At 51.4% G+C, this 137815-nt stretch overlaps 8 protein-coding genes across 11 annotated transcripts; 5 read left to right on the top strand and 3 right to left on the bottom strand.

Moving 5' to 3' along the window:
* Positions 1 to 4770: 4770 nt before the first annotated feature.
* PARM1 (prostate androgen-regulated mucin-like protein 1) lies at positions 4771 to 16574 on the bottom strand. Its single transcript, XM_054172665.1, has 4 exons — positions 16455 to 16574; positions 6621 to 7304; positions 5830 to 5908; positions 4771 to 5093 (listed from the first exon to the last, which is right to left on the bottom strand). The coding sequence occupies exons 1-4, from the start codon at positions 16501 to 16503 to the stop codon at positions 5009 to 5011; spliced, it is 897 nt and encodes a 298-aa protein (XP_054028640.1). The 5' UTR covers positions 16504 to 16574; the 3' UTR covers positions 4771 to 5008.
* A 3867-nt stretch (positions 16575 to 20441) lies between these two features.
* Positions 20442 to 24470, top strand: BTC (betacellulin). Its single transcript, XM_009895980.2, has 6 exons — positions 20442 to 20539; positions 23132 to 23227; positions 23506 to 23623; positions 23747 to 23893; positions 24140 to 24247; positions 24346 to 24470. Exons 1-5 carry the CDS (start codon positions 20461 to 20463, stop codon positions 24243 to 24245), a joined length of 546 nt encoding a protein of 181 aa, XP_009894282.2. The 5' UTR covers positions 20442 to 20460; the 3' UTR covers positions 24246 to 24247; positions 24346 to 24470.
* Positions 24471 to 26824: 2354 nt separating this feature from the next.
* DCTN6 (dynactin subunit 6) lies at positions 26825 to 29399 on the top strand. The gene is made up of 7 exons (XM_009911754.2): positions 26825 to 26928; positions 27133 to 27197; positions 27282 to 27387; positions 28200 to 28288; positions 28492 to 28539; positions 28868 to 29010; positions 29097 to 29399. The coding sequence occupies exons 1-7, from the start codon at positions 26906 to 26908 to the stop codon at positions 29193 to 29195; spliced, it is 573 nt and encodes a 190-aa protein (XP_009910056.1). The 5' UTR covers positions 26825 to 26905; the 3' UTR covers positions 29196 to 29399.
* A 2292-nt stretch (positions 29400 to 31691) lies between these two features.
* RBPMS (RNA binding protein, mRNA processing factor) lies at positions 31692 to 47025 on the top strand. Its single transcript, XM_054172556.1, has 8 exons — positions 31692 to 31800; positions 38341 to 38418; positions 38999 to 39037; positions 39156 to 39218; positions 39963 to 40113; positions 40947 to 41077; positions 44988 to 45057; positions 46919 to 47025. The coding sequence occupies exons 1-7, from the start codon at positions 31738 to 31740 to the stop codon at positions 45048 to 45050; spliced, it is 588 nt and encodes a 195-aa protein (XP_054028531.1). The 5' UTR covers positions 31692 to 31737; the 3' UTR covers positions 45051 to 45057; positions 46919 to 47025.
* An 11846-nt stretch (positions 47026 to 58871) lies between these two features.
* On the bottom strand, positions 58872 to 88343 carry GTF2E2 (general transcription factor IIE subunit 2). Of its 4 annotated transcripts, none has more exons than XM_054172552.1 (8): positions 88243 to 88343; positions 87474 to 87637; positions 75615 to 75706; positions 74265 to 74372; positions 72377 to 72559; positions 71013 to 71106; positions 60448 to 60563; positions 58872 to 59241 (listed from the first exon to the last, which is right to left on the bottom strand). In XM_054172552.1, exons 2-8 carry the CDS (start codon positions 87631 to 87633, stop codon positions 59122 to 59124), a joined length of 873 nt encoding a protein of 290 aa, XP_054028527.1. In that variant the 5' UTR covers positions 87634 to 87637; positions 88243 to 88343; the 3' UTR covers positions 58872 to 59121. The 4 variants fall into 4 exon arrangements, with proteins under 4 accessions (XP_054028527.1, XP_054028528.1, XP_054028530.1 ...); XM_054172553.1 differs by lacking the exon at positions 88243 to 88343 and adding an exon at positions 87912 to 87984; XM_054172555.1 differs by lacking the exon at positions 60448 to 60563.
* SMIM18 (small integral membrane protein 18) lies at positions 82093 to 84013 on the top strand. Its single transcript, XM_054172558.1, has one exon. The coding sequence runs from the start codon at positions 82134 to 82136 to the stop codon at positions 82425 to 82427; it is 294 nt and encodes a 97-aa protein (XP_054028533.1). The 5' UTR covers positions 82093 to 82133; the 3' UTR covers positions 82428 to 84013.
* Positions 88213 to 131921, bottom strand: WRN (WRN RecQ like helicase). The gene is made up of 36 exons (XM_054172506.1): positions 131810 to 131921; positions 129228 to 129343; positions 128420 to 128565; positions 124300 to 124448; positions 121341 to 121490; positions 119325 to 119397; positions 117752 to 117863; positions 116742 to 117153; positions 116010 to 116090; positions 114723 to 114864; positions 113400 to 113475; positions 112214 to 112281; positions 111161 to 111269; positions 109395 to 109463; positions 108806 to 108888; positions 107959 to 108065; positions 107084 to 107271; positions 106781 to 106958; positions 105361 to 105542; positions 104246 to 104347; positions 102765 to 102857; positions 101666 to 101804; positions 100369 to 100539; positions 100198 to 100289; positions 99573 to 99648; positions 99335 to 99408; positions 97307 to 97385; positions 96789 to 96901; positions 95784 to 95898; positions 94547 to 94660; positions 93871 to 94033; positions 92573 to 92787; positions 91907 to 91978; positions 91015 to 91179; positions 88681 to 88798; positions 88213 to 88367 (listed from the first exon to the last, which is right to left on the bottom strand). Exons 1-36 carry the CDS (start codon positions 131894 to 131896, stop codon positions 88213 to 88215), a joined length of 4584 nt encoding a protein of 1527 aa, XP_054028481.1. The 5' UTR covers positions 131897 to 131921.
* A 2566-nt stretch (positions 131922 to 134487) lies between these two features.
* Positions 134488 to 136830, top strand: PURG (purine rich element binding protein G). Its single transcript, XM_054172551.1, has 2 exons — positions 134488 to 134549; positions 135684 to 136830. The coding sequence occupies exon 2, from the start codon at positions 135697 to 135699 to the stop codon at positions 136708 to 136710; it is 1014 nt and encodes a 337-aa protein (XP_054028526.1). The 5' UTR covers positions 134488 to 134549; positions 135684 to 135696; the 3' UTR covers positions 136711 to 136830.
* The last annotated feature ends 985 nt before the right edge of the window (positions 136831 to 137815 follow it).

The following is a 137815-nucleotide window of genomic DNA, read 5'->3' as shown; positions in this document are numbered from 1 at the left end:
TGGAAGAATAGGTTTGATGACTGTGGTTCATGGCTTGCTGGCAGAAAGCAGGTAAGCATGGTCTGCTGGCCTTGGGTCCAAGAACATCATTTGTGGGGGAAACAGGGCTGCTGCATATTGAACCTCCTCTACAGCCTGCTCCTCCTGTGGGCTCCTCTCCAGCTGGCTGCACACCCAGGGCTGGGTGTTTGGGTGCCATGCTGGAGCTGTTGGGGTGCTGAAGTGGTAGTCCAGAGATGGTGGATGCTCCTCTGGTGGCAGTGGCTGTGAAACTCAACCCAAAGCTCAGTGTGTGGTTTTGAGCTGCACCCCCAGGAGCAGTTGGAGAAAAGCAGGGAGAGCTCTGCTGCTGGCCCTCACCTCTTGGGTAGGAGAAAAGCCTGCTGTGAAGCTGTTCAGGCTCCTCCTTGATTGAGCACACTTCAAAACCCCTGTCCCACAGCAGAATCACAGAATGGTAGGGGTTGGAAGGGACCTCTGGAGATATCAAGTCCAAGCCCCTTGACAGAGCAGGATCACCTAGAGCAGGTTGCACAGGAATGCATCTGGGTGGGTTTTGAAAGCCTGCAGAGAAGGAGGCTGGAGGGGCTGAGGCTGATGTTTTGCCCATGCCTGGCTGCAGAGACACCATCTGGGTTTTTTTCTGTCCAACTGGAAGGAACACAATTAGGGAGAGGTTCCTCACATCCTGCTATTTATAACTCAGAGGGCTCGCAGAGCATCTGTCCCTGCAGCTCCAGGCAGGGTTGCCTCAGCTCAGGGCTGTGCCAGAACCTCCATGCTGGGGTGATTTCCTTCTCTTTTTCTCCTGGATGGTCCCAGTTGGAGCTGGAGGGAAGTTTGTACCTGGGACTTGTAACTTGTCACTTTACAAAGTCATCAAATAGTTGCTCTCTGACACCTGAACTGGTTCCTGAATCTTTCACAAGGAGCTGGCCCTGGTCTGGGTGACAGAAGCTGGAGGAGAGCCTCAGAGGCACCTTGTGGTGCTGCCCTTCCCCCTTTCCCCCTCTTGCTCATCTCCTACAGCTTTTGAGGACAGGACTCCCTTGGGGCTGATGGAGTTGCAAGTCCAGGAGTGTGTAATACAGGTGGGTGGAAGAAGTCTAGGGGCTCTATGGAAAAAAACCCCAAACCTTCCTAAACGTGTGGAATAATGGATGAGCTGAAGCCCAGTGAGAACGGCTGGGCCTTCAGCACCTGTTTTTCTGGTTGTACTTGCAGGTAGCTTTGTTGGCAAAATAAAGTAAGAATTTAAACACTTGGAGCTCCTGGCTCTTTGTAGCAAAAGTCAAAGTGGCCTTTGGGTGCAGTGGAGGTGGCAGGACAGTGGGTGGGCTCCAGCATGCCCTTAGGAGGTTGCTCACTCAAGGGTGACGTCCCACCAGAACCTAATTGCTGTCGGTTGTGCCCTTTGACCCAAGCAGAGCTGCTGTTTGCTTGCCAAAGCTCAAAGCTTCACCCTGCCCTGGGTGTGCTGGGGTGAGGGAGAGCAGAAGACTTCCCCATTTGGGTCTTAGCTTGTGTTGGGCACCTGAAGCTGCTCTGGGCTGATAAATAAAAGAGTAAAAATCAAACCAAAAGAGATCTCTCTGTAGCTTCCAGGAAGATAAACTGGATGTGCTGGAGGTCACTGGTTTTATTGGAGGTAGTTGTGAGCCACACGAGAGGGAAGGAGGCAGCTTCCTTGTTGCTTGAGGAATGACTTTTGGATAGGAACTGGCACCTGAAGATGACAACAATCCAGCAGTGGGTGCCTAAACAGGCTATGGAAACAGATCTGGTGAGGTTTGGTCCTCACTCTGCAAACTTTCTGTTGGGTTTTTGGTGGGAAATCACCTGTGGGAGGCTGGAGCTGCAGGAGCAGGCAGGGCAAATCCAAGGTGATGGCTTCAGCTTGCTCCATTACTTCCACCAAGTGGCTGAGAAGATGCCACTTAGAGAGATGTTGATGAGCTGTTAGCATAGTGCCAAGGGAGCAAAAAAACCCACAGTTCCAGAGGGAGCCTGGAAATGGTGATGGAAGCAGCTTCCCAGCTCTCTGGTGGGGCCAAGGTAGGAGACCTGGAGAGGAGTCATCTGCTGTGCTGGTGCCAGACTCTTGCTGCCCAAAAGGCTGTGGAAGGGGGTGTTCTGCACTCAGCTATGTCAACTATTTTCTCTATATAAATAAAATCTCTCTGAGATGAAACTGAGCCAAAGCAAGGCAAGGGGAGGAGGGATGGGGGGTGGGGGAGAGGGGAAGCCTTTGGGAAAAATGGGGGAGTTGCTATTTTTGTAAACAAACCAAGCTGGTGGTGGAGAGTTCCTGCCAGGGTAGTGTGGGAGGACAGGAATCCCTGGGTTCATGAAAACTGGAGGGTCCAAGGTGGGAAGATGAGTGGAAGATGCTCCCTTTGAGAGCACCATCCCCCACCACAGAACCCTAGAATCCAAGAAATAATTGGGTTGGAAGGGACCATCAAAGGTCATCTGGTCCAATGCCCCCCCTGCAGTCAGCAGGGACCTCGACTAGATCAGGTTGCTTAGGGCCTCATCGAGCTTGACCTTGAATGTCTCCAGGGAGGGGGCCTCCAGCACATCTCTGTGCAACCTGTTCACAAAAAGCTTTTTCCACTTGGCAGCAGCAGCTGTTGTTTTTCAGGCTGTCCTGTGCCTGGGACCTGGCTGGCACAGGGTGCTGGAGACATAAACACACCATGCATGGCTCAGGGAGGATGTGTGAGGAATAAATGAAGTATAAAGTGTGGGTGTGGACACCCTGGAAAGCCCTTTGGTGCACTCCCAGCCTCAGCTTCCTCTAGCCCTGTCAGAGCTGCCTGCACAGCTTCCTCCTGCAGACCCCCATCTTCTGGTATTCCTGAAGTCCCTCAATCCAGGAGGTAGCTGAATTGGACTGCATGCTTCTGGGCAGACAGGCTGGGATGGAGCTCAGTGGAGACCTGGAGATACTCTGGGCTTTACATGGTCCTGTCGTAAATCTCACCCACACATGCTCTCAGCCCAAACAGCTTCCCAGGCTGACTGTGGCTGAATGTGCAGCAACTGTTCATAGAATCATTTTGGATGGAAAAGACCTTTAAGATTATCAAATCCAAGCATTACCACCACAAAGCTAATTTGTTCTCTGTTTCTACCCCACTTGAACTCAATGAAGGTGAGGAACAGCTTGGTCTCCACAACTTAGTTCTACCAAACTCCACACTGAGGTCTTACTTGAGCCAGGTGAGACTTGAGCCAGTTTTCAGCCACCCACCCAACACAACAGGAGGTGAAAGGCCAGGCTGCTGAATAAGCTAAAAGACCAGGATGGAAGAGGAAAAAGCAGAAGGATTGCATTTCCTTTTGGGAAGTGGAGCTGGAGGAGATGTCCTCCTTCCTTCTGACCTTCTCAGGTGCTGTTGTGGTGCCAGCTGCGTTTATTACACACACTTGATGAAAATTAGGAGATGATGCATCTGTGGCAGGAAGCAATCATGCAAAATCCCCAAGCTTTGATGTTCCCCAGGATGCTTCATTCAGCAGCCAAGGCAAAATGCAGAGCCTGTTCCCCAGCAGATTAACCTGAAGCAAACCAGTGCCTGTGTTTCAGGTCAGGTGGCAGCTTCAGCCTCTCCTGCCTGATCTGTTTGTATCCCATAGGGAATGGTGGCCACTTCTTGGTTGCCCCTCTGACACACACCTATAGCCACAGGTACCCTGCTGGCTTCAGGGCTTCAGCGAAGAGTTGTCCCAGAGGACACCCTGGAGAGCCTCACCACACAGCAAAACAGTCTGTAATTAAGAGCAGGGACAGCAAATGCTGCAAACTAGAGAATCATAGAACTGTTTGAGTTGGAAAAGACCTCTAAGGTCATCCAGTCCAACCATCAAGCCAACACCACCATGGCCAACAAACCATGCCCCCAAGTGCCATGGCCACAGGTTTCTTGAACGCCTCCAGAGATGGGGACTCCTCCACCTCCTTGGGCAGCCTGTTCCACTGCCTGATTCTCTGATCCCTACCTGCACAAGGGTGCTTCCTCCAGGGACTCAGTCATGTCACCATCTTGCTGAGGGGCTGCAGGAAGCTGCCAATCTACAACCTCCAGGGTGACAGTGACCAGTTCTGGGGGCTTACAGGGATGCCCCAAACCCTTCAAGCATAATTTAGTGCTGATTTAGTTATCAGGCTGAAGATCTGCTTTTCACTGACTGGGGGTTTAGCTGGAGGCAGAAGTGGTCAAGCAAGGGAATGTAGAGGAGGAGGCTGAGGAGAGACCTTCTGGCTCTTTACAACTCCATGGAGGAGGTTTGAGCCAGGTGTGGGTCAGTCTCTTTTTCCCAAGGAACAAGCAGTATGGTAAGAGGAAATGGCCTCAAGCTGCACCAGGGGAGGTTTGGGTTGGATATTAAGAAAACTGTCCTCACCACAATGGTTGTTAAGCCTTGGCCCAGGCTGCCCAGGGCAGTGGTGGTGCCCCCACCCCTGGGGGGACTTTAAAGCCGTGCAGATGTGGTGCTGAGGGACGGGGCTTAGTGGTGACCTGGCAGTGTTAGGCTTACAGTTTGAGTCCCTCTTAAAGGTCTTTTCCAACCTAAGCAATGCTGTGAGACAGCAGACCCCTGTCCACTGCTGTCTCTGGCTCAGCAACCCCCATGTGTCCCCCCCACACACCCCAAGCCATGGAGCAGCAGCCTTTCAAAGGATGCCATGATGCCGGCTGACCTTCCTTCCTCTCCCTTTACCTCCCCCATCCCTTCCCCCTGTGGAATTTGGCTTCCCTTGCCCACAAAGCAAGCAGCCAGCATGTCCTGGGAACCAGTTTCCTACGCAAAGGCCAAAATTCAAGTTTATTGTGGGTGCCACACTCCCACCCACCCTCCAGTTGCCTGTCATCTGCTGCACCCACCACAACCCAGCCCTCAGCAGCGGCTTGGTGCCCAGGCATCTCCTCACCAGTGGATGCTCTGCTGCAGAAGCACTTATAAATTAAGGATTTGATTATTTTTTTTCTCATTGTCCCTGCTAGGAGTCATCATAAAGAGGGTTGTTGTAGTTGCCCCAGGAGCCATAGTCGTGGTCATCCAGAAGCCTGCCGTAGGAGGAGTGCCTGCCAGGGGAAAGCAAACCAGGCAGTGTCACCAGTTGGAGTGGTTTGTGAGTTAATTCTACTCTAGGGTGACCAAAAAAGGCAAGCATGCAAGTCCTCACTAAGTCAAGCTTTGGGATACTTTAGCAGGAATGTGGTGGGTTGAAAACTGCCCCCCAACATTATCACCATTTTCCTTTTTACACCCAATAGTGATTTAGTTACATTCTACCACTTTCTGTTCAAGATCTGTGGAGCATTTTAAAAGGTACAGCCTAAAACTACCACAAGGCAGGACCAGGACACAAAATAAGCCCAGGTAGGATTTTCCCCCCAGTGAACCAGAGTGGGACATCCTGGGGAATTAAAAAGACCTTTGCTGGTCTCAGCTGGCAGCAAAGCCTCATTCCAGCTGCTTCAGTGCTGCTGTTCATTGTCTAAGCTATGGTGAGCCCCCGTGGCAGCAGCTTGCCCTGGGGATAATTACTGGTTATGACTGTGCTGAGCAGCATCTCCAGCAGCTGAGGGAGGCTCCTCTAAAAGTGAGGAAGAAAACCAGCAACCAGCTTTTTCCATACAGATGTGGTGGGAAATGCAGCCATGCTGGGGCAAGGGGCTGCTCCCCACTCTGCTGGCCTTGGGGACAGCATCACCCCAGGGCTTTGCCCTTGAGTAACACCTAAGAGGGGCTTCAACCTCGGGGTGGGGGTCCACAGCTCAAGCATCCCACCAGGCAAGCACCCCAAAACAGCCTCACCTGATCTTGAGGTATGCTGCTGCTCCAAAAACCAGCACCACGACCACGATGACTGTCACGGTTATGGCCACGACACTCCCTGTGGAGGGTCCATCAGAAAGGGCAGAGCTCAGCTCCCAGCCCCAGAGCACTCACCCCACACCCCAGATGCTCCCAATACACCTTTGCTAGTCACCTCTGGTGGAGGGGAACACTCCCTCACTGATCCCCAAAGCTCCTGTGGAGGATGCTGGACACCCCTCTGTTTTCACAGGTGGCTTTGGGACAAGAAACATCTGAGCTTTGCTTGATGGCCATGGACTCACACCTTGATGGGAGCATCAGCACCAGCCAGTGCTAGGCTAGAAGATGCTCCAGAACCTTCCATTTCCTGACCTTATGAAGCACTTTAAGCAATTTGAGCTTGCAGAAGAGGATGAGTGAAAGCTAGTGTCAGCTTAGTGAGGTCTCCAGGAGGGAGAACAAAACCCTACCTCTTCCTAAGCCAGGCTGCACCCACTGGCCAGGTACCTGCTTCCTTTCATCCTTCAGTGTTTCAACTCACAGTTGTGCCTGAGGTTTTCATTCACATCTCCAAGCAACAGAGGTTTGGTATCTACAACTCCTTGTCTCCACTGGTGGAGCAGATGCCATAGGCTCCTCAAGGAGAGCTCAGCTTTTGCTGAATGGTGCTCCCAGAGGTTGACCATTTCTTCCTTTCCATTTTGGGGGTGAGGGTGGGGGTCTGCCCCTCTTATCTGAGCACCTTTAGGCTGACATTCTACCTGCATATGGGGAGTGGTGGTGCTCACCTGTGCTCAAGGCCCGTGGGACCTCTTCCATGATGACTCCAGTGGACAGGGTGGTTTTGCTGTTGGCTGTGGCTTCAGCTGCAGTGGGGCTCATCACAGTCACTGGGGGGGACTTTGGCTCTGTGGCCAGGCTTGATGCCATGGCCATTGTCTCCACAGGAGGAACATCCTTGGTCAGCGCTGGTGTCTGGGTGGTGCTGGGCTTCACGAGCACAGGTGTTGGGGACAAGAATGTCCCAGGGGATGAGTACAGGCCAGTGGTGGGCAGGGAGGAGGAGGGTGATGCAGGTACACCTGGGAGGCTGGAAGCTGCCCCGAGCTCTGTTGTGTCCCTTGTCAGGCTGGCAGTATTTGCTGTCCAAAGCTCTGGGGCTGTCTCCGAGGTTGATGGCACCAAGTTGGGGTTGGAGGCTACAGATGGGCTGTCTGCTGTGGTGATGGAGCTCACAGGGGCAGGAGTGGGGGACAGTGCAGCTGTGGTGGTGGCATTGTGGTTATCCCCCTCCACTGGCCCAGAGGACATCCCATCTTCAGCAGATTCTGTGGGCATGGGCAGCAAGGGCTGGCCAGGAACTGGTGTGGAGACAGCAGCATCCTTGAAGACTGGGACCTCTAGGATCCCCTCAGAGGAGAAGGGAGGGCTGGTGGGGGCAAGTGGCAGTGCTGCAGAGTCATCACCCAGCCCTGGGAGTGAGACAAAGAAGTATTAACCACAGGAAAATCCTTGGGGCAGCCTGGGCTTTGCATGAACACTGAAGAGATTGGGAATGAAGCTAGAAGGAAGTTTGTAGGTTTTAAAATGCTGAGAGCCACCTAAAAAACAAAGAGCTGGGAAGCCTCTGCATAGCTGAGGGGAGCTTTAAACCACACCAGTTGCCCCACCATGTGTCAGCACCATTTTCCCCTAAGACTGAGATCCCCCAAGCAGCTCCTCCATCTTCCCAGCACCTCCTCCCAGCAGAGCAGTGAGCTCCTCCCCAGCAGCAGCCACCCTGCAGCTGGCAGTGACAGCACAAAACACTTCTTTCTCCTCTCCCCCCCATTTCCTTGTGCATTCATTCATTTGTCTCCATTCCTTAGCATCAAGATGAGTCATTTTTTCCTCTGTCCCCACCAGCAGACTCCTGGGGCTTTTTTATCCCCCACCCCCTTTTCTACTCCATGGGGCTAAACTCAGCACTGGGCCAGCCCTAGAAGCTCCACCAGCATGGTTAAGCTAAGATTGTGCTGAGATCAGGAGGGATTTTCACTCCCAGGTATTCACTTATTTACATTCCCAGGGCATCCCAAGTCCAGCACTGGGAAAAGCAAGAACTTGCTCTGGTGTCAACAAGCCCCAGTGAACTAATTAGGAGCTTGAAGGATAAAAAACACCAAAAGATTGATTTTTGTGGGAACCCTGAGGCCAAACAGGGTCTAGAGACAGAAGCTTACATCTTGTATAAATGAGAAACAGCAGCACAGACAACTCTCATGGTAGCTCTTTGTGAGCAGGAGCTTGCAGATCATTCATGGCTGAGCACTGCTGGTGGGTACATAAGGGTCTCCTCCCCATCACCAAGCTACCCCCACCCCCAAGGAGATGCTGCCAACCACCACAGCCAAATCTGCTGTGTGTCCCCCCACCAAGTCAAACTGCAAAGCCACCCATGCAGGTGACACCCAAGACAGCAAGGAAGGACCCAGCTTGCACTAGAGGTGTTGTAAATGGGATGGAGATGCTGCTGGCCCACCATGCAACTCCTACTGCACACAGAGCTGCACCAAGAGACAGTGGTGTGTGGGAAGGACTCTGGATTGGGAGCAGGGGCTGTGCAACATGGAGCTCCTCACTGCTAAGCTCCCAGGAGAACATTCCAGGGCACAGTCAGCATCTCATGCTGAAGGAGAGAGGGAAACAATTGGAGCACAGAGACGGCAGGTTGCAGCCCCAGTGAGCAGGGCCTAAGCCGTGGGTTTGGGTGTTTGCAGCCATCAGTGCAAAGAGAAGGCTGCAGGAGGCTCATACAGCTTCACTCAACCTGCACACCTTCTGTGGAGGAGAACAGCAGAAGGGACACCTCAGCCAAGAGCTTCCAGCTCGCTGCAGCACTCTGTGTGTGTAGCACACCTCTCATGAAGGCATCTTCTGCCTAGAAACCTCAAGCATACCCTTGGCCAAGTGTTTAAAGCCAGCTCTAGGGCATGGCTTCTGCTAGAGCCTGTGGCAGGCAGGAGCACAAGTCCCTGGCATATTTAACCCCATTGGTGGGGTTTTTTTCCTGGCAATCATAGAATTCTTGTGGTTGGAAGAGACCTTTGAGATCATCAAATCCAGCCAAGATACTCCTGCTTCCCAAGCAGAAAGGTCTGGGAGCTGGGATTGAGGCCATAGGTGCTCTTCTCCCAGGGACAGGCACTTGGGAGATGCCTCTGAGCTTTCAGCTTCCTGGGGCTCTGGTTCTGTTGAGGCACAAGGCTGGTAGACCTTAGGATAAGGTAGAGGAGATGGATGACAAGCTGGAGTCTGGTTACCAAATAAGCCACCTGGCTCAGCTCCCAGCCCAAGCACAGCAGCAGGACAGCACCCAGGCATCCCACCCCCTCCTTCCCAGTTTTCCAAAGCACCCCAGGCTCCTGCGAAATCCCTGCTGTCACCAAGGCACTCTGATGCCTCCTGAGCCCTCAGGATCTGCTTGAACTTTGGAGGCAAACCGCTGGGGACCTCAGAAAGCTGGCAGTGCTGCTGGCCAGGGTGAGTCAGGGCGTTTCTGATAGGATCCAAGGGGTATAGGTTCAGAGGGTGAGCCAAAGCTGGCTGCAGGGACAGTCCCTGGCCGTTGGCTGAGCACGCCCAGCCAAGCAGGTCACAAGTCACAGGGCCATCTCCCAGGAGAGCAAGCATGCCTGAAGGCAGCACACTGCTCAGCTCAGCCCTGCTTGTCCTCATCTCCTGCTCCTGCATGGCCATTGCCAGCCAGGCTTTGGCTTCCAGTTCGCTAGTGCTGCATTAATCTCCGCCTTTGCCAGCCCTCTTCTTCTCCCAAGCCATCATCTCCATCAGGTTGTCTGGGACCCAGCAACTGCCCCGGGGTGCAGCTCTCACAGCCCTTTGCACTGCCAGAAAAGCCCAGCTGGGATCCCAGAGGCGATGCAGGCTGCTGCTCAACTGGGGCAAGGTAAAGGGACAGAAAGGAGCTGGCTGAGGAGCCCCTTGTCTGATGGACCCTCATGTTCACTGCACCCAGCTCATGGACAAGCCTGCCCCTAGGCAGCTGGGCAGCCAGAGGAGCACCCAGCTTGTCTGCAAGCCCAGTCCTCTACCAACACATCTGAAAAGGAACAGAAAAGCCAAGGTGGGGGTTCCCTTGTTTCTCCAGCACCTGGTCTGTAGGAGCTGCAGGTGTGAGCTGGGCCAGAGCGGAGCATGGAGGCAAGGGACAAAACCACCACTATGAAACTTCTTTAGGGCCACATGACTTCCAAGGCTAAAAACCCCCTCGAGCAGAGGTTTTCAGAGGGACTGAAGGACATTCACTGTCAAAGGATGCCAAGCATAGCTCAGCCAGGAGGAATCTGCTCATCTAATGCACTTAAGGCAGTTGACCACCCCGCTGGAATCTGGCTCATGGGCAGGCAGGGGACTGCCAGGACAAGGTAACTGCCTCAGAAAGCAGCACTGTCACACTTCACAGCCCCACATGAGCTTTGAGAGGTCTTTTTGTCTTGCCTAGGAGCATGGCAAAGAGCCAAGAGGAGAAAAACCTAACTCCCTATCACTCAAATATCTTGTTCTTGGGGACTATTAACCCTACTGACCTGCCCCCCTAAGGAATGAACCATCCACCTGCTGGATTACCTCACTCTCTTCTCTGTGTGCTCTTCTCTTGGCTTCTGTAAGCCACACAAAAGTAGAGGTCTCAGCTTTGCAGAAGCTGGAAGCTTCCTGTGCTGTGCTTGGGAAGCAGCTGCCTGAGCTGGGCTGGCAGCCTCTCCAGCAGTCTCTCTCAGGCACTCCAGAAGCAATCACAGCAAGCTTTGAAATTGTGCTGCCAGCTGAAAAGCAGCATTAAAAAAAAGACAAGAGAACATCTCCAGCCCCAGTGAATGACATCAGATGGAGCAGCTATGCCACAGCAAACAAACATCCACTGATAAGGCAGAGATGGAGCTCTTAACAAGCTTCTCTTCGTGACTCATCACATCTGATGTAACTACCAGAAGGTCCACATGACCTCATCAACACAACACATGCCTGCTCTCAGTCTGAATTAACCAAGGCACCCATAACCCCAGCTGCAGTAGATGGTGCTCCTCTGGCAGCCAAAGTCCCAGAGATAATGAGTTTCTGCAGCATTAATATGATTTCTTCTCCCTCCCAGCAGCTTCTCCTGCCTGCACTCACTCAAGGAATCTGCCCAGCCTTTCTGATCAAGATTTCTAACACCATAAGAAGAAGCCACTGCAACTAACAGGTCTGTTGGGCACCCACAGCATTGGGGTGCCCAAGAGCAGTGAGGTTGGGCACAGCTTTCCAGGCTAGCTCAGCAGCTTCTTCTGGGACAGAAACCACCATAAGCATAGGACCAAGACCATACTGAAGCTAAAGTCCACAGTAACCTCACTGGATACCCACCAGACCTATCCAGAGCAGACAAAACAGGATGCTGGCACAGCCCCACCCTCTGCTTAAGACAAGAGGACACATGAAGTTCTAGGGTCAACACAAGAAACAATCAGAAGAAGCACCAGAACATCACCACAGACAAAAGAAGAGTAAGTTAGAGACAACCCACTCACAACACAGGTCCAAAAGTCCTCCGCTGTACACCCACCATAGCTGAGCTTCACAGGGCTCTTGGTCTTGGCCCAGTGGCTACATGGGTTCCTAGTGAGGCATGTGGGGGTGATCAGAGGCTGTTAGCACAGCTGGGAACTCCAGCTGGTGGCTGGAGCTGTGTCCTGCCTGTGTAACATTGCTAAGGGTGTGAAAACCACCACGGATGATTGGTTGTGGGTGCTGGTACTGGTGAGGGAAAACATCTACCCTAGGATGAGTTCTTCTTTCAGCTTTATTTAGAGGAGCAACTGGACCCTCAGATGTAAAATAAGTTGGCTCACTCTGGGTGATGTGTTTGGTGGTGCACAACCTTCTCTGACCTTCTGCAGGTCCTACATTCTGCTGCTTCTCACCAAGTCACGATGACAGAGTAGCCCTGACCCTGCAGCACGTGGTGGTTTACAACCAGGGGGAGTGATGCAGAGCAATAAAACAATTCCTCTTTAAATACAGGCCAAGAGCTTCCTGTTTGTGACCTCATTGGCTTGCTTTTGGTTTCTGTGGCTGGGGATTCCCATCTCTTGTGCTGGGTTTCTGCAGGTGCCTTCCCCCCTTGCTCGTGGTCAGGTGTAGCTTTCATTGAAGGAACAGCAATTCCTTCACAGCTGTAGAACTGTTACCATCTGGCTGTAAATGGCTGAAGGTCTCCTCGTGGTGGCTGAAACTAAACAAAGCTGGGTTTGGCTTTGGGCTCAACTTGTCCTTCAAGCTATTCAGCGCTGGGGCTTGCCTCACCTTCTCTGCCACCATGTGATTTGGTCTTTGGTGGTGATCATTTTCCTCCTCTCTTGTTAGAGAGGCCCATCTGCAGTCAACGAGGGTCTGACTAAGCTCTGCACTGATCTGAGAGAAAGAACAGGAGCATGCAAACACTTTGAACCTGTGCTTCTATTCTCCTAGGCCACTGTTGCAGTGCCCTACCTCCTTGTCCCTAAGAAATAAGGGTGACAGGAATATTTGGAAGCAGCTCTGCAGGAGCTAAGCCCTCTCTCAGACCCAGCAAACTTTCCATGCTATCCCAGAGGTAGCACTCAGCTGGTCAGGCACTGTGAAATCGTAAATCTTGGCCACCTCTGGCTGCTGTTGAGCTTCAATTAATAAACCAGGGCCAGCATGGTGGCTCTCCAGGTCCCTAGCAAAGCTCCAGCACTGCAGGTGTGTGTTGGTGACCTCTTAACACTAGCAGGAGCAGCCCTGGATGATATGCTGCTTCTTTGGTGCCTGCTCAGCTCCTGCTGCATCACCTCTCAACATCAGGTTGTGGTGGTATAAAACCAGATGCAGGAGGAGGAAGAACCCAAGTGGGACAGCCAAGAAGCATCAGCATCATCAAGGGAAAAGACAAAGCTGAAGGAAGAAGTCAAAGCCACCAGGTCAGATGAATCTGCAGTTGCTCTGATTTAGTGGTGAGCTGAGCTGGCTTCCTGCATGATTACTTTTCTTCTGCTGCATGGTCATTAAGTGGTTTAGGTCTAATTGCTCCAAAGCATGAAATTTTCCATAGCTAAGAGAAACAGCTACACAATGGAAATCAGCATGATATCTCCACATGTCCCTCACCATCCAGAGGCCCCATCCTTGGGGAAGAAGCTGTCCCAAAGATGCTGCTAGCCAGGGCACTCTGGTGATGTCCCTTGGCAGCCCTCCTTGAGGATGCTGAGGAGTTGCTGCTGAGCAAACCCATCAGTGGCCACCTCCTTGGATCTATGACTTGCACCAACATCTCTGTTAGCTGTCTCTTTGCAAAATGTAAGGGCAAACTCCAGCACATCAACCTGGGTGCTTTGGGAAAGCTGGCAAGAAGGGGCTCCAAGTGAGATCTTCACTAGCTGGTGGGTCATGGCCTGGCTTGGGAGCAGCAGCTGCTCTTCTCCAGGCTATTGCATAGGAGGAAGGAGCTAACACAGGGGCCTGACTTGCTCTTACACCTTTTTCAGACCCTGAGGAAAGCTGTTGTAAGCTAATTGCTCCTGAGGAACCAGGCAGACAGCTTCACCATAATGCTGTTTCTGCTCTTCCCAGCTAAAAATGAAATGAAGATGGTTACCTACATGCTACATAGTCCTTGTGGCCAGTTCCTTCCTTGCCTGGGGCAGGTCCAGGTCCTCCTCAGGCACCCATCTGCCCTAATGTCCAAAGTCAGCAGCAAGGGCTGTGGGTTCCCCAGCAAACCCACCCTTCACAGCAGCTGCAGGACTGGGTGGCCCTTCATGTGAAGAGAACATGGTGTTTCCCCTCCCCAGCACTGTGCTGCTTCATTTATCAACTCGTGAAGCCCTTGATCCTGAAGCCACAATGAAATTGGAGCAGAAAAGAAGGTGAAGAGAAGTTCTTAGAGGTTTTTCTCCTGAATGACAAAGCAGCATGTGGCTACTGGGCTGCAGCCAGAGGTGCCTGATCAAGATCAGTGGTGGAAAACCTCCATGTTCCTGGAGAACCCCTGGCTGGCAGGGCCCTGTGACCTCCTTGGGCTGCCACCTCACCTGGTGGCTTTAGCCCTGTTGGTGTGAGCTTTGCCCTCGTTAAGAGCAGCACTTGACAGCACCAATTCTTTCTGAAACGATTTTTTTGCTTGATTTCAACACAAAATACTTCCAGATGTTTCATGTTACAGGTTTCAAACAGACCCCTCACGATTCACTTTCCCATCCTGGAGATGGCTCTGGAGCCAGCCAGAAGTGCTGCAAAGAGCAGCTCAGCCCAAGTGACAGCCCAGCAGCTAACTACTGCTCTTGGCCAGCTGCTAATTGCTGCTTCTAGGAGCAGCTTTTGAGATGCATCCCTTCCATCCTAGCCTTCCCCAGGAGGGGAAGCAATTGGGTTCAGCACAGGATTTTTTGGAGGATCTTCTGGTATTAGAGGCTGAAGCTATTGCTCATTTGGCCTGGGTGAGGGGATGAAGAAGTCCCCATCTCCCCTGTCCTTCAGCTCACATATGGTGGAGTGAAGCCAGGAGCGCTCAGAGCTTGTTCTCCAAGGCAGCTCAAAGCAGCTGATGGGGCCAGGCTCTGACACCCCTCCCCAAGCAGCTTTTCTCCTCCCCAGAAGCATCTTGTAGAAGCACCCAAAGCCTTTCAAGCAAAAACCTGCCTCTTGCAGGTCCTTTCAAACACTTCAGCTGCTGGCAGGGTGAATTGCTGAAGGGGGAAGAGGGCTTGGGGGTGCACCAACCACTTGTATGGGGTTGGGCATGTCAGGAAAGCAGAGCAGGTTTGGATTTGCATCCAGAGAAGGAGTAATAACAGGATAAAAACTTCCTCATGCAAGATGCTCTTATTTAATTATGTGGCCAGGCAAAGCCCAGCTGTATTTTCCTCCTAGGCAGTGACGTCCTTGCTACCACTAAGTCCTGAAGAATGAGCTTGGAGCATGTTTAAATCATTCCTTTTGCTTTCTCATGGCTTGATAAATGTATTTTTAAGTATTATTTCTATGGGGACAGAAAGATTTTTGGGCCTTGGGGGTGTTTGGGAGCAGTCTGAGAGGCATAGGACTGTACTCCAGGGAAATGTTTCCCTGCTCCTCTGCCAAGCCTCGCTGGCCTTGGTGCTTCAGAGAGGGATGGTCGTGGGAACAGCTTTGGGTTTGACCTGAGTGCTGGGAAAAACCCGCCTCCCAGCCCCCAAGTGGCTGTGGGCTGGCTCCCAGCAGAGGTTGGTCACTTTCGAATGGGTGGCCAGGCAGAAGATGGTGAAGGAGGTGAACTGCATTCCTAGCATCCTTGTGGAGCAAAATATAGATTCATCCAAGGGATGCAGCTGCCCAGGGAGGTGTTTGAGGCCCTGTCCCCAGGCACATTCAAGATCACACTCAGTGTGGCCCAGGGCAACCTGCTCTAGTTGGAGGTGTCCCTGCTGACTGCAGGGGGTTTGGACAAGATGACCTTTGAGGGTCCCCTTCCAACCCAATGCAATCTGTGAATCCCCAAATGCACTTGCTGGGAAAGTAGGGAACCAAGAGCTCACTGGCAAACTCCCCTTTGCAAGGAGAAGGATCCATCCCTCCCTCCCTCCCGCCCCTTGCAGCAGTGAGGTCACCTCACAGGGGAAGGTCTCCCACAAGGTGACGTTGTCCAGGGTGCCGGACCTCCTGCAGGCATAGCCTCCCTAGCTGCTGCTTTGGGGAGATGGCTGGGGGGGGCTTTTGCAGGGAGCTCCAAACCTGAGCCAGCCTGATGCCCTGGCACCACAGAGACTCAGTGCCAGCTCTGCCCAGCGTGTCCCTCTTGCCCACGTCCCTGTCGCTCGGTTATGCAAGAGCATTTGTCATGGCCCTGAGCAGCCAGCGCCTGGTGGTGTTTATCAAAGCCCAGCTCAGAGCAAGGGGAAACCTGTCATTTGAAAGTGCTCCCTGTCACACCAGCTGGGCACTGACTGAGCTGTCTGCCCTGCCTGGCTTCAGTGATGTCACTTCGGGTGTTCCTGTCAAAGAGGGAGCTTGATACAGCTGAGGGAGGGGGGCAGATGGAAGGGAGATGCCTTTAGCCGGGTGAGGAAAGCTGCTGGGTGTGCAGGAACCTTTCTGCTCGTGGCCAGGATGAGCGATGAAAGCTCCTTCAAAGCAGCGAAGATGCTGGGCAGAGGGCTGCAAAGCTTGGGGGGGAGATGCTGGTTGTCCCCTGAAGTTGTCCTCCTGCCTGCTGGCTTCAGAGACCCTGCTGGGGACCTCTGCGGGGCAAGGGGTGAGGAAAAAGAGGGATGAAACCCCTCTCACCCAGCCCTGCGAGGGGGCGGGGGTTGGGGGGTTGGTTGGGGGGTGGGGAGGGAGATGAGTGGGACCAGTGGGAACCAGTAGGAACCAGCAGAAGCCCTTCCTCAGGCATCTGGGATCTGGGAGCCGGGCTGTCCTTGGCAAGGGGGTGGCTGCCTTCCTCCCTGTCCCTATGACATCGCTCCCAGCCCCGCAACGGGGATCGCCGGTACCCCCCAGCCCAGTAATTCCCCAGCCCTGCAGCGGAGGTGTCCGGTACCCCCCAGCCCGGTGCCCCCAGCCCCGGTGCGGCGGCGGGCACTTACCTGCCGGGAGGAGGAGGAGGGCGAGGAGGAGGCGGCAGCAGCAGCCCATGGTGCCGGCGGGGCTGGCAGCCGTGGTGGGAGGGATGGACGGACAGCCCGACAACCCGGCCCCGCTCCCTGCCCGCCCGTCGCCGCCGCCCCGGTCCGGCCCCCGCCGCCGCCCCCTGCTAGCTCCCGGCGCACAGCGGCACCTGCCGGTACCGGGCACCAGACGGGGCAGCGGCTGCAGGGCATCAGCGGTGGGTGTCGGGAGCTGGACACAGGTCACTGAGCAGTCCATACTGGGATTGACAGGTGGCATCCAGCACTCTGCCCTGGGTGGAGGTACTGGGCACCCGGTACTGGTACTGGCTGCTGGGCATCGCACCAGGAGCCAGCCCCAAGAGTGGCACATCAGCCGTGAGGACCAGGCACGGGGAGCTCTTGTCCCAGCTGGTGGCATTGGCTGGGTTCTCAGGGTGCCCAGTGGCACTGTCACTTCTCCCCTCTCCCTCCCTGGGGTCATACTGAGCAGAATTTGGGATTTTAAAGATAAACTTTTTTTTTTTTCTGTTTTCCAGCCTGGAGAAGGCTCCAGGGAGACCTGGTGGCCTTACAGGGGCTGGTCAGAAAGCTGGGGACAAACCTTTGAAGAGGTCCTATTGTGACAGGACACGGGGGGGTGGTTTGAAACTAAAAGAGGGAGATTCAGAGTAGAGAGAAGGAAGAGATTTTTTATACTGAGGGTGGTGAGACCCTGGCCCAGGTTGCCCGGAGAGGTGGTGGTTGCCCCATTCCAGGTCAGGCTGTCTGGGGCTCTGAGCAACCTGCTTGAGCTGAAGATGTTCCTCCCGGGGGATTGGACTAGATGACCTTTAAAGATCCCTCCCAGCACAAACCATGCCATGATTCTATGGAATGCTGTGTGTGCACCTTGCCAGGGCATCCCTCTCCCCTTGGAGGAACATGGAGCAGATGTCTCCTCCTGCCATGGCTGGATGGGGATGCTTCCTCCAGCTCCCAGTGCCCAAGGGATCCAGCCAGGAGGGACCTATGACACAGCAGGAGGTACAAGTGCCATTTTTTTCACCTCTTTCCTTCTGCAAGTGTTTTCAGGCTGAACTCATCTTCTCCAGGCTTTCACATGCTTGCCACAGAGAAAGATGTCCCCAAAGCTGGGCCACGGCCAAGCTGTCTTTCACTGGGGTTACAAAGCCATCTCCTCTGGCACATTGTGTGGCCTTTTCCTGGGATGGATCCTGGCTCCAGGCCCAAAACAGCAGGACACAAAATCCAAGTCATCTGGCTTGGATGGTGGCTGCCTTGTCATACATAGAATTGGGCAGCATCAGCATCTCAGGTCTCCTTGAAACCTTCTCTCCACTTGGGAGGAGGAAAAGTAATGTCCTTATTGCTGCAGGAGCTTGGTGCTGTGGGAACCGTGTGATAATTTCCTTCCCACTGGGCTCCCATCCATTTTTTGGACTTCCTTTTGCAGGAGGTGCTGTATGAGTCCATGGGCAGCAGGAAGTTGCCAAAGAGAGGGCAGGGCTGGGCACGGCTGCTGCTCCTCACCATGGAGCTGGGTGCAAATCCAGAACCTCGGGTGGGCTCCAGGATGCCAAGGGCTGCGGGAGACTTTCAACATCCCTGCCAGGAACGTCCTTGGGCTCCAGCTGCCATCTGCTGGTCACCTCTGGCTGGTTTCCTCTGCTTGGCCACCTCTCCTGATCACAGCTGCCTGGTCTCATCAGCATCGCCACCTCTGCCTGGTCTCATGGTCACAGCTGGTGGGGGGTTTGGAGCACAGCCCTGTGAGGAGAGGCTGAGGGAGCTGGGGTTGCTTAGCCTGGAGAAGAGGAGGCTCGGGAGAGACCTAATTGCTCTCTACAACTACCTGAAGGGAGGTTGTAGCCAGGTGGGGTTTGGTCTCTTCTTCCAGGCATCTAGCACCAGAACAAGAGGACACAGTCTCAAGCTGTGCCAGGGAAGGTTTAGGCTGGATGTTAGGAAGAAGTTCTACACAGAAAGAGAGATTGGTCATTGGGATGTGCTGCCCAGGGAGGTGGTGGAGTCCCCATCACTGGAGGTATCACAGTATCACAGTATCACAGTAACTAAGGTTGGAAGAGACCCCAAGGATCATCAAGTCCAACCTGTTCCAACAGACCTCACAACTAGATCATGTCAGCAAGTGCCACGTCCAATCTCCCCTTGAACACCTCCAGGGACGGCGACTCCACCACCTCCCTGGGTGTTTAGGAAGAGCCTGGCTGAGGCACTTGGTGCCACGGTTTAGTTGATCAGATGGTGTTGGATGATAGGTTGGACTTGATGATCTCAAAGGTCTCTTCCAACCTGGTTAATTCTTCTCTTCTCTTCTCTTCTCTTCTCTTCTCTTCTCTTCTCTTCTCTTCTCTTCTCTTCTCTTCTCTTCTCTTCTCTTCTCTTCTCTTCTCTTCTCTTCTCTTCTCTTCTCTTCTCTTCTCTTCTCTTCTCTTCTCTTCTCTTCTCTTCTCTTCTCTTCTCTCTACTTGGTCTCAAGGCTACCTCTGTCTTGGGACTGCAGCTCTTTTAAAATCTCCTTAGAGTGCTTTCTCTGTCCAGTTTTGTCCAGTTATGAGGGATGCCAAAGGGAGATCATTTTCTTTTGGTGGGCAGAAGGACTTTTGCTGCCTTTGCCCACTCCACCGGGGTGAAGTCAGCTCCTCTTGGGTGGCCCTGTGTCACATCCAGCTGCCAGCTGCTGGTTTCCCTGTTCTTGCCCAAGTCCCCACTGCCCTCACCAGAGCTTTGCAATGTTTCTCCAATGGTTCAGCACACTGTGTTCTTTGGAGGGGGCTTGGGGATGGGTTCTCTCACCCCACTGGCTGAAAAGCCAGGGTGGCTGTGAGCTGAGGGGCTGGTGGAACTGGTATGCTGAAGCTTGCAGCTGGGATTTTTGGCTGGCTGGGGCTACAGGAGATCACTCACCCCCTGGCCAGCAGCCAAATGGCATGGCTGGGTGGCTGCCAGCGCTTGCATTAATAGCTGCCAGCTCGCGGTTTGAGGTCACCCGTTCTTTCCAGTACTTCATTTCCCACCCCTTATTTCACGCCTGTAACGAGGCGGAGCAGGCAGCAGCGCCCCCACCCCTCCCTGCCTGCCCTCTTCTTTGCTGGGCAAATGTCTCTTGCTCTTCTTGAGACCAGGACGTCACCAACTTATGGCACCACATCCCAGCTGAGCATCCACAGGTCCCTTCCAAACCTTAACATCCTGTGATCCTGTGATCCCTAGATGCCAGGATAGGACTTGCCAGTATCCTGGGGGCCACCTTTACTTCCCTGGGGTTCCTCTTCTCCTTAGGACATGGCTCAGGGGACCAGAATCATACTTCCAAGGAAAAAAAAAAACCCACCAAACAACAAACAAAACAAGCACCAGAAATCCAAACCCCCCACAAGCCCCAAGGCCAGGGCGCAGAGGCTTGTGCCAAAGGCGCAGCCCCTTCCAAATAACTTGTAGCTGCCGTCACTGCCTGCCGAGGGCTTTGGGACGGTTTTATTAGCAGCTCGCTGTGCATAAATCTCTCTTCTCATAACACACCCTCCGGAGGTGAAGAGCTCTGGGGAGGTGAAGCTGGGCTCCAGCCCCACGCCCTCCAGCCCTGTGGGGAGGAGAACGCCCGGAGCCCCCCTTGGAAACTGGGATGGTGGGATGGGGGGCACCCCTCTTGCTCTCTGAATCCCCAGGGAGAGGCAGCTGTTGGATGCCTCCTGCACTCGCTGCTCCGGGCAAGAGGGGACCTGGGGGGACAGTGACACTCTTGGGGTGTGGACATGCCTGGGGAGGGGACACGCGTGGGGAGGGTCTCGATAGTTGAGGACTCCCAAGGGATGCTCCCGCCAGGGTAGGAGCCGGGCAGCTGGAGGAGGAGGAGGGCGGCGGTGCTGGCAGCGGCCGCCCCTGTCCCGCCGGGGCCCGCCCCGCCCCGCCGCAGCCGCCGGGCACCGGGCAGGCGGCGGCGGCGGCGGCGGCAGCGCGCATGGAGGCGGCGGCGGCCCCGGCCCCGGTCCCGAGTGGCGGTCCCGGTACCCTGCTGCTCTGCCTGGTCCTTGCCTCCGGTAAGCACCGGGCACCGGCTAGGTGCTCCCCCTTCACTGTCCCGGTCCGGTGTCCCCTGCTCCTGCCCGGTGCCACCCTCCGTCCCGGCCCTGACTTCTCTCTGTCCCAGCTCGGGCTGGTCCTGCTGCTGCCCCTGTCCCGTTCGGCTGCTTCCCAGTTCCACGCTGGTGCTTTTCCACCTGTCTCCCGCTGCCGTTTCGGTGCTCCCCTGTGCCTGTCCCGGTGCTACCCTACCCCATTCCACTGCTCCCCCAGTCCCATCCAGCTGCTCCTCTTTCTCTCACTGCCCCCCACCTCAATTCCATCCCATCCCATCCATCACGCTGCTCCCCCAAGTCCCAATGTTTGCCATGCTCCAGTCCTGTCCCGGGGACTTCCCTGTGTCCCCTGAACAATTCCATCTCAGTCCTTCTCTCCTGTCCTGCTCCTGTTTACTCACTCCTGTCCCTGTGCTCCCCAGTGCTTCCCTGCACCCATGCCTGTGCCCCGGTTCCCATCCTGATACCATCATCCCATCCCAGCGCTCACCCCATCTTGGTTGGGAATCTCTGAATCCCTTGGGGCCAGCATGGGGCTAGGGGGTGTTGACTGGACCCTGAAGCAGAACTGGGATATTTTTCCCCCCGTGTTGATGGGGCACTGCTCACGGGTGCCTGAACTCCTGAATTTCTCCATCCTTGGCAGCACCAGGGCTGGGGGATATGGGGGTAACCTGTTTGGGAAGTGTGTGTGGGAAACCTGCTCAGGGCTGGCAGGAGATAACCCTGGGTAGGGCTGAACATCATCTGGGTTTGGCGATACTCTCCCAGGTAGAGTGCCAGCCCTGGGGTTTCAGGGGAGCTGTCCCCTGCACTGGGAGCAGTTTGGGCTTGGCCCTTTGGCAGGGCTGGTGAGATCGCTCAGCGAAACCTGCCCAACCTGTGCTGGCAGGAGGAAATCAAAGGTGGCTGACCTGGTTTGGGGCTGAGGTGTCCATCAGAGCAAGGCAAATGCCCTGGGTGGCTGCTCTCCTGCAATTCAGGCTTTCCCAGGGGAGCCTGGAGGGTGTTATGAGAAATAATCATGTGTTTGGGATGCTGTCCTGGCTTATCTCTGGCTGTTCAGGGAAGGCTGCAGCCAGAGATAGCAGAGCTCTGCATGTATAAAAGAGATGAGGTTGTTTGCACCCACAGCTCCTGGACACTGAGAGATGGGTGTCGGGGGGGCACCAACCCCCCAGAGCTGGCAGTGCCACTGGGGTTCTTGCCAAGGGGCTGCCAGCCTGGGGGATGCCAAAGTTCTGCATCTGGATGTAATAAGGGTGGGGATCTCGTCTTGGTGGGGAGCTTTCCATGCTGAGCTGTGAACTTGGTCACCGGGGTGAAGTCAGACTCCCGCCCTGCGCTGCCACGTGCCCCTGCCACACACAGCTGGTTCCTGGTGGGCAGCTGCTCCATGGCTCATCCCCTGGCTCTCCCCAGCATCTCACACCCCGCTGGCTGGGCCAAACTCTGTGGTGGGCTCCACCTCCTCCCAGCCTGGGTCTTTCAGCTGGGGAGGGGATGCTCGCTGGTGGGGAAGTCCTGCTGGAGGCTTGTCCCTGGTCTCGTAGCAGCTCTATTCCCCAAAGCACGTCGCTAGCGCAGTGGTGCCTATATATAGCCAGCAGGGACGTGTGTGCTGGGCACTCACTGCCATGGAACTGGGGGGACACTGGAGACTTGGCCAAGCAGCACTGCTGCTGCTGCCAGGGTGCTAAAGGGCTGGATGGGAAAACAGGTACTGGGAAATGATGCTGCCTGGGCCCAGCTGTCCAAATTCCCCCTCACACGGAGGCCTTGGCACAGCTGAGCTATCAAGTCACCAACTGGGGTGGGAAACACCTCTCACCTCGGCGTCCCACCCTCACGGGAGCCACCCAGCACCCTGCCACATCAGGCAGGACCTGTCGAGGCTCCCCTGGGTGCCACCGCAGTGGGGTGAATCGGTGGGGAGGGCTGGGCTGGCAGCAGGGCCGTGCTGAGTCAGTGCTGGTATGCCAGCGATCCGGTTACCGCCGCCGTGACGCGCCCGGGGCTGTGCCAGCTCCCGGCTTCATCCCATGGCTACAGCGAGTGTGGTCGCCCTGTTTCCAGCTTGGCTCATACTGGGAATCACATAACCCAGTGAGCAATGCTGCAGTGGGCACTTGCACACTGGGCTTTGCTGGGTGTTTAGCTGCAGTGCTGCCTGTTCTGCAACCGGTGCATTTTTGGTCATCCCAAACCCAGGCTCCTCCAAAAGGACAATGCAGCAAGCAGGACCTCCCTGAATCCTCCCCAGGAAAAAGGGCTGCTGGCTGCCTTCAGGCGGAGCTGTGCCCCCCAAAACCCACCCCACAGCCTCCCAGACTCCCATGCTGGGGCACTGGTGGGTGAAGGGGGTGGGTGGGGTCCAGCTTTCTCTCCTCCTCCCACCTGGGGAAAAGCTGATGCTGCCAGGGAAGAGGAGCCATGGGCACAGCTGTGGAGTATTTTACTGGTCCCCTCCCTGCAGTGAGGGCTGGGAGACTGGTGGTGGTGGTGATGCTGGGATTGTGGCTGGGCTCTGAGCCACCTCTGCTGTGCTTTCAGGCCTGGCAGTTCTCAGCGGCGTGGGCGCCGACGCCAACGTCACCACAGGCCATGGCACAGAGGGGCCCATCTGTGGCACAGCTGAGGGATGCACAGGTAAGGATGCTCTGGGGACCTGAGGGGTTTGGATGGGAGCTGGGTGTGTGGGAGTGGATCAGGGTGGGTGACAGGCAGGGTATTTTGTCTAGGATAGCTGTGTGGCATTCACCAAACTGGGAAGTGGTCATGGCTGGAACTCCACAGCCAAGGCCACACGTGCTGGTGGCTCAGCTTGGACCTGCCGTGGAGATGAACCAGCTGTGGGATTCTGCTGCCTCTGGGCAGAACTGTAGCCCCTCAGTGGGGGGGGATTTCTTTGTCCTTGTCACCCCCAGGGAATGTGACACAGCTGAAGCGGCAGGGACACTTCTCCAGGTGTCCGGAGGAGTACAAGCACTACTGTGTCAAGGGGAGATGCCGCTTCCTCCTGGCTGAGGAGACACCAGCTTGTGTGTAAGCCACCACCAGTGGGGACATGGTGGCACCAGGCTGGGGATGCCGTGCCTATCTTCCCAGGAGGAGGGGGGGCATGGGCACCACGATGGTTTTTTGAACACTCCCTGTGCCATGGGGCAGGTGTGAACAAGGCTACACGGGGGCTCGCTGTGAGAGGGTGGACATCTTCTACCTGCGAGGTGACCAGGGCCAGATCGTGATCATCTCCGTGATTGCTGCCATCGTCACACTCATCATCCTCGTCGTCTGCGCCTGCATCTGCAGCCAGTACGTGGAGAGGGGGAGACAGGGTGAGGGGTGGGAAGGGGCAGCCCTGGGTTGGGAGTGAATCCTGCCCACCTCCACCAGCTTGGGGTAGGTTGAATTTGGGCTGACCTCCTCAGGTGGGACATGGCCTCTGAGGGTGCTGGGAGGTGCATGGATCATCGCTTCAGGGCTGGAGACCATCTAGAGCCTCTGCAGGGTGAATTCTGCTTTGTTTTGAGTGGGGTTTAATTATCACCCACTCTCCAGCCACTGTCGGAAGCAGCGCAGGAAGAGGAAGGCGGAAGAGATGGAGACATTAAACAAGAATTTGCCTTCCAAAAGCGAGGATGTGCTGGAGACTGGCATCGCGTGAAGGTGTGTGGGGCTGGGAGGGGACAGCAGATCCCTGGGTGGTGGAGACTCCCAGCTGGGGACAGCCACTGAAGCTGCAGACCTCTCCCCTCTCTCCACAGGAGCTCCAGGTACCTGCGGGCAGGTCCCGGACAGTGGCAGTGGCTGGAGTGATGGACAAGGGCTGAATCATACAACATCTTCAATAAAGGGGTGATGGGAAGGTGTCCACGTGTTGCTGTGGTCCCTATGGACCCTCTTGCCACCATCCCACACTGCTCCCCAAACTCCCCCATGCCACCCCCAGCACCAGTGACCTTTTCCCCACCATTTTGCCTGCGTCGCACAGCCTTTTCCCCAGCCGCCACCACCATACCCCACAGCTCTGTCCAGGCCAAGGGGGTACGGAAAAATGCCCCCCCTCTAGCAGCAGTGCTGATACTGGGGGCTGCAGTGCCGCAGTGTGTCCGCCAGGCGGCGCCACTGTACGGAGCAGGTGCGGGGGTTTTGATTCCCCGTGCGGCCACCTGGGGGCGCCGCTGCCGCGGAACCGGCCGTGTCGTGCGGCGCTTGAGAACTGATCGTGGGCACCAGGGGAAGAGAGGATTGCAGGCGCCGGCCTGGCTCCCCCCGGCTTTATTAGCGGGCGCTCCAAGCCCCAAGGCCACGCCGTTGCGTCTGCGGAGCCCCTGGTAACGCGGTCACTTGGGCACCGGCGCTTGTTCACCTGCCGCAAGAGGCGATGATCGGTGAAAACGAGCAGAAGGGATTAGCGGCAGCCGCTAATCGAGGCTCAAACCTCCGTGGTTGTGCGCTGCTGGTCCTGCCCTGTGTATGTGCTTCCTCTTTGGCCTCCGGAGCCGCGCCAGGACTGGCCAGTACCGGAGCGAGGATACCGGTCACGATCTGTGGCGTGGGGCGCGTGGACGGAGCCCCGGTCAGGGAGCTTCTCCTGGGTCTGTGCGGACAGACTGATGTGAGGATGGAGCAGTACGGGGGTGTAGACTCCGGCATTCGTTTTGCAGTTACTGAGCAGCAGGGCTGCTTTCGACTGCTGGCAGCCGCCCTCCCTACCCCCCCAAGAGGGACAAAATTAAAATCCTTGGTGGGGGGCAGTTAGAAACTGAGGCTGCTGCGGGTTAGAGCTTGGGAGGACCGCTGCAAGTGCATATATGGTGCTGTAAAACTGTAATGACGACTTAGAATCCTGACTGGGGAGATACACAGGCTCTGTTGGAATTGTTTCTGGGATAAGGCAGCAGAGAGAGTGTCCCAGGAGCATTAAGTTATATTTCTCCAGAAAGGATATGAACAGAATCCTGATAAAACTGATCAACTGGAGAGTCTAAAGGAATACCAAGAGTGAACTGTGTAATAAATTGGGCTAGAAAAATAAAATTCTGCTGAAGTTGTGTGAAGAAAGGGATGGAAAATGTGTGAGGGCGCTCAAAAAATGAACAGATTTTCATCTGGAGGGTGCTAGCAAGCATGAAACTGTTCAATATGTTTACTGGTCAGTCGGTGTCAGTAAAAAGAAACTAAAAGGTGGACAGAGCAGAGCAGATGAGGCCTGCACAATTAGTTGCATAGAAGATACAATCAATGTGCTTACTGTAGAAAAGGGGAACACTGGAAAAGAAAATGCCCACATCGTTTGGGTGGACAAGGAAAAGAACAGAGTAAGGAATTGGATTGAAGGGGATGAGTTACTGAAGTCTCCCAGATAATCCTCTGTTTATAGTTAAGATGGGGAACGAAATAATACAAATTTTAATTGAGAACGAATAGCTTTAAGGGACCTATAGGGAAAAATAAATGTTGTTGGTGCCACGGGCGTAAAGACGTTTACATTTTACAGCCTTTGTCATTTTCAGTCGGAGACATTAACACGTGGGTTTCCCGTTGCTGAAGGTGGTAAGGATGCGGGTCAGATTGTGAGGGATACACACCTAGTACAGTACTGGATTTAAAAGATACTTTCTTTTGTATTCCGCTGGAGAAACAATGTTGGAAACAGTTTGCTTTCGAAGAAGAAAGCCCAACACCGGGATGAAAATTGCAGCTGTGGTGGCAACGCTACCTTTATCTTTGGTAATCTATTGGAAAGGTTGAAAAGGGCTTCATACCAGAGGAATGTTGACGAAGTAATTGTTCCTAATTGTGGGTACTTTGCAGGGAGGCCTGAAGCTTTACCCTGTCTCATCAACAAAGCTGGGAAAGAGGAGTCGCGGCGGAGTTTTGGCATCCGGCGGCCGCCCTCTCCCCCTCTCCTTCGTCAGTTCCGGGATGCGGTGGGGCTGGGCTGCGCCGGGTCCCCGGGCGGGGGCTGCGACCGATAGGGAGTCGCCTCGGCTGGGCCTGGGTGTGCGGGCGGGCGAGGCTGCTCTAGCTGAGAGCTGCGGAACCCCAGCGAGGAGGAGGAGGGATCCGAGCCGGGGTGTCCCTCCTGCGGGCGGGGCTTGCCCAGCGGCGGGGCGGCCCAGCACCCGCAGAATCCTGGCGATAGTCCGGTAGCACCGGGAAACCTGCGGGCAAACCTCGGCCGCCTTTGAGCCGGGGTGAAGAGCCGCCCACGGGGCATTCCGCGGCGTCCCCGGGACAGCGCAAGGCCGAGGTGCGCGGCCCCGGGCGTGCCTCGGCGCTCAGCCCCGCGCAGGCGCAGTCCTCCTGCCGCCCGCTGTCATGGCGGAGAAGGTGCAGAAGAGGTAAGTGCCGGTTCCGTCCTGTCCCCCCGCCCCGGGAGGGGTCCTCCCTACGCACACGGTGCGGCGCGGCGGGGTCGCTTCCGCGCTGCTTGTTTCTCCCCCCATCCCTGCCCGCTCCCCTCAGGCAGTTCCCTGCTCCCCGTTAGTGGATGCGGCCCCCCCTCGCCGAGTCCCCTCTCACATCCCCTCGGTCCTTTCTCCCAGCGTGAAGATCGCCCCGGGGGCTGTGGTGTGCGTTGAGAGCGAGATCCGCGGGGATGTGACCATCGGTAAGGTCCCGGTGTCGTCCCCTCCAGCCCCGGGGGTGCCGCTGTGGGTGTCGGGGGCGTGACACCGGGGCTGTCCCTCGGCAGGACCCAGGACCGTGATCCACCCCAAGGCCAGGATCATCGCCGAGGCGGGACCGATCGTCATCGGGGAAGGCAACCTGATCGAAGAGCAGGCCCTCATCATCAATGGGTCAGTAGGAAGTGGGACAGGGCTCAGCATGGTCAGCCCAACACCAGTAACCCTCCCAGCAGAGCCTGGTTGGGAATGGTGTCCCTCAGAGCTAAGCGTGATGGATAGAAGGTTGGTTTGGAATCCCATTGTGGAGGTCTTGGCTTGGGGCTTGCAGAGAGTCGGTGAGTTTGGGGTTATCTCAACACAGATCCCCAAATCAGTGTGGTCAAACATCAGTTTCTGCTTGCAACTCTTTAAGGAACAAGGTTAGAAACCCAGGGGAGGTTGATGTAACAAAATAAACCCAAACAACAAAGTGGAGCATTTGAGTAGGTGGGGAACTGTGACGTTCATCTCTTACCCTAAGGAACAAGTGACAGCACAAGGGGCAACAACCTCAAGTTGCCCCAGGGCAGGTTGAGGTTGGGCCTTAGGAACAATTTCTTCCCTAAAAGGATTCTCAAGCCCTGGAACAGACTGCTCAAGGAAACAGTGAAGTTACAATCTCTGAGGGATTGAAGACGTGTGGATGTAGTGCTGAGTGATATGGTTTAGTGATGGACTTGGAGTGTGTTAAGACTGGGACATGATGATCTTAAAGCTCTTTTTCCAACCTGAATGATTCTAGGATGCTGTGAACCCTTCTCCATCTGACAGAGAAGAATCCTAGTGCTGAGAATGAGGGACCCTGTGCAAGGACAAGCAGTCTCAAACAGCCTAGCTGGCTTGGGTGGGATGTGTGTGTCCTCAGCCTCTTATGAAACAGAGCTGCTGAGCAGGGTGGCATCTTTGTGACCTCAAAACTTGAACTGTATCCACTCCTTTCACAGGTATCCAGAAAATATTACACCAGAAACTGAGGAAGTGGAGCCCAAACCGATGGTCATTGGCACCAACAACGTGTTTGAGGTTGGGTGTTGTATCCTTGCTGCGTGGTGAGAAGTCTGATCTGATAATTCTCACTTGTGGGTGGGTACGAGAAGAATCCTGTGGGAATCCTGTTTGGATTTAAACAGCCCAGGGCTGTTTGAGGTGCAGGGTGTTGGTTTGAAAAACAACCTCTGGGATTAGATTCTGAAACAGACCCAAATCACTGCAGTTTTCTTCAACGTGGACCCATAGATTCCCAAGCAATGAAGGTGGGAGATAACAACGTCATCGAATCCAAAGGTATGCTGTGGCTTTTCCTTTTGGCCTTTGTGATGTTTTGCTCTTGGAGACACTGGGAACAGCAGAAGATTTTTATGGTGTTCTCTTGCTGAAGCTGAGGCCAAGCCACAGCTTGCCACAAAGCTGTGATTTTCAGTATGTTATGGCCTTGATGATGGGGCTTGTCATGTTCATCAAGGTCAGGTTGAACAAGGCCTTGAGCAGCCTGGGCTGGTGGGAGGTCTCCCTTGCCCGTGGCAGGGGGGTTGGAACCAGATGATCTTTAAGGTCTCTTCCAACCCAAACCATTCTAGGCTGCCTCTCACAGGGGTTGCTCTCTCCCTGGCAGCGTTTGTTGGCAGGAATGTCATCCTGACCAGCGGCTGCATCATCGGGGCCTGCTGCAACGTCAACACCTACGAGGTGCTCCCCGAGAACACCGTCATCTACGGCGCCGACTGCCTGCGCCGCGTCCAGACCGAGCGCCCACAGGTGCCTGGCGCCCCCCTGGCCTCCACTGCCTGCCCTCCTGCTGGCTGTGGGACTGCTGCCTCACCTCCCCCTGCCTCTCTTTCCAGCCCCAGACGCTGCAGCTGGATTTCCTGATGAAGATTTTGCCCAACTACCATCACCTAAAGAAGACCATGAAGGCCACGTCCACTCCTGTCAAGAGCTGAGTGCCTTTCTGCTTCTGGCGGGTTTCATCTGGTCCTGTGAGCCCCAGGAAGCAGCCAGTTCCCACACCTTTGAACAAAAAACCCCAACCAACCACATTTTGCTTCTCTGTGTCCTTTATTTATATTGCAGCTTTGGAGCCGTGGTGTCTCACTCTAACTCACTGTACCTGCTTTGCTTTGGGAATAAAGTGTCACCTGCTCTTCTCTCGAGGTGGAGCTGCCTTCCTTTCTAGTTCCCTGGTCACACAGGCACTGACACAGCCACCTTTTACTGTGGACATCCCTTAGGGACAGCCTAGATTCCAGCTCCTTCCCTAGCTTGCCAGCAGAGGGAGATGGGCCCACACTGGGGGAGAGGCAGGCTCAGAAACCGTGTCCTGGATCCCCCAAATCCATGCAGGTCGTGGGGTGGGAAAGGCTACAGGGTCTCCCAAGGCTGCCTGCTGCTGCTGCCCTCCCAAAGGATCCTGAGCAGAGCTGAAGCTCCTCCACTCCTCAGCTGTTCTTTTGGTGAGCTTCTGACACGTCCATGCTTCCCGGGATTCCCTGGGGATGTTGTTCACAGCTTCCCCTTCTTGTACAACACAACCTGATGTTTTGTCTTGGCGCAGAAGGAAATCGCTGCTGGAGCAGGAATTCCTGCAGAAAAGAGAGGAGAGAGCATCAGCCAATGGAGCCCCACGCAGCAGCTGGGTTGCAGGACACAGGGGTTTGATTTGGGACCAGCTGGGACAGTGCAAACATGATGCAGCACCCACCAGAGCCAATGGGATTTTCTCCCCAAGTTCAGCTGCAGGGATACCAAAACCAGAAACTCACCAGTTCTGGGCTTTGTGATTCCAGCGTGGGGGCCAGGGCTGCTGGGAAACTGCAGCTCTTCCCCACAGCTGAGTCCAAATAAGGGCTGAGAACACTGTCCTACTCGCTGCCTCTCCAGCTCACCCCAGCAGCATCAGCCAAGGCTTTTTGTGAAGCTGCCCATGGAGGGAGAAAATAATGGGAGATAAAAGACCAAATCATAGAATTGTTTTGGCTGGAAAAGACCTTTAAGGTCATTGAGTCCAAACATCAACCTAAGAGCACCATGCACATCAAACCATGTACCCAGGTGCCACGTCCACAGGTTTCTTGAACCCCTCCAGGGATGGTGGCTCCACCACATCCCTGGGCAGCCTGTTCCAATGCCTGACCACTCTTCCAGCGAAGAAATTGGTCCTAATATCCAACCTAAACCTCCCCTGGCACACCTCTCCCCACTCTCCCCTTGGTGAAAGATTAAGGCAATCTCTTGCTGGGTATTTACCCCAAAAGCAAGATTTGGGTCACTAGACTTGGGTTCCTCCCCAGGGCCACCTGTTCTCATAGCCAACCACTTCCTATTCCCCCAAATCCATCTGGCACAGCTCCTTCCCATCTCAATCCCAGCAGGAGAGGTTCTGCTCTGCAAACTACCGCTGTGGGGAGGCTGGACACCCTCCGTGGGCTGCTGAGTCGTGGAGAAATGAGCTGTGACCTTAAAAGTCCGTTGTGTCCAAGCCCTTTGCCATCAGCAGGATGTCCTCAGTGTCATCTCCGGTCCCGGTGTATTGTGTGCAGACAGCATCTGCTCTGGCCACAGCCATTGATCCAGCACTTCCCTCCCCACGAAGGTCTCTGTCACACTGTTCTGAGCTGAGTGCAGCCCTGTGGGACCACAGCCCCATGTGGTAGGGCTGGGGTCCACCCCAGTGTGGAAGATTCAGTACAAGCTCACCTAAAGCCCAGTTTAGTACGGAGTGGGAGCCTAAATGCAGCCCCATGGCCATGGGGTGTGGTAGACTGGGAGCCCAGGTGGGGCTGGGTAGGCTGATGAACCCTACCAGCCCCCATCCCGCTACGGGCAGAGGGGTGGGCAGGGCTGACACGCCATGGTAAGGACTCTTGCTTTAATTTCACCTCCCTCTCACCGCGGACGGCCCCCGGTGCCCCTCTCCGCTCCCCCTTTCTGTGCCCTGTGCCCCCAGCACTATTCTCACCTCTGCCCCAGAGCTCTGCTGCAGCCGTGTCCCTAGGACTCTGTCCTGTGTCCCTAGCCTTCTGTCCCATGGCTTCAGGACTGTGTTGCATCTCCCCAGCCTTGACTTGTGCCCCCAGCCCTGTGTCCTGAATCTCTAGCCTCGTGCCCTGTGTCCCCCGGACTGCGTCAATTTCCCCAACCTCGTGTCCTGTGTCCCCAGACTTGTGCCCTATGTCCCTTAGTCCATCTCCCCAGCCCTGTGTCTGACGTTCCGGGGACTGTGTCCATGTCCTCAGCTTTCAGTCCCACGTCCCTAACCCTCTGTCCGGTGTCTTCAGCCCGTGTCCCACGTCCCCAACCCCGCACCACATATCCCCGCGTCCCAGGTCCCCAAGCCCTGCCCGCTCCCCTCTCCCCTCCGCCTCGTCCCTCCCCCGGCCCCGCCGCTCCGCCCCGGTCCCCCCCCCACTCCTGCTCGCCGCCAGCGCTTCAGCACCGCCCGCCCCGTTCGCGGTGCCGCCGGCGGGACTGGGAGCCGGACGCACCATGAGCAACCTCCCCGCCGACCGGGAGGGCGGCCTCGCCGACCCCGGGCTGCCCGAGGAGGAGGTAGGGGGGACGGCAAAGGGGAAGGGGGTCTATGGGGGATGGTTTTTTTGTTGGAGGGGGGGTCCTGTATCCCTCTCGCCACCCGCGGTCCACGCCGGCTGCCCACGCACCCCACGCCGGGGGGGTAAGTCCGCGCCGGAGGGGGGGGGTCCCGTTGGTTTCCGCGGTACGGGGGGCTGGGGAAGAGGTGGGGATCGGGATGTGATCGGTAGGCAGTGCTTTCCCCTCCCCTCCTGGACACCCCCCACCCCCCGGCACCCCACCTCGGGAGACCTCGGGGCTCAGGGAAGCCCCACTCGAGACACGCAGCTCCCCAGGGTGTGGAGGGCTCCAAACCAGCTTCACCCCCAGCTCCCGGAGTGCTTTGTGGGGTGACGCTGAGTCTATCCCCGCACCCACCGGACTTTGTGACTTGTCTTGCAGTGGGTCTCACCCCAAAGATGGACAAAACAGCCTTGTCTCCACGGGGGGACATATCCCACGCCCCGGGGACCAGAGTGGGTTTTGTCTTTTACCACCACCAAGTTCCTGGTTTTGCCTGTGACCTTGAGATGGGAATTTGGACTTTGGGAGGGTGAGTGCAGGCAGATAGGATCTCTTCCTGTCTTTCACCCGCTGCCCCGCTCCGGCGTGGCCCCACCAGCTCTGCCCGATCCAGGATGCACGGCAGCTCCGCTCTCCTGCTGGCACCTACCTGGAGTTTCTCACTCCAGAGGTCTGAAACTTCCCAAAGTTTCCCAAAGCTCTCTAATAACAGGGGATTTTCGCACTGGCGTGGGGCAGACGATGCTGCTGGGTCCTTGTGGGTGGTGTGGCTCAGGTGGGCACGGCGGTGGGAGACGGCCATGGATGCCCTTCCCAATGGTATGGGCACGTGAAGTGCTGGCAAAGGGCAAACCCACCCCCATCCTGCTGGATCCCAGCCGGATCCTAGCCATTGTCCGTGGGGATCCCCTGCCCTTGCAGTGCAGCTCTGCCTGGGGGGCATGCTGGATCCGTGGAGACCCTGAAGGGGCACAGCTGTGAGGTGTCAGGGGCCCCTAATACTGCTGGGGACATTTTAGGAGGGCGATGGCTGCTCCTGCTTCCAAGCTGGGTGCCTCCAGGGCCAGGCAGGTATTTTCCCAGCCCTGCCTGGAAGAGCTGGTGCTGTTGAGTATTTACTTAAGCACAGGAGAAAGAAGTTGCCCAGCTGCTGCTCTCTCCCCTCCCTAAAGCTTGCCTTCCAGCCTTGTGCAGGAGAAGCAGCACCCACCCTGGGAGTTCAGTCAGGGGGCTGCCAGGCTGGGACAAGCCCCCAGCTTCAACCCTGCTTCTTCCTAGGCTGGCAGGAGTCCTGCTCCTGGCACCCCTATCCGTCTTGCTCCCCCTCCGTGGTGCAGGGGAGCTGTGGGCCGGGGGGGAGGGGGTTCCCTCCAGAGGAGCCTGGGGAGGGCAGAACAGTTTGTAAAGGAGGTCACGTCACTTCGGCTGGGCGAGAACGGCATGTAAAAGCTCGACGGAGCCCGACCGAGGCCTTATTTGGTAGCAGAGCAGCTCCGGAGAGCCCAGCTCGTGGCCCTGGTCCCCATCCCATGCCAGATCCCTCATCCTGGGAGAGCAGGGCCTGGGAAGGGGACCTCAGGGATTGTTCTGGGGGGAGGAAGGTACCTAGTGAGTGGATAAGCTTTGTCCCCATGAGCTCTGTGTTGCAGCCCCCCATGTTTCTGTTTCCTCTCCGTGGGGTCTAGAGGAGGGTTTGGAAGCAAACCACGGGTGGAACATGGCTCTGTGTGACCCCTCAAAGTGCTCATCACCCCTCAACGTGCCCGTCACCCCCACTGCTCTGTCCCAATCCCTCATCTGCTCCCTTGTTTCCTCGCTGGCTTTTCTTCTGCCGCTTCCTCGTTCCAGCTCTGGCAGCTCCGGACTCGCTGTCCCCCAGGGGCTGCTCCTTCTCCTCCCGTCCTCTGCCGGACATTTGGCCACGGGTCTGGAGAAACGGCTGTGGGTGGTGAGGCTGGAGGCTGAGCCTGGTTTTCCTACATCCCAGGGGCGGAAGAACCAGCATCCTTCAGCCCCCAGCCTTGTTTATGTCAGGGAGGTTTGCGGGTTGCTGGCGTGCGGACACAGCCCGGGAATCTAAACCCAGCCCGGGAGGAGGCTCCGTCAGCCGGGAGAGTATTTACTCAAGGACTAATCCCGGCGGGGATGGAATGCACCCCGCTTTGCTGGGAAGGGGGGAAGCTCTGCTCTCCCTGCTTTTCAGCAGGGTCTCAGCCTGCTGCCGTTGCCTTCCCGCTTCCACCAAGGGCCAGTTGGTCGCTGGTGCCTCGCTGGCAGCGCTGGGCAGTGAAGCGGCTCATCTGCTGGTGGAGAATTAAAGCAGGTCCCTGCCGAAGGTGGGAGCTGGGGCTGGAGGAGGTCATTAAATGCCTCGTGAATGAATCACCCGGATGCCTTCTGCCTCCCCCCTAGCCGGTCCCCGGCCGGTTAACCTTTGCTGGGGGTGGGGATGGGTTGTGCAGGGGTAGGGAAGCGTGACCGTGCCAGTGGGGCACCCGGCGTCCCTCGGGGTGCCACCATCTGATGGGGTCCAGGGCTGGCAAATGCCTCCCTGCTTACCTTTGGGAGACAAACCCGGCTTGTGTCTTCATGTCAGGAAGAGGAGGAGGAGGGCTCCCATCATGGATCTCTGCGTGCTGGGGTCGTTCTTCAGCTGTGGTCTGGTGACCCCAGCCAACTCTTGGTCCTGATCTCTTCCTCTCCTTGTGTGTTCCCAGTCCAAATCCTCACCCCCAGCCCCTCCCCTGCATCCCTTAAACTGTCCCCAGATGGGGTGTGGTACTTCAGGGACAACAGGAGGTGATGGTGAGGGGGAGATGCCAGAAGTGGGATGGAGATGACTTCCTAGGGACAGGAAGGTTGCAGAGGCTAGGAGAAGACTTTCTACAGGGACAATGAAAACCACGAGGGGACAAAACAGGAGCAAGATGGTGGAGGTGAGTTCCAGTGGCCCTGGCAGTGGCAAGAGCAGAGGACCATGGAAAGGGGACTTGGTGTGCTCCCTCCTCATGCAGTGCCATAACTGTCATCCCTGCTAAAGGTGGTGGTCACATGTGAGGTCCTGCACTCATGGCCAGCAGCTTCCTGGAGCAGCCATCAGCACTTCTGAACTGGAAGAAACCTTTGATTTCACCCCAAATGTTAACAAGAAGGAGAAATGCTCCACCAGGAAAACACTGAAAAATATCTGAACTGAAGAGAAATCTTCTGGGCTGTCCTAAACCAGGGGTGTTTGGGCTGCAGGAATCTTGCCACCACACTCAAGCGCTGTGGACTGTTCCTTGTTGAGGAGCTGTTGGTCTGACCTCGTCCCACAGGACACTTGGGAGCCCTCCTCACCTCCAAGAAGGGGTCATTTTCCCCTGTGGAAGCACATGTACCTGCTGCCAGCTGGTGGTTTCTCCAATAAGGATTCTTTTTTCCCCTCCTCTCAGAGGCAGGCTTTTTCCCTGGGAGCGTTTCTGGTAGAGGAGGAGGCTGAGCCCCTGGGATCTCCCGGCACAGGAAAGCCTGGAGCAGCTCCCTGCGGGCTGAAGCTGCTCTTCCATTTAAGGGCAGGAGTAATATTTCCGCCTGAAACCTTTCCTTGGCAGAAGGATATCCGTCCAGCCTGCTGGGAATTACCCTTTCCCTGCCAGTCCCACCTCTGTTTAACACCCCAAATCCTTCCACCTGCTTCTTGCCCTCAGAAAAAGGATGCTCTTTATGTAGGACCTACTCAAAGATCCCTTTGTCTGGGCTCCCCGGCCCCCACCCCCCAGCACCTTTTTTGTGGGGTGCAGATGGGGAGCACCCATAACCTCCTATCTCCTTCCTGCTTCCTTTGATCCCAGACATCCTTTTGGGGCTGGAGAGGAGCTGGGGGAGCCTTTGGAGCCCTTCTCCCTCTCACCCCTGTCTAATTTTACAGTTTAAAACTTGGCCGACCCGCGTTTGAACTTTGAAAGCAAACAAGTCATTACCCAGGAGAAGCCCTTCCTTGGCGAGGCTGAAATCTCAAGAGGGTTTCACAGGGTCTTTTATCTGCCCCATCTCTCTGCTGCCGCACAGTTAAGGGGCTAAACGATCTGGTGAGCTGGCCTTGGAAAGGTTTGGCTTTCAGGGAGGCGGCAAATCGGCAGCACGTTCTCCCCTGGAGCCATCTCGGATGCCTCTGGTGCTCCCTGGAGCCACCCGGGGACAGGAGTGCCCTGGGGAGGACCGGAGGCTGGAGGGATGGATGATGGAGGCAGAAGGGACCCTCCTTGGGACACCAACCCAGCTGAGAGGGTGGATGTGTCCAGAGCAGATTCCCCTGGAGCTTGTGCTCAGAGAGACCTGGCTGAAGGGGAGGACTCTTTTTTTTTTTCCCTAGGAAAGGATAAATTTGCAATCTTTATGTTGAATTTCACGGACATTCTTCTGGATAAATCCCCTCCTCAGGGCAGTGTCTGCAATGGAGACAGTGCAGCTTTGCCCACTTCAGGATGCTCCATCACCTCCAGTCTCAGAAGATGGGTAGAAAACTGGCGGAGGTCCCCCAAGGCACCTTGATGGGGGACGGTCCCAGGAAAGGGGACAGGCTCCTGAGCTGTGCCCCACTGCTGCCCTAGCTCAGAAAGGGGGCTTGAAGAAGTGGCCAGGCTCTTTTCAGTGGTGTCTTGTGATAGGACAAAGGGTAAAGGACACAAACTGGAACCCAGGAAGCTTCACCTCAACATGAGCAAAAACTTCTTTGCTGTGAGCGTGCTGGAGCCCTGGAGCAGGCTGCCCAGAGAGGTTGTGGAATCCTTTCTGTGGAGTCTTTAAAGACCCATCGGGATGTGTTCCTGTGTGACCCTGCTTTGGCAGGGGGGGTTGGACTCGGTGATCTCCAGAGGTCTCTTCCAACCCCAACCATTCTGTGATTCTGCCTGTGCTGATCCTATCCAGCCTGGAGCTCTCAGCGTCCCGCTGGACAGGGTCCTGAGCATCCTTTCCTGGCTGGAGCAGGACTTGCTTTCCAAGTCAAGCGTGGGATGGCTGTGCTTTCACGGCTGGCTGGGTTTTGGGCAGCCCCCATGCACCCAGCTGGGTACCAGCAGCGGTGGGGGTACCAGCAGTGGTGGGTATCACCAGGAGTGTTGACACAAGGGCTATATGCAAACGGCCCCTTTGTTGTTTAATGGCTACGGGTCAGCCAGAGGTTTTGTTACACAAAGCAGGAATGTTTGCTGCTCCCAAGGCTTGGAGATGGGGTAGATAGCTTATCTGCAAGAGAAAGAAGAAATGTCAGCACAAGAATAGACCTGGGCTGGCTGTTTCTGGCTGCTTGGTATGTCTCTGTCCCAGGGAATGGGGTGGGCAGAGTGCTTGTCCAAAAAGAAAAAAAAGAAGAAATGAAACTTAACAAATAATCAAAGTTTTCCCCTCCTCCAGCCCAAATCTGGCAGCTTGGCACCTGGAGTGGGTGACCTTGCTCTAGCCCCTTCAGACCAGCTCCCACAAGGCACTTGGCTGCCTGAATAAATAAACTGCAGCCATCAAATCCTCCAGGCTACCTCCCAGTAAGATGCTACAGGAGCAGAAGGAGGAGGGATGGTTCATGAGCAAGCCTGGAGCCGAGGAGGACAGCAAGGCAGGGAACCCACCAAGACCATTCCTGGGTGCCCCAGTAAGAGCTGGTGGGTGCTGGCAGCCAGGGTCAGACCCATCCACAGGGCTGAGACTGAGTCGGCAGCTGGCAGCAAAGTCTAAGGCTAAATACCGGCGCTATAGATGGGGGAGGGGCTGTGAGGGGGTCCAGGTAGGGCCGGTTGGGGCCATCATCCCCCCTGGCTATTAAGTCACCAAAGGGCTAGGATGAGATTTTGGGTGTGAGGAGAGGGGAGCTAGCAGTACATCCAGCTGGTGGTCTCCTACCACACGCTGCTCCCCCAGTTACGAGCTGGTTGCAAAGCAAGACCATCCTGGCATGGGTCTTGCCCATCCCTGGAGAGCTCCACATCCCTCCTTGGGGTTGGTGGAAGCAGAGTTTTGGGGAGCTGCCCTGGCTGTGAGGATGCTGCACCATGGTGAAGGGCAGAGTTAAACCCCCTTAAATGGTGAGTTGTAGGACCTGGGGTCAGGCTGCTCCAAACCAGTCCACTCTAAACCAGGACCATTGCTCCAGGAGGAAGAGTTGGGGTTTGCATCTCCCCATCCTTAATGAGCTGCTGTAATTAGGCAGGGATAAGAGGCATTGTCTGCAGAGTCAGGACTCTGCTGGGGATTGCAGGAGGGATGCTGAAAGATCCTCGTTGCCAGATTGGGGAAGGAAGGCACTGGGATGTTTTCAGTCACATGCTCTGTGGTCACCCAAAGGATGAAGAGGTCCCTCCCAAAAATGCTGCACCCCCAAAGCATGGCTTAAGGCTGCCCATGAGGTTCCCCTTGGGCTGGCATCATCCCTTTGGCCTGCCACCACTAAAAGCATGGGGTATCCCCACGTTAGGGGATGAGGGAAGGTCCCCAGGCACCTCCTTTCTTCTCTTCCAGGTGAGGACTCTTTTTGTGAGCGGGTTGCCTCTGGACATCAAGCCCCGGGAACTCTACCTGCTCTTCAGGCCCTTCAAGGTATCAGACTGGGGAGGGAAGATGGGGGCTGGAAGCCAGCTGGAAGCTGGCCCCTGCCCTGTCCCCATGGCCCCACCAGCTTTGGTGGGCTCTGGGAGCCTGCTGGTTTCTCAAAGAAAGTGTCTTAACTCAGTCCTTTTGTTCACAGAAAGAGGTTTCTGTGCCTTTTGTCCCCCAGTAAACCACAGGAACATGGCATTGGGCACCATGATTGCAGTGGGGGGTTCACTGCACCTTGACTTAAACCCCTTTTAGCATCCAGCATCCCTCCAAAAACCCTGTGACAGCAAGTCCCTGTGGTGGTGCTGACCCTTGGCATGGTCCTGCCGTGCCCACCCCATGCCCTCAGTCTGTGGGGGGTAAATGTGGAGGTGGAGAAGCTCAAGGGGCAGCTGAAGCACAGAATCACAGAATGGGTCAGGTTCCAAGGAACCCTTGAAGGTCATCTTGTCCAACCCCCCTGCAGTGAGCAGGGACACCTCCAACGAGGTCAGCTTGCCAGGTCCCATCAAGTCTGACCCTGGATGTCACATCAGGCAGGATCTCCACCAAACACCTTTTTGTATCCCTTTTCTTGCAGGGCTACGAAGGGTCTCTCATCAAACTCACCTCCAAGCAGGTAGGAGCCCCCCAAAACAAGCAGCCCACACCACACTGCCCTCCTGCCTGGGGTGGTGGGTCCCCCACTCTGCTCCTCACCAGTCCAACTGATGGTGCCTCTTCTCCTTCCCCCACAGCCCGTGGGCTTTGTCAGCTTTGACAGCCGCTCGGAGGCGGAGGCGGCAAAGAACGCGCTGAACGTGAGTGCACCAGGCCGCTTCTTCCTGCGGGGATGCCTTTGCCCTCTCTCCAGAGAGCCTCCATATCTCTCCCTCCTGGAGACCTGCTTTGGCCCCACCACATCCCCATCCCTCCAGCTGGTGGATCCTCATCGACACCTTCTCCCCTTCTCCCCCTCCCGCTGGGGCTGCATCCCTCTTGCCTTTCCCAGAGCCATCCGTGAAGGCTTGAACCCTACGCTCTGGGGCAGTGAGAAGCTTTCCAAGCCTCTCCTTTTTATCCAGCAGGGAAAAAATCCCAGCTGAAACTCCCAAAGAAAAAGCAAATTTCACTTCCCTCCTACCTCTGTGGAGTTAACCCTGCTGGAAGTGGGCACGGGGAGAGGCACGTGGAGCTGGTTCTCCCATTCCTTCCCTGCTTTTGGTTTGGGTCTGTTGTTTTGGTTTGGTTTTTTCCTTTCCCTTGGGATTTCTTTTTTTCTTTTTTTTCTTACAAAAAAAATTATCTCTTTTTTTTTTTCTGGGGCTCTGCTAATCCCTCTGGATAAGAGCTGGGCTGCCTGGGATGCTGACTGCCAAATATGGTGCTGATGCTAAAAGATGCCGGAGGAATGCGAGCTGCCTCGGGGCCTGGCAAATTAGCTCATTGCAAGGGCTGGAAGTTTGGGGGGGGTGGGTTGGAAATGAAAGAATTGGGAGTTGTTTTGTTTTGGTGCTGGCATGTGGCACTGCTCACCCATCCCCTGTGCCACCTTCCCTCCACAGGGCATCCGCTTCGACCCCGAGATCCCCCAGACGCTGCGGCTGGAGTTCGCCAAGGCCAACACCAAGATGGCCAAGAGCAAGCTGGTGGGCACCCCCAACCCCAGCACGCCTCTGCCCACTGCTGTACCTCAGTTCATCGCCCGAGAGCCCTGTGAGTACCAGCCCCTGCTCTCCCCTTTGTGACCACCCCCTCCCCCCTGCCCTGCCCAGTCTGCCACTGCCTCAGTGCCAGCAGGTTTTGGGGGTGGCAGATGCCAGGGGTTGGCTTTCATCCTCGTTTGCCTCAGGGAAGCGCCTGATGTGGGCAGTTCAGTGTCACACAGAGACTGTGAGTGGGTGTAGCAGTGCCAGGTCCCAGGCGTGGGATGCTGGAGGGATGCTGTTGTGGGGTGGAGATGGGCAATGCCAGGTGTTTGCTACAAGTGTGGTGGCTTTGTGCCAGATGGTGGCCACGGGTCCCCAGAGGTGGCTGCTGGTGCTGGAGAGGACCTGAGGGCAGGTGACGGCTGGCTTGGCACGGTGTGCCAGAGCTGGGTGAGGCTGGGGTGCTGCTTCTTGGCACTGGGGAGTTTCTGAGGCGTAGCTGGGGGGTGCTGGTGGAGACCAGGGCTGTGCCTTGCTCTGAGCACGCCATGCCTGTTTCTGCTGCTGGAGGAGCACTTCTGGCCTGGGCACCGGCTCCTCACCTCGCTGCTGCGCACGGGCACAAGCCACACGCTCTCCTTCGTGCCCACCAGTGCTGAGCCTGCAGGGTAATTAAACCTGGTGGAGGTGGTGAGCCCAAGCTGGTGACACTCCTTGCCCCGTGGCATCACTTGCTGCCAGCTGAGCCCCACGTTTTGCCATCTGGCGCTGGCTTTGCGGGTCCGCTCCTGCCGGCGGCACTTCTCCAGGGGAAGCCTCTCTCCTGCCCTGTGGGGAGCAGGAAGGAGCGTGGCGTGATGGGGTCCATGGCTGGTAACTCTCCTTCTTCTTTCCTTGCAGATGAGCTCACAGTGCCTGCACTTTACCCCAGTAGCCCTGAAGTGTGGGGGCCGTACCCTCTGTACCCAGCGGAGTTAGCACCTGCTCTACCTCCTCCTGCTTTCACCTACCCCGCTTCGCTGCACGCCCAGGTAATTCAGACCCATCCACCAGCACCACCACCCACCCTGGACCTCCTGCCCCTCCCCTGGGTGCTCACTGCACCACTAACCTCTGCCCAGCTAACAGGCACTCACTGCCCCCCTCCACGAGACGTAGGGATGGCACCCAAAGCCAGCTGAGTGGGCAGCACCGCCTGCCTCTGCCCAGCACCTCTCTCTGCCTTCCTCTGCCTTCCTGTGTGATTCTGTGGTTCTGTGAGCAGTATCTTCACTGCTTGAGAAGGTGCAGGTGATGCCAGCAAAGGTCAAGAGTCCCTCACCTCTGTGTTTCTGGGGTCTCCAACAGCCTTTGATCTGAAGAGTTGCTGATATACCTGCAGTTAAAGATGGACCTCTGCTAGCACCAGAAGCTGGTTGGCCTTTCAGGAACATGGTTGCAAGCTACTGTCAAGGCTAACCTCTTACATTGGAGCAGTGGTGTGGCACAACTGGGTGAGAATGAAGAATGAGGAGAGGCAACCAAGCTGGTGAAGGGTCTTGAAAATGTCTTGTAAGGAGCAGCTGAGGGAACTGGGGTTGCTTAGCCTGCAGAAAAGGTGGCTGAGAGGAGATCTTCTGGCTCTCTACAGCTCCCTGAAAGGAGGTGTAGAGAGGTGGGGGTTAGTCTCTTCTCAGAGGTCACAACTGACAGGACAAGAGGAAATGGTCTCAGGTTACACCAGGGGACATTTAGGTTGGATATTAGGAACATAGTTCTGTACCAGAATGGTTCCCAAAGACTGGAACAGGCTGCCCAGGGAAGTGGCTGAATTGCCATGCCTAGAGGTGTTTAAAAGCCATCTAGGTATGGTGCTCCAAGGTCTGGTGTAGTAGTGGCCCTGGAAGAGTTAGATAATGGTTGGACTTTATGATCTGGAAGGTCTTTTCCACCCATAGTGATTGGTTCTGTGATTCTACCTGGGGAAGGCTGCCCAGAGAGGTTGTGGAGTCGTCATCTCTGGAGAATTTCAAGACCTACCTGGATGTGTTGCTGTGTGACCTGCCCTGGCTGATCCTGCTTTGGCAGGGGTGTTGGACTGGATGACCTCTGGAGGTCTCTTCCAACCTTTTCCATTCTGTGATACCTTCACACTTGCCCACACCAGGGAGGGAGAGATGGGGATGCTCGTTGCGGCTGGACCATCCCCATTGCTCCCAGCACCCAACAGCTCACCCATCCAGCTGCTGGTGTGGTACAAGAGCACAGAATCACAGAATGCTAGGGGATGGAAGGGACCTCGAGAGATCATCCAGTCCAACCCCCTGCCAGGGCAGGATCACCTCAGCAGGTCACACAGGAACTCATCCAGGCAGGTCTTGAATATCTCCAGAGAGGGAGAGTCCACAACCCCGCTGGGCAGCCTGCTCCAGGGTTCTGTTACCCTCACAGGGAAATAATTCTTCCTATGCCTCAGCTTCCACCCATTGCCCCTTGTGTTGTCGCTGGGCATTGCTGAGCAGAGCCTGGCTCCATCCTCCTGGCACTCAGCCTTTGTTTGTGAGCACGGGGCGGGCGCAGCCCACCCCCAGCCACCCCAGGATGCGGCTGGCCGGCTGCGGGGTGTGAAGCGAAGCGGCTGTGACAGGCAGGAGCGGGCCAGCGAGGCACAAATGGAGCAGCCATCTTTTATTGACGAGGCTCTCTCCTTGTCACCGGCGCTCTCCTGCCGGCGGCCGGCGCGGGTGGCTCCCGACGGCCGCACGCCCGCGTTAAAAATTAACCACCTGCCCGGGGAGGGGAGCAGGGAGTGCTGCTGGAGCGCTGCTGGAGCGGCTCCAGAGTGGCAGCCAAGCTGGGGAAGGCTCTGGAGAACAGGGCTGGGGGGGAGCAGCTGAGGGAGCTGGGGTCGGTAAGCCTGGAGAAGAGGAGGCTGAGGGCAGAGCTCATTGCTCTCTACAGCTCCCTGAAAGGAGGCTGGAGAGAGGTGGAGGTTGGTCTCTTTTTCCTAGTCTCAGGTGATAGGAGAGGAAATGGCCTGAAAGTGTGCCAGGGGAGGGTTAGGAAAAATTTCTTTGCTGCAAGAGTGGTCAGGGACTGGAAGAGGCTGCCCAGGGAGGTGGTGGAGTCCCCATCCCTGGAGGTGGTCTGGAAATGTGTGACTGTGGGCCTTGGGGACATGGTTTGATGGCCATGGTGGTCTTGGGTTGATGGTTGGACTCAGTGACCTTAGAGGACTTTCCCAATACAGCCGATTCTGTGATGCTGTGTTGATAGAAGAGGAGATGGAGGTGCTGGAGGATCCCTTTGCAGTGCCAGCTCTCAGAGTGTTTCCTGCAGGGATGGCAGCTGTGGGGGGAGGAACAGTCAGCTGCCTCCACAGCAGCCAGGCTGGACACCATCCCTCGGTGGTGAGCAGGAGGAAAGGAGCCCATGGAAGCAGGTTTGCTGGATAACTGCATCCACAAGGATCTGTTCCTGGCACGCTGGAATGGAGCTGGGTTATGCTGGCACTGGGAGCCAGAGGAAGCCAGGGGCTGGTTTAAACATGGAAAAGCACTCACTGTACAAACAGCCACAGCCTTGGGATGAAATTCCATGGTTTTGGGGCTTGCCAGCTGTCTGTTGGGAGAGCAGCAGTAAATGTTATCGCAGCTCTGCTGCAGCCTTGTCACATCACCACCAAAAGGCAGCACCTGCCCGGGAAGTGGCCGGCGGAGGAAGCGGAGGCTGAAGGAGGCTCTGAGGGACCCTCGGGAAACCCCAGACCGGGACCTGTTAGAAGGACCCCCAGCAGCACTACAGGCTTGGGGCAGAATGCCTGGAAAGCTGCCCAGTGGAGGACCTGAGGGTGTTGAATGGTTGGCTGAATGTGAGCCAGAGTGTGCCCAGTGGGCCAGGGGGGCCACCAGCATCCCGTCAGGAATAGTGCAGCCAGCAGGTGTGGGGATGTGACTGTCCCCCCGTGTTCAGCACTGCTGAGGACACATCTTGAGTGCTGGGTTCAGTTTGGGGCCCCTCACTACAAGGACATCGAGGTGCTGGAGAATGTCCAGGGAAGGGAAACCAAGCTGGTAAAGGGTTTGGAGCACAAAGCTTGTGAGGGAGCAGCTGAGGGACCTGGGAAGAGGAGGCTGAGGGGAGACCTCATTGCCTGGAAAGGAGGCTGGAGCCAGGTGGGGGTCTGTCACTTCTCACATGCAGCAGGTGACAGGACAAGAGGAAGCAGCCTCAACTTGTGCCAGGGGAGCTTCAGGCTGGACATTAGGAAAAATGTTCCCACAGAAAGGGTTCTCAGGCACTGGAACAGGCTGCTCAGGGAGGTGGTGGAGTCCCCATCCCTGAAGGGATTGAAAAGAGGCCTGGATCTGGTGCTGAGGGACCTGGTTTGGTGGCAGTGGCTTAGCAGTGGTGGGACTGTGAGCTCTGGGTCAGTGGTTGGACTTGAGGATCTCAAAGATCTGTTTCAGCCTTGACAGTTGTATGATTCTAAGAACTATCTGCTGTGGTTATGGAGTCAGCATGGTGGCAAGAATGGTGGTGGCACCTTCCTGGTCACCCCAGGCAGCTGCTGGCATTGTGGGTTTGGTGGGTGGCATGGCAGAGGGGTGCCAGCTGCCAAAACAGAGCTGCTTGCTGCAGGGTGGCCTCCCTGGCTGGGACCTGCAGAGAGCAGCAGGATGGGGACCCTAAGGATGGTGGGACTGACATGGAGTGTCCATGGGCAGTGTTGGTGTCTGATGTCCCCCTCATCTGCCTTGGCACCCTGGTGAGACCGTGGTGCTGCTGTCCAGCTTGGTCAGGTTGTGTGCTCAGGTGCAGTTGCTCCTGTCCAAACTGGAGCTGTACTGTTTGTGTTTCAACCCTGCTGTGCGTGGGGAAGGCCTGGGAAGAGGAGCCCAGAGGTGCTGCCAGGGTGGGTGGCCAGCAGCCCTCTCAGCCTGTGCCCCTCTGTCTTTGCAGATGCGCTGGCTGCCCCCCTCCGAGGCTGGTTCTCAGGGCTGGAAGTCCCGTCAGTTCTGCTGAATGCCGGGTGAGTGCTGCCTCCCGCCGCGGGCATCGCCTCCGCCGCCGCCTTGGCCTCCACCTGCCGTGACTCTGGGGGTCCCCAGCAGATCAGGGTGGGCAGCCAGACCTGCTGAGGCCATCTTCTGGCAGGCACCACAGGCCTGAGTGCCCTCTAACTAGGGTGGGGGAGATTTAGGCTGGACATCAGGAGGAAGTTCTGCACGATGAGGGTGGGGAAATACTGGAACAGGTTGAGACCCCATCCCTGGAGACATGCAAGGGCAAACTTGATGGGGCTGTGAGCAGCCTGATCTAGTTGGAGATGTCCCTGCTGACTGCAGTGGGGTTGGACAAGATGACCTTGGGGGGGTCCCTTCCAACCCAATGCATTCGGTGATTCTTTGCCCCCAGGAGGGAGACATCTCTGCTACCATCCACCCCAAACCTTTTCCAGACATCTCAGGTCAGGAGGGAAAGGCAGGTCCACGGCTTGTTGGCCCATGGGACCTCTTTGGAGGGAAAAAGCCTTGCAAGATATGCTCTGTAAATAACTCAGCCTTTTGTGGGTAAACAAAGGGGATTTGAATTTACAGTGAGGGTGGGGAGACACTGGCACAGGTTGCCCAGGGAGGTGTTCAGGGCCAGGTTGGATGAGGCCTTGAGCGACCTGGGCTAGTGGGAGGTGTCCCTGCCCATGGCAGAGGGGTTGGAACTGGATGACCTCTAAGGTTCCTTCCAACCCAGCCCATTCTATGAATTTATGAAATGGAAGAGGGGGGAAAAGAAGCTCATTTAATGCTGAGCATCACTTGATACCTGCACCATGTCCACAGCTATCCATGCAGAAACCTCAGCAGGTACAAGGAGGTGGGAGAGGTTGCAGCATCCACCACTGTGCCCAGCACCCACAGGCCTGTGCCATGCCCACCAGGCTCACTCTGCCAGGGAGAGCAGGAGGAACCGGCTGTGGCTGCAGCTGACCCAGACTTGGATCCATGAAGCATTCTCTGACTATTTTAGGCCCAGCAGATAAAAATAGGGAGTGGGGAGGCTTTGGGAACCAGCAGTCCTTCCAAAATATGGAATGTGCCAATATTCCAGCTAAAATGTAAGCAGAGCCATATTTGGGAAGAAGGAATGAGCAAATCCCATGGAAGAGGTCCACCTGCCTGCAGCAACTCCAGTAGCTGCAGTGGGTGGTGAGGATGGAGAGCTGGGGGGCTCCTGTCCCCCTTCCAGGCTCCTCCAGCTGGGAAGGGCAAAGGGACAGCCCAGGGAAGGGTTTTGCTGCCATCCTGGCACTGCCACCTGCATCCTCACTGTGTAACAGGACCAGCAGCGATGGCTTTGAAGTGAGGGAAGAAATGGTTCACAGTGAGGGTGGTGAAACACTGGCACTGTTTACCCAGAGAGGTGGGAGATGCCCCATCCATGGGAAGATTCTGGGTCAGGTTGGATGGGGCTCTGGGTAAGCTGCTCCAGTTGCAGATGTCCCTGCTGACTGCAGGGGATTGGACAAGATGACCTTTAAAGGTCCCTTTCAACTCAAACCATTCTATGAGTCTGTGATTCTATGAGAGAGGTTGTGGAGCCTCCTCTGGAGACTTTCAAGACTCATCTGGATGTGTTCCTGGGTGACCTGCCCTGTGTGCCCCTGCTTTGGCAGGGGGGTTGGACTCAATGATCTCCAGAGGTCCCTTCCAACCCCCACCTTTCTGTGATGTGCCATGTGGAGCCCGTCAGGGCAGGGTTAAGCTGCAGATCGCTCCCTTAAGAAGCGCTGTGGCCACTGCAAACCAGCCTCTCCCCACAGCATGCTGACCTCAGCCCCTGGCTGCTGCTTGTCCCTGCCAGCGTCCCTAACCCTCCTCTGTGTCCTCTCACAGGTCTCAGGTGTGTGATGGTGGCCTACAGTCAGTCTTGTGGGTATTAATGGAGTCTTCCAAGGCGGCTACTGGGTTGGTGTGCTCTCTGCAAAACCACAGTGTGCTGGTAAGGCTGGAGCCCCCTTGGGCTTGCTGCTTTGGGGTGAGGAGAAGGGCAGGGAGGGGGTGCAGCCCTGGGCTGGCTCCCTGCAGGCTGGCATGGCTGCCGCGGCTATCGCCGTTATCTGCAGCAGGGTTTCAGCGCGGCCCAGGAATGCCTCTCGGCTTTGAATTACCCCCCAGTAATCTCAGCTCCCTGCCTCCTGCTTCCTGCCTTGGATCAACACAGCCTGAATTCCTCTTAAGTGCAGAGCTCAACTCCAACTTAACTCTCAGCTTCCCAGCTGGTGCTTCCTCCAGTTAAAGCCCCAGCGGCCGTGGCCATTGGGAGGGGCACACTGGGATCAGTGGGGTCCTGGCTGACTGGCACTGGGATGCTGACAGCCCCGGCTCTGCCCACAGGCATTTCACACCTTGCCCTCTCCTGGTTAAACAACCAACCTTGGAGCATGGTCCTGGCTTGGAAACAAGACTCTGTCTTCCTTGGGTGCAGCACAGGAGCTTTCCCCATGAAGGGAGAGAGTCAGGCATAGAACAGGCTGCCTGGGGAGGTGGTGGAGTCACCATGCCTGCAGGGGTTCAAAAACTCTGTAGAGATGACACTGTAGGACATGGTTTAATGGCCATGGTGGAGCCACCATCCCTGCAGGTGTTCAAGAAACATGTGGAGATGGCACTTGGGGACATGGTGGTCTTGGGTTGATGGTTGGACTTGATGATCTTTGGAGGTCCCTTCCAACCCCTACCATTCTGTTTCCATGAGGCTCGACAGGACTCTGGGCAACCTGATCTAGTTGAGGAGGCCCCTACTGACTGCAGAGGGGGTTGGACTAGATGACCTTTGAAGGTCCCTTCCAACCCCAGACCATTCTAGCATTCTATGATTCCATGACTCTATTACAGCCCCTTTTCTGCTTCACCTTAACCCCATACCTGTTGGTCTGTTTATTTACTATGGGGGTGCTGGATGAGAAGCTCAACATGAGCCACTAGTGTGCACTTGCAGCCCAAGAAAGCCAACCAGAGGCTGGGCTGTAGCAAGAGAAGCAGAGCCAGCAGGTCAAGGGAGGTGATTCTCCCCCTCTATTCTGGTGAGACCCCACCTGGAGTACCGCATCCAGTTCTGGAGCCCCTAGTACAAGAATGATCTGGAGGTGCTGGAAGGTGTCCAGACAAGGGCCAGGAGCATAAGCAGAGGGCTGGAGCTGCTCTGCTATGGAGACAGACTGAAAGAGTTGGGGCTGTTCAGTCTGCAGAAGGGAAGGCTCTCAGGATACCTTATTGTGGCCTTCCAGTATCTGAAGGGGGCTACCAGAAAGCTGGGGAGGGACTTTTTAGAGTGGCAGGTAGTGATAGGACTGGGGAGAAGGGAGCAAAGCTAGAAGTGGGTAGATTCAGATTGGATGCTAGGAAGTTGTTCCCCGTGAGGGTGGTGAGAGCCTGGCACAGGTTGCCCAGGGAGGTGGTGGAAGCCTCATCCATGGAGGTGTTTGCAGCCAGGCTGGATGTGGCTGTGAGCAACCTGCTGTAGTGTGAGGTGTCCCTGCCCATGGCAGGGGGGGGTTGGAACTGGCTGGTCCTCGAGGTCCCTTCCAACCCTGCCAATTCTTTGACGATTCTATGGTTTCATACCTCTCTCTCTCTCTCTCTCTCTCTCTCTCTCTCTCTCTCTCTCTCTCTCTCGTTCCAGGCTTGATAACTAAAAAACCCTCACACAAGTTTGGATTCCTCCAAGACTTTCCCACAGCCTCTATCACACATCTGCTCTCCTAGAAGAAAGAAAGAAAAAAGAGAAAAAAAAAAAGAAAAAAAAGAGAAAAAAAAAAAAGAAGAAGAAAAAAAAGCCCAAGCCCAACACCCCCAACAATGAAAGGCTTACCTAGTAATAATATTTTCCTCTTTTACACTGTATATTTGTAAGAAAGAGTGTGTTACTTCTGAAAGCATGGTTTTGACAGGCAGCCCCCCCTCCCCCAGCCTCTGAAAAGACTTTTGCAAACTGAAGCATAGGAAAGCAGACTACAAAACAACAACAAACCAAAAAAAACAACCCCACAACCCCTAACAAAAACCAACAACAACAAAAAAGGCAAAATGAGAGCAAAAGTATTTTTGTACCAAACCTCCTGAGCAGGACAATCTTACACTGGGTCTGGACCACACCTTCTGTGCTTTGACTTTGGAATGAGTGTAATTAAGAGTCTCTTAACCCCCTCCCCACTCCTCCCCAGCCCCATCAGCTGCATGTTGAAGGCTTTGATGTTCACCTGCGTGGAGATGTGGAGATGCACAGTTTGGGTTTGTAGGAACCTGTGCTGCCTCCGGCACGGGGATTGTGCTCCGGCGAGACCTCTGTGGACTCATAACCAGTATTACCCTCTTCTTCCCAGTTGTACCAAACCACAACCAGGCAGGGACAATCAGTCAGACACTTTCCTAGGGTGGGGTTTATTCTGTAACCGTAGGGCTATGTTTCATAGCTTGCTGTGCAAAGCTTCGGCGTGGGACAACGGCTCGGATCAGGGATGGGCAGAGACAGCCCCCACATGTAGCAAGGTGACAATTTGCCTCCTCCTCCTCCTCCTCCTTCTCTTCCTGCTGTGATTGATTCAAGTTGTTACAGGCAATGTAAACTGCTGTACGAGAGACAACCAACAGACAACCCCTTGGTTCACCAGCTTACTCCAGGTAGGACACGGGTCCTGAGCCAGCCAAGGGGCTTAGGCGTGTGCCTACCGTTATGCCAAAGCACTGGGCTGAGCTGGGGGTTTAGTGCTGAGGTGGTGCCAGTCTGGCAGCTCCCTGGGCAGCATTTGCACGGTCCCATGTGCAAAGATAAGAAGGGAGGCTGCTGACACGCTTGGGGTAGGATCTGTAACCTTTGTGGAGACAGCTTACCGAGAAAGAGACCGCTCCACAGACTCGTCTCTCCTCCTCCTTCTAGAGGGGATTTGGAAAGAGAAAGAAAAACAAACCAAGACCTCAGACAGATTTCAGTTCCTGGCAAAAGGAGGTGTAAAACTTCTCCTTTTCACTGCCTCTCCCCTCCCCCCATCCCTGCTGCAGGGCACACCGAGCTCAGCTGTACTGAGGACAGGGTGCTCATGGCCTTGTTAAACGTCATCACCTTTTCCTTCCTCCTCCTCCTCTTCTGTGGGTGGGCTGAGCTTTCAGCTGCTGAAGCCAGGGCAGGGGAAAGCTGGGTGGGGGAGGGGAAAAGAGGGGGTGAGATGGTGCAAGGGGAAACTGTCCAGTTGGGGGGGGTCTTGTGTTCAAAGTGGGATTGATAAAGGCAACGTGAGAAGCAATCAATTCCAAGCCAAACCTCTGGAGTGGCTCGGGAAGGAGAGGAGAGCGAGCTGCGTTTCCAAGCGACAGGACTAACCCTTCTAGCAAAACTATTTCCTGTACTTTGTCTTTGTGGAGAGGAGAGAAGCTTCCACATTGTCTACTTCTTGGCTTTTGGAAATTCTGTTTAAAAGGTACTTTTCTATTGTAATTTTTTTAAAAGAATAAACCCAGTGATTATTGTAAGTTATGTGCAGAGCTTGGCCGTGTGCTGTGTGGGGAAAGGAGCCCAACACACCCCCGGGGGAGCAGCAGCCTCCTGTCCTCTCCCTGGGCTAGCTGAAGACAACTGCTGCTGATTTCCTCTTGGGGTTTGTCTTTTTTTTTTTCCTAAGGGCAGATACCATCATCCTGCTTGGATCTCTAGGAAAGCTTCAAAACCCAGGCTGGAAGGATCAAGCAGGCTTTAAAGAAACGACTCCCAAAGTTTACAAAGATGCTATCAGTTCAGTTTGAGAGCTACAAATCTTGGCACGGAGCACGGGAGCAGAGCTGCGATTTTCCATGAGCTCAGCCCCAGCAGAGGCAAATGTAACCTAGAGACCAAGGGCTTCAGCAGGACTCTTTTTTTAATGTTTTTATTATTATTATTTTTGAACATGCTGAGAATTTGGAAAAAACTCAGTTCCTAAGGCCCAACCTAGAAATTCCTCCTCCTCCTCCTCCTCCTCCTCCTCCCTCTGCTCCGCCCCCATAAATTCAACCAGAGTCCCCCAGGAGCCTCTGAAAACAAAAGTACCAGGAGCAAGGCTCCAGCTCAGCAAAGGCAGCCTGGAGAACGGTGTGAAATAGGTCACCACTAAAACAGGCTGCAGATTAGGGGTGGGGCTGGAGGGGAGAGAGAAAAAGGGGCTGGTGGTGCCACTCGAAAGCCCGTGTTTGGCAGGGATGAGCTGGGAGCTAAGCCTAAGCTAGGCCGGATGCTAATTCCTATCCCCCACCCCCCTGCGCTCACCGCAATTCGCCGCTTGCGTTCCGCCTTGCATGCAGAGGAGAGGAGTGGCTGGCGAGCCCTGGGCAGGGAGCTGGGAGCTCAAGGCGAGCGCACCGCTCGGCCCGGAGCGGCGGTAACTGGCCCCCGCCACCAGCACTGCTCACACGGGATGCTTCTGGGAGCAGATGCAACAGCAAACCTCCAGCTAAGGAACAAGCTCACATCCTCCTGGGCACAGCATCTGCTCCCAGCTCTGCCCTGCGAAGGGAAGTGGGGGCCTTGCTGAAAATATTTAACCTCTTGAACCGCTTCGGTTTTTCCCTCTCCCCCTGCAAGCCCAAAGGGTTTTGGCTCGGCGGTGCTCGGCGCTGCCCTCCCGGAGCGGCTCGGAGCTGCCGGCCTGGCCCCTGCCTTGCCTCTGCCCGTGGTGACCTTTCCCCGTGTGGCCGGGGAACATTCCTTCCCTGTGACCGTTGGGGCACTTACAGGAAGGCCCAAGCTGCTGGCTGACACTGGGAGATTGCAAAACAGGGCCAGGGACTCCCAAGCCAGCGCTGGCATCCGATAGCAGGGATAAATCCCGAGAGGCAGAGCTGGAGAAACCAGAAGGAGCAAACTTTGTGCTCTCATTGTTTCCACTTTCCCAAGTTTTTCTCTCCCCAAGGCTAAGCTAAAGGAAGGAAGGGGGGGGAGGGATGAAAACGGCTCCTTCCTATGCATCCCTGTATCCCTGCTGTCCCAAGGCTCCATCCCTCTATCCCTGCTGCCTGGCAGCAGGCTGGAAGCAACGGTGAAGGCTGTGGAGAAAAACACAAAGCCACCTCCCCACATGGGATGGGAGAAAGAGAGGTCTGTACCCCCAGGATCATACTAGGGGCCAGGCAGCAGTGGCCAGGAGTACAGGATTGTGCCATGGGAATGGAGCCGGGCCAGCCAGGGCAGGGAGAGCAAAGGGCAGACAGACGGAGCCAGCCAGCAGTGCCTGCAGCCCTGATGGGACAAGGAGGAGGAGCAAGCTCAGCACTCGCTCCTGGGGGCCTCCTTGGGAAAAGGGGGAAGGAGCAAGGAGACCAGGAGAGGGAAAATGAGATAGCACTGGGGCTTGGCCAGGCAGCTTCAGGGGCTGGGAGGGAAGTTGATGGCTAAGACTAAAGAGGTGGCTTGGTGAGGATAGCTGGGGCCAGGGTGAAGGCATGGATTTGCTCTCCAGTTTAGTCTGGAGAAAAGGAGGCTGAGGGGAGACCTCATTGCTTTCTACAACCCCCTGAAAGGAGGTTGCAGTGAGGTGGGGGGTTGGACTCTTTTCCCTAGTCTCAGGTGACAGAAGGAGAGGAAATGGCCTGAAATTGTGCTGGGCAGGTTTAGGTTGGAGAGTAGGAAAAAGGTCTTTGCTGCAAGAGTGGTCAGGGATTGGAACAGGCTGCCCAGGGAGGTGGTGAAGTCCCCATCTCTGGAGGGGTTCAAGAAATGTGTGGCCATGGCCCTTAGGGCCATGGTTTGATGGCCACAGTGGTGTTGGGTCAGTGGTTGGACTCAATGACCTTAGAGGGCTTTTCCAAACCAAACAATTCTCTGATTCTATGACAGTGAGAGATAGAATGGCTTAGGCAGGAAGGGACCTCAGAGATCATCTACTCCAAGACAGAGGGGTGTCACTGAGCAAGGGTCATCACACTGCCTGCATGCTGCCAGGCCAGGCTGCTCTGTGCTCACTGCCAGCTCAAAAAGACACAAGAAAACACAGCTAGAGCCCAGTCCATGCCCCTGCCCTGAGAAGGACAGGGAGATCTGCTGCCTGCACAGCACACCTAAAAGCCTGATATCTGCCCCAGGGCTCTGCTTGCAGGCCATGCAGGGGGAACACTGCAGCCCAGGGAGATGAGGAGGACGCTGCAGACCTGTGCCCTGCAACCACAGGCTGCCTGGAGGGCCAGGCTTCAGCCAACATTTAAACAGTGTTCTCTGCCTCGCTTCAGGCAGGAGACCAAGGTGACAGCAGAGCTTAAAAAGCAAAGCTAAGAACACCATTAGCAGCTCCCTGCAATGCTTCTTGTACAACATGGGCAAGTCAAGCATTAGCAGAGCCTGGGCTGCATCTCTGCAGCCTCCATAATTAATAAGTAGCTCAGGAGAGAAGAGAGAACACAACCTAAGTGATGGAGGCAGAAGGAAATCGCACAAGTACTCCAGGCCTTGGATGAAAGCCCAGAGGTGCAGGTATAGTCAAAAAATTAACTTAATGGAAGGGCAACCTCCTGCCTTCCCAAGCCTTTTTCCCTGCTGGGCTTGCACTCTGCACAACAGCCAACCCAGGAGGCTGGGGAGTCCCAGCCACAGAAATGAGAGTTGTAGCTGCTGGGCAACACAGAGGCTGCTGCACACATCTGTAAACCAAGGAGCAGAGAGCAAGCCAGGGAGAAACAAGAGCTGCTCTTACAGCAAACCAAGTGACACAGAGAGAACTGGGGCTAGGACCCACAAGAGCACTTGAGTAAAAGGAGCTGGAGGAGCTCTCTGATTCAACCTTCCTCTTGCAACAGGGATGTGGCCATCAAGAGATCTGGGCAGCCTGGTCTTGTTTGGGTGATGTTTGAAATCTCTGTGGATGAAGACACCTCCCCAACAGCTTTTTCCCCCTAATATCTAAGGCAAACTTCCTGTGTTCCTTTATGATGTTAGCTGCCATGGCTGTCAAAGCTGCTTGACTGCTCATGTTCCTAATTGCCCTTCCCACAGGCTGCCCAGGGAGGTGGTGGAGTCACCATCCCTGGAGGTGTTAAAAAAAATAAGTAGATGTGGCACTTCAGGACATGGTCTAGTGGTCATGGAGGTGTTGGGTAGAAGGTTGGACTTGGTGATCTCGGAGGTCTTTCCTGTGGTAAAGCAGACGTGGTGAAGAACGCACCTAAGGAGCCAGAACAACAGACCCTCTTCTCCTGTGGGAGGAGATCAAGCCCCAGACCACCTGGCCTTCTGCTTTACAACAAAATGCCAGCCCAGGGCCTTGTGCAGAAGCAATGCCAGCTACCTGAGGTGGCCAGCAATGCTGTTTCAGACCGACCCTTCTCTTGCCGACAACTCAGCGGCGGCCCTTGACAATCCAGCTACAGCCCTGACTGCCAGCAGCAGAAAGCCACTACCAGTAGACTGGGGTCTGAGCTTTCCTTTCCCTGATGGTTGTCAGCCTTGCCAGTCTTAACCAGTCAACAGCAAGCACTCAGCCCTCCTGGCCAGCCCCCCCCCCCCCCCCCCCCCCCCAGGCCCCGAGGCAGTAAGACACAGAGGAATTTGGGGCTGGTCCATCAGCAGCGACCGGAAAGTGGAGCAACGAAGCTGGAAATAATGAGATGTCAGCACCGTGGCTGCTTCTAGTCATCTGCAAATGCAGCCCCTCCTCAGCAGCAGGTACTGGGAGCTCAGCTCTCCCTGGTGGCCCTGCACTGCCTGCCCCTGCTCATCTGAAGTGACAGCCCTTGCTGGCTACAGCCACGTGCAGGGGTCTTTATCCCACTTGTCAGGGCTCCCTCGCCTCTCCCTGCTCCGCTCTCTAAAAGCCTTGGCTGATCACGATGAATTATAGATTAGCTCTGCTACACACCACCTTATGTCAGTTTGCTCATTCAACCACACCAAATCCTGCTGTTTTCCATCCCCTTCCAGAAGGATCAGTGAAAAGGAGGAGGTGGTGGTGGTGGAATAACTCTTCACTTAGAGCAACTTTTAGGAGAGAGGCCAGTAGGGCTCCACGTTTAGAAGTGTGATACCCCTGGGCTATTCAACTTGTACCTTAACAAAGCAGCAGTAAATGAAATCAAAGGTCTGGTTCATGAGTATAGGCACAAAGAGACCCTAATGAGCTTGTCCTGAAGGGCCAGCACAGCTCCTGATGCATGCAGGCAGGTATGCTGACATTGGTAATGGATGCCCTGCAAGGAAACCTTTCCAGAAGGAAATCCTAGAGCAGCAAGACCTGGCTAGGGAGGAAGAGCTCTTGGCAATGTGACCTGGCTTACCCCACCAGCCCCTTCCTCCTCCTCCCAGCAGTGGAATATCCAGGGGAAAACAAGAGGACTGAGTGCACCTCTGTGGCTGCTGGCAGACCTCAACAGAGCTGTGTTCCCTTGGGAACAGCTCCAGAGACCGCTGCAGGTACTGCCCTCACAGACACAGGCTCAAGATTTAATTGTGCAAGGGAAAAGACGATGAAGACAGCCAAGATGTATCTCACAGAGCTTCCATCCCTGAGGAAGAGCATCCTCCTTCTCTCCAGGGCCCTGTCTACATATCCATCACAGGAGGTGGCAGCTGAATGCCTCTCTGCTCCTGACTGATACGGCAGGGGAAGAAGAGAAGGATGCTGCAGTAGAACTGCTCATCAGTGCCTGCATTTCTCACTTGCCCCAGAGCATCAGAAAGGCTCCAATGACAGCCCCACCATGATCCTGGACCTGAGGGAACAACATCCTTGCTGGACAGGATAAGAAGAGCCTCAGGGGAGTGGAAGAAGCAATTCCTCACCTGGCAGGGCAGATTAAGACTGCACTAACACGGGTTTGCTAATGAGCCTTCCTGAAATGCAAGAGATGAAGGTGCCTAGATGATCACTGCAGGTCTCTTCCAACTGAAATATTCTATTCTATGTCCTGTCTTTGTCAAGAGCAGTCCAAGTCCCCTTCTCTTCCTGGTTAGCAGCTGATGCTTCCAGGGAACAAGAAAAATGGAGCAATAAGGGTCACTGTGCCAAGGAAAGCAAGCTGAGAGTGTGATGGGCTGTGGTCACTGGGAGAGCCATCTTGCCAGACACAGAACACATCACACCATCCTGGAGGAAGAGGATGCAGGTTTAAGTTGCTCATGCTGAACTTCAGCCAAAAGCCTGCTTTGGGCATTATGCTGTGAAGAGAGTGAAGTGGTACTAAAACTGCTTTCAGCAGCAGCCTCCTGATGACACAGCCAGAGACATTTTCAAGATGCACCATTTGATTTGTAAGAGATCTTGGGCAAAAAATTCCAAACCTCTAAGGACTGTTGGAAGCATCTTTGACACAGAAGCAAACCCCAACTCCTGAAACTCACAGAGAGGAGCTCATGCTTATATTCTGAACTTCTTTTCTTCATGTCTCCCTAGCAACAAGTGATAGGATGAGAAGAAATGGCCTCAAGTTGCACCAGGAGAGGCTTAGATTGGATATTAGAAGAAACTTCTTGACTGAAAGGGTTCTCAGACACAGAGATGTGGTGCTGAGGGATATGGTTTAGCACCAGACTTGGTGGAGTTAGCTAATGGTTGGATCTGATGAGCTTGAAGTTTTTCTCCAACCAAAATGTTTCTGTGACTGCTTGACTATATCCATGCCACTCTAACAAGCCAATGTCAGCTCCACTTCAGCTGTTGTTGAGACTGTACCATAACAAGTTATAAACCTTACTTTGCCCTCTCTGATAGTACAGCAGAGAGGCTTCTTCCAGTAAGTCAAAGCATCTTAATCCAGTCTTCCCAACTGGACACCAGCTAGACAGTTTTGCTCCTTTGAACACTAGAGCCTGACAATGCCAGCACAGAGCTGCTCTCCTTCCCTGCTCTCCTGGTTTTTGACCTGTTTTTTAATCTTTGAAAGTAGCTGGAAGGTGTTTTCTTCAGACTTCCTTATTATCCTAATCACTTGAGCAGAGAAACAAAGCAGGTAGCCTGCCTCACAGCCTGCTTTGCAAGGTTTTGGGGTCAGAGAGGAAGGGTAATGCTCTGTGAGAGGACTGAGAAGTGACCCCCTAACAACCCCAGAGGTGTGAAAGGGCAACTCAGAACTCACTAAAACCTTTGCTTTCCTCCAACCACCACCAAAACCAGTACATAAATCACTGCTCAGAAATGCAGCAGATGGAAGAAAAGCTTGATTATTGTGTTTTTTGAGTGAAGATGACAGAAGAGAGGTGAACAGTTTTGAGAGTGTGCTTTAAAGCAGAGCTGTTAACAGAAAAGCCAAAAAGCTCCAAGAGGAATTGCTTGTGCTGACCTAGAAGCTACAGGGAAAGAAAACAGTTTCAAAAGCAGCTGGAGCAGCATGCTTTTATATATACACACACACATATATATATTTTTAAAAAGCATGAAAAAGATATATATATAAAAAAAATACTGGAAGAAACCTCCCACCAGCATTTTAGCAACTGTTTCAACAAGGCTGATGTGCAATGCTGGAAGCATTGTCTGCAGCCCAAAAAGAACACTCTTGAAAACCAGGAGGATAAATGCTGCACTTACAGAAATGTGTTCCCCCTCCTGAGCTTCCCCAAGCAGACATAACTTGCTCAGTGAGACAGCAACAAAGCCTTACTCTTCATTTGCTGGTGGGTCCAGCTCTGATGTCCTCTGCTTCAACTCCTGGTAGATGAAGCAAGACAACGGCCCACGTGCGCGCGGCAGCGATCCGCTGTCACCGGGGTATCACAGTCACCTCTTATCTCTGATCCTAACCCTTGAAGAGCAGAGAAACAGCTCCTCTCCTGCAGTGCCATGAAAACAATATCAGCATTGATTGACTCTGCTTCAGTACAGAAAAATAAGTTAGTGTGAGGACATGATCTGGCCATGTTCCACCTCAGTCTGGGCTGCAGAGACCATCAGGCATCTAAAGGGAGCTTCCATTTGAGGTGGTTCCTCCCCACTCCCCAACCAAGAATGATAAAAAGAGGAGTGTGAGCCCAGAACAGTAACTCATTGAGAAGATAAAAAAAATACAGGGAGAGATTCCTTTGCCTCCTTGGAAAGGAAAACACAAGAAGCACAGAAGATGCCGATTCTCTTTCTTTAAGGAAGCAACAGTGGAAACCGACTCTGCAAGGTAACAGCCCAAGTAACCAGTGATAGGATGAGAGGAAAGGGCTTCAGTTGCACCAGGGGAGGTTTAGGTTGGGTATTAGGAAAAATTTTGTTGCTGCAAGAGTGGTCAGGGATTGGAACAGGCTGCCCAGGGAGGTGGGGGAGTCCCCATCCCTGGAGGTGTTTCAGAATCGTGCAAATGTGACACTTCAGTATGCGGTTTAGTGGTTAGGGTGGTTGGGTTCCAGTTAGACTCAATGATCTTAAAGGCCTTTTCCAACCTAATGATTCTATGATTCTAAGTTTATTACTTTCCAAATAATAATAATAATAATAACAATAAAAAATTGCTTCAGTATTCCACTGCCATTTTATTTCCCTCCTGCCCTCAGAGGACTGTGCACCACTACAGTGATGAGATCACTGAGGGCAGGTTGTGAGGAGCTTTACGAAGCTCCAGCTGCATTGCCATGGGGCAGCCTGCTGGGAGTTCAGGGAGAGGGGCTTTGTCTCTGAGTTTGAGCCTCAGATATCACTGCTGTGCAGTAGAGCTCAGTCCCCTGGCAAGGAGAAAAGCGTGGGTGTGTTTGACTGTGAAAAGAAACTTGCCTGCAGTGATCTGAGGAAAAAGTTTTCCTGAAAGAGGACAAACAAATCTGTACAATTCTGCTAGGAAGCCCCTTGTAAGCAATTCCAGGTGAATACCCACTCAGCAGTGTCAAAGCAGAGTGAAGCACTGCACAGGAACTCTCAGCACCATTTACCATTCCATGCCAAGAGGCTGAGCAGCCAGAACCTCTTAAAGACACATTTCCCATCAGCCAGTTAAATTAAACTCTACTTTTAGGAGTTCAAACTCGCTCTTACACAGACCTGGTGCTGCTGGGATGGGGGGGAAACACATCACATAACTATATACAGTCAGTCTTTCTGCAAGCAGACAGTGAGGCTGGGTGGCAAAAAGCCTGCATGAAACCCACACTTGCTGCAGAGTTCAGGCGGTCACTGCTTGCCAGGAACGACATCAGAGTAATCTTTTAATACTCCAGCCAAGTGGTCATTGTGAGTCTTAAACCGACGTTTCTTCTGAGAAGCTGGCTTCTTCCTCCTCTGAATAGGAGCCTGCAAGAAATAAAACAGTGCTCAAAATAGAGTAGAATAGAATAAAACAGGTTGGAAGAGACCTTTGGGATCATCGAGGCCAACCTCTCACCCAACACCATCTCATCAACTCAACCATGGCACCAAGCGCCCCATGCAGGCTCTTCCTAAACACCTCCAGGGATGGTGACTCCACCACCTCCCTGGGCAGCACATCCCAATGGCCAATCACTCTTTCTATGGAGAACTTCTTCCTAACATCCAGCCTAAACCTCCCCTGGCACAGCTTGAGACTGTGTCCTCTTGTTCTGGTGCTGGTTGCCTGGGAGAAGAGACCAACCCCCACCTGGCTACAACCTCCCTTCAGGGAGTTGTAGACAGCAGTAAGGAATCCAAGAAGAGCATCTACAGGAACAGGCTGTCCTGGGAGGTCATGGATGGCCCCTCCCTCGAGGTGTTCAAGGTCAGGCTGGATGAGGCCTTGAGCAACCTGGGCTAGTGGGAGGTGTCCCTGCTCATGCAGCAGGGTGGAGCTGGATGATCTTTAAGGTCTCTTCTAACCCAAACCATTCTGTGGTTCTATGAGGACAGGAATTAAACATCTGCAACTAGCAGAAACCAGGAACAAGTCCTGTATGGAAAGGCTCTCTGAAAGGACAACCTGAAGCCAAGTGCAGAAGAGAAAAGACAAATCAGTGTAAAAAGATTTGTCTGGAGCCAGGAAGAAAGCACTGTTGGAGAGCTCACAGCCTCCCTGGCCTCCCAGTAAAACACAAGCATGTTGCACCCAGTTTGGAGAACAGCATGGGTGTGGTGGGAGGCAACTCCAACAGTTCCCATCAGGGTTTAAAAGCTATTTAACAGAAAAGGGAAAGTTTAAAAGCCTGCTTTTAAACCTCACCCTTCTCCCAATAAAAGGAATGCTCCTTCTACTCCTGATGTGTTGTAGAGCGTCAAGCAGCAGCTTCCCCTTCGGAGCTCACAGGGATTTCTGGCATTTGCCCTCTTCTTGATGCTTGCTTGGCTTACACTGGCTTAAACAAGTTATAAACACACTGCCTGCTGGCTCCAGCACTGGTTTGTGCAGCTTCTTTAAACTGGTCACACTTCCCTGAGCTGCAGAAAGCAGCTGTGCATAGGCTCAGCAACATGCTTTGGAATTAACACCGTGGGGTCAGGGAGGGGGAATTCTCCTAGAAGGATCAGCAGGCTTTTTAACTCTCTTACTATTTTCTTTGGTCCAGTTTCTTGCATGGAAGAAATCCCCTGTCGTTTCAGATACTCTTCAATCTTCTCCTCATCCATAGAATCCACAGGAATGCTCCTCCACAGCTTCTGAAATTCTGCAACAACCAAACAAATGCTCACCTTGTGCCTCAACTGAACAAACCCAGGGCAGAGCCCCAGCACAAAGGGAAAGAAACAGGTTTTATTTCAAAAGCTGAAGTATTCTGGCCAGTGCCAGCAGGCACCCAACTGGCACAGCCTTTAACCACTCCAAGTGCTGGATGGGCTTCCAAAAAAACCACCCCCAAACCCAACAGAACAACAACAAAACACCCCCCAAAGCTTGAAGGAAGATGAGGTGATTCTCAGCTGTGCTGACTGCACCCCATCAGAAGCATCAAGTAACACAGAATCATGGAATGGTTTGGGTTGGAAGGGACCTCCAAAGGTCTTCCAGTCCAACCCCCCTGCAGTCAGCAGGGACATCCTCCACTAGAGCAGGTTGCTCAGAGCCTTGGCCAGCCTGGCCTTGAAAATCTCCAAGGATAGGGCCTCAACCACCCCCCTGGGCAACCTGTTGCAGTGTTCCAGCAGCCTCATGGTGCAGAGCTTGCTCCTCACATCCAATCTCACTCTGCTCTGCTCTCATTTCAAACCATTGCCCCTTCTGTCTCTGCAGGCCTTTGGGAACAGTCCCTCTGCAGCCTTCTTGTAGTCCCCTTCAGGTACTGGAAGGCTACTCAAAGGTCTCCCTGGAGCCTTCTCTTCTCCAGGCCAAACACCCCCACAGCTCGCTCCCTCTATCCTCACAGCAGAGGTGCTCCAATCCCCTGATCATCTTCACGGCCCTCCTCTGGACCCAACTCCATCAGGTCCATGTCTTTCCTGTGTTGAGGCTCCAGAGCTGGATGCAGTACTCCAGGTGAGGTCTCAGCAGAACAGAAGAAAGTGCTATCTGCTTTTCATGTTAATTTGCTACTGAGCCTCTCTTTTTGCCTGGCACCTCTAGAGCTATGTAGACTGTCACTGCATTTTATAAGCCTCAGTGCAAAGGGGCTTGGTGAAGGGTAATAACTAACCATAAATGGCAACTTCATTTCCACATCTTCAGCTGCCATTGCCTTGGGAGACTTGTCATCTCCTAGTCCAGCTCACTGAAGATTCAAGGCACTTACCCTGGTGGGTTTAAGCTGGGTTATCAGTGTAACATAACACACAGAGTGCTGCACAGATAATAAATTACTCAAATTCCTCTGGTGTTAAAAAGGAGAGAGATACCTTAAAAGCCACAGCAGCAGGGGAAAGGAAAAAAAAAACCCCACAAAACAACAAAGCCAGAGACAGTAAGTCTTAATTAGAGCAGCTGCCATCTGCCTGCACACTTTCTGCCTCATGTAAAGTTTCCCAGAGCCTCTGGAATGCCTTCTCCAGGCAGTGGCTGGTACAATCCCACCTCCCTTCACTCCCCAGGCAGCGAGTTAAGATATATCCTGTCAGCAGGTTTGGCTAACAAACTATAAATAAACCAGGAGGCACACATAGCAACGCAAGACAAAATTTTCCCCTTTATTTCCAGATAAATTTAGTCTCCAGTTGTCAAAACAACCACAACTCCTGCGTGCTTCAGAAGCTGGCCCAGGCGGCGGGCGACGAACCGCTCCGGCTCTGCCGCCCGGCCGACAAAAGGCCACCGGACAAAAGGCTGCTTCCTGCACTTGGATCAATTCCCTTCCTGAGGCATCTCCTTTTCCAATGAGGCTACGTGTTTTTAAGGCTCAAGCCTTTCTTTTCTTCCCACTGCCAACAGAAAAGGGCTGCTCAAGCTTTCCAGGAAAGCAGAGACAGGGATTGGGTTGGCGAAGAACAACGGCGTTCGTTTTTGGTAAGGAAGGGAACTAAGTCCTGCCAGAACACCGCTTTTGGTTACCTGGAGAGAGTGCTCAGCTTGTTTCTCATACCAAGATCTTTGAGACTGCACTTTGCAGCTGCAACTGTTGCAGTCAAGACACTGTCCATCTGCTCATCCATTTTGAGTGGGATTCCAGGCTTTCAGCACAGCTCACGGCTATCACGGATCAGCTCTCACCTAATCCTGCTATGGCAGGTAGGGAAGGTTGTGCTATGATCAAAGCTGAACATGCAAGATAGATTTGGCAGAGATGGGCACTCAGATTAAATCTGAGCAGCAGAAGCCTGCACAAGGGTCCTCTCACATCCTCCAGACTGGGCAGAACATGCTCTCTACAACTACCTGAAAGGAGGCTGGAGTGAGGCCGGTGTTGGCCTCTTCCTCCAAGGAACTAAGAGGCAACAGCCTCAAGCTGCACCACGTTGGATATTAGGAAGAATTTCTTTCCTGAGGGAGTGGTCAGGCACTGGAAGAGGCTGCCCAGGGAGGTGGCAGAGTCACCATCCCTGAAGATGTTAAAACAGTAGATCTGGCGCTCTGGGACACGGCCAAGCAGTCATGGAGGTGTTGGGTAGAAGGCTGGACTTGATGATCTTAAGGGTATTTCCCAACACTAATGCTTTTATTCAAGCTGTTTCTTTTCTGCTCATGCCCTCTCCCTGTCCTCCACATTTCAAGGTGGACTCAGCTGAACACCAAGACCTGGTAGTGTCTGGCAAAATGAGTCAACTGTATTTCAGATCCTGTTTCTGCAGCTCACAGGTGAAGTGACCAAGCTGCACATCAGTGCACAACTATGAAACAGATCCTGTTAAGAGATACTTGAAGGCTGTGTGGTGCCTGCATGGGTGGCTCCTGTGGGAGCTGAAGAGATGCAGGTCAGTCCTCCAAGATGCACCACAGGCAGGTGCACACAAGGAGAAAGCAGATAAGAGACTTAATTAACTTTTACATCACCTCTCCTATGGGGACAGGCTGAGTGAGTTGGGGTTGTTCAGCCTGGAGAAGAGAAGGCTCCAGGGGGACCTTAGATCAGCCTTACAGCACCTGAAGGGGGCTACAGGAGAGCTGCAGAGGGACTACTTATAAGGGTCTGTGGTGATAGGATGAGGGGGAATGGTTTTAAATTAGAGCAGGGCAGGTTTAGACTGGACATTAGGAAGAAGTTCTTTACTATCAGGTTGGTGAGACACTGGAACAGGTTGCCCAGAAAAGCTGTGGAGGCCTCATCCCTTGAAGTGTTTAAGACCAGGCTGAATGAGGCTTTGAGCAGTCTGGGCTAGTGGGAGGTGTCCCTGCCCAGGGCAGGGGAAATTGGAACTGGATGATCTTTAAGGTCTCTTCCAAGTCAAACCATTCTGTGCCAGTGCCCTTTTATTTATCCTGTTCTGCTACAAACACAGCTGATGTTCCCTTATTAAGAGCTCACGACAGATGGACAAATATCCCCCAGTGCAAAAGAAAAACCCCAACCCAGCACCCAGGCTGAGGGGAGGTGCTTAAGGTTAAGCTGGTCTACATTCTTCTGGGGAACAGAAGTGAAAAATTAAACACTAGAAAAGAAATGGTCAGCTCTTCAAGGCTCAGCATGCAGAGGAGGGCAGGTCACAGTTAATATCTAACTCCAGCGGTTATCATTACAGCTTCACTTCACCTTTTAAACTTGGCCAAGAAACAGGAATGGAACAGTCACCCAGAATCAAACCCACAAAGCTAAAATGGGCTTTATGTACAGATAATTTAATCTGCTAATTGGCCCCAGCAGAGGCCCTGGACAGTTGTTCTGCAACTCCAGTTAAAGCCTTCATGGATCAGGCTGCTTTCAGTGCTACTGCTTGATCCATGGAGTGGTGGGGGCTGGGAGGGACCTCTGGAGATCACCGAGTCCAAATCCCCTGCCAAAGCAGGGTCACCCAGGGCAGCTCACACAGGAACACAACCAGATGAGTCTTGAAAGTCTCCAGAGAAGGAGACTCCACAACCTCTCTGGGCAGCCTGCTCCAGGGCTCCAGCACCCTCACATCAAAGCAGCTGAGGTGGAACTTCCTGGGTTCCAGTTGGTGTCATTGCTCCTTGTCCTGTCACAGGACACCACTGAAAAGAGGCTGGCCCCTCCTTCTTGAAACCCATCCTTCAAATATTTATGAACATTAGTAAGATCTCCTCTCAGACTTCTCTTCTCCAGACTAAAAATCTTTGATTGTGGTTACTGCAAAAGAACTTTAATCCCATGCTGAAGCTCCATGTAAGGGCATTCGAACACCCTAATGCCTGGAGCAGGAGAGGCACACCCACAGGGTCTCCTCCCCTGGAAACACTCTGTCTTGAAGGCTTGGTTCACAACTAAAAGCACAGCATAAAGGTGGAGAAGCACCCAGAAGGCTGTGCATAGGAGCTGTTTGCATTGAGGGTGCTGTCTGGAGGGAAAAGGAGAGGCTCAGCTATCATCTCATCACAAAACTCACTCAGTGTAACACCAGACACTGAGCTAAGAGCAAGAACTGAAGACAACAAGCAGCTGTCTGGCTGGCACTGAACCATTGCCACATTACCTGTCAGATTTATTCAGAAGTCTCCAAGGACTCTGCTCCTCTCAGCTGGTGAAAGTTTAGACCTTGGGAATAGGCAGAATTATTGCAACATCCTCTCTGAAATAGGAGAACCGACAGGAAAAGCTGGCAGTAAACACAGCGCTCACTAAACCACCTTCCCTGCTTGTAGTTGTGCTGTTTCTGCACCTCAAAATTCATCCTTTTGAGCCAAGATTGAAAGGGATTTCTCCAGCTCCTTTGAGGAGAAGCTGAAAGGCTGTCACTCTGGCCTGTGCTGCATGGTTCCAAGCAAAGGGGTCACTGCTTGTTAAAAGCAGTGGTTCGTGAGAGGGGGTGAGGAGGAGGAAATGGCAAGCAGTGACCTGATTACTGTGCTCCACCACCTCTGCAGCAGTGTCCACGCTTATGGTTGGGCAGGCAGGAGGCTGCAGCAGGCTGGCCTGTCTCTGGGGAGAGGGGAAGACAGAAAGCAAAACACTGTGATGAGCTGATGCGTCAGAAGGGCAGCCGGCAGCGGCAGAAGGCAGCGCTGGAGATGGTTTCGACGCACCGGATCCGCTTTGCATGACGTCTTTCTTCTCTCTGTGGACAGGGCACAGGGAGCTGGGAGCTGCTGTGAGGAGCAGGAAGGGGCTTGTTGGAGCAGAAAGCTCACCACACGCTGGCCTGCTTCAGCCAGGCGTGGAGAAGAGGTTCAGCTGCAGGCACTCCTGCAGCACAGGCAACCATTCCAACTGCAGAGCACATTTGCTTCCCCTTCTCCGTGTCCTGCCAGCCCCCAGGTGACCTTCACAGCGTCAGAGCACGGCAGAGGTGAGACTCTCCTGTCACAGACACTACACTATTGGATAGATCAACCAGCAGCAGCACAGAAAAGCCATGGAAGGAAAACAACTGCCCAGCAGTGAAGGCAGTGACTTCACTTGACTGCAGCTGGCTGCTTGCAGGCAAGCTGCCAACTGCTACCTCTTAGGCTCCTGCAACAAGATGGAGCCCAGAAAAAAATCCCCTGGGAAGAAATCTCCAAAGGATTTCTGGCCAAAGCAATGCAGATGCTGTGGACCCCCAGGGAGTCATTTTCAGCAGAGCTTTGAAGTCCTGGTGCCCGTGCAGATCTTCCTCAGAAGAGGGAGGAAGTTGTGATGCTGGTATCTGAGGCAGGTGTTCGTTGTCTTCCCTGGACTATGAACAAATCCCCTGTGCTCCATCTTGCAGTTTGAGCACTAAAATATTTTAACTCATAAGCTACTCACAGGCTGCTCCTTCGCTCCTCCAGACAACCAACTTCAGGTCTTTCAAGGAATGAGAGAAGGGAGTGAGAGCACAAGTATCCTGAGAGGCCAGATCAGATGTCTCTCAGCAACATGGGCAGGGGGATCAGCAAGTTTGCAGATGACACCAAGCTGTGTGGTGCTGCTGACACGATGGAGGGAAGGAATCCATCCAGAAGGACCTGGACAGGCTGGAGAAGTGGGCCCAGGCCCAGGCCCAAGCCCAAGTCAACCCACTCATGAAGTTCAACAAGGCCAAATGCAAGGTCCTGAACCTAGGTTGGGGCAATCCCAAACACAAATCCAGGCTGGGCAAGGAGCAGCTTGAGAGCAACCTGGAGAAGGACTTGAGGGTGTCAGTTGGTGACAGTCTCCCCAGGAGCCAGCAATGGTCACTGGCAGCCCAGCAGGCAGCTGTGTGCTGGGCTGCATCCAAAGCAGGGAGAGCAGCAGGACAGGGAGGGGATTCTGCTCCTCTGCTCTGCTGAGACCCCTCTGGCAGCACTGCATCCAGTCCTGGTGCCACCAGCATAACAGGGACATGGAACTGCTGGAGCAGGTCCAGAGGAGGCCACAAGGATTATCAGAGAGAGCTGGAGAACCTCCCCTGTGGGGACAGAGCTGGTGTTGTTCAGCCTGGAGAAGAGAAGGCTCTGGGGAAACCTTTAGAGCAGCCTTCCAAGTACCTGAATGGGGCCTACAAGAAAGCCACAAAGGGACTTTTTACAAGGGCTTGCAGTGATAGGATGAGAGGGAATGGATTGAAGCTTGAGGAGGGGAAATTTAGACTGGAGATAAGGAAGAAATTCTTGACAGTGGGGGTGGTGAGACACAGGAACAGCTTGCCCAAGGAGGTCACAAATGAACACCTCCAGGAAGGGGACGAGGCCAGGCTGGATGAGGCCTTGATCAACCTGGGCTAGTGGGAGGTGTCCCTGCCCATGGCAGGGGGGTTGGAACTGGATAATCTTGAAGGTCCCTTTCAAACTGAACCCTTCTGTGAATCTCCAACACCTTCAACAGTTGAGCTTTGACCAGCAGTAACCACTGCACAGCAGAACAAAGATTTCAGAACCACCTTCTCTCTCTGAAATATCCAAAGTGTAAGGACACAGAGTTACCTCAAATGTAATGCACCATGAGGTGCCTCACACACAAACCCCACTTGCACTGACATTGGGGAACAAAGTCATGGGTAAATGGCTGCATGGTGACTTCAGCACAGCCCATCCTGCACTTCTGACTGCCTCACCTGCTCTTGCAGGAAACAGTTGAGATGGCTTCTGGAGATAAACTGCTATTATCATGCTGGTAATAAAATCTGCCAGAGATTAAAAACAGCTTAAAAATCCTCACTGAGGACAATAGCAAGGCAGAAGGGAAGAAACAACAGAGTAATGGGAAAGATGGAGTCACAGAATCACAGAATGGCAGGGGTTGGAAGGGACCTCTGGAGATTTGAGTCCAACCCCTGTGCCAAGGCAGGGTCACCTAGAGAAGGTCACACAGGAGCACAACCAGATGGGTTTGGAATGTCTTCAGCACCTCTCTGGGCAGCCTACTTCAGGGCTCCATCACTCTTTAATTAAAGAAGTTCCTCCTCATGGTTAGATGGAACTTCTCATGGTCAATTTGTGCCCACTAACCCTTGTCCTGCCAATGGGCACCAGGAAAAAAGCCTGATCCATCCTCCTGCCACCCACCCTTGAAATATTGATCAGCACTGATGAGATCCCCCCTCAGGCTGCTCTTCTCCAGACTAAAATGCTCTAATTCTCTCAGTTTTCCCTCACTAGAGATGCTCCAGTCCCCTCAGCATCTTAGAAGCCCTTTGCTGTACCCTCTCCAGCAGGTCCCTGTCCTTCCAACCAGTCCCAGGGAATACAGCACTGGATTTACACCAGAAGGAAAAGGTGCTCAATATTAATTCTGTGCTGCCTCCACCTTGGATTTTGAAGCCAGAGCCAGAGGTCGTCACTGATCCCAAGCAGTTCTCACAGTGTTAAATTGAAGAGGCTTTGCCCATTCTTCTAAACCTCTTCAAAAGCAGAAAAATCCCAACCAAGGCTAACAAAGCTCCCCAGTTTTTAGGCATTAAAAATGCTTCCCCATGTTGCATTCAGATGGGAACAATGATAGCATCTCTGAGAGTGAAGCAAGCAGAGTGGCCTCTCAGCACTCAGCCAGCACGGGGTGGGAGCTTGGTTCCGATGCAAAGCGCTGAGAGCCCCAGCACAGAGAGGGCAGCGCTCGGCTTGGCTGAGGCACCTGAAACCTACCCTGGCTTTTAGAGAAGCTTTCAGCTACACACCACTGACAGCAGATTAATTAGGCAGGAAGTCAAGAAGGAACACATGCAATCTGAACCTTCCCTGCCTAATCACATAGAAGGAAGAACAAAAGCTCTTCCTTACTGCAAAACTCCTTCTCCAGTACCCTTCAGCTGATGATCTATAGGTGCTGCACTGCTGCTGCAGTACACGGCGTGGGGGTGGTTTTGAAGAGGGGAGAAAGAAAAGCTTTGTCCAGTCAGCATGGGCAGAGGTAGGCACTGCCAGAAAGAAGTTCTTGCTGCCATTAGAGTTCCAGCTTGCCCCAACAGCTCCTCTTTCCCTACTGGTGGAGCTCAGACAGCGATGGGGAAAGGGATGATCCCCTAACTTTTAAAGGATATTAATCCCAGGCAACACATGTTTGAAACTGGAGAGTGTCATCCGGCAGAGTCATGCACTGAGGAGTGCAGAGCCCTTCTTTCAAGGATAAACATTGAACTAGAAACAGATTTTGAACTGTTGTCAGCTGCTAGATCAAAGAGTCTGACAACACTTCAAGGCTTATTTTGCAGCCTCCTAAAAAACTTTTGCTTTAACATTGGTGGAGATAATGAGCCGAAATAGCACCGCTAAGGCAGGGACGTGTCATAACTCATCCTGCAGGCAGACAATTCTGCCAATGGCTCCTGAGAGGCATGCTGCTGGTGCTCTGGGAAGAGCTGTAAAGCAGAAGGATGGCTTTTCTTCATCACAGGCTAAGGCAGTTGGAAAAAGAACCTGTTCCAGCTGCCGCGAGTGCAACGAATCTCGCTCGGGGACGTTCTCAGAGCTCTGTCGGATGGCAAAAGTCACAAGAGGGGGGAAAAAAAATATTCCTGCTCTGAGAACAAAGGAGCAGCCTGAAAAGCAAAACCAACCCCAGCAGGAAGACAACAAAAATAAATCATTGTGGGATCAGACGGGAACGTGCTGCCACCTGTGGATGAAAGCGAGCACAGCCGAGCCAAGCCACGCCACCTTGAGCCGCAAGCACGCTGCACGCTAGCAATCCCTTCACCACAGACACTGCAGCAGGGTAAGTGCCTGCCCTCAGCAGGAGATTGAGCCAAAAGGCTTAACTTTTTGTTTTACTGGGTTTCAGATGGCTCTTTTATTCACCTTGTCCTCCCTTTCACATCAACAGCCAGCACTGCTTGTTCCTAAACACAGACTAAGGCTCAAACAGAATCTATTGTTTATCAACAGCCTTGGATTTATTTATACTGGCTACCTGCTGAGCAGCTGGCAGATGTCTCCTGCTAGGTCTCAGTAAAATAGACTCTTCTCTTAAATTTACAGTGATTCCTGCAGTTATTACAAACTCAGAGCAACAGGGCAGGGATCTCCAGCAGATTGAGAGAGATGATTCAGACACTTTGCTCGGCTCTGCTGAGACCTCACCCAGAGTACTGCATCCAGCTCTGGAGCCCTCAGCACAAGGAGGACATGGACCTGATGGAGCAGGTTGAGAGGAGGCCATGAAGATGATCAGGGGATTGGAGCACCTCTGCTGTGAGGACAGACTGAGGGAGCTGGGGCTGTTCGACCTGGAGAAGAGGCTCCAGGGAGACCTTGGAGCAGCCTGCCAGTACCTGAAGGGGCTACAAGAAGGCTGCAGAGGGACTGTTCCCAAAGGCCTGCAGTGACAAGGCAAGGGGCAATGGTTTGAAATGAGAGCAGAGCAGAGTGAGATTGGATGTGAGGAGCAAGTTCTGCACCCTGAGGCTGCTGGAACACTGCAACAGGTTGCCCAGAGAGGGAGTTGAGGCCCCAACCCTGAAGGTATTCAAGGTCAGGCTGGCCAAGGCTCTGAGCAACCTGCTGTAGTGGAGGATCTCCCTGCTGATTGCAGGGGGTGTGGGACTGGAAGACCTTTGGAGGTCCCTTCCAACCCAAACCTTCTTAGGATTCTATGATTATTGGAACACTCCCCAGTTTGTGTAAGTAATTTCTGGCCATAAACAGGCACCAGAGGATTTTACCACTGTTTGGTAGTCAGGAAACACAATGCTGAACTTCAGAAGTCCCCAGTGTGCTCCAGCTCCAGGGAACAGCACTGCCTCACATCTGCCCTCTGCTAGTTGTAAACTACTCCCACCCTCCTCTTGAGCCTTTTGCTCACATCATCTTCCTGTTTGCTTCCTCCCCCTGTTCCATTTGTGGCTTCTCGTCACGTTCCCCAGCGAAAGGCACACTATTAATAAACTGGAGCCATTCTTTTGGGTTTCTTTTGGCTGCCCTTTACATGCTAGATGCAATTTTAGTCACAATCAGGTGATTTTTAAGTCTCCTCTGCACTGCTACACTTGAACTGTTGGATTCCTGCTGCCACACTCCAATGTATCTATTCTAAGCCAGGACTCACTTGCTAGCCTTGTGTTACTATAAACCATTCTCCCAACATCTGGCTCTAGCTAATATTTCATTATCACCTTAAATACCTGAAGACTGCTCATTCATGTAGGTGCTTCAGATGAATTCAAATCAAGTCCCATGGAACTACATGTATACAAACACCTACCTTCATCCACAGTGAACTGGCAGCTCTTGTCATTGTAGAAAAGGATTTTCTTCTTATCAGGGCGATTAACAAAGATGATCTGGTCCCCTAAAGCCTCAAAAAAACCAAACATAAAAGAACAACTCAAAATCACTTCATCTCCCAGCATGAGGATTCCAACTTGGACAGCAGACCCAGGTCCTGTGCTACAAAAAGCACAAGAAACTGGAGAAGCAGCAGCAAAGCAACAGGCAGCGAGAGGAACCCAAAGCAAACACTGATGGTAGGTGCACTAATAAATCAAAGATGAGACACTGGGAGTTGAGACCAAGGTCTAACAGTAGAACTGAGCAACCTGATCTAGTGGGGGGGATGTCCCTGCTGACTGCAGGGGAGGTTGGACTGGATGACCTTTGGAGGTCCCTTCCAAATCAAAGCATTCTATGAACTGAACGCCTAGAGCTGGAATGTGGGAGATTAAGAAGAGTCTTTGGTGAGGGAGAGCTCTGACAGCTGTGTTGAAGCATCAGACCAAATTTGAAAGTGAAGGGTGAAATACAGAAAAAGCTGCAACACCAAGTCATGGAGAAAGACCCTGGAGTCCCAGTGGGCAGAAGTTCTCCATGAGACAGCAATGTGCCCCTGGGTCTGAGAGGGCCAATGGTATCCTGGGGGGCATCAAGAAAGGGGTGTCCAGAAGGTCTAGAGAGGTTCCCCCCACCCTCTACTCTTCCCTGGTGAGACCACACCTGGAATACTGTGTCCAGTTTGAGGCTTCCCAGTTCAAGAGATACAGGGATCTGCTGGAGAGAGTCCAATGGAGGCTATGAGGATGACTGGGGGACTTGAACACCTCTCCTATGAAGAGAGGCTGAGAGACCTGGGGCTGTTTAGTCTGGAGAAGAGAAGGCTGAGAGGGGATTTTGTTAAGTCTGCAAATATCTGAGGGGTGGGTGTCAAGATGAAGGGGCCAGGCTCTTTTGGGTGGTGCCTACTGACAGGACAAGGAACAATGGGTACAAACTGGAACACAGGAGGTTCCACCTCAACCTTAGGAGAAACTTCTTTACTGTGAGGGTGCTGGAGCCCCGAAGCAGGCTTCCCAGAGCGGCTGTGGAGTCTCCTTCTCTGAAGACTTTCAAAACCCACCTGGATGTGTTCCTGTGTGACCTGCCCTAGGTGATCCTGCTCTGGCAGAGGGGTTGGACTTGATTTCTAGAGGTCCCTTCCAGCCCCTAACATTCTGTGATTTTATGATCATCTGGAGTAGCTTTTGAGTTCTCAAAAGAACAGAAATGATTCATGAGGGACCTCTCACTTTAGCCTCTGCTTTCCTTTTGAGAAGCTGACTGGAATGGGTTCACTGAGAAGACATTGCTACTCACCTTGATAGCTTTCTGTGCATTGGGTAGCCCTTCTTCAATATCTTCTAGAAGGATTCCTCCCAGGCCTCGCTGGTCATGCTTGTCCAAGAGCCTGAGCAGAGCCTTTTTATCTTTCAAGTTGTACTTGGGTTTGAAAGCATACTTCCCATCTACCACTTCTATTTTGGGATTGTTGACAAGAGCCTGTAACAGGGACATAAATTTGAACCCTTGAAAAAGAGCACATGCTGGGCCTTCTTCTAGTGTGCTGCTGAGCAGCTAGAGCACGTTCAGCCACATGGTACAGCTGCCAGTTTGGAGATTGGAGTTTGAAAGGGATTTAAAATCCTTGGATCCTAGATCCACCAGCCTCGCTGTAATTTTGCCACAAAATAAAGCACTGAGCACCAAAGGAGGCTTAAACTCATTTACTTACTGCCTTTGGGCTTGAGGGTCCATCAAGCCTCTTATGGCAGAAAGCTGCACATGGGCCTTTTTGAGGAAGGAATGAAAAGAAGGAGAGGGAGCACAAAACACTGTGCTTTGGCTGAATATAAACACACCTCAGCACAAGCAGCTCAGGTCACGTTAGGAATGTGAAAGGCATTAACCTGGGATGAACAACACAGGAGTCAGTCTTCCCCAACTGCTGTCAAGTGGCACCAGCAGCTGTAGAAGAAATTGAGAAGAGCAGACCTCCTGCACAGTAGGATTTGACTTATGATGCCAGCTTCAGAGAGAAGCTGGCCAGAAGCTCATGGGCAATTGAAAGGATTGAAGTTATGCTCCCAATCAGTTTGGCTGTGCAGGCAGTACCACAATGGAAGTTCACCTGTAACAGAGGGCAACTCTACTCAGTTTCTTCTGCAGATGCCAGCCTGACCCTGAAAGGAGAAAAAGAAGAGACACAGAAAGAAGAAAACAGGGAGAAAACACCTGTAACAGAGCAGATAACTAACTCTGGCCCTGCAGGGTATTTGTTCACCTTTTCATTTCATAGACACTCCTTGGCTGGAGCTTTTTCATTCCATCTTGATATCCTGGTTCATTATCAAAAAAAACCCTGGAGATACTTTCTGAAGGACCTCAGCAAAATCAGGCTTCCACCACAACCAACACCGTCAGATTGGAGGTTTCTGTACCCCAGAGTATTAGTCCCCAGTAGCAAAAGGAATGCTGCAGGCTGTGTTAGTTAAAACCACCCTGGTTTTGCTATGCAGAAATGTCTCCCTCAAGCCTCAACCAGCCTTCACTACACTGTTGTGAGGATTTTGAGTAAGATCTGAGCAAACCCAGGTACACCAGTCAAGGACAAATATCCAGTATGGTGTTTTGTTGATTTATTAGCCTTGAAATTCCATGAAGGCATTGAGATCAATTAGGCATGACAATGGTGGAAAGTTAAAATGAGCTTTAGCACCTAAGAGTGAGAACTTCAGTGGTGGAATCTGCAGATCTATTTAGCCCACCATTTCAGACAGAAATTTCCCATCAGAATTCATTTTCAGTCAGTAACAAAGAACTGTAAGCCTATGAATTTTGTGCCAGACTCCTCTGGTTTGGTTCACTGAACACCCTCAGTACTGGAAGAGCACTGCAAGGGGAATATTGTTCACAAGAAATTCCTTGGGGGGGTGGAAATCAGCTTCTTTAGAGAAAATTAGGAATGAATACATTCACTTGACAGAAAATACACTGTGGAAGAACTCTAACAAGTCCTTCAAAATGTTCAGAAGAGCTCTCATTTCACAGTTACCTCGACAGCAGGAGGTACAAGACAGACAGACCTGCGAATCAAGGTAGCTTCCTTAAGGTGGTGGTGGTGGTGGGGAGTTATGTAAAGGTTTGTAATTCAGGTTTAACAGAATCCTTTCTCTCTAATTAAAACCCAAACATCTGCTTTCTTTACCTCACTCATTAACCATTGTTTCTGTTTGAGTCCAATATCTAAATGCTGTGTTTCATCCAAGATCTCTTCCAGGGTCAAGGGATGTGTGTCACCCCGCTGGTGCCGGGTCTGGAAAAGCAAACAGGATCTGTTAGGGTTCTGTGCTCATTTCATTCAGTAACTCCACTAAAATCAAGTAACTACAGCATCATCACAACTCCAGGCTTGGGGAGGAGTGGCTGGAAAGCTGCCCAGTGGAAAAGGACCTAGGGGAGTTGGTTGACAGCCAGCTGAAGAGGAGCCAGCCTGTGCCAGGGTCACCAAGAAGGCCACCAGCATCCTGGCTTAGATCAGGAGTAGTGCAGCCAGGAGGTCTAGGGCTGTGATTGTCCCCTTGTACTCAGCACTGGTCAGGACACACCTTGAGTGCTGGGTTCAGTTTTGAGCCCCTCACTCTAAGAAGGGCATTGAGGGGCTGGAGTGTGTCCAGAGGACAAACAAGCTGGTGAAGGATCTGGAGAACAAGGCTGGTGAGGAGCAGCTGAGGGAACTGGGAGTGGTCAGTCTAGAGAAAAAGAGGCTGAGGGGAGACCTTCTGGCTCTCTACAACTCTCTGAAAGGAGGCTGGAGCCAGGTGGGGGTTGGTCTCTTCTCCCAAGTAATCAGCACAAGGACAAGAGGAATCAGCCTGAAGTTGCACCAGGGAGAGGCTTAGGTTGGACATCAGGAAGAATTCCTTCACTTAAAGAGTGGCTAAGCTCAGGAACAGGTTGCCCAGGGCAGTGGTGGAAGTGCTCTTAAAAAATGCATAGTTGTGGTGCTGAGGGACATGGCTTAGTGGTGGGCTTGGCAGTAGTGGGTTAATGGTTGGACTCAGTGATCTTCTCCAATCTCAATGAGTCTGTAATTCTACAAACCAGCTTTCATGTGATGACCACACAAGTGTTTGAAAACCAGGATGGCCACAGCACACACACAAGTTTCAATCAAGCACTTTTGAGAAGATGAGGGGAAAATATTCTGAGCTTGATTACAGAGTCATCTGGCAGGCACCAAATGAGATGTCATTTGGAGAAATAAATAGCTCATGAATTCTAAAAGCTGACAACATCTTGCCATTCCTATTTCTACTGCAAATAAACCCCATTACCCTAGTTTTTAAGTGACCTGGAATGATTAGGATCTCAGTAATGGCATAAGACACTCTGGTTTTTAGCTGACAGCATTTTGGTTTTAACAAGATGCTCCTTGCAATTCTCAGTCTTGCAGTAAAAGAACGTTAGGAGTTTGAAATGTTCAGTGCCTTTCAGCTAGGAACAGGAGAACCAAGTATTAAAAGCCATTCAAAATTTTTACAGCAAAACTTTGTACCTTCATATAATTCACTATTTTAGCAAGGACTCCAAACTTGTAGCCAGAGCCTCCTGAAAGGGCTTTCAAGTTAAATGATCCATTGCTGTGATCTGAAAGAGGAGAAAACAAACAATTAAATGCTGCTTTCAACACCACTCTGCTGGCTCTGCTCCCCATCTCTCTCTCTCTCACTCTGCTTTCTGAAGCTTTCAGAGTGACAACTAGGAACAAAAACCAGTTGGAAGATCATGTTGATCCAGACTCAGAGTTACCTATCCAGAGAGATGTAGCTTAGGAAGCCTTCCAAGCAAAACTCCATAAATATAAAGCTCTTGGGACTTGACTTTTAAGCAAACACTGACTGCAGCATCACTGCCATAAGAGTTCACATTTAATTCTGTGGCTTAACAAACCATCATCAGTCCTGCTGCCTAAATTCAGGCTGAAATCATGCCCTGCAGCTCTGCTTCGTGCTGCTGAGGTAGGAGCAGAGAGTTGCACTGATTCCCCCACCTGCAAATCACAACAAAAGGCAGCTACCAAGTGGGAATTTTGGATGTAGTCAAGTTTTGAACCACTTTTGATAATTATTGGGAAGACTTAATGGAAACTGGTGCCAAGATAGGAAAAGATAGAAAAGCTAAAGGAACAAACACCAAACTCAGCTGGTGCTGGTACAGTACAAAATAAAATGTTGAAGGAATAAACACCAGATTGAAAACTCAGCAGCTGGTAATTGGGAGTGAAGCTCACCCAAAGGAGAAGCTCTTCCATGACATTTGATTAGAGGCTTTACACAGCACAACCACTCTAAAATTAACATCCAAGAGTCAGTAGAACTCCAGCTAAAGGACATTTTATTCTGGCTACTAAATTAAGAGGGAGAAATGGGAGAAAAATAAAAGCCAGAATAAAGCCTGCAGGGATTTTTCTCCCCTAAAGGGCTCCCTTTTATCATTAAAAATTGATGTCTAATGCAGGAGAGTTAATAAACTCAATAATCATCTTTGCAAGGAGAGGGCTAAAGCGACTTGAAAGAAATCCAGAGGCACAACAAATAGTTAAGATGACTTCTCATGTATTTGCTCTGTCAATTGAATCAAGGGGATTATCTTGTTTAATCTGCCTGGCTACAGCCTGCTGCAGTTCCATGACAAGTAAATCTGAGCACAGGAGGAAGCTGGAAACCTGCAGATGTTAACACTTCAAACGTCAAGCTTTGACCTGCTGCTTCCCGGCGCCAGGCAAAGCAGGCTCAGGGCCACCGCCGCCCTCCCAGGGCGGCTCCGCTCATCACACACACAAAGAGCATCCCAAAACCCAGAGCAGGAAGGGGGAGGCTGTTTCTTATGTGAGGCAGCAAGAGTCCAACTGATGAATGATTCACTCCTGGGGTTGGAGGGGTTGATGCAAATGAGCATAAAGGAAGTTGTCAGCAGCAGCATGCTCTGGCCAATGGTAGCAAAGCTCCATCTTAGCTGTGCCATAGGCTGCGTTAAAAACAGGGACCCGAGCAGCGCTCTGCCAGCATCCTCTCAGACAAGAGGTAGGTGTGGATCGTTTTATAACCCTCTCTTTGCTTTCTTTTGATTGCTGAAAGAAAAGATGCCTGTCACCTGCACACCACCTTAGAATCAGGCTGCTTTTCTCTCTAGGTGGAGGAGGCTTTTCTGCCGCCCGGCGCAGGGCAGCTCCTCCGGCACTACCAGCCAGGCACTTCCACCATCTGTGCACCGAGGGGAAACTGATGACCACTCCATCTTACAGCAAAGCTGAGAACACCCGGCCAAGAGGCAGGAAACAAAATGGATTTCATGCTTGCAGGGCAGCTAGCTCCTTCCCTGAAACTGATTCTCCTGTGGTTTTTTAGAGAAATGGAAGGATTTCCCTTCACACAAAGCCAGCTAAAACCTGGAATTGAAGAAATCTCTCTCCCAAGTGGGTATTCCACAAACAACATCAATTAAGCTGCCTGAAGGAGCCCTGTGTTTGTGGATATGCTAGAAACCTGTGTTAGAAATCTGGTTATGTAGGAGGAGGGGGGAAATGCTGTTGCATAGGATTATCCTTGCAAGCATTGGAGCAAGGATCAATCCAATACAGACTGGCTGGGATCTGCTGGAGGTTTGTAAATGCTGTTTATTACCCCAAGATGTCTCTTCAGTGGTTTCTTAACCAGGACTTCCTCAGTACTGCATTGAAATGATTTGGTTTTGGGGTTGGTTTTTTTTTTTTGCCAGTCATTTCCCTCTGCTCCAGGAGTAGGATTTCAAATCAAGCTGCTCCTCTGCAGTGTCCAAAAGATGCTGGATACTTTTACATCAAAATCTGACATGGGTGCTAAAGGAACCAATGCATTATTTAACTGACTGCATTTTCTGGACACATACAACAGCTGAAATGCCTTCAAACCATGGCACTTTTGAATTAAAAATCTCCTACTGGATATTAAAGAAAGCACTTAATTGTTTAGCTCACACATGCAATGGCTGAAATGCATTCAGATCATGGTACCTTTAAATTACATTCCAATATGGCTGTTAAAGGAACCAATCAATTATTTAACCCACTCACACATACAACAGCTGAAATGCATTCAAACCAGATTGGCTCCCAAAATTCATTTCAGTGTGCCATTACCAAGCAAATCTGCATGAGGCCACTTAATTCTGGACTGCTTTCAAAGGCATTAACCTTATTAGTGCTGTGTTACTTCTGGAGTCTCAGCAATGGCTACTTCAGCCTTGTCTTTTAACAATTACAGCAATGAGGAGCTGCTGTTTATCTATGCCTGGCCTCACTCAAATCTAAGGAGATCAGCATCAACCCTTGAGAAGCACAAACCACCCCCAGCAGGGGCATTCAGTTCCACCTCCCTGCACAAGGATCTGCTTCTCTACACCATGCAAAGCCTAATGGTGGCTGTGGAGTGGGAAGGGGCTGGCTGCTGCACTGTGCTGGCAGCAGGGACTTGGGTTGGAAATGGACCTCCAAAGGTCATCCAGTCCAACCCCCCTGCAGTCAGCAGGGACAGTCTCCACTAGATCAGGTTGCTCAGAGCCTTCTCCAGCCTGACCTTGAGCATCTCCAAGGATGGGGCCTCAACCACCCCTCTGGGCAACCTCTTCCAGTCTTACATCACCCCCATAGCACAGAACTTGTTCCTAACATCCAGTCTAAATCTGCTCTTCTCTCATTTCAAACCATTGCTCTTCATCCTATCCCTGTAGGCCTTTGCAAACAGTCCCTTTGCAACCTTCTTGTAGCCCCCTTCAGGCACTGGCAGACTGCTCTAAGGTCTCCCTGGAGCCTTCTCTTCTCCAGGCTGAACACCCCCAGCTCCCTCAGCCTGTCCTCGTAGCAGAGGTGCTCCAGCCCCCTGACCATTTCTGTGGCCTTCCTCTGGACTCTCTCCAGCAGACCCATGTTCTTCTTGTGTTGAGGGCTCCAGAGCTGTTCACAGCACTGCAGGTGAGGTGTCAGCAGAGCAAAGGGGCAGGATCCTGCTCTCCATCTCTGGCCACACTGTTTTTGATGAAGCCCAGGCTGCCCCTGGCCTTCTGTGCTGCCAGTGCCCACTGCTAGCTCCTGGCCAGCTTCTCACTCACCAGCACCCCCAAGTCCTTCTCTGCAGGGCTGCTCTCAATCTCTTCACCCCCCCAGCCTGGATTGGTATCTAGGCTTGCCCCAGCCTAGGTGCAGGACCTTGCCTTACTAAACCTCATGAGACTGTCTTCAGCCCACCTCTCCAGGTGCCTCTGGATGGCACCCATCTCATCCTTCAGCCTTACCAACCACACCACTCAGTTTGGTATCCTCTCTACGAATAGGCTTTGTACTTTTCACCCTCTGAACAGGCTGGCTGCAGAATTCTTTCTAGGATACACAGGGTTCATCACAGCATTAGCTGTGAGCACAGTTGAGGGCACAAGCCATCAGCATTACCCCTTCCTTCTGTGGTTTTGATTAGAGAATGAAACTGAACTACATGTGGGTGGCCAGGACTATTTCAGAAGGAAAACAGCCACATCTGCACCTGCTTTGCTTTAGGTCCAAGCACAAAAATCTTTCATTGGGGCATGCAAATAAGACTTTGGGTTTCTACAAAGTTGCCACCTCATCCTTTTCTTCCCCTTCCATAATTTCAGGGTTTTCTGGGGCACCCCAGCAGAAAAAAGCCCCACATTTTGGGAGCTGCCCCTCAGCTAGCACTGACAGGCTCACCTATCAGTGCTGCTTACTACCATGCTTCACCTAAAAACTCCTTGCTGCTCCTCGGGGGAATGTGGAGATTGGACTTGATCTTCTCCCACACCCAGTTTTAAACTGCCTGAAGGATTCAAAGGTTGGTTAGTATGCTGCCACAGGTAACCAGAGGTTGCTGGGGCTCCTTGGATACCATAGTACCAGTCAGGGTTGGAAGGGACCACAAGGATCATCTAGTTCCAACCCCCCTGCCACAGGCAGAGACACCTCACACTAGATCAGGCTGGCCAGAGCCTCGTCCAGCCTGGGCTTAAACACCTCCAGGGCTGGGGCCTCAACCACCTCCCTGGACAACCTGTTCCAGGGCTTCACCACTCTCATGGTGAAGAACTTCCTCCTCACATCCAGCCTGAATCTCCCCACCTCCAGCTTCACTCCATTCCCCCTTGTCCTATCACTACCTGATACCCTGAGCAGTCCCTCCCCAGCCTTCTTGTAGCCCCCTTCAGATACTGGAAGGCCACCACTAGGTCACCTGGGAGCCTTATCTTATCCTTATCATATCCTTTACTACATTGGACTATACCAAAAGTAGTGCAAGTTTCCCCATTTGGGGAGGCATAGCCAGGGAAGGAAGGAAACCAAGGGGGGGAAAAAAAAGAAAGGAAAAAAGAGAGATGCCTAACTGCAAAGATGCTATTGCCAAACACTTCATCTGCCTCCTTCTCCAGGATTCACAGAGAAATTCAGAGAGAGACAAAACTGCTGGGGATAAGCTGCAGACATGACTGAGGCACAGCCTACTCTCACACTTTGGAGCAACAGCCTATCTCAGCATGCCAAAAGCAGATTTGTGAAGCCAGCTCCTTGCTTCATCTCCCCCCCAGCACCACAAAGCAGTTTTTGATTTCTGCTGGGTACACAGAGACAGCACTGGCCCAAGGACAACATTCCTGTCCTAGCAGTTCAGCAGAGACTGCAGCTGAAAACAAGACAGCAGAGCTCCTCACAAAGGGTTTGCCTTGTTATCCATCCTCATGACCATGGCACCACAACTGGGACAAGATCTCCAAATGTGCTCAGTGCTGTTTGGGCAGCTCAGATCATGGATTCATAGAATGGGTTGGGTTGGAAGAGACCTTCAAGATCATCCAGTTCCAACTCCCCTGCCATAGGCAGGGACACCTCCCACCAGCCCAGCTTGCTCAAGGCCTCATCCAACCTGGCCTTGAACGCCTCCAGGGAAGGGACATCCATGACCTCCCTGGGTCATGGATGGGTTCCAGTGTCTCCCCACCCTCACTGTAAACCTGAGCTGGGTTCCTCAAGCACTCAACAGTGGAATGGCTGGAGAGTGAACCTCTAAGGAAGCCTGGCCTGGAGTCAGAATGAGTTTTGCAGGGTGAACTAATCTGTGCTAATGAGTTCTAAAATCAGGAGATTTAAGGAAGCTGCAGCATTGTTATCTTGTAGAAGAAGAACAACCAAAAGTTCAGTTTCATTCCTTGGATCACTCAGGTATAGAATCCTAGAATGATTTGGTTGGAAGTGACCTCCAAAGGCCATCCAGTCCAACTCCCCTGCAGTCAGAGGGACATCCTCCACTAGATCAAGTTGCTCAGAGATATATTGAGCCTGACCTTGAAGATCTCCAGGGATGTGGCCACAACTACCTCCATGGGGAACCACTTCCAGTCTTCCACCACCCTCATGGTGCAGAACTTGTTCCTAACATCCAATCTCAATCTGCTCATCTCTCATTTCAAACCACTGTCCCTTGTCCTGTCCCTGCAGGCCTTTGCAAACAGTCCCTCTGCAGCCTTCTTGTAGCCCCCTTCAGGTACTGGCAGGCTGCTCTAAGGTCTCCCTGGAGCTTTCTCTTCTCCAAGCTGGACAACCTCAGCTCCCTCAGCCTGTCCTCTGGCAGAGGTGCTGCAGCCCCCTCATTGTTTGGAACAGAGCCCCTGCTTTTCCAAGAATGCCAAAAGTGCTGAGGGCTTTCACATCCTGCACCTTGACAATTATCTCTGTAACTTTTCTGTCTTTGCACAGATTTGAAACAAAGCAGCAAAGCTCCCTCATGACTCAGTAACTTACACTGCATGGAGGACCAGTCCTGACTGGAAGAAAGGTTCCAAAGCTGTGATTTGGGGGTTGATGCCAGGCAACAATCCATGTTTGTAGGTGTGAAGGACTCCTAGGCTTAAGTTCTTTCACTTTGGGATAAGAATCACAGCATGTTCTTGACCAACAGCATCCCTCAACAGCTTTTTCTCTCTGTTTCAGCCCCCAAGCCCCTGGCAGCAGGCAGAGCAAGACAGCTCCTCGAGAATGGCAACCCTCAACACCACTCACTGGAACGAGACTGCATCCATTTCCCAGTACCTGGGCTTTCAAGTGCAAAAGATTTACCCTTTCCATGACAACTGGAACACTGCCTGCTTTATCATTCTGATCATATTCATCTTTACTGTGGTTTCTCTGGTGGTCTTGGCTTTCCTCTACGAACTGCTGGACTGCTGCTGCTGTGTGAAAAACAAGACTGTGAAAGACTTGGAGAATGAGCCCAACCCAGTCAGAGCAATGCTGAACAGCTTCAGGAAGCGTGAGACAGAGGTGGTGTAGGAAGGACTGAGCACCAGCACCCTGAATGAAGCCTCCTGTACCTTACAGATGAGCCAGTCCTGTGCTTTTATTTATTTGTTTTCCCTTTTGGATTGAAATAGAACAGCAGCAGTTAGCACTGTGTCTAGCAAAGGCTTTGCTTAGATGAAGGATGAGCTGTTGCAATGTTGTGGGGGAAGAAAAGGGTTGGGTTTTTTTTTTTCCCTGTCTTGAGATGAACTTTTGTTGTTTCTATTGAGTTTCCAGGATAGATCTTTGCCTACCTGAAGGAACAAATGTTGCCTACAGTGCATAAACCAACGTTTGCTTTACTGGAAAGGATGTTTCTAAAACTGCTCAACAACGTGACCCTACCTAGTGCAGAGAGACAGCAGTGTCCTCTGCTGAGGGCAACTGCACAGAGACAGGAAAGACACACAAGGGCTGAGGAAAAAAAGCTGTGAGATGGCAGGGTTGGGTGGTGAGAGACCCCACCAGATGGGAGAGGCTTGTGTGAATTCTTGCCTTTGGCACCTCTTCTGATTATGGGTTTCTTGCTTTCAGAAGAGAGGCTGGGGGGATGAGAAGGAACCAACATGGAATGCACCCCTCCAGGGGGTTTGCGAACCCCTCGGGGTACAGTGGGACCCTTTCTCCATCCCTTTCCCCTGATCCAGGGAACTGCTCTCCCCTTGCTTCACACTCAACCTGTTTAACAAGTTCTGGGTGTTGAGATGGTGACCACTGCACCACTTTAAGAACATCTCTCCACACAAGCAGACTGTAGTGGTGCTATGGCCTAGAAGGACCTTCTGTGCCCCAAGGCTGCTCCTGCAGCACACCAGGGAATCAGACATGCTGGATACTCCATCCCTACCTTAACTTCTGGAAGCTGAACTGGAATTGTGCTCTCACACACAAGGAGATGGGTTGCAGGCCTCCTACCCTGACAACAGTCCTTTCACCCCCTGCACACAGCTTTCAGGCCTTGGTGTGCTTCACACAGGGGTCCACACCAGGACAAGCCTGCTGCTGGAGGTGGCAGGATGGAAGCACAGAGAGGAGACTTCATTTTGCACTAGAGAATCTCAGCAAGCTTCACTGGCCTGGTGGTGCATCCCAGAGGGCTCACACTGACACCCTTCTCAAACTGCCCATGGACCCTGAGCTCACCAGATCATTTTCCTTTGTAGTTTCTAAACCCATCCAAGCTTTGCAGTCATAATTGCAACAACAGCATGACCATCAGTGACACCCACTAAATTTTTCACACTCCTGAACCCCACAGAGAAGCAGCCCAGAGAGGAACATCCCAGATCCAAGCTAAGTGTGAGACACGACATTTAATGATGTTAAAGCCAAACAACATTCCTGTTGTTAGGGGTAACAAAATCCACCTAATGGCCAAAGGGACAGGTAAGCTACAAGACTGATCTTGCAGTTCATCCATGTCAGAAATACCTTTGTGCTATGGCCAGTACCTGTAATTACCTTTCTTTCATATAATTAAACTCCTCAGAGTCAGGTGCAGCACACCTGAGCTCCAGAAGAACTGGACCCAATGAAAGACTTGCTCATTTGACTCATGTTTTTTTTTTCTGGCTGGTGAAATGGGACTCACAAGAGAGATGTCCAGGCCACTACAAACCAGCACAGCCAGTCCAGCCATTCACCTGGAGAAGAAAGCTCCCTTCTGCAATCACAAAATGACACAACTGCTTCTACAGCCACTCATCTCCCACACACTTAGGAGGAAGTTTTGCCAGACCCAGGTGCAGAGAATGCTTTTGGCTAAAAAGAAAAAACAATGAAATAAATCAAAGTATAAGCACAATCAATGGAAACTGACCCACAGGTCACACCAAGACATACAATGAAGATGATAGACATGATGCTAATGCCCAGGGAGGCTGGGTGGAGGCCTCCTTAACTTCTACCTACCCTGAAAGACCAGTGTCCTGCTTGAGAGGCAAGAGTAGCCATTGGGATACAGCAAACTCAAGTGCCTCTTTCATGAAAGCAAACCCTCTGAAGGGCAACAGGACTGCTGGCCACTCAGAGTGCCCCTGTAAAGCACTGCTGGTGGCTGCACACCAGAAGGCAGCGTGCAGGAAGCAGCACGGCTGGCCTCCGCCACGCTGGCTTCGCCGCCTTACGCCTTCCCGAGAAGCACACACGATGAGAACTCCTGGGATTCATTCCAGCTGCTTATTTCACAGATCTACAAAGGAGACTGGGTGTCTGCACAAGGAACAGAAGACAAAGCTCTCCCCTTGCACAGCCCTAGAGCCTCAGGACGATTCATTCCCAAGTGCAGACTAAAGAGATTTCAGCTCCTGATTACTGTTGGCCGAGACCATGAAGACAAAGGTCTTAAAGAAGAAGACCTTAGCCACAACTTAACTGTTCACTAATAAAAAGAAATAAACACATCTGATCTGTATTTCAGTTATTTTCCAGTCTCTGTTCTTAGTAAACAAGGCAGTTCTGAATGTTTCCAAGCAGTTTGTTTGAGTAACAGCTTCACAGAACTACAGCAGTTAACTGCTCTCGCTGGCAAGCTTTGCACAAAGGGCAGCTGTAGCTCTGCAGCCAACTGAAGATGCTTTCAATGTCTCTCCCTCCTCAAAAAGTGACAGGGGCAGGTTCTCCAAGTCATAGAATCCTAGAATGGTTTGGGTTGGAAGGGACCTCCATAGGTCATCCAGTCCAACCCTGCTGCAGTCAGCAGGGACATCCTCCACTACATTAGGCTGCTCAGAGCCTTGTCTATCAGGACCTTGATATTCCCAGGGATGGGGCCTCAACTACCTCCCTGGGCAACCTCTTCCAGCCTTCCACCACCCTCATGGTACAAAAGTCATTCCTAACATCCAATCCAAATCTGCTCTAATTTCAAACCATTGTCCCTTGTCCTATCCCTGCAGGCCTTTGCCTGCTTGGAAGAGTCCAGAGCAGAGCCACAAAGATCTGAAGGCAGTGGAACATCTCCCTGCTGAGGACAGGCTGAGGGACCTGGGGCTCTTTATCTCACAGCAGAGGAGCCTGAGGGATGACCTTGTTCCTGTTGATAAAGGTGTGCAGGGCAGTGTCAGGAGGACAGAGCCAGGTCTGCTCAGTGATGTCCAGTGAGAGCACAAGGGGCAGTGGGGGCAAGCTGGAGCAGAGGAGATACCACAGGGACAGAAGGGAAAACTTATTCACTGTGAGAGTGCTGGAGGCCTGGAGCAGGCTGCTCAGAGAGGTTGTGGAGTCTTCTTCCCTGCAGACATTCCAAACCCACCTGGATGTGTTCCTGTGTGCCCTGCCCTGGGTGATCTTCTGAGGTCCCTTCCAACCCCTCCCGTTCTGTGATTCTGTGAAATCCTGAAACCTTTCTGATACTGTCTGGAATGAAGCCAGCAGCTTAAAAGACAAAATGCATTTGCTCACACTCCTATTTGTGTAAGGTAAATCATCTGAGAGCTGCAAAAACACTTAGAGAAACACTGAGCCCACAAAACCACAGCAAGGAAGTGACACTCTCTTTGTTCTGCTACCTGGCCACATCTACTCAAACCCTCCAGACCAGACTCACATTTGAACTATTCACCCTCTTCTTGCATCCCCATCTCTCTTTCCCAACAAACTGCTTTCACTTATGGCACACAGGTTAGAACATTCAATGTAGAAATCTGCTTCACTTGGAGAGTGTGGCAAAGGGACTGATGGAAATTTGGCCTCCCTTAGTTTGTTTTTAAATGTCTGGCTGACAGCTTTGTTTGGTGCCCTCAGAAGCTAGAGATACACAAGCAAACTCCTTGTTTGTCCCCTCAGACCCCAGATGCTCCACTCCTCCCACTGTCCTTGACGTTTGTCTCTGTTGTTTTTAGCTCAGTTGTTTCTTTTGGAGGTCAGAGGAGAACCACACAGAGCATTCAAAACATGAGCACACAATGAGTTTGTGCAACAGGGTGTTTTGTGTTTTAGTAACTCCTGACATTTGATTTGACCTTTAGAATGCATCTGAGACTTGTCAGAGCTTGCAGAGAACTAAAACAGCCCCTCAAGTTACGTGTTTCACATAGTGAAGGCAAAGCAGACAGTAATCTATTGAAGCTCTGGTGTTCAGAAACAAAGATCAGCTCCCAGGTAAAACAAGGGGCACTGCTAACCACAAGATGCTAGCCAGGCAACAGAACAGAACAACAGAGGTTGGAAGGAACCCCTAGGATCATCTAGTCAAACCCTTCTGCTAAAAGCAGAGTCACCCAGAGCAGGCTGCCCAGGATCACAATGTCCAGGCAGGTCTGGAATCTTTCCAGAGGAGACTCCACAACCTCTCTGAGCAGTCTGCTCCAAGGCTCTGGCACCCTCACAGCAAAGAATTTGCTCCTCCTGTTCAGATGGAACCTCCTGGGTTCCAGTTTGTGCCCACTGCCCCTTGTCCTATCACTGGGCACTACTGAAAAAGAGTCTGGTTCCATCCTCTTGCACCCCACTTTTAGTTCTTGATCACCATTGGACAGATTCCCTCTCAGGCTGCTCTTTTCCAGGCTAAACAGTCCCAGGTCTCTCAGCCTGAAGCAGAGATGCTTCAGTCCCCTCAGCATGTCCTCTGCTGGATTCTTTCTAGTAGCTCAGACATAAGTTATAGAAGACTTAAACTGTGAAACCCACCTCATGGATGGACAGCCTGTGACTTACAGTTAACAAAGTTAAGTTTTAGGCCCTCTCTTGCAAGAAAGACAAACAGAACAACCAGACCACTGTTACTGTTTGTCCTGTGGGTCCAGCATGCACAGAAACCCACAAATCAAAGCTTGGCTTCACACAAATATTTTGGCAGCAGCAATTCCTCCAACTGAGCAACAGCAAACAAGTCACAGGACAAGGCCTGACGTGCACAGGTGGTAGCAGAAGTGGGATTTTCCCTTGTGCAAAGGAATTTCTACAAGAGAAGAGGCAATTTAAGAGCAAGAATGACAACAGCCACTACCAAAGTTCGCAGACAGGCTGCTAACAGCATCTTCAGAGGCTGGTGGTGGAACACACTGAACAACTGTTGAGCAGGAGACTTTCACCAACCTGTGTTTTGCTTTGAGCTTGAGGAGCCTCCTTGTTCTACCTTTGCTTTCTTCTTTTTGGAAGAGGAGTCAGAAGATGGCGCTGGACGTTTTTCTACCGCTGGTGTGGAGAGGGCACGCTTTTTGAACAGCTCTCGCTCTCTCAGTAAGCTCGGATCCATAATTCTGTTAGGGGAAGTGGAAGAAGAAGGCAAGAAACACCGATTAGAAGGTCGGAAGTTATTTAAGAGCAGGGATAGCTGCTTACGAAATCGTTTGTTTGCTTGTATCCTTCTCTTCTTCCGCAGCGACTTTAAGAGGCTGGGGAGTTAGTGCCAGACCACCACTTTAACGCCCAAGAAGGTAGGGAAAGTGATTTCGCGACCAGCCCGCACACCCGCACCGATGGGGAACAGCACCGGGGACGCCCCATGGCCTCACACCGAGCCCCGGCACCCACCGGCTGCCTGACAGGCACCTCACGTTAACAAGGAACTCTCGTGACACCCACAGACCAGGAAACTTTGCCAGCACGACAACCGCCCACCCGGGAACCAACCCGAGGGCGCTCGCCCCCTCCCTACCCCGCCGTTTAACGACATCCGCGGCACCGCGGGACGGGACACCGCTGCCGGCGGCGGGCAGGGGCCTTGAGAAGCCGCTCCCCTGACCCTCCCACGCCGGAGACCTTCCTCTCTCCCTTCCCGGGGCCTGTCCCGTACCAGGCGGGGAGAGGGGGAGGGGGAGGAGGGGGCTCACACCTACCCCCCCGCCGCCGCGCGGTCCCTCACCCGCCCGCCGGAGCGCGAGGCGCAGGCCGTGCACCGCCGCTCGCCGCCTATTGGCCCATGCCGCCTTCCCGGCAGCCCCCGCGCCGCGCCGCCCCGCCCCGGAAGCGGGCGCGCCGTTGTCAGGGCTACGCGCCAAGAGCCCGCCATTAACTCCCGCCCTTAACCCCCGCCCTCACCCCCTCCATTAACCCTTCCATCAACCCCTCCCTGCACCGAGAACGAGCCGCGGCTTTGTGTAATTTTTTTTTTTAATGATAATAAATTTTATACAGGATAAAAAAAAAAAACCAAGGCCCGAAGGTTAGGCGAGGGGCAGCTGCAGGCCTCCCGTGTGAAGCAGAGGCAGTCAAACGGCACCAGGGAAGTAAGTCTCCTTACAAAAAAAAAAAGTTAAAAAGACTGAAAAAAACCCAAACAACCTTCGTTTCTCTGTTCAACCAAAAATCCCTTTTTTTGCCTCTGTTTTGGATTTCTTCGGCTGGGTTGGAGGTAGGACTGCTGCTGCTGAGGTTTTAAACCATTCTGGCACCTTCCTCTTAAAAGGGGCAGGTATGCTCTGGAAGAAGGAAACAAAGATGTTGGAAAAGGCAGGTAGTGGACTGGTTAATTTACAGAGCTCATCAGAAGACAAAAACTGCCACCAGTAGTTGTGGAAAGCTTATGTCTCCCTTAAAAACCTTGTTCAGACTAAGCCAAGAGCCAAGGCTGGGAAATGATGTTTGACCTGAACCAACAAAGCACATTGGCACACCTCTATGTGCTACCTTTAAGGATGAACTTTAAACAAACCCCAACCTCAGCTGTCAAGGCAAGAAAGGAACTGCAACTCCTCAACTTGACCTGTGAAAAAACACACCCCAAGGGAAGAAGGAAAAGCTGCTGCCCCAGACCAGTGATAAATCATTAGTACAGCTGCTTGAGAAAAAGCAACCGGAACCCAAAAACCAGCAGTGGGGGCCTGTCACCAACTGTGCAAGGCACATTTCCCTTCTGCAAGACTGAAACCACCCAAGAAGAGGGAACATTCATTGGTCTCCATGACTGCTGGGTGCATCTCTTGTACTGTGGTGGGAAGTGATGCTATGGCAACACAAAGTTCCTTTAAGCTAGGAGGTAACTGCATTTCTGCTCATTCTTCAGCCATGGCATTTTAAACTATGGAGGACCAAATATCTCTGCTGAGAGGTTCATCTCAGGATGGACAGTGTTGGCAAGCTGCCTTGGAAACAAAATGTATCAGGACCACCCATCTACAGCCAGGAGAGAGGTTGCTGCAATGCAACGCCATCAAGAGGTATGTATCCCACTCCAGGGCTCCCAGCCCAAACTTGGGTGAAGCAGGAAGGGTGCAGGGACCATGACACTGCTCATGCTTTGTTCCTGTGTCACAATAAAGGGGCTTTGCTTGGAAATGATGTTCTGGAAGTTCTCTGAAGTTGACATCAACAGCCCAAGAGATGAAGTCATGTTGTGTTTGAATAAGATAGCCACTCCACTGTTTCAGAGTTATAGCCAGTGCTGACTAGACCATGAGTACTCATTTGTCTGCAGCATGTTTTACATTCACAACTTCAAACTGAAGCAAGCTGTACAGCAGTTAGTGCTGGTCAGCCCACACAAGCTCCTTTCAGAAGCACTATTTGTATGCTCATGCAACCACTGCAAAAATCCCTAACGGGATCAGAGTAAAAATCTCACACAACTCTACCTGAAAATGTAAATAGGGAGCCAAACCTCCTCCTGAAGTGCTGGAAGCATCTGCCACTAGATGGCTGACATGATTTACTGGGGGATGATCTCTCTGGAGCAGGCTGATGGCTGTGGCATATTTCACAGAACCACAGAGCAGTGTGGGGTTGGAAGGGGTCTTTGGAGATCAAGTCCACCCAGCTGCCAAAGCAGGGTCACCTGGAGCAGGTCACACAGAAATGCATCCAGATAGGTCTTGAAAAGGCTCCAGAGAAGGAGACTCCACAACCTCTCTGGGCAGCCTGCTCCAGGGCTCCAGCACCCTCACAGCACCGAAGTTTCTCCTCATGTTGAGGTGGAGCTTCCTGGGTTCCAGTTGGTGCCCAGTGCCCCTTGTCCTATTGCAGGACACCACCAAAAAGAGCCTGGCCCCTTCTTCTTGACACCCACCCCTCAGATATTTGTAAACACTGATGAGATCCCCTTTCAGTTTTCTCCTCTCCAGCCTAACCAGCCCCAGGTCTCTCAGCCTTTCCTCATCACAGAGAGGTTCCACTCCCTTCATCATCCTTGTAGCCACCATTGGACTCTATCCACTATATCCCTGGCCTCTTGAACTGGAGAGCCCAGAACTTGACCAAATACTGCAGATGGTCTCACCAGGGCAGAGTAGAAGGGAAGGAAAACCTCCCTTGACCTGCTGACCACACTCTTCTTAACGCACTCCAGGAGACCATTGGCTTTCTTGGCCACAAAGGCACATTGCTGCCACATGGATAATTGCTTGTCCACCAGGACTTCTTCACAGAGCTGCTTTGCAGCAGATCAACCCCTAATCTGTACTTGTGCATGAAGTTGGTCCCTCCCCAGGTATAGGATTCTACGCTTACTCTTGTTGAAGAGTCCATCTTGTTTGGGCAGTGAAAGCAGTGTGCTGTCACAGTATCAAGGAGATGAACAAGAGAAGGTGTCTGGTAATCCAGGCCAAAGTTTTTGGCCAGAGTAAAGAACCCTGGCAGAAGCTGGGATTTTCATTTGTTAAAGACCAGCATCCCAATCATCAGCTCCTGGCACAGAGCTCACCTTTGGCTGAGAGTCAGCAAACAGCTCCTCCTCATCACGACTGCGGGCAGACTGATTCCAGGAGGCCAAGGCGATGGGTCTTGGGTGGCCTGCTGCCCCTCTGCTCCCTGCCTGGCTGTCATCTGTGATCTGGGTGGCCTTTCCACATGACACTGAGGAAGCTGGCTGTTATAGGGATAACAGTATTAAAGCCTGAGTCTGCACAAACCAGATTCAATGCAAAGGCTGTGGTGTGGAGGAAAGGAGTTTGTAATTGTAAACAGAGTTCTAACACCTCTGCTTAGGGAGATCATAGAATCATAGAATTGTTGGGGTTGGAAGGGACCTCAAGGATCATCTAGTTCCAACCCCCCTGCCATGGGCAGGGACACCTCACACTACAGCAGGTTGCTCACAGCCACATCCAGCCTGGCCTTATAAACCTCCAGGGCTGAGGCTTCCACCACCTCCCTGGGCAACCTGTGCCAGTCTCGCACCACCCTCATGGGGAATCTGAACCTACCCATTTCTAGTTTTGTTCACCAGCTGTTTCTGATCTACTCCATCACAAAATGTGAACAAGTGAAGTACATCCAATTCAAACATAAGGGAACTGGAACTTGGGTATTTTGTGCAGTGGGGAACACTATTTCCTCCATCCCTGTGGCCCTGAGAACTCAAAATCCTTGCTCCCGACTCAAGTGGTGTGTTCTCAAATGTGTTTTTGCAGCAGAAGTTTCAGTTGAGAAAAAGGCACTTTGGGCACACCCCTGACTTCTACATAATGCTGCTGGTCAGAGGCTAGAAGAGCCAAGGTGAGATTTTTGGATCAGCTCCAGATCTCGGTGTTACCAAGAGCATCACTAACGGCAAGTCTCCCACGTGCTTTCTTACAGCAAGAGCAGCTGCTTACCAAAGGCAAAGGCACCACTTGCAGATGGGTTTCCTCTGCTCCTTCCTTCAATGTTGGATTGCTCAAATTACCCTGTAAAAGCAGCAGCAATGCAAGGCTGTCAAAATCCAAGAGTGTTCATTAGCAGACTGAAAAGCTGTTTGCTACAGGGAATTACTGGAATCAGGATATCTTCTGAAGGAGGAGTGAAGGGGTATTTGGATTAGCTTTTGATTTGCAGTCTACTCATTTGTAGAGTATTAATTTGATTTCTAATAGCATCTCATTCTGTTATTAGCTCCAGCAGCTAACAGGAGCAGAAAAAAGGTAATTAGAGCTCATGCAATTAGAGTGCCAGGAGGTCAAGTTCAGGAAAAGGAAGGCTCAGATACAGAGAAACCAAACAGCACTCAGGGCTGCAAGAAACAAATCAATCTGGCTATGAAAGATCCAGCTTAAAGATTTTCACACTGGGGAGCACTTTGGATTTCAGCTTTTTCTCTACTGCCTCAGCTCCTGTAAATGCAGGATTCTACAGAAGACATCCCAAAGGGTTAGACAACAGCAAAAAACGTTCACCCCTTCTCTGAGGCCACTATTAAACTGTGGTTGTGGACGTTCATGTGCCTGGTCTGCAAGTCCAGGACTTACTAGGGTAGAGATGATCTTATACCTTCTTCTACTAACCTGTTTTTCACTCCATGAGGCATCTTCCTTGCCTGCTTGATCTGCTCCTGACTTTTTCTGCTGCTCATCTGACCACACCAACATCCTTTTGACACTTGAGCCATCCTGAGATTTCTCTCTACCCTTTTTCTCCAACAATGCCACGGTCATGCTGATGAGATAGGTTTCAATGTGTCCTGGAACAAGTTTTCTAATTGCTTGAATTTTGCTGGTGTCTTGGGAAAAAAAACCAAACAACCAAAACCAACATTAACTGGGTTTGAATCCTCACACCTCATTAAAGCACAGGGTAGATTAAGGTATGGAAAAGACTGAAAAATAAACCAGTGTATGGCTTTGGCTTGTAAGAAAACAGTTCATAAGATCAGGGGATAAATCCCCACCTCACAGAATGGTAGGGGCTGGAAGAGACCTCCAAAGATCATCCAGTCTAACCCCCCTGCCAGAGCAGCATCACACAGGAACACATCCAGGTGGGTTTGGAATGTCTGAAGAGAAAGAGACTCTAGAACCTCTCTGGGCAGCCTGCTCCAGGGGTCCAGCACCCTCACAGTGAAAAAGTTTTCCCTTCTGTCCCTGTGGCATCTCCTCTGCTCCAGCTTGCCCCCACTGCCCCTTGTGCTGTCATTGGACATCACTGAGCAGACCTGGCTCTGTCCTCTCCTGACACTGCCCTGCACACCTTGATCAACAGGAACGAGGTCATCCCTCAGGCTCCTCTGCTGCAAGCTAAAGAGCCCCAGGTCCCTCAGCCTATCCTCACAGGGAGATGTTCCACTGCCTTCAGCATCTTTGTGGCTCTGCTCTGGAATCTTTCAAGCAGTTCCCTGAGGTCCTTCTTGAACTGAGAGGCCCAGAACACAAACTGTCCTAAAAGATCAGGATCACTTCTTGCATTTCTCAGCCTCCTTATCATGAAGAAATATCTTGCAGAGAAGTTGCACTGAGGAGATTCTCCACCTCTTCACTCTTTTGTGTAGACTCCAGTACCTACAGAAAGCCTTGGCCAGGCTGATGTTTTTCCAGAAACACTTGGGGAAATAGAGATTGAAGAGTGAATCTTTCCAAGACCCATACAACTGAGTGGCAGGATTTGTAATGGGCTGCTCTGTGCTGCTTTTTAATGAGTGACAATTGCTTTATTTTACAACACAACCTTGATAGGAAAGCAATGACCCTGGCATTGCCATGCTCTGCCTTGCCAGATGCCTGAAGCAGCAGCTGAGCTGTCAGGTTTGCCTTCCTTTATCTGGATGCCACTGTCATGAGAGGCTTCAGAAAAGAGCTGTGATGCTCACCTGAGTTAATGGGAGGATTATGGATAACACCAGCAATGATCTGTTGGACTTCAGGGGTCAGTCCTGCTCGCTGCAGGTTGACAGGGTAGCCAGCTTTCATTGCCTGGAGCAGGTGAGTGCCAACCACAGAAAGAGGCAAAGATCTGGTCTCACTTATAGTCCTCTAGGGAAACAAATGCAAAAGAAATTCAGATGGCTCAAGTGTCTGAAACACAACCAAAACCTCCCAACCTGGCCGCCTCCCACTCCCCAAAATCAAAGAGGGGATACTCACAAAGAGCAGTGCAACAAAGCTCCCCAGAACCCTTCATCACTCTCAATGTTTACCTCCAGCTTGTACAGAGCATCTCTTGAGGTTACTACTTCATACCTTGAGTGCAACAGCTAAGCTTGAGGTTACTTCAGATGAAGGGAGGTTCTACAGAGGCAGGGTACTGTGTGGCCACCTCAGAGGCCCACTATTGCTCACAACTCGTGTCACAGCACTTGGTACCAGCCCCTTTCCACCCTGGGGCAGCTGAATCCCAGAAACTTCAGCCACACAGGAAACAGATCAGCCCAGCTCCTGCTTGATGAGATTTCTGGCCCACAGCTTCAGATGCCCCCTGCTAAATAGCTGTGATGCAGCTGACCTCAGTTTTCAAAGAGGAAGAGATCTCCACAGGCAAAAGCTTACCAGAGAGAGATTTTTCTCATGGAACAGGATATATGTGACATGCTCTGAGGGAGAGAGGGCTCTTGAAGAGGTTTTCTTCTGCCCTTTAAATCCAGATGTGGGGAAGGCATCAGTCTAAGGCAGAAAAAGAGGATTGAGGAGAAGTCTATTCCAGCAACAACCAATGGATCAGCCTCCCATTACCTGAAGTTATCTGAAAGAGCCTAAAAATGGAGCCATTCATCTCTGTGGAGCTTGGTTTTGACCACCAGTCCATGTTCCACAAAACCAGCCAAAGCAAAGAAGGAATCCAGATGAACAGCCACATAATTCCCATCTTAAACCAAGCATGGGACTGTCCAAAGGACTTGCAAAGACAAAAACCCACTAACCAGAAAGCCAGTGTCTGGGTCAAGACAGCTTCTTAGGTGTTGCTCATTACATATCAAGCTCTGGCATTCAGTTGGCTGCTTGGCATGGGAAACTCCTCCCAATTGTTCTTATCTTTTGCTCAGCACATCTTGAAAATAAACTAGGAATGGGTTTGGTTCCCCTTCCTAGATCCTAACAGCTTTCTGTGAGGCCAAAAGGCTTCACAGAGTTTTCTCAAGCATTACAGAGAAGTGGGACTGCTGCTCTACCTGCTTCCTAGACTGGATAAATGCCTTTAACTGTAGGTTTACATAGAAATTAAGATCCCTGAAGCAAAATTGCTTCATAATTCCTCTAATTCTCTGCTCTATGGCCCCTCTGTAGTGGTGTCTCTCAACACAGGGACTGATGGAGTCACTCTACTGAAAAGACACAGTTACAAATTAACTGTGAGTATTTCCAGCAGCTGGAAAGAAAAGGTCATCTGCCAGTCTGCTAAGGAGCAACTTGGAGGAAACAAAGCCCTGCCCTCCAAGTCTGAAGTCCATGCTGAACCCCAAATCACAATACCTAGCTGTAAGCTCTCAACCATACAGCACCTATTGGTCACTCAGCCTGGTCAGGTAAGTGACCTTTAGAATGATGTTCTGGACTTTAAAGATGTCCACAGCAATCCAGAACATCAGTCAGGTCCCAATTCTCATTGCCAAGGAGCACATCTACGTTTCAAAGCCCTGTTTGTGTGCAAGGCTAACAAGTTCCACTACCACCCTTGGATGGAATAGTCGTGACCAGGACAAGCTGAAGGAGAAATCTGACAGCTGCAGACCAAACTCATGTCTGTAAGGTTGTTAAACAAAGCAGCAGAGACTTCAGTAAGTCATACCTGCAAGCCATTTGCTTGGCAGAAGTCCTTAATTTCAGCCAGGAGAGGGACCAGCATGGTAGATTTTGCTTCAGACACACCATCAATTCTCTTCACGTTCTCCACAGTCGTGGGCCTGGTTTAGGATGAATAATAAAAGCCATGGAAAGGTCCTGTGCCAGTGCTCTGAACATCAAGTGTCTGTGAATGGCACAAACTTGGGCTATGCATCTATGAGTCAAAACTTGAGAACGTTATCACTGTGTCCTCATCCCTGCAACTAATGCAGTTCACTCTTTGTGCTTCTGAATCACAAAGCTTGACCACAGCAAAATACCTTCAAGTTTGCTGCTTAATACTGTGGAGGACCAGCTTACCACATCTCTTTATCTACTTTTACCTCCCAAGAGCACGTAAGCCCAGAGCTCTTTCATGAAATAACACACACATTCCAAAAATAGGATTGTCTAGTGCCTTTCAGTAGCCAGGGAAGGCACTTTAGATACATTACCAGCTGAGCTGCCTCACAACACCCTCTCAATGAGGTAAAAAAGGCTGGATTTCTTCCTTTTTCAGCAGTTGAGAGCAACAGTAAATTGTGTTTACTCTTTTACACTCCAGAGTTACCCAGGGTAAGGGACAGCTCCTGACCAGTAGCTGACCCTTAGCAAGATAAGAGCATATTAACATGATTAAAGCATCTGGGAGAGTCAGATGGAAAGGTTAAGATTAATAGAAAATACATTTTCCACCCCCCTCTCCTCTGAGTGGTCAACTTGACAGGAGGTTTGGATACAAAGCCCAAGGTGTTATTTGGGGTCATTTTACTAAGAGCTAGAGTGAAGAAGCAAGTCTGATGTCAGTAACAGTTTAAATTACACCAGTCAATGGTCTATAAGGGGATTAGAGCAGACCAAGCTCCTCAGGAGTTGCTGCTCCTCCACCACAAAAAGAATCAGAAAGGGGATTTGATACTTGGCTTGCAAGCTACTCAGTTTGTACTACATGCACCCATGCTGCCTTTACCTCAGTCGGGCCATCTCCACCAGGATCTTATTGGTTGCCAAGACAGCTGGAGGAATTACCTTCTCATTAGCTACCTTCTGTCTAGCAGTCAGCAACTTGCCATACAGAGCAGCCTGTGAAGCAGAGAGCCAAATTCTCATGAAGCAGCTCTAGATCACTCACACAGGGATAGAATCACAGAATCGTTTAGCTTGGGAAAGACCCTCAAGGTTTACAGTTGGACTCTATGACCTAACAGTGCCAAGTCTGCCACTAAACCATAGAAATCTGAGCTAAGCCAAACTAAATCATAGAATTGTTTTGGCTGGAAAAACCCTCTAAGATCATCCAGTCCAACCAGCAACCCAACCCCACCATGGCCACTAAACCATGTCCCCAAGTGCCATGGCCACAGGTTTCTTGAACGCCTCCAGGGATGGGGACTCCACCACCTCTGGATCCTCCAGAGGTCCCTTCCAACCCCTACCATTCTCTGATTCTGTGTATTTCATAGGTATCATCTCTTCCAAAATTCTTACCTCTATTTTTTTTTCTTGTGATGAAACAGGTTCTGGGGGCTTCAGAGGTGATCTCCTCAGTGGTGAGCGCTCTGCAACACTAACAGAAAACAAAGCAGCCTGAAACAAACCTCCTGTTAGATCGGTTTGTTCGTGAGTGTGGCACAAGGCTGTGGGAGAACAGCAGCTCTGCTCATTTGGCCTGCTCTGGCAGCACCATCAGACTGTGCTCTGCCACTTTGTGCACTCACACAGGCCTTGATGCTGGTTGGGGCAGAATTAGCAGCATCCCTAAAGGTAACAAAATTCCTCTGTCTGGTTCTATAGCTTAAACCCAGCCTCTTCCTGTACACAGCCCAAGCAGGTGAAACTGCAGTTTTGTGGAAGAATGCTAACATTAATCCTGGCCAAAAAAAGAGTTATTAACTTCCAAAACATCAGTGACAAGGACAACTGCTGCTGTGCTGTGAGCAGAACTAGCTGATGCTACCACTAAGCATGTCTGCCTAGAGAGCAGCACCACAGTCACCAGTCCATGGGCTCATGCATTTTGGGACAATTACCCTAAATTAGAGTGCTATGATTGTACTGAGAGATCTGTTAGCAGACAGGCTGTAATAAGAGCATCATTTCCTAAGCAAAGTGTGAAATAATACTTTGCAGCTGTCCCTGAAATGATTTTTTTTTCCCCTTCACATGGCTACAGTGGCAATTATTCAGCTTAAGTGACACATCCTATTTTCCTGTGGATGGGAGAATCAAGCTGTATGCCTGGAGGAGGGCCTGAACTGCTCAGAAATGCAAGGTGGGTTTAATCTGAAGCACCACAGCAGTCAGGAAACAAATTACTTGACCTGAGGGAGCCTCAACTTGATCTCAGTCTTCTCCAGACTGGTGCAGAGAGGCAGAAACCTACCTGCCCTCTTGCAAGCCCTGCACAAGGCACATGTTTGGTTCTGCCAGCTTTGTCACATTTTTTATTGTTGTTCTTGTACCTGAACTATCATAGAATCAAGAAGGTTGGAAAAGACCTCAGAGATCATCAAGTCCAACCTGTCACCCAACACCTTGTGACTAAGCTATCTGCAAACTGGGTTGAAATAATCCTGTTCTCCATAACCCTGTTCTCCATTTCTTTCAACCATCACAAATTCAAATCCATTAGTTTCAACCATCACCAAGGCTTAAACCATGGGTCCAGTCTAAATGCACTATTGCTCCATTTTTCATAGAGTCATAGAATGGTTTGGACTGGAAGGGACCTCACAGATCATCCAGTTCCAACCCCACTGCCATGGGCAGGGACACCTCCTACTAGCCCAGGTTGCTCAAGGCCTCATCCAACCTGGCCTCGAACCCCCCAGGGATGGGATCCATGGCCTCCCTGAGCAGCCTGCTCCAGTGTCTCACCACCCTCACTGTCAAAAATTCTTTCCTTTTATAAACATTTGCTACTTTTCTTTCTTGGATTTGAAGTAATAGCAGTGAGAAAATTCACAATTAGGATCACAGAATGCAGTGGGTTGGAGTTGATCTCAAAAGGCCATCCAGTCCAACCTCCCTGAAGTAAGCAGAGAAGGGGACCTAGGAGAAGGCTGGGGAGGGACTGTTTAGAAGGGTTTGTGGTGACAGGATGAGGACAAGGTTTGAAATTGCAGCAGGATGGACATCAGGAGGAAGCTCTTCACAATGAGACTGATGAAATAGTGCAACAGTTTGCCAGGGGATGTGGTTGAGGCCCCACCCCTGGAGACATTCAAGGTCAGGCTTGATGTAGCCCAGGGTAGCCTGATCCAGTTGGAGATGTCTGTGCTGACTTCACAGGAGGTTGGACAGGATGACCTTTGAGTGTCCCTTCCAACCTAATGCAATCTGTCAGTCTTGAACCCCCAACTAGATCAGGTTGCTCAGATCCTCATCAAGCCCAACACCAAAAGCAGTTTTACAACCAATTCCCACAGAAATGCTGACTTTTAGGATCATCCTACAACCACTCTCCCTGCTAGGTGTGAAACCCAGGTAATTCTGGTGTAATTTAGAACACTGTACCTGTTAAGCACATTACTGCTGCTTGGAGAATTTGTGCCTTTTCTGTCATATGAAAACATTTCATACAGAGACATCTATGGGAAAAAAAAAAATCAGAACAGAAATGTTTATTTCCCAGGGTTTCTCAAGTTGCTGTCAGCAGCAAAACAGCCATCTGTGACACCATGATACCCTTGCAAGATTTGAATGTGAGCAAGGCTGGAGCACAGAGTAGAGGAGGAGGTGTCCTCACACAGACCTGCTTGCCTGGTGACTGCTTTGTTCCTTTCACATCCGGGGAGCGCAGTGTTGGGAGCAGAGGTCCAGGTCTGCTGCTGGAGTAAAATTAATCAGATCTTAATCAAGTCAAATTCATAGTCACAGAATGGTTTCAGCTGGAAGGGACCTTGAAGACCATCTAGTTCCATCCCCCTGCCATCAGCAGGGATACCTTCCACTAGCCCTCAAGGCCTCATCCTCCAAGGAGGTGCATCCACAGCCTCCCTGGGCAACCTGTTCCAGTGTCTCCCCACCCTCACCATAAAGAATTTCTTTCTTCAGTCTTAAATCTCCCCTCTTCCAGCTTCAATCCATTCCCTCTCCTCCTATCACCACAAGCTCTTGCAAAATGTTCCTCCCCAACTTTCTTGTATCCCCCTTCAGGTACTGGAAGGCTGCTCTCACACCAGGAGTCAGAGGTGTCTATCCAGGCACTCCCCCTGGTATTTCTTGTGTTGTGACACTAAGGGAAAGATCAAGTCATCTAGTGCAAATGAGGTACTGAAGTCTCCTGTCCAACCTAGTCCCCTCCAGAAGCAGGCTACAGAAGCTGACAATCTGTATTTAAGTCAATCAAAAAGCACCCAAGAGAACACAAGAAGTACCTTCTAGAAGGTCTCTGCAGATTAAGGTCTTCATTGGACTCTAGTAGAAGAGTTGGATTTGAGGGAGATGAAGTTTTCAGCCAGTTTCTACCCTGGAAGAAAGAAACCATTCAGCTCAGCTACAGATGGCTCAGAGCAGCTTTCAATGGGTAGCTTCACACTGAGAAGTACCTTCAGGGTAAGCGTGCACGTGGTTGCAAACTTATTCTGCCCATAGACTTCTTTGAGGAATCCTTCCAGTATCAGCTGTTGGCAGAGCAACCTCCACCAGTTCTCAGGCCACTCTTTTCCTCTACCAAAGAGAGGGTGTCTTCGGTATATGTCTGGCAAGCGTTGAGAGGCCTGAAATTGAAAGACTTGGTCAGACTTCTCTTCTGAGAGAAAGCTTCCACCACAACCAGCTGTAAGCAGTTATGCTGCTGAACTGAGATGTTTGTCTCAACATTGTCCCATGAAGATGGCAACCAAAGCCACTGAGCAGGGTATCTGGAGGCCTCCAGGACCTGTGAGGTGTCACAGGATCCACGGTGGTGTCTAGCGACCTCTTTGCATTTGTTATCTCTGGCTTTTCTTTAGGTCTGACTTTTCCTCCTGCATATGTAAGTGGAACAAAAATTCAAGTGGTTTTTCTCAACCAACTACTTGGTTTCAATTAAGGAGTTCATAAAATGACCCTTCTCATCCACAGAAGCAGACTGAGGTACCAGTAAACCAAAAACTTGGGATGTGAGGAGTGTGTCCTCAAGAGGAGGGAGGATAGAACTAGGCTTTTCTCAGTGCTGCCCAATGACAGGACAAGGGGCAATGGGTGCAGCCTCCTCTGGGAGACATTTTCAGTGTGAGGGTGTGGTGGGTTGAAAAATTTTCCTAGGCACAGCCTAAAACTACCACACAGGGCAGCTTTCAAAAACCACCTGGATGTGTTCCTGTGTGACCTGCCCTAGCTGACTCTGCTCTGGCAGGAGAATTGGATTCAATGATCTCCAGAGTGTCCCTCCCAACTCCAACCATTCTGTGACAAACCTACACTTAGAGCACAGAGCTGTTAAAACATCTCCCTTCTTATATGGAAGTGGTCAGAGGAACAACTCAGACATCCAGAGCAGCAAATGAAGTCATCCTAGTGCAGCTTGTATTCCATCCTCTGAATATTTTGTGCCATTTTCTTGACCCACACTAACAGGTCCATGTCCTTCTGCTGAGGGCTCCAGAGCTGGACACAGCAGTGCCAGTGAGGTCTCACCAGAGCAGAAGAAATGTATCTTGCTGCATGGGAAGTGTTGCTGAACAGCTTCAGAAAGTCTAGACAACCTCTGCAGATGCTCAGCTCTCCCAGAAAAAGGTACTAACTATCTCTGTGTGTACACACATGCCATAGAGCCATGTATTGTTTGGTGTATCAGTGAAGAGGGACACTAAGAGCACCTCCACTCTCAGAACACACACCAAAAACTTGACCATCACTTACAGACCCTCGGAGGAACAGAATGGGAACTCTGGTTCCAAACTTCTCTTCTGTGGCAATCACTGCAGAGAGCAGCTGATGTGCCTGCTTCCCAAAGTCCTGCAAATCACCCCCTGAGTCTCTGGGGACCACACAAGAGGCTCTGAAATGCACAAAGAAAAGGAAGTTTAACAGACAGACAGATACCCATCACAGACCCCCAGCATGGTGGGGCTGGAAGGCACCTCTGGGCATCATCCACTCCAACCCTGCTGCTAAAGCAAGGTCACCCACAGCAGGCTGCCCAGGATTCACAATGTCCAGGGCAGCCTGATCCAGAGCTCTGCAATCCTCAACGTAAAGAAGTTTTTTCTTGTGTTTAGGTGGAACTTCCTGGGCTCTAGTTTGTGCCCACTGCCTAACCCTGAACACCACTGAGTGTCCCACTTTCAAATATTTGACACCTCCCACTAGATCAGTCTGATCTTGAATGCCTCCAGGGACAGGGCCTCAACCACATCTCTGGACAACCTGTTCCAGTGTTTTACCACCCTCATTGTGAAGAGCTTCCTCCTTGTGTCCAATCCTTTATCATGACTTCAGGGCAGACAGGGGAAACTGAGGGAGGTGTGTGTGCTCCTCTGTGTGACTATGAACCCCAGGCATCCCTTCAGCACATCAATGAGATCACTTGCAATGCTGGAGGGAACATATGTCAACACATGTTGTAACAGGAGAACAGCTCCCTTAACACTCTGCAAGTTTAACCTTAGACACATGAAAATGAGTGTTTCCTTTTGGGATTAATTACCTAACAGGACTTAAAAGTGATGAACCAAAGAGTATTTCACAGCCTAAAAGGGTTCAGACTTCCACTCTTAGGAACTCTGAGCATGCTTTGTTTACAGACTTCCCCCCACAGCCCAACTTCAGAGCTTACAAACTGCCTCAGAGCTCCAACTCTTTAGGCAAAGGTTAGAGGCAGTTGTTCAAAGATAAACTTCAGGCTGAACATCTGCATGATCAGATGCATTCAAAAGTCAATTCTTCCAGATAATTTGCCTTGTAAATCAGCCTGAGAGAACACAACCTCTTGCATCAGCCTTCAGGGGAGAAAGCTTACCTGGACCTGCAATTATCACAGCATTCTTCCGTGCCCATGATGCCAGAGGAAACCTTTCGGAGCTGTTTGTCTTCAAAATGAGACAGGATTATTCTGCCCCAGGGAGCAGAGGGAATTAAATAAAAGAGCAAGAATTTACACATTAAATTCATTGCAGAAAACAGAGTTGAAATCAGGGCCATTAATTAATCCACTGGGGAGCCAATTATTTGGCCTTGATTCCTCTAAAGAGAAAGTTGGGGGGGGAGGGAGGGGAGGGAAGGGGGTAAAAAGTAAATAAGGAAATATTGGATGTGTGTGTAGTATTATAGTACCAGTCAGGGTTGGAAGGGACCACAAGGATCATCTAGTTCCAGCCCCCCTGCCAGGGGCAGGGACACCCCACACTAGATCAGGCTGGCCAGAGCCTCATCCAGCCTGGGCTTAAACACCTCCAGGGCTGGGGCCTCAACCACCTCCCTGGACAACCCATTCCAGGGCTTCACCACTCTCATGGTGAAGAACTTCCTCCTCACATCCAGCCTGAATCTCCCCACCTCCAGCTTCATTCCATTCCCCCTAGTCCTATCACTACCTGACATCCTGAGAAATCCCTCCCCAGCCTTCTTGGAGCCCCCTTCAGATACTGGAAGGCCACAATTAAGTCACCTCTGAGCCTTCTCCAGACTGAGCAGCCCCAACTCCTTCAGTCTGTCCTCATAGGAGAGGTGCTCCAGCCCTCTGCTCATCCTCATGGCCCTTCTCTGGACACCTTCCAGCACCTCCAGATCCCTCTTGGAATAGGGGCTCCAGAACTGGAGGCAGTACTCCAGGTGGGGTCTCAGTAGAGCTGAGTAGAGGGGGAGAATCACCTCCCTTGACCTGCTGGCCACACTTCTCTTGCTGCAGCCCAGGAGCTGATTGGCTTTCCGGGCTGCAAGTGCTCACTGAGAGCTCCTGTTGAGCTTCTCCTCCCCCAGCACCCCCAAGTTTCTCTCCTCAGGGCTGCTTTCCAGCCAGTCACTGCCCAGTCTGGATTTGTGCCTGGGGTTGCCTCAACCCAGACGCAGGAGCCTGCCCTTGGTCTTGTTGAAGCTCATGAGGTTGGCTTGTGCCCACCTCTCCAGCCTGTCCAGGTCCCTCTGGATGGATCCCTTCCCTCCAGCCTGTCTGCTGCACCACACAGCTTGGTGCCATCAGCAAACTTGCTGAGGGTGCACTCAATGCCACTGTCCATGGCACCCACAAAGATGTGGAACAAGACTGGTGCCAGGACTGCTCCCTGAGGGACTCTGCTTGTCCCTGGCCTCCCCTGGGACATGGGCCCACAGAAGTGGGCTGAAGGTTGGATTGGGTTTTTTTGAGTCTAAAACATGTTTGCCGAGCACACTGTGAGTACAAGATGCCTCCTGCTCACACCCTCTGGTTGGGGCAGAGTCCCCCTGGCTCTTCCCTCAGCTGCCCAAAATGACATCAGACATTACACAGACCCCAGCACTCACTTCCTCCTGCAGCTGCTGGACAGGAGGTACTTCTCCATCTTCCCCAGCATCTTCAGCTTGTACTGTCGGAAGGTGTCGTTGCGGATCTCGGCGAGAAGATGTCTGCCGGTCACAAGGGAAAAACCAAGAGCCTTAAATTGAAGGAGGTGGTGGAGTTCACCACTCCTTCAGGCCCAGACCCCAGGCCTGATTACTCACAAGACAAGTGGCCAGGTTCTGTCACTGCCTGCTTGGCAAAGCATCTTCAGAAAGCAGAACTAGAAAAACCTCACTGAATCCTAGAATGGCTCAGGATGGAAGGGGCTTCAGAGCTCACCTGCTCCAACCCCCTGCCATGGACAGGGACACCTCTCAACCAGACTCAGCTGCTCAAGGCCTCATCCAGCCTGGCCTTGACCACCCCCAGGGAGGAACCATCCACAACCTCCCCAGAAAGCCTATCCCAGAGTCTTGCCACCCTTGTACTGAGGAGCTTGTTCTTAAGACCCAGTCTGAACCTACTTTCCCTCAGCTATGGATTGAGGGTCCAGAGGAAGGCCATGAAGATGATCAGGGGGTTGAAGCACCTCTGCTATGAGGAGAGGCTGAGGGAGCTGGGGGTGTTCAGCCTGGAGAAGAGGAGGCTCCAGGGAGACCTAATAGCAGCCTTCCAGTACCTGAAGGGACCCTATAGGAAGGATGGGGAGAGACTGTTTACAAAGGTCTGCTGTGACAGGACAAGGGGCAATGGCTTCAAACTAGGGAAAGGCAGATTTAGATTGGGTATCAGAAAGAAGTTCTTCACTATGAGGGTAGAGGAACACTGGAACAGGTCACCCAGGGAGATGGTTGAAGCCCTTTCCCTGGAGATATTCAAGGTGAGGGTCAACAAGGCCCTGGGCAGCCTGGTCTAGTTGGGGCTGTCCCTGCTGACTGCAGGAAGGTCAAACTGGATGACCTCTGGAGGTCCCTTCCAGCCTGGACCATTCTATGATCATCTTCTATTGAGCCTGGCCTAGCACTGTGTGTACGCAGGAAAGGACTTGGAACCGGGCGTCAAAACAAACCCCATTCTGAACCACCCTCACCCCTGCTCCCCTTCCTTTTGGTCTGTCAAGGCAGTTGCCTTCATTCACCTGTTGAAAGTCAAGTCTGTTGTAGTCCACAAGACGTGACAAGAGGCAGGAAGGCCGTCACGACCAGCTCTCCCAATTTCTTGGTAATAGGATTCCATCTCCTTCGGGGCACCGTAATGGATAACCATCCGGATGTCTGCTTTGTTGATGCCCATCCCAAAGGCCACTGTAGCCACCACACACTGCAAAACACAAGCCACAGGCTGCATGTTTTCAAATGAGCATCAACAATATAGAATCAGAGAATTGTCAGGGCTGGAAGGGACCCCAAGGATCATCCAGTTCCAATCCCACTGCCATGGGCAGGGACACCTCACACTACAGCAGGTTGCCCACAGCCACATCCAGCCTGGCCTTAAAAACTTCCAGGAGTGAGGCTTCCACCACCTCCCTGGGCAACCTGTTCCAGTGTCTCACCACCCCCATGGGGAAGAACTTCTTTGTAACATCCAGTCTGAATCTCCCTGTTTCTAGTTTTGTTCCATTCCCCCCAGAGTCCTATCCCTCCCTGACACCCTCAGAAGTCCCTCCCCAGATTTCTTGGAGCCCCCTGCAAATACTGGAAGGCCACAATTAGGTCACCTTGGAGCCTTCTCTTCTCCAGACTGAACAGCCCCAAGTCCCTCAGTCTGTCTTCATAGGAGAGGAGCTACAGCCCTCTGCTCATCCTTGTGGCCCTCCTCTGGACACCTTCCAGCACCTCCAGGTCCTTCCTGTACTAGGGGCACCAGAACTGGATGCAGTACTCCAGGTGGGGTCTCACCAGAGTGGAGCAGAGGGGGAGAATCGCCTCCCTCAACCTTGGCTATGCTTCTCTTGATGCAGCCCAGGATGTGATTGGCTTTCTGGGCTGTAAGTGCACACTGCTGGCTCATGTTGAGCTTCTGACCCACCAGCACCCCCAGGATTAAGGCTTGGGCACTCAGTGACAACAGGCTCAAAGATTCAGCCTAAATGACAACATCTTCAAACTCACATTTGACTTCCACAGTACTTTTGTTCACACAGATTCTTGCTCATAGAGGATGAGTTTAGGATTATAAACAAGGCAACGATGGTATCTTGTGGCAAATGCTGGAGTGTTCTCAAGCTGCTATCAAAAAGGCACAAAAACCTATTGTGAAGGACCAGAAGTCCCAGGATAACTCTTTGCCTGCTTAGCTGCAGGAGGAAGCAGGCAGCTCACAGAAGTTGTGATGATATTGGTCCAGCTACCATTATTTTCCTCAGAAAAAAGGAAAAGGAATTTGCAACATAAGCCAGGAATCCCATTACTGCCAGCACAGAGCAGCAACTTCTCTGCCCACAATTGAAGACAAACAGTAAATGGGAAACACATGCTGATATTCCCAGATTCTTTCCTCTACCAGAAGCTCTGCAATTATAAATAGGATCAAGCAGACTTAAGTTTCCTACCTACCTGAATTTCATCCCTCATGAACTTGTGATGAGTGTCCCTCCTCTGTTTGATTCCCATACCAGCATGGTACGCACCACAGGCCACACCGAGTTTACACAGCTCAGACACAACCTGTTCAGTGGCCTTTCTTGAAGGGCAGTAGATGATGGTGGGGCCCTCAAACTCATACATAAGACTCCTGGAAGCAACAGAAACATGTGAAGACAGAGGAGAGGCCACCCTTCTGCAGAAAGTCTGACTGAACCTAGCTGAAAAGGCAAAGCAGCTTTTCCAGCAGTTCACGTTCTTGGGCACTTTCCTTACCCTCCTTTCCTGACAAGGAACTTCTTCAAATCCCTAATGGTATCTCCACTTTGTCGGTCAACTTCTAGGTACAAGTTAGGTCTGTCAAAACTAGTACATGTGACCTGGGGGTTCTTCAGCTTCAGACATTTCATTATGTCCTCTCTAATTGATGGACTTGCAGTTGCTGTTAAAGCAACAATAGGAACCTGCAAGGGAAAAACCAAACAAAAAACACAAACCATAAGAAAAACTTCAAAGAGCTCTCACTCTTGGTATTTATTTCTAACCAAAATCAATCACAAGTCAAAACTGAAACAGATTAAAGTACTTGTTTAGAGGCTGTTTCCCATCAGTGGGTCACAGAATGTTAAGGCTTGGAAGGGACCTCCAAAGATCATCCAGTCCAACCCCCCTGCCAGAGCAGGGCCACCCAGGGCAGGGCACACAGGAACACAGCCAGGTGGGTTTGGAATGTCTCTGGAGAAGGAGACTCCACAACCTCTCAGGGCAGCCTGTTCCAGGGCTCCAGCACCCTCACAGTGAAAAAGTTTTCCCTTCTGTTCCCATGGCACCTCCTCTACTCCAGCTTGCACCCATTGCCCCTTGCCATGTCCTGGGACATCCATGAGTAGAAATTGAAAAATAAAGCAGAAGCTTAGGGACATCATCATCTTCAGAATAAGGATGCCAAGTAATTTAGTTTTGCTGAGGTCCTGGTAATCCAGGTTCAAAACAGCCTTTATGCAAGCATGTGGAAAAGCCCCACCGAGCTCAATCACACACAGGGACAGCGTGAACTGCACACCAGAGCAGCATCCAAAGCTTGGGATTTCCAACTCTCCCATAAAATGAGCACATCCTTCCCTTCCAAACCAACCACAGCAACACCTCACCGATGGCAGAGCCTCCTTCAACGAGCCCAAGCTTCTAAAGGAATTCCTGAAGTCATGGCCCCACTCCGAAATGCAGTGAGCTTCATCAACAGCGATGAGGCTAATACCTGGTGGGCAGAGAAGCACAGCATGGGCACCTTACCAAGGCAAACCACCAGTGACAGAACACAGGCATCCCATTCTGCTCAATGGCAAGCTTTCTTGAGAAGGCACCAGAGGTCTCCTTAACTATTTGTTTCCAGAATGCTTTCTGCTGTTCCAACTCCTCAAGCCCATTTTTGCAACAGCCTCTTTAGTAACAAGGCCCAAGGGCTTGGACAGAATGCCCCCACAGCTTTCATAGAATGGTTTAGATTGGAAGGGACCTTCAGCATCATCCAGTTCCAAACCCCTGCCGTGGGCAGGGACACCTTCCCCTGACTAGGTTATTCAAAGCCTTATCCAACCTGGCCTTGAACACCTCCAGAGAGGCGACATCCATGACCTCCCTGGGCAACCTGTTCCAGTGTCTCACCACCCTCACTGTCAAGAATTTCTTCCTCATCTCCAGTCTCAATCTCCCCTCCTCAAGCTTCAATTAATTCCCCCTCATCCTATCAGCCCTTGTTCACAGTCCCTTCCTGGCTTCCCTGTAGGCCCCCTTCAGGTACTGGAAGGCTGCTTCCTTCTCCAAGCTCCAAATCACCAACATCCCTCATCACAATGGGTCAAAATCTCAAGCTACCTCTGAGAGGGCCTTTTCCTACCCCTTGCTTCCCAGACTTTCTTAATAATAGACACAACTGGTGAAAAATGTTCAAGATTGAAGCTGCCTACCAACTCATCCACAACCTTATCCCCAACTTACCAACAGTTTGGTGAAGATCCTGAAGTAATTTTAAGTTCCCTGAACAAAATTCTGGAGTCATATATATGACTCTGTACTGGCCCCTGAAACAGCAAGAAAATACTGTCACAGAAAGGAAAAAAGAAACCCAGGTGACTCAACCAAATAAGACAAACCATCATTGTCTAAAAGATGTCAGTGAGAGTAAGCACAGATTTCTGGATAGGGAACAGCAGAAGGGGAATGAAGGCTGGAGAAAACATTCCAGAAGAGTGGAGAAAGCAAAGCAGTGCACAGCATTACAGGGCAACAGCAGCCATTAGAACAAGAAGAGACTGTTGTGATGACTTGGTGACAAACACAGGTTTAAGACCTGTGTAGAACCATGGGTGAATCACAGCAGAAGCCCCATTTTCCCAGAGGGTACAAGAGGGTGGCTGTAGCCTCCCACACATCCAGCCTAGGTGAACACAGCAACATCACAGACTGCCAGGTTCCAGATCTGGGCCAAAATCCAGAGTTTCAGTGGTGACTGAGCAGGGAGACATCCTACCTCTCAAATACAGCTATGTCAGAAGCAGCAGTCCCAGAAAGCTCAGCCAAAACTTACTCTTTGATGCAGCCTTTGATGTTCTTTGACTGAGCTGAACCAAGCAAGCAAGCTGGAATCCCTGACATGCTGCAGGAATAAAAAGCACAGTCATGAACAGATTTCCTCTCAACGCTTTCTGCCACAGCTTTCAGTCTTTGCCAGCACCTCAAAAGAAGTTCAAGCTGCATGATCAGAGACTACTTTCTTCCAAGGATCTTTGTGGGGGAGGAAAACCTTTTGAAAAGGGAACGGTCAGTAGCTATTCCTGTCACCCAAATGCTCTTCTACTTCCCCTGTAGCTGCCTCCAACACAGTTGTCTAGTGCAACAAGGCATCAGAGAAATCAAGACCATTTTCTTTGCACAAGAGCTAAGTTTACCCAGAAAGCATCCAAAAGAAGTGAAGATGGTTAAGTACATTTTCTTTGGCTGTGCTCTCTTGTGCAGTTCATCACATCTGGATGTAAGCCTTGCTGGCTTGTAACTTTGTCTTGTCTTTCAATCTTTGGTGAGCTGCTGATGCTGCATCTGCAAACTTCCCATCAGGTGGCTGCTTTTTAATGCCAGAATCAATAATTAGGCTTTACCAGCTCAGCCACTTCATATCTGCTCTCCTTAAGTTGGTGATTTACTGCATTTTATTGCAGCCTTTTGTTTCAACAGCTTCCTTCCTCAGTGTTTCAGTCCTTGGCAGAACTGCACCCAGACCAACAAATTACTGCATTGCATTAGGTTGTAGAAATTCAGTCTCTTCGAGCTTTCAAAATGAATGACCCACTGAGAAGGCAGTGAATAAACCCTTTCCACTGAGGAAAACAGTGTGAAAGCCAAAGAAGCAGCTGAATACATATAGCCACCCTGCTGATTAATACTCTGTCTAGGAGCTATAGAGCCAGCTTAGGCCTATCCAGCCATTCATCTGCACACAGTCGTGACGTGCAGCACCAAAGACCACACATAATTGATGTTCCTGACTTCAAAAAAATCTTCATATCCCCTCTTTCACAAAAGACCTGTTCTTTCCAAGTTGGACAAGGCAGGAATGAACTAGACAACTCAGCAGGATTCCCCACAGCTGAAATGGGAAAATGTCAGAAGTGAATAGCTGTTCTAATAGAAAGCAAGCACATGGAGAGAAAGCATTATCAGGGATTAAAATCAAAGAGATTTATCTTCACAACAGCTCCAACTGCTCATGTAAGAGCAATTCTCTGGCACCTACTAGTTCTTCCATCAAACCTTTTGAAGAAGTCAGGAGGCCAGGTGTTAGGAGACCTACTGCACTGGCAGTCTTAAAAGTCTGTGGTCTAACTCTGATCTGCTTCTAGCTGCATGCTGTTCAGATGTTGCTTCTCAGACCCAAAGGAAGCCCTAGCAAATTCTGACAGAGCTCTCCCAGCCTGTGAAGCTCCCTCCAGCAGTCTGGTCTGCCAAAAAAGGCCTGTGAATCCAGAAATACTTCAGGATCCACCTTCAGGACCCACTCACCAGCAGAGTCCCTTTGAAAATTACAGAACCACAGAATGTTAAGGGCTGGAAGGGACCTCCAGAGATCACTGGGTCCAGCCCCCAGTTCAGGCTGCAGCGCACCTAATTGGCAAATGCAGGGAGCTCAGCCTATTTACAGGCTTTGCTTGTGTTCCTGGAGGAACATATGCCTCCAGCTGACACACAAACAGCTTGCTGTACAAAGTTGCAACCTTAAACACTAAGAAATGCCACAAGCAGAAGCCGTGGGTTTCCACAGGCAATACAGCAGCAGCTTGTTACTATCACGCTACTTACGTCAGCTGCAGCACCTGGTCCTCCATCAAGGAGATAAGAGGACAGATAACAATTCCTGTACACCCAGTATAAACAGGAGGAAACTGGTAGCACAAGCTTTTGCCATAGCCTTGAAGGAAAAAAGGGCAGAAGTAAATGTCATGCTTTCAGGGCAGCTACAACCCACAGCTATAAGCTACAATTCTAACAGACTCAGACTCACTGAATGGTTTGGGTTGGAAGGGACCTTCAAGATCATCCAGTTCCAACCCCTTGCCATGGGCAGAAACACCTCCCACTAGCCCAGGTTGTTCAAGGCCTCGTCCAGCCTGGCCTTGAACACCTCCAGAGAGGGAACATCCATCACCTCCCTGAGCAACCTGTTCCAGTGTCTCTCCACCCTCACTGGAAATTTCTTCCTAATCTCCAGTCTAAATCTCCCCTCATGAAGCTTCAATCCATTCCCTCTCATCCTATCACTATAAGCCCTTGTCAAAAGTCCCTTCCCAGCTTTCTTGTAGGCCCCCTTCAGGTACTGGAAGGCCAACAAAGGTCTCCCCAGAGCCTTCTCTTCTTCAGACTGAACAGCCCCAGTTCTCTCAGCCTGTGCCCCCTTAAGGAAGGTTCTCCAGGCCTCTGACCATCTTCATGGCCTCCTCTGGACCCTCTCCAGCAGCTTCATGTCCTTCCTATGCTGGGGCCACCAGAACTGAATGCAGTGTTCAGGTGGGGTCTCAACAGAGGAGAGGGGCAGAATCCCCTCCCTGTCCTGCTGGTCACACTGCTTTAGACGCATCTTGTCAAGCTCTAAAAACTGATGCTTGTTCTGCTAGTAGAGGAACAAAGATGCCAGATGAATCTGGTCAGCATCCATCTGATACTCCTCTCTACACCAAGGTTGGTGACAAAGGCTAGGACAGAAAACAAATAGCCAGCATGGCTGGCTCAGACTTCCAGTCTCAGTCAGGGCACTCTGCTCATATGAGGCACATGGACAGTCTCCAAGTGTGAGTCCTACTCTCCCCAAAAAGGAAAAGCTTTTTCACAGCTTTTTAGGATGTAAAGGTAACTTACCAGTTGCCATGACAACAAGATTATCTCTTCTGTCTTCTAAAACAGAATTGATCACTTTCCACTGGACCCTTTAAATTAAACAAAGGGGAATATTCTATTTTTGCCACCACGCAGAACACATAAATTTTGTCAAGCTGCATATTCAGTTGAATCCCAGGTTAAGAGGAAACCCTGCTGGTCGCCTCAGAGTGTTGGCTTGGCACACTGCAACCACTCAAACCCTCCAACCACTGCAGTGGTCCCACCAGTGTCACAGTGGGGAGCTCTACCAGGACTAAGGCAGGCAACACTTGATGCAGTCATTCACAGGAGATGGCAAAACAAATTTTGCCTCCCATACATCAGTAATTGCTCCAGAGATTGGGAAAACTGCAGCCAGCATCCACACAAGAGATTCTAAACATGACCTTGGGTGGTCTCATGTCTGCAGCCAGCATCCACACAAGAGATTCTAAACATGACCTTGGGTGGTCTCATGTCTGCAGCCAGTTAAAAAGGATAAAAATCAGTAAATCCCCCACCTCCTGTCTCTCAAGTGAGTAAAACAGCTTCACCCCCAGAAGTGCTGCTCTGAAGCTGCATCTTGCACAGAAAGTTTGCCACCACCAGTAAGCCAGGAAGATTTCATCCCATTCCCACTGAATTTAAGGATTGTAACAGGAATGGTTGAGTATAAAAGCACACACTGCAAGGAGAGGACACCACAGCAGACAGACAGAAGCCTGTCTCTGCTTAATGAAAGCCTCATAATTAAAGCCTCATAACAGAGGATAATCAGGCTAAGAAAGTTTATCATGCAGAGAACAATACCTTTGCCATTTGTTGCTCTGTTTAAAACACCTAAACTAGACCTAGTACAATAAAATCTTCAATTACAGGAGATATGAATCAAGAAACTCATCCTCCTCTGTGAGCACAGAAGTTGGTTAACACTCCTGAAGATTTATTTTGACATCTTGTTGTGCTGCTCTGCTTTTCTCATGGATTCTGCACAGATCCTAGCTTGTTAGGGGGGGTTAAAATAAGCAATAATAATAGTAATAAATAACAAATCAATCAGCTCAGTTGGGAGAATGGAAAGAATATGAATGTTATAATAAATCAATCAAATGAATGAGCTGAGGTGGAAGAATGGAAAGCAAAGGAACCCTGGAATCCACATTGGGACAGAAGAAAATCTACTCACGGTTTAAAAGAAGAATGCCCAAAATAGGTCTTCAGACATGTGATGTGGCTTTCACCAGGGACAGGCAGCAAAGGATCTGTAATGGGAGAGAAGAAAAACAAAACCTCATCTCTAGTTGAATTGTGGGAAGATCATAGAATGATTTGGGTTGGAAAGGACCCCCAAAGGTCATCCAGTCCAACGCTCCTGCAGTCAGCAGGGACATCCTCCACGAGAGCAGGCTGCTCAGAGCCTTGGCCAGACTGACCTTGAATATCACCAGGGATGGGGCCTCAACTCCCTCCCTGGGCAGCCTGTTGCAGTCTTCCACCACCCTCATGGTGCAGAACTTGTTCCTAACAATTAATATAAATCTGCTCTTTCCTCACTTCAAACCAAGATGAAGCATTGTCTTGACAATGAGTCTGCTCAGGGTCAGTGTGCTGCCTAGGGTGGAATATTAAGGCAGCTCCAGTGAAAAGAGAAACATCAAACTCTAAAAGGTGTTTACAAGCTAGAATAAAAGAGCAGAAAAGAAAACAGGCTCTTCAGAGACCCTGCATGAGGGGGAGGACATATGGCTTGATTAATGAGCTAATAAAGCAAAAGATATTGCAGTGCATAGCTGTGGTGTTTGGAATGTATTCAGATGAGGTACCAGAGACAGCTCTGGAGCTCTCAACACCAAGGAAGGACATGGACCTGATAAGAGCAGGTCCAGAGCAGGCCACAAAGATGATTAGGGGGCTGGAGCAGCTTGCCTGTGAGGACAGGCTGAGGGAGCTGGGGTTGTTCAGCCTGGAAAAGAGAAGGCTCCATAGAGACCTTAGAGCAGCCTGCCAGTATCTGAAGGAAGCTACAAGAAGGTTGCAGAGGGACTGTTTGCAAAAGCCTGCAGGGATAGGATGAGGGGCAATGGTTTGAAATGAGAGAAGAGCAGATTTAGATTGGATGTGAGGAACAAGTTCTGCACCATGAGGTCCAACCAAACAAAAGTGTATCTCACCTCACATTTCAGCCTCTTGACCCCATTTGATTTGTCTCCACAGCACCAGCTCCCAAGCATTGCATCAAGATCACTCCCAAATCAGAAATCCCCAAGAATTCTGCCACCAAGCAGCATAAATCACATCTCCTGATCATGGCAGCAGTCAGCTGGACATCACATCCCCTGATCACAGCCAGGAATCAACTGTGTTTTACCAAGGACACCTATAAATTAGCATCTTAAGGTAAGAGCTCCTTTTTGAAGAAGCTTTAGCACAAAATGTTGCTGTGCTTCCATACCTGCCTCTACAGACTGTGGGGGTTTTATTTAATCATGCACTACAATTTAAAACATACCCCAGCTTTCCTCCTCCTCTTCCTCAATGCCTTCATCTTCATCACCATCTGGTGCATTGTTCAAGTCTGTGTCAGGAGTTTTCCTGCCTTTATTGGCCTCTCCTTTGGTTGAAGCTCCAGAATCATCTACACCTTCTAGAGACTGAGAAACCAGAAGAAGGTTATTTTGGAGCATGAAAGGGTAGATCCAATTCATGGCTGAGACATGCAGGAGTTTTCATCTGCTCATGGCATAAAACTTAGTTGGTACACAGCACAAAGAAGCACAGCACTCGCTCTCAGCAGCATTCAAACTCCCCCTCCAGACCTTTGAGCCTTGCCTCCTACTTAGCTGTAACACCACACTTAACCCCCACATGTTCACAAGCACACAAACACTTGGTGGAAGCACAGTGTATAAGCACACTTGACTGCTGTGGTGGAAATGTTCTGGTATCTGACTCAAAATACATTGAGCATTCCTCTTAGAAGATCAGAAGGGGGGATAAAAAAAGCCAGGGTAAGAGAAATAAGGCTCAACATCCACATCTTCTCAGGACAAGGCATATAGACGCAGAATGGTTTGGGTTGGAAGGGTCCTCCAAAGGTCATCCAAACCCTCTGCAGTCATTGGGGATCATCTCCACTAGAGCAGGTTGCTCAGAGCCTTGCCCAGCCTCACCTTGAATATCTCCAGAAACAGAGCCAATGGCATCCTGGGCTGCATCAAGAAGAGTGTGGCCAGGAGGTCAAGGGAGGTTCTCCTCCCTTCTCTACTCTGCACTGGTGAGGCCTCATCTGGAGTATTTGGTCTAGTTCTGAGCTCCCCAGTTGAAGAAAGACAGGGAACTGCTTGAGAAGGTACAGCCAAGAGGTACAAAGATGCTGAGGGGACTGGAAAATCTCTGTGATGAGGAAAGGCTGAGGGACTTGGGGCTTTTCAGCCTGGAGAAGACTGAGAGGGAATCTTATCAATGCCTGTAAATACTTCAAGGGTGGGTGTCAGGAGGATGGGACCAGGCTTTGATTAGTGGTGCTCAGTGACAGAACAAGGAGTAACAGGCACAAATTTGAAGACAGGAAGTTCCATCTACACATGGGAAGGAACTTCTCAGAGGAGTGGTGGAGCCCTGGAGCAGGCTGCCCAGAGAGGTGGTCATTCAAAAGCCACCTGGGTGCCATCCTGTGCAACCAACTGTAGGTGAACCTGCTCGGGCAGGGGGATTGGGCTTCATCTCCAGAGGTCCCTTCCAACCCCTACTGTTCTGTGATTACTGCTAAAAAACATTAGACCCCTGAAGCACTTACTTTAAGCATCTCCATTTCCAGCTCTTCATCACTTTCAATGACACAGGAAATATTTTGTTCATTGTCAGGGGAGCACAACTCCTGAGAAGAAAAGCATTTTCTTCATGTCACTTCCATTTCACCCACAGCCTTTCGACCTTCTGTGCACCCTTATAAACCATTTCTCTGCATGCTTTTGATGCTTATCAAAACTCTAATGCCTGCCCATTAAAAAAAAAAAACAAAAGAAGAATTCTGAAAGAAATCTCAGAACATAAGGCTCTGCAGTAAGAAACCAGAGCAGTGGCACTGCCAGATGTGTGGAGCGCTTGGAACATAAGGAGATATTAATCTGATTTACGAGGCATCAAGCCACACTCAGCAGGCACTAGAAGGACTGCTATTTACAGATCCTTTAGAAAAAGGTCAGCTTTTATTCATGACCAAGTTTCAGATGCTCCAGTTCAGAATTAGTCTGCATACTGCAACAAAGTCTTTGCTATAGGAGCAACTGAGAGAGGAAAGCAATCGGACTCTCTGCAGCTTCCGTGTGTAGTACTAATCCTTCCAACCCGATGACTGAAGAGCAGCTCGGTGCATGACTACCTCCAGAAATATTTTCCAGGCTGAGCCCTTCTTCCAGCCCACCTTCATACTCTCTCAGGAATGGAACATTCCAAAATCCTGGCAGAAACTAAGGCTGAGATCACTTCCTGTGCTGAGTGTCCATGATTAACGACAGCCTCTCATTACCTCAGCCGCAGCTTCGTTGACCAATTCTTCTGCAGCCTGACGTTCCAAGACCTGAAGTTCTTGCTCAGTAATGTCTAGTGACATGAAGTCATCTCTGTCTGCTTTCTCCTCCCAGTTGGCTGCTGCAGCCCCATCTTCCACAGCAGTGTTACCTCTCTCTGCCTCTTTATTAACATCTCCATCCCAGAGGCAAGCTAGCGTAGCATCAGAGCAGATGTTGAAGTCACCTTCAAGTTGTTTAGCAAACTCAGGCATTTCAGCTTTTTGTGCCTCGATGTTTGCTGACTCTGCTTTAAGATTTGTTGGAGCTGTGCCACAGCTTCTCTCCAGCACAGGACTGGAACCTGAACCAAGCAGTGTGCTTCTTAAGGCATTTACATTCTCTGATATGGCAGCCAGTATTTCTGCAGCCCTGGAAGGTAAACCAAGAAAGTTAAACCCAAATGATAAAAAGGTAGCTACTACATTTAGCCACAAGCAGAGCTGAAGATTCTAAAGCCCTCTGTTTCTCCAGGTAGCTTATCCAAAACTCCACATGTAAAGGGCTCATCAACTCATCTGCAATTTGCATTCCACTTCTGGAAGAATAAATATTTTTGTAGACTAAGTAAAACCTATAAAGACACTCCAGAAACACTGTTTGTGGTACTGTCCCTGTGCTTGGATCAAGCCTCCAGACTTCAGTCGTGCAAGAGTCCTAAGAATCTAGGAAAGAAGATTTTGTAATGCATTTCAGCAAGAAGAAACAGATTCAGTTGAGTTCAGTGTCAAAACCATTGCAACCAGAGCAGTGAAAACCTTCCTCCCTCTAGATAAAGATAGCATTTCCCCATCAAGGGTACAAAATGCTCTCTTATCTTGGAACAAGGTACACAGGTAAGAGACAGCTTCTAACAACCCTGCATTTTGTTGTGTGGGACTTCAAGGATCAAGACCAAACCACTCATCTTGCACACAAAACAGAGACAGGTTGGTTAAAACACAAACAATTAGAAACATAAAAATCTAACCTCTGCAAATCTGCAAGCTGTCCAGGAAAGTCAGGGATGTGAGCAGCCAGGTCTGTTATGTCCTCAGCCAGTGAAGTCAGGCGCTCCTTCACACCTTCTGACAACGTGCCATCTGCAAGAAGGGCAATCAGAGTCATCTCCCAGGGAGCTCCAACAGCTACACACCAAGTTCCATTCAGCCAACTGCATTTCTACAGGACCCACAGCTGGCAACTCAGCCTTTTCCAGTGCTTAACAATCAAGAATCAAGCCAAGCTTCCACTTACTTCCAGCACTGCACCTCTTCCAGTGGCTCAGGAAAAAAAAAGGACCATTATAAGGTGATCCTTCCCCGGCACATCCTCCAGCTTCCAGAGGATCACAGAAACATTCAGGTTAGAGAAGACCCTGAGGATCACCAAGTCCAGCTGATAACCCAACTCTGCAAGGTTCACCCCTAAACCATATCCCAAAGCATCACATCCAAACCACCTTTAAACACCTCCAGGGCTGGTGACTCCACCACCTCCCTGGGCAGCACATTTCCAATGCCTGACAGCTCTTGCTGTGAAAAAAAATATCTCCTAATGTCCAGTCTAAAGCTACCCAATATCTTGAGGCCATTCCCTCTTGCTCTGTCACCAATTACCTGTGAGAAGAGATCAGCACCAGCCTCTCTACAACATCCTTTCAGGTAGAGAAGAGCTGCTAATGGATGTGCTGACTCAAGGAACGCCAAAAAATTGCTCCTCATGTTAAGGGAATAGTGCTGCCACTCCTGCCCTTGACAGGAAAGTGACAAATCAGCCAGTACATAAAGGAAACAAACTCCCCACCACCACCTTTTTTTTCAACTATAAGCTACATGCAATACTTAAACACAGAAATGAACAGAAGTGAAGATTTTAGAGTGACTTTTCTAGTCAGGTAAATAATGATAAGCTGCTCTAAAGAAGTTTAAGTCCCATTTACACACCTGAGGATAAGTATTATCTCATAACATGTTGGGTTTTTTTGCTGGTCTTATTTCTTAAACTAGATGTTTGCCCCTGCATCAGCAGAATTGAAATTACCTCACTGAAGTGCTTCCATAAAGAAACTGGAATGAGGAGCAATAGCTTTAAGCTTGAGGAAGGCAGATTTTGACTAGATAATAGGAAGAAATTCTTGACAGTGGGGGTGGTGAGACACTGGAACAGGCTGCCCAGGGAGGCTGTGGATGTCCCCTCCCCAGAGGTGTTCAAGGCCAGGGTGGATGAGGCCTTGGGCAACCTGGGCTGGTGGGAGGTGTCTTTGCCCATGGCAGAGGGGGTTGGAACTGGATGATCTTTAAGGGCACTTCCAACCTTAGCCATTCTATGAATCTATGAATGACAGCAGGAATTCTTGCCACCTCTCTACATAGCAGAAACAGACTAAGACAGCCTTCCTACATCTCTATGGACAGTAGTTACACAGTGTGGTCACCCCAGGTCATCTGAGAGCTTTTAGTATCTGCTCTCTCTAATCACCAAGAAGCCAAACAATCCTGACACAGAGACACTGTGCAAAACAGAAAAGAACAGAAGTGAAATATTCCTTATGAATAATTTACCTCTTTTCACACAGGATAATTTCTGGTCCCTGTTATTCATATTTTTCAGTTTTTGATAAATGATGAAGCCAGCCTGTAAATAAAAGAGGGGGGGGAAAGTACTCAGTGCTCTGCAGAGAAACAACTTGGAGACTAAACAAAAAAACACCCAGAATTAATTCAAACCATGGCATGAATACATGGTGAACATCAAATGTTGATTTGTTGGCCCATTGCATAGAAGAGTCACTCATCAGGGTGCCCACAGAATAGAGTAGACTAGATCAGAATAGAATAGATCAGAATAGAATAGGACCAGACCAGACCAGGTTGGAAGAGACCTTTGAGATCATCGAGTCCAACCTATCTTCCAACACCATCTCATCAACTCAACCATGGCACCAAGCCCCCCATCCAGCCTCTTCCTAAACACCTCCAGTGATGGTGACTCCACCACCTCCCTGGGCAGCACATTCCAATGGCCAATAACTCTTTCCATGACCTTGAGCAACCTGCTCTAGTAGGAGAGAGGTTGAAACTAGATGATCTTTAAAGTCCCTTCTAACCCAAACCACTCTGTGAGCTGTCTTACTGCAGTGTCCATCACAACCAGGTGACATTACAGAATGCTTCCCAAAAGGCAAGGCCCCCTTCTAGGATCCACATTATAGTGGACTCCATACTCTTCTACAGATTCCCAGCATGGTTAGCTCACATAAAGTTAGCTGCAAACAGAGAGCTCCAAGTACTCTGCTCCCAGGCTCACCATCTGCTCTACCTCATTCAGATTTTATGGAGCACTCCAAGTGAATAGCTGTGAATCTACTAAGATAGATTCTGTGTGCTTTAATATTTCCCTTGATATGAATAATAAGTTCTAAGAGGAAAACACAGCCTAAAGCTAGGAATGTGCTAATTAGGCTACACATGTTAACCAAAGCATCTTAAAGAGGAAGGAGAAAGAAACAAGTTAGTCCCCCACGTTCTCCTGTGAGGCTCCAAAAGACAAGGCAGGTGAACAGAGAATAGTGAGAAAGAGGCACTGCCTGCAACAAGCTGGTTACAGCAGCTGCACCAGGCACCAAAAATAGAGCTCTTCTCCTCAGTGGTTTGGGTCTTTACAGGTGCCAAACCTTCCACAGTTTAATATTAAACCAAACTAGAAAACAGGCAACATTTCCTGAGTCAGAAAAGAAAACAAAGCCCATTGTCCCACTTCCCTCCTGCTATCAGCCCTCATCACAGAAATAAGAGCCTGAGGGGATTTTATTTTGCTGGCACAAAGACCAATTTTTCTCCCAGGAAGCAGGCAGCACCCAGCAACATATTGTTAGGAACTGCAGGGAAACTGGGCTCTTTTCAAGATGGTGAAAAAGCAGAGACTTTGACAGAGCTAAACAAAAACTCATGTGCAACCAAACTCCTCTTCCTGGTAATCCTTCCTGTGCTTCTGCTGCATTAGAAGCCAAACCATTCCATGAACAGAATCATAGAATCAACAAGGTTGGAAAAGACCTCAAAGATCATCAAGTCCAACCTTTCACCCGAGACCTCATGCCTACTAGACCATGGCACCAAGTGCCACATCCAATCCCCTCTTGAACACCTCCAGGGATGGTGACTCCACCACCTCAGGGGTGACTGCAGCAACAAGACAGGTCACCAAGTCAGGTACAAGAAGCACCATCTTCAGCAGAAGACAGCATGGAGTTCTGAATGAACACTGAGGTTTATAAACTTCAGACAGACCCTGGAGGTCTGGATATAGCACTTTAGGACATGGTTTACTGGCCACAGAGGTCTTAAGTTGACTGTTGGACTCAACAACCTTAGAGGTCTCTTCCAACCAAGTGATTTGGACAGCAAACATCCGTGGTGCCATTTCCACCTTTAAGCATCCCATAGCCACAGTGGACCTTAAAGCCTGCCTACATTCATTATGTTCTGCAGCAGAAAGGCTTTAAAACCAGCAGCTAAGGGCACAGTAGAGAGGGATTCAGTGCTGCAGGTGGCATGGTGACCTCCTCTTGTACCTACATAGGCATCGGTGGCCGCGTACAGTTTTTGCTCCTCGTTGAGGGGAAACTCTTCCCAGTTACTACAACGGACTGAGTTGTCCTTCAAAAGCTGCTTGCCAAAAAGGTGTTTCACCAGACCATTCAGGCTCCAGATCTCCTTACACTTCAGCTGGGGAAAGAAAAGAGAGGACTTGTTTAAAGGGGAAAGCACTTGGACCCGGCAGAAAGTATTGCTAGAGGTGGCATCAATCCCTCACTAGAAGCAAAGAGCTCTGGGTTAGTCAGAGTGAACTGGTTTGTCAAAGCAGCAACTGTTCTCTAGGCCTAATTTTGTTCTCATCACATTAAAAAGCAGTTTTGGCTGTTCAAAACTACTCCCCAACTCCTCTCCTTCCCTGCCCCCCAGCTCCTTTTTTAGAGGACAGACCTACATTGCCAAGCTGAAAAGATGGCATTAGAGGCAGAGGAGTCCACACAGTGTGAGCTGGTATTGCCACACTACCAAGGATAGGAAATAGCTGGACAGCAGAGCTTTGGGGTTGATACAAGCCATAAAAGCCAGAGAGTTAAACAGCAACACTTCTCTAGTATTTGCCTTTCTAATTAGAGAAGCTCAGTATCAAACACCAGGGATTTATTTAACAGAAAGCTAGGAATATTAAAGCCTGCCTGAAAGGGTTTTGTCACCTCCTGCACATCCAAAACCAAGCCCAAGCTTTGCACAGTTACAGACCATGCTAGCCACTGCTCAGTGTGCTGGGAAGCCCTTGATCCCAAGTCTCTAAAAGCCAACCCACCACCCTGCTGGTTTCAATTGCTTTTGTAATCCTGCTTGTCAATCACAGCTGCTCCATGCTATTGTCTTAACAGCCACTTTGAGAAGCTTTCTTACAGACCCCAAAGATCCAGGACTCACAGGCACAGCCTCCTGCTATTCCAGCTTGCAGAACTGTTGAGCCCAGCAGCAGCAGTGCAGCATTATTCTAGAATGGTTTGGGTTGGAAGGAGACCTCCAAAGGTCATCCAGTTCTAGCCTCTGCAGTCAGATCAGGCTGCTCAGAGTCTTGTCCAGTCTGACCCTCAATATCTCCAGGGATGGAGCCTCAGCCACCTCCCTGGGCAACCTGTTGCAGTGTTCCAGCAGCCTCATGATGCAGAACTTGTTCCTCACATCCAATCTAAACCTGCTCTCATTTCAAACCATTGCCCCTCAGCCTATCACTGCAGGCCTTAGGGAACAGTCCCTTTGCAGCCTTCTTGTAGCCCCCTTCAGGTACTGCAAAGGCTGCTCTAAGGTCTCCCTGGAGCCTTCTCTTCTCCAGGCTGAGCAACCCCAGCTCCTTCAGCCTGTCCTCAATTATCAGCTGCTCATTTTAGGTTTCCCCCAGCTCTCCCCCTCTCACTGAGCCATTCTACATAACCCCATTCTTTGTTCTCAAGCTTCACTTTCAAGTTTATTTTTGGTTTGTTTTCTGTTTAGCAGAAGACTTTAAAGCTGTTATTAGAGATCACATTGCTCATCTTCACAACAAGTTATCCCAGAATCAAACACTGGGATAAAAAGAGAAAGAGGAGGTGAACTGAGGAAACCCCAAGAAACTGCTCCTTCTATTGCCTGAGCAAAACAGTTTACATTGCACAACTTCCAACCCACTTGCAACTGAAATTTCAGGGCAGCTGATCTGGAGAGCACTGCCCCAAATGCTGATGATTCTGTTGCATTCTTCTCTCCCTTGCTGCAATTTAATTACACACACAAAACACAGAGCAAGGCATAAGCAGTGTTATTTCTGGGCAGAAACCTTTCTCCTCCACCAGAAGAAAGTCAATTGCTATCATCCTACCAAAGCAAAAAAAGCACACGGAAGGGAGGTGCATGGAGAGCCTCAGCACAGGTTAAGGAAAAGCTCTGAAAAGCCAGAAAAGCTTTAAGGGGCACACTAGAGATAAGAATAGCAGCAGGATTGGGAGGGTGATGAACCTTTTGCTCCCTTCCTTAAGAAGAAAGCAAAGCTGTCCCTGCATCAAGTGATAGCCAACCAAAATCCAATTAAACTGCAATTCTGGGTGTACCAAATGCAACCCTACTTGAGTTTCGTCTGCATTCACAAGAGGAGAGGTGACACCAACTTCAAAGTCATGGAAACAAAGAGTACTTCTGCAGCCTCAGAGCACGTGGCTATATATGGAGGACTTTAAGGAAGATGTTGGTGCTTCCTTCCAGCACCAAGCAAGCCACAGTGGGAGAGCTGACTCCCTTCAAAGATGGCCTCTTCAAACTCCCTCCTTCACGGCCTCCACAACATTTCTTGTGTCTTATTTTAAAGGTTCAGGTGTACAAGTGTATGATTGCCAGTGGAACTCTAGCTTCATACAATCTGCAATGGAATAGGTTGCCCAAGGAGGTTGTGGATGTTCCCCTCCTTGGAGGTGTTCAAGGCCAGGCTGGATGAGATCTTGAGCAACCTGGCCTAGTGGAAGATGTCTTTACCCATGGCAGAAATGTTGGAACTGGATGATCTCCAAGATCCTTTCCCACCCAAATCATTCTGTGAATCTACGGATTTCATCACTAATTCATCAGCAGCTGAATTAAAAAGCCTTACTGAAGTGCCAAAGGTGAGCAGACCTGAAAGGAGACAGATGTTTAAGAACTCACTCACCAGCAGATGTACTTAGCTCTGCAGGCTTTGAGAGCTTAAATAAGTTACAACATGGGAGATGTTTGCTATCATTGAACTCCTACAAAGACAGATTCAGAGATTGCACTGGGTTGGAAGGGATCCTCAAAGGTCATCTTGTCCAACCCCCCCCTGCAGTCAGCAGGGACACCTCTAACTAGATCAGGCTGCTCAGGGCCACATCGAGTCTTGAATGTCCCCAGGGATGGGGCCTCAACCATGTCCATGGGCAGCCTCCTTTTGTACAGCACAATAACAAGACTTCCCTCCCACAACAAAAAGGGTTGAAGTTTTTACTTTCTCATTAGCAACATCAGCCAGCTCCACAAAGCTCTTCAGTTTGATTTCAAAGTCACTCATCAGCTTCCATTGATCTCCCTCAATTCCTACGCCAACCTTTTTAATTGTTTCATCTTCCAGCAGTCTTTTGAGTCCCTTGGGAAAACCTAAAACAGATTAAACCCAAACATGAGAAACTCAATCCTGGAAGATGCCAGAAAGTCTAATGGAAATGACTAAAATCCTAGCACAGAGAGCATCTGCAACAACCTGTGCTTGTAGAGGAGAAGCCCCCCAAAGTTGCTTTGTTTGCCTGATTCTTTGTGCTCTGGAATGCCTGCAAACACCAAATGGTTGTAATGCATCATCTGCTGAGACAAGCAGGAATGAAGCATTTGAAATAGGCAAATTCACTCTGCATCTGAAAACAAATCCAGGGAAGAAAAATTCAACTATTTCATTTCATTTGTCTTACTGACTGTTAACTCCTATAACAAAGAGGCACCAATCTAACTGCAAAAGGTTTTAATTCTCAGTATTGGAAGCTCCTGAAATCCAATGCAATTTTAGTTTTGCTGTTTTCCTCATTATTGCTTCCCAGTTTTTGCTGTTTCATATTCTCAGGAAACAATTTAAGCCATAAGCATGGGGAATCAACAGGAAAAGAGACCCTGTGGAGGCATACTCAGAGCCCCAAGCCACTCAAGCGTGGCCAGCAGATTGAGAGAGGTGACTCAGCCACTTTGCTCTGCTCAGACCTCACCTGGAATGCTGAGCCCTACTCTGGAGCCCTCAGCACAGGAAGGGCATGGACAAGGATGGAGCAGGTCCAGAGGAGGATGATCAGAGGGCTGGAGCACTTCTGCTATGGGGATAGGCTGAGGGAGCTGGGGTTGCTCAGCCTGGAGAGGAGAAGGCTCCAGAGAGACCTTAGAGCCGTCTTCCACTATCTGAACAAGAAGGCTGCAGAGGCACTGTTTGCAAAGGCCTGCAGTGATAGGACAAGGGGCAATGATTTGAAATGAGAGGAGAGCAGACTGAGATTGGATGTTAAGAATGAGTTCTGCACCATGAGGGTAATGGAACACAGCAACAGGTTGTCCAGAGTAGTAGTTGTAGCCTCATCCCTGGAGATATTGAAGGTCAGGCTAGACAAGGCTCTGAGCAACCTGCTCTAGTGGAGGATGTCCCTACTGACTGCGTTGGACTGGATGAGCTTTGGAGGTCTCTTCCAACCCAAACCATTCTATGATTCTAATGCTGGGCTGGTCCAACAACAGCATGAAGAAAACAGAACCTGCCAACCAGGATCCTCCCCACCAAGCCCAGACAAGTCAGTCTTGTAAGAAAAGAATAAAGGCTGTACACAGATTATATAAGTACTGTACTTTGAGTTGTCCCAGACTGGTGGCACTGCAGTCCTGGATCAAAGGGTATTTTCAAGTTTACAGGACTGAATAAAGCATGCAGCTTGCAGATCTGCTTTTCTACAGGAGGCAACAGCCACAGACTGTGAAAACTGGGGGTTTTCAGCCTGGAGAAGAGAAGGCTCCAGGGAGACCTGAGAGCAGCCTTCCAGTACCTGAAGGCAGCTACAAGAAGATTGCAGAGGGACTGTTTGCAAAGGCCTGCAGGGATTGGACTAGGGGCAATGGTTTCAAATGAGAGGAGATTACATTGGATGCGAGGAACAAGTTCTGCACCATGAGAGTGACACAGCACTGGAACAGGCTGCCCAGAGAGGTTGTGGAGTCTCCTTCTCTGGAGACATCCAAAACATGCCTAGATGCCTTCCTGTGTGACCTACTCTAGGTCATCCTACTCTGGCAGGAGGGTTGGACTCAGTGGTAGGGGTTGGTCTCTTCTCCCAGGCACCCAGCACCAAAACAAGAGGACACAGTCTCAAGCTGTGCCAGGGGAGGTTTAGACTGGATGTTAGGAAGAAGTTCTTCATAGAAAGAGAGATTGGCCATTGGGATGTGCTGCCCAGGGAGGTGGTGGAGTCACCAGCACTGGAGGTGTATAGGAATAGCATGGATGAGGCACTTGGTGCCATGGTTTAGTTGCTTAGATGGTGTTGGATGATAGGTTGGACTGGATGATCTCAAAGGTCTTTTCCTTAGGTTAATTCTATTCTATTCTACCTTTTGAGGTGCCTTCCAAACCTTAACATTCTGTGATAGAGAAGCTACAACCTGAGAAACAAGCGGGTGCAGAGGTCTGTAAGGGGGAAAAAAACCCACCCAACCAAGTAAGAAATGGGAAACGATCCCAAATCTCCCTGAGAAATGGCATTTTTGTCCTTTATACCCAGTCCAAGAACTCTCTGCACTCTTCCACTTGCAGAGGGGAAACCATCATGACTACTATTAATAATTATTTTTTTGCAACCAGCCCAGTCAGTCTTCCCCAACTGCCTCATTCTGCCAAGCTCTACGTTTCTGTAGGTCAAGTGTATTCTGCATAATAAGCAGAAATTGGCTGTGTGGTTCCTGGGGGAAAGACAGACACAAATAAATAAATAACTAAGGTTGACATCTTGCTCAATTCAAAGTGTATCTCCCACAGGGCAAGAGCAGGAATTTTAGGAAGCAGTTCAGGAGGAAACACCATCTTCTGCTGTAACCCACACACAAACATCTCCACTTTTAGCATCAAAAGCGTTTCAAGCCCTTAATGAATTCTTCTTCCCCCTCCTTCCCTTCCCTCCCCCCCAGCTTCTTTCCCTCAAATAATCTGGTGGGGGGAGGTGGGGTTATTTATTTATTTATTTGGGGTGGGGGGGTTTTCTGTTGTTCTTCTTTTGTGCACTTGTACCTTGCTGCCTCCCAGACTGAATAGCCTCCAGCAATTAAATTTTCCACCCCATTTGCTATAAATGACAAAGGATTGAACACCAACATTAAAATTATCGCTATTATACCTCAGCATGCACACCCCAGGGAAATCAGAGACATCTCACAGGCATAGTTTCAATCTAACACTCAAACCAAAGGTTAGAAAATTGCAGTTTTCTTCCCTCCTTCCTATTTTCCCTATTTAGAAGCTTTTATTCACATCCATAATGAATTCAGGCTGTTGAGCAGCTCCCCCCCCCCCCACCTCCCCCTTTCTCTCCCCACAGCTGCATCTCACCAGGTATCCAGAGCTCTTTCTGCAAGCCAGTGGCACAAAATGCAGGTATCAGGCACAAACAGCATGACAGCCATAATTTTGGAGGGGTTTTGTTATTGAAGCCAAATTAAGAAAGGAACCCAGCCTGCTAAATCCAGGTTCCTTGTTTATTTTGGCACTCAACTGAAAGCTCATTAAATGAGGAGGGAATTAAGGGGTTTTTTTAAAGTGAATTAAAATATTCTGTCCCAGAGAGGGAAAAATAATAATAAATCCTCAAGTTAGGTTTGGGTTTTTTTTGCTTTGGTTGTCCAGAAGCTGAAATGTTCTATGGCAGCACACAAGGCAAGAGTTGGGCTAAGATCTTCACACTTAAAGAATCACAGAATGACTTGAGTTGGAAGGGACCTCCAAAAGTCATCCAGTCCAACCCCCTGCAGTCAGCAGGGAGATCCTCCACTAGAGCAGGCTGCTCAGAGCCTTGTCTAGACTGACCCTCAGTATCTCCAGGGATGGGGCCACAACTACCTCCCTGGGCAACCTGTTGCAGTGTTCCACTACCCTCATGGTGCAGAACTTGTTCCTAACATCCAATCTCAATCTGCTCTGCTCTCATTTCAAACCATTGCCTCTTGTCCTGTCACTGCAGGCCTTTGCAAACAGTCCCTCTGCAGCCTTCTTGTAGCCCCCTTCAGGTACTGGAAGACTGTTATTAAATCTCCCTGGAGCCTTCTCTTCTCCAGGCTGAGCAACCCCAGCTCCCTCAACCTGTCCTTGTAGCAGAGGTGCTCCAGCCCTCTGACCATCTCTATGGTCCTCCTCTGGACCCTCTCCATCAGGTCCATGTCCTTCCTGTGTTGAGGGCTCCAGAGACACTCTAATCCTGTTCAGAGCCTAAAAGTCTGACAGCACACAAGGCAAGACTTGGACTAAGACCTCCTTCATACTCAAAGAATCAATCCCTTTATTACAGGCAGAAAAGGGGAGAAGCATGGACTTTTGTTGAAGGGAGTAAGCACAGTACCTGCCATGGAAGAGATGTGAAACAAGTAACACTTCTCCTCAGCCACACAGATCTGGATTACAGCTACTTTTGACATTTTTCCCTTAGTGTAGGATGGTGGCCACTCAATATCAAACCCAACAGCAGCCCCAGCTGATAAACTCTGCCTGGAAAGAAAAGGATATTCTTCACTTTTAACTCTTCTCCCAGCAGTGTTTAAAACATCAGGCTTCAGTCACTCCATATAAAGATAATTCAGAGAATCACAGCCAGCACATCTTATACAGGACATGGAAACCATTTCAAAATCAAAACCTCAAGGAGTCCTGCTGGTCCCAAAAGCTAACAGAAAGCCTCCAAACCTTCACAGAACTTACTGCACACAAACAGCAGCAAAGCAAGCCTCAGGAAATAGCCAGGGACAAAAGTTCACCATCCCTGAAGGTATTCAAGAAACACATGGACATGGCACTTGGGGTCATGGTGGTGATGGGTTGATGGTTGGACTCAATGATCTTAGGGTCCTTCTCCAACCAAAACAATGCTGTGATCCTATTTTAAGATATGGTTGTAAACCACCACCTGCTGTAGACAAACCAGAGGTCTTTCCAGCATGAGAAGTAGGTTCAGTTTGTGCTTGCCACCAGTAAGGCATTTGCCATGTGCAACAGGACAGCCAGCACAACCACATGGCTTTTTTCTGGCTACACTGCTGGCCTCTGGACACATTAAATGCACAAGCAGGCAGAAGAAAGAGACAAAGAGCCAAGTCCTGTTCAGAAATGTAACAGCACTCAAACCAAGAAAGCAGCAGAGGAAGAGCTGTTACCTGATGTCTTCTGAAATAAGGGAACAGTCACTGGCTTCATGGCTGTAAACAACAGAGCCACGGAACTCCAGGAAGGGCAGCCCATCTTCCAAAACACTCCTCTGAAGAGTGGACTTCTGTCAAACAACATTTGGGAGAGGCTCAGTTACTGACCACAGCCAACCTCACCACAGAGAAGCATCAGCAAGGCAGGCAGTGGCTGTCACCAACACCTTGCAGCAGAGCTACACCATGTGCAGGGGCAGCGAACAACAGTGTGACACTCCTCCCTGCCCCCCTTTATCAGAAGAGTTGGGTTCATGCCCTAACAGCTTGGCTCAGCCCCAAGTACTCAGGCTGAAATTGCAGAAGCTGAGTTTTCACCTCAACTGAGTTGAAGTTGGCTTCTTCCCACCACAAAGATCCAGCAGCTTTCCAGGGATGTGATAAGGGAAAGCCTCCCTTTCTGACAGTGCCAAGACTCCCTCAGTGCTACCTGCACACCTCAGATTCGAGTTAGAATATAAGAAAATGGACACTAATTTGTTAGTTGAAATTAAATGGTCAGGCTAAAACCCTTTGACATCCCTTTCAGCACAGCAATACCTCAGTTGCCCATTTCCTCAGTGCCACATTTCAGCCAGCCCACTTCACTTAACCCTGTCAGATAGAAAGTGTGAGGAACTTCAAAAGTCTAAGTAAACTCCATGTGCAAGACTCAAAAGGACAGATAAGCTCCATCAAACTGAATCATAGAATGGTTTGGAAGGGACCTTAAGGATCACCTAGTTCCAACCCTCCTGCAGTAGCATGGACATCCTCCACTAGATCAGGTTGCTCAGAGCCTTGTCCAGACTGACACTCAATATCTCCCGGGATGGGGCCCAAACCATGCCCCAGGCAACCTGTTGCAGTGTTCCAGCAGCCTCATGGTGCAAAGTTTGTTCCTAACATCCAAAATTTGGTCCTAAGATCCAATCTCCATCTGCTCTTCTCTCATTTCAAACCATTGGCCCTTGTCCCATCACTGCAGGCCTTTGCAAACAGTCCCTCTGCAGCCTTCCTGTAGCCCCCTTCAGGTACTGGCAGGCTGCTCTAAGGTCTCCCTGGAGCCTTCTCCTCTCCAGGCTGAACAGCCCCAGCTCCCTCAACCTGTCCTCATAGCAGAGGTTCTCCAGCCCCCTGACCATCTTTTGTGGCCCTCCTCTGGACCCACTCCAACCATGCCCATGTCCTTCCTGTGCTGAGGGGTCCAGAGCTGGATGCAGCGCTCCAAGCGAGTTCTTCCCAGAGTAAAGTGCTCCGTAAGTGAAGTGCAGAGTAAAGACTGAGAAACAAACAAAGCTAAACCAACAAAGAGTTGCCTGGAAGGAGGGAGGCTCTGAAACAAAGATACTGCTGATTTTTATGCTTGCACAAGAAAACATTTCCTGCAGTTAATGAGGGGTGAAAGTTTAATCAAAACCCTTCCTCAGAGCCTGGTGCTGCAGTGCACACAGGCTGTGGCACAGCAAATGAAAGTCACATCAGTTTGCACTGACATATTTTAATATCCAGGCTACCAGTTTTTAATTCCCACTTTACAGAAGGCAAACTGCTGAACTGAGTCTTCTCCTTTTCCCTCATTAATTAGTTTCTTTAATTGTTAAAATGGTTTCAGATGAGGGTCCCTTCTAGTGGGAAATTTTATACTGAAACTGCTCACATATGCAGGAAAAAACCACCCCATCCAAGGACACATTAACATTCCTGGGACACCAGAAACTTAAGACATCATCTTGATGATCAATTAATTATTCTGATACCTCAGAGCTGCAAAACCTCCTGGAGCACTGAACATGTGCAAACACAAAGCCAGAGGGCTTTGCCAGAACAAACTCATGGCAGGCTACAGCTTTAGCTCTCATATTACCCCAGCATGGAGGGGGTTGGAAGGGACCTCTGGAGATCATCCAGTCTAACCCCACTGCTAAAGCAGGGTTACCTACAGCAGCCTGCCTGGGATCACAATGTCCAGGTGGGTTTGGAGTCTCTCCAGGGAAGGAGACTCCACAACCTCTCTGGGCAGCCTGCTCCACAGCTCCAACACCTTCACAGCAAAGGATTTTCTCCTTATGTTCAGATGGAACCTCCTGAGTTCCAGTTTGTGCCAATAGCCCCTTGTCCTGTCACTGGGCACCACTGGAAATAGTCTGGCCCTATCCTCTAGGCCCCTGCCCTTTAGATATTGATGAGCATTGAGAAGCTCCCCTCTCAGGCTGCTCTTCTCCAGGATAAACAGCCCCTGGTCTCCCAGCCTCTCCTCTACCCATTTAACCTCCAGAGAAAAATCTTGCTGGTGTACAGCCCACACCACTGGCTGTGCAATCCATCAAGGCCTCCCTTATACTGGGGGTGATTTTGCCCCTCCCAAATTCAAGACTGTCAGGTGGAACTTTCATATAGTGATGACAGCAACAGGATCTGTTCAATGGATGGCATTTTAATTAATAAAGAGAGACTTTTCCAATCTCAGAGGCACAGATCTAACTAAAAGCAGGTGGTGCAGGGGTGTTTTATCAAGCACAGCCTTAAACCAAGTTTCCCTCCATGTGGTGACATACCTTTTTATCACCCAAAACTCCCTCTTGGCTTTGTGTAAGCATCCACTGTGGGTATTTACTCTGCAGATTAGTCATTGGCAAATCCATTTTATTTATTTTTCCCACATTTCTGTTACTTCTACAGAGAAAAAGAAGAAAAGAACAAAAGAAACAAGCTGTTACTATCATCAGAACAAGGTAATGGAGGATCAGTCCCCTCGAGTTTAACAACACTTCATGCATGGGAATGGACATTTAGGGAGCTGCTGGAGAAAAAGGTGAGGCATTTTATTCTTGTTCATGTGTAAGAAAAACAAGCTAAAACCAGGAAGAGTTCTAGTCATAGAATCCTAGAATGGTGTGGGTTGGAAGGAGACCTCCAAAGGTCATCCAGTCCAACCCCTCTGCACTCAGCAGGGACATTCTCCACTACAGCAGGCTGCTCAGAGTCTTGTCCAGACTGACCCTCAGTATCTCCAGGGATGGAGCCTCAACTACCACTCTGGGCAACCTGTTGCAATGTTTCATTACCCTCACAGTGCAGAACTTGTTCCTCACATCCAATCTAAATCTGTTCTGCCCTCATTTCAAACCATTGCCCCTCATTCTGTCATTGCAGGCCTTTGCAAACAGTTCCTCTGCAGCCTTCTTGTAGCCCCATTCAGGTACTGGAAAGGCTGCTCTAAGGTCTCTCTCTGGCACCTTCTCTTCTCCAGGCTGAGCAACCCCAGCTCCCTCAACCTGTCCTTATAGGAGAGGTGGTCCAGCCCCCCAGTCATCTCCATGGTCCTACCAGACTGACACAAAGGTTGCCCCAAACCTGCATGCCCACAAGCAAGAAAAGAAAGACTATGCATTATGTCTGGTGCAAAGCACAGCTAAAGAAGGCATGTGCTGCTAAGCTCTCTGGTGCAGACTGGATGATGGCTGAGGTTACTTACTAATTTCAGAGAAGATGAGCTCACCAAGCAGAAGCAGCCTGTTCCCAGGGCAGCAGGAAGCAGGGTGCATGCTCTAGAACAGGAGGGCACTCTAGAGAGGTTAGGAAGGCACGTTGTCTGAAACAGCAGACTTGCAGCCCTGACAGCTAGGGGTTTCTTGGTGGGAACTGGAGCAGGATTTCCCAGTGGAGAGCAAATGCTGACTGGTATGAGTTGTTCAGGCTTCACCCAGGACTACTTCTAGTGAGACTTAGAACTCCTGGAGATGAAGCAAAACAGTTCATGAAGAAATTGCTCATCCTACTTCTCCTCACTTATCCCCAGATGCTCAATATTCTGTAACAACAAAATGGGGACACTACTGCCTTAGTAAGAACAAGCTTTCCAATGACACCTGCTTCATGCTAGCCTGGATCCCCTTGGGACAACTGGCAGGACCCATGGAGCCCCAGCAAAGTCTTCACACAGAGGCTAGACTGCCTTATTTTTCCATGGGAAAATGGCAGCTCTGGACAGGCATCCCCAGCCTACACGTGCAGCAGGACACCCTGCCCTTAAAGTGACAGCTTTACTCTGGGAGGTCTCCCATAGAATTGTTGAGGTTGGAGAAACCTTTGAGATACAGAATTGACCAGGTTGGAAAAGACCTTTGACATCACCGAGTCCAACCTCTCACCCAACACCACCTAATCAATTAAACCATGGCACCAAGTGCCTCATCCAGACTCTTTTTAAACACCTCCAGTGATGGTGACTCCACCACCTCCCTGGGCAGCACATTCCAATGGCCAATCTCTCTTTATATGAAAAATTTCTTCCTAACATCCAGCCTAAACCTCCCCTCAGCAAGTCCAACTGCTGGCCTAGAGCTCGTAATGCCACCACTGCTGCTAAACCACTAAACAACGTGCATCAGCACCACATTCACAAGTCTTTTAAACTCATTCAGGGACGGTGACGCCACCACCTGCCTGGGCAGCCTGTTCCCAGAACTCCTTCCGGGAAGAAATCGTTCCTAACATCCAACCCGAACCTTCCCTGGCACAATCTGAGGCCGTTTCCTCTTGTTCTGTCACTTGTTGCACGTGAGACGACCTTTCCTCCATCTCCCGCTACCACAGGGTAGGAAAACCCCGGTATGGACCCTTTCTAGATCTCAGCCGCCAGGGTCGGCGTCCCAGGGGTCCGGGGGTGCCCGTAGTAGGCCAGGACATGGAGCGGGACCCTGCCCAGAGAGCAGCAGCGGGCTAGGAGGCAGCGCGCCTCATCCCTCCCACCGCTTCACCGGCCTCCTCTCGGGCCCCACCGTGCACCGGAGAGACGCCACCCGGTCCCTCGCGGAATCCTGCCTCGATGCAGGCCCAGCACCGCCGCTCAGCAAGCGGCCAGCTGCGCGCCGCGGCGGCTCAGGCATGACGCGTCACATGGCGCGTCGCGCTTTGACTGCGTCACGGAGGCTGCCGGCTCCATCCCCCGCCGTCTCCCCGGGCAGCGTCGGCCGCAGGTTACCCGAGGTGACGCGCATGCGTGATGCGACAGCGGGCCCCGGCGGCCGCGGGGTCTTGTGGGTAATGTAGTCCCGGGGCCGGGCGGGCCGCGCACCCACCGCGCTGCCGCCGCCGCCGCTGTCCTCGGCCGGGCGGAGCCGGGCCGGGCCGGCGGGGCGGGGCGGGGCGGGGTGGGGCGGAGCGGTCGGCGGGGGAGCGCCAGCCCCGTGGCTCTGCGCGGCGGGGAAGTGGGGGGGGGGGGGCGGCGGGGCCGCCGGCTGCGGGCGGTGGCGGCGGCGGCTGAAGGGCAACAGCGGCGATGGGAGCTGTGGGGTGAGTGACTAGGCTGGGGGGCAGCGATGGGGAGAGCGGCGGAGCCGGAAAGGTTGCCGGGGGCCCGCGATGGAGCAGGAGATGCGGTGGGAGGGGGCACTGGGGAGGGCAGTAGTGGGGCACCGCGGGCACTGGAGGGCAGTACTGGGAGCACTGAGGGGCAGTATTGGGGCACTGGGGAGCAAGGGGGCAGTACCGGCGCACTGTGGGGCAGAGAGCAGTTCTGGGGGGCAGGAGGACGGTGCTGGTGGCACTTGGAAGGAAGGAGGTGAAGCTCTGGGGCCACTGGGGTAGGAGATGCAGTGATGGGGGGTACTGGAGGAGCCGAACGGGGGCACAGGGGGAGGTAGGAGGTGAAGCTCTGGGGATCCTGGGGCAGAAGATGCAGTAGTGGGGGGCACTGAGACGGGGGCAGGAGAGCATTACTGAGGCCAGTGCGGGCACAGAGGTCCAGACTTGGGGGGGAAAGAGGTAAAGCTCTGGGGGAATCGGGACAGGAGATGCAACGATGGGGGGCACTAGGAGGGCAGTATTTGGTCCGTGGGGATACCGAGGGAGCAGTATTGGGGCACTGGAGGAGCAGGACAGCAGTGCTGGGCTGGACCTCAGTGCCTCTCCCCTCCTCCCCCCCTCCCCCTCCCATCCCAGTACCCTGGGGAGGAAGGGCAGAGATGGATGGTGGAAGGGAAACCCAGCGACACGGGGGAGGAAGCCCTGGGGCAGTGGGTACCGTCTTCAACAGGGGCACCCCAAAACACCACCCCCAGCACTCCCACTCCCTGCTGCAGAGGAGGGGACACTGGGGCAGCTGGAGGGGTCTGTAGTAGCAGAGGGACAGGGCTGTGGGGCAGGCTGCCATGCTGGGGCCATGGGGAGGGCTGCCGGGGCGGCGGGCACAGACGGGGAGGGCACCGGGAGGGCTCGGTTGTCTGGGTGAACGTTGTCAGGCTGTCAGGAGTGGGGAAAAGCAGCTCGGGCTCCTTTTGCTGCGATGCTGCGTGCCGTGGCAGCGGGGAGGGAGGGATGCAGGAGGCTTTGTGGGGAGAGCAGCGCTGGAGAGACGCCGCCGGAGAAGCCGAGCAGGCCCCTGATGCTGCTGTTGTCATCTGTGTCTCTGTTATGTGTTATTTCCAGCTGATTGGGAAAGATGGAAAGAGGGAGAGGAGGAGGAGGAGGAGGAAGGAACCTCGGAGGCTCTGGCTTGCACAGGAGCATTTATTCCCAGTCCCAGCAGCAGTACCATTACCCGGCCTCCTCCCAGGGGGGCTGCATGGAGATCCAGGAGCTGGCCTCCAAGAGGGTGGACATCCAGAAAAAGCGATTCTACCTGGATGTGAAGCAGAGCTCCCGAGGCCGCTTCCTGAAGATCGCCGAGGTCTGGATAGGAAGAGGCAGGCAGGACAACATCAGGAAAAGCAAGCTGACCCTCTCCTTGTCCGTGGCCGCCGAGCTGAAGGACTGCCTGGGGGACTTCATCGAGCACTATGCCCACCTAGGCCTGAAGAGCGGCCACGGTCACCGGCACGAGCACAGCAATGGCAAGGAGCAGCTGCCCCGGAGGCGGCAGCAGCTCCCGCCGCCCTCGCCCCCCGTGTCGGTGGGCTCCGAAGAGCACCCTCACAGCGTCCTCAAGACGGAGTACATCGAGAGGGACAACAGGAAGTACTACCTGGACCTGAAGGAGAACCAGCGAGGGCGCTTCTTGAGGATTAGACAAACCATGAGCAGGGGACCTGGCATGATGGGTTATTTTGGCCACAGCTTGGGACAGGAGCAGACGATTGTCCTTCCGGCTCAAGGGATGATTGAGTTCAGGGATGCTTTGGTCCAGCTGATTGAAGAGTACGGTGAAGGGGACATAGAGGATCGCCGGGGGGCAGGTGATGAGCCCCCAGAGCTCCCTGAGGGCACCTCTTTCCGAGTGGACAACAAACGCTTCTACTTTGACGTGGGATCCAACAGGTACGGCATCTTCCTGAAGGTAAGTGAGGTGAGGCCACCCTACCGTAACACCATCACGGTCCCATACAAAGCGTGGACACGGTTTGGGGAAAATTTTATCAAGTACGAAGAAGAGATGAGGAGAATTTACAACAGCCATAAAGAAAAAAGAATGGATGCCAGAGGGGACAGTGGTGAAGAGCAAGAGGGTCTCGAATAGAGTGCATTGGACTGGGCCATCTGGCAAAATAAACAGAGCAAAACAAGCAGAAATTGGTGAGAGGGACTGACCTGTAGTCATTTCAAGTTGCCCCATTGTTGTTTTTTTTTTCTTTCTTTAAAGCCCTTTTTTTCTGGTAGTTTCTTGCTAACTCCAATGTGTAACCTTAAAGGAGTCTGGTTGTCACCTGAAATTAACACCCAAAACATCTCCGTATGTCTTACGAAAGTACCAACCTCCTGAGTCCGTAGGAGTCAGCTGCTTCGAGTGTTGAAGACTGTGGAAGTACATGTATCAGCAGAAAAAAAAAAACCCAAAAAATAAGCCACCATTCTGACCTTTAAATAGTCTAGATAAGGCTTGTGTTGCACTTCCAACGTGATAGAGAAACACCCAACCCCAAACCTTCTGCTGAAATGTATCGGGTTCTGCTTAGGATGGGCTTTCCGGGGCCTGGATTCTGCTTGTCCTCGGTCAAAAAGCTGAGCAGCCTGGCCTGAGGGCATCTGCAACAAAAACCAACTGCTGCTGTGGGGATGAGGAGAGGCAGAGGGGTTTGAAAATTGGTGGCTGCTGGTTGTTGGGTTTGAAACAATGGGTAAAACCCTCAATAACTGGTCAGAGCTTTGTAAAGGTGCTGGTGAAGTGTGGAAAACGTGTTGTTCTTTTTGCTGGTTTCGCGCTGAGCGAATTATTTGAGTCCCCACCCCAAGACAGCAAAGCTCTGCTCCAGCAGAGCCTTCTGAATTAATGGCAATGAGTTAGAGCCCACTCCTCAGCTACATGTTCTGCCCATTCCAGGCTGCTGATTTGTTTGTTTGTTTTCAAATTTTGAATGCGTTTGTCCCAAAAGTCAAAAGGTATTTTTGTATTAGAGGTGTTTTGGGACCCACCAGGCAGCTGTGGAGAGGCTATGTGGAGGTGGAGGGACCACCATGACCAAGGCTTCCAGTTTCTCTCACAGACTGGATATTAAGAAGAAATTCTTTACAGTGGGAGTGTTGAGACACTGGAACAGGTTGCCCAGGGAGGTTGTGGATGCCCCCACCCTGGCAAGGTGTCCAAGGCCAGGTTGGATGAGGCCTTGAGCAGCCTGGTCAAGTGG

Source organism: Dryobates pubescens, chromosome 24 (assembly GCF_014839835.1).
Source record: "Dryobates pubescens isolate bDryPub1 chromosome 24, bDryPub1.pri, whole genome shotgun sequence".
NCBI classification, from domain to species: Eukaryota; Metazoa; Chordata; class Aves; order Piciformes; family Picidae; genus Dryobates; species Dryobates pubescens.
This window is presented reverse-complemented; position numbering and strand designations above follow the sequence as displayed.

Excerpts from the sequence above, each read along its gene's own strand:
- PARM1 (XM_054172665.1), bottom strand. The coding sequence starts at position 16,503 with ATGGGCTGCTGCTGCCGCCTCCTCCTCGCCCTCCTCCTCCTCCCGGCA. Across the intron at positions 7,305-16,454 it reads CCTCCTCCTCCTCCCGGCAG|GGCTGGGTGATGACTCTGCA; the intron begins GTAAGTGCCCGC and ends TCTCACTCCCAG. Across the intron at positions 5,909-6,620 it reads CCCACGGGCCTTGAGCACAG|GGAGTGTCGTGGCCATAACC; the intron begins GTGAGCACCACC and ends GACCCTCCACAG.
- BTC (XM_009895980.2), top strand. The coding sequence starts at position 20,461 with ATGGAGGCGGCGGCGGCCCCGGCCCCGGTCCCGAGTGGCGGTCCCGGT. Across the intron at positions 23,624-23,746 it reads GAGGAGACACCAGCTTGTGT|GTGTGAACAAGGCTACACGG; the intron begins GTAAGCCACCAC and ends GCCATGGGGCAG. Across the intron at positions 23,894-24,139 it reads TGCGCCTGCATCTGCAGCCA|CCACTGTCGGAAGCAGCGCA; the intron begins GTACGTGGAGAG and ends CCCACTCTCCAG.
- DCTN6 (XM_009911754.2), top strand. The coding sequence starts at position 26,906 with ATGGCGGAGAAGGTGCAGAAGAG. Across the intron at positions 26,929-27,132 it reads GCGGAGAAGGTGCAGAAGAG|CGTGAAGATCGCCCCGGGGG; the intron begins GTAAGTGCCGGT and ends CCTTTCTCCCAG. Across the intron at positions 28,289-28,491 it reads CGTGTTTGAGGTTGGGTGTT|ATTCCCAAGCAATGAAGGTG; the intron begins GTATCCTTGCTG and ends GTGGACCCATAG.
- RBPMS (XM_054172556.1), top strand. The coding sequence starts at position 31,738 with ATGAGCAACCTCCCCGCCGACCGGGAGGGCGGCCTCGCCGACCCCGGG. Across the intron at positions 39,038-39,155 it reads TCAAACTCACCTCCAAGCAG|CCCGTGGGCTTTGTCAGCTT; the intron begins GTAGGAGCCCCC and ends CTTCCCCCACAG. Across the intron at positions 41,078-44,987 it reads CCGCTTCGCTGCACGCCCAG|ATGCGCTGGCTGCCCCCCTC; the intron begins GTAATTCAGACC and ends CTGTCTTTGCAG.
- SMIM18 (XM_054172558.1), top strand. The coding sequence starts at position 82,134 with ATGGCAACCCTCAACACCACTCACTGGAACGAGACTGCATCCATTTCC.
- GTF2E2 (XM_054172552.1), bottom strand. The coding sequence starts at position 87,633 with ATGGATCCGAGCTTACTGAGAGAGCGAGAGCTGTTCAAAAAGCGTGCC. Across the intron at positions 75,707-87,473 it reads AAGCTCAAAGCAAAACACAG|ATCACAGCAATGGATCATTT; the intron begins GTTGGTGAAAGT and ends CTCCTCTTTCAG. Across the intron at positions 59,242-60,447 it reads AAACTGGACCAAAGAAAATA|GCTCCTATTCAGAGGAGGAA; the intron begins GTAAGAGAGTTA and ends TATTTCTTGCAG.
- WRN (XM_054172506.1), bottom strand. The coding sequence starts at position 131,896 with ATGGATTTGCCAATGACTAATCTGCAGAGTAAATACCCACAGTGGATG. Across the intron at positions 119,398-121,340 it reads ACGCGGCCACCGATGCCTAT|GCTGGCTTCATCATTTATCA; the intron begins GTAGGTACAAGA and ends TTTTATTTACAG. Across the intron at positions 106,959-107,083 it reads TTCCTTGTCAGGAAAGGAGG|GAGTCTTATGTATGAGTTTG; the intron begins GTAAGGAAAGTG and ends TGTTGCTTCCAG.
- PURG (XM_054172551.1), top strand. The coding sequence starts at position 135,697 with ATGGAAAGAGGGAGAGGAGGAGGAGGAGGAGGAAGGAACCTCGGAGGC.